We start from the raw sequence: 116,527 nt of genomic DNA on the forward strand, positions 1-116,527 counted from the left end.
CGCTCACACAGAGAGGGACTTCTTCGGGTGCCGTCCGCTAAACAGTGTCGGGGGGCGACACCCAGGAGCAGAGCCTTCTCTGTGATGGGCCCAGCCCTGTGGAATGACCTCCCCCGTGACATCAGGATTATTTCCGATCTCCGCTCCTTCCGTGTACAGCTGAAGACCCACCTCTTTCAATTATCTGGCCTGGCTCAACCGTAAATTTTTTCTTATTCCTCCTGACAATCCTTTTAAATTTTTTAAATTTTTAAATTGTGTTATTACTAATGGGGTATTTTAATGGTGATTTTTAACTGTCTAAATGTGATGTAATTTGTTACCTCCTCCGTGCATGTATGTCTTTGTATATGTGTATGTTTATGTGTTTGTACATATGTTTTATGTTTTATATGTTTTATTGTACGCCGCCCCGAGTCCTGTCTGGAAAGGGAGCGGCTAATAAATTCAAATTTATTATTTATTATTATTATTAAATTAATCATAACTTAGTTTTGGACATAAGATACCTGAAATAAAAATTAAAGCATCTCTTCATTCTTATAAAAGTATGAAATAATAGGAGAGGCTAGCACATGGCCATAAATGCTATGTATTGTAGGACTTCATCTAAACTGGATAAATTTTTCAATCTTCCTCACCACCAACCATTATGATACTACCATATTATATTGGCATTATGATACTATTATATTGGATTACAACAAAATAAACTTCACCCTCTTTTATTTGTGCCTTTCAGTCAATGTTGATTCCTGGTGACTGCCTGGACAGGTCTGTGAAGTTTTCTTGACAAGGTTTTTTTTTTGGAAGAGATTTGCTCTTGCCTCTTTCCTAGGGCTGAGAATGAATAACTGGCCCAAAGCCAATTGGCAGGGTTAATGTCAAAAACAGGACTAGAATTCCCAGCCTCCCATCTAGCCTGATGTTTCATTGCTATACCAAACTGGTTTTCATTTATCCCCTACCTAACATAATTATATGAGCATATATTGTAACTGTCTTCTGCCTTATTTATTTTTAGACTTTCCTCCAAATAACTCAAGGGAACATACCCAATTTCTCCCTTTCTCCTCTAGTTATTTATGGAAATTACTGATGGAAGGTGTTTGAAATTCAGAATTTTAATTAAATTTTGGTCTATAGACCTTTCATAACAATGAAAACCAAAGAAATAAAACTTTAGTTGATACTGCTTGCCTAGGCAGTTTTGCAAGTGTTTGTAAAACTTACAGTTCCATGAGAACTAGATAGGATTCCATGAGACTAAATAAAAAAGTTCACTTGAATGCAGTAAATCCTCCCCCTTTTATTGAATTGCTTGATACATTTGACTTCAACTCAGACTTTAATGCAGCAATATTTATATGATTAAACATATTAAGATTCTATTATTAAAAAGCGTAAAGTACATTTAATTTTTTTTACAAGTAATCCTCAACTTAATCCTCAACAAAACAGCTTGTTTAGTGGCCTTTCGAAGTTACAACAGCACTGAAAAAAGTGACAGGACCATTTTTCACACTTACAACTGTTGCAGCATCCCCATGGTCATGTGATCAAAATTTGGATGCATGGCAAATGGTTCATATTTACAATTGCAGAGACCCAGGTCACAGGATCATCTTTTGCAACCTTCTGACAAGCAAAGTTAATGGGGAAGCCAGATTCACTTAACAATCATGTTACTAATTTAGCAACCTCAGCTATTCACTTAATAACTGTGGCATGAAAGGTTGTAAAATGGGACAAAACAGTTCCACAGATGGGCGGTTAATGGGTCTACATCAAATTGGAAAATAGTACCCATACAGGGATCTCTCATGGGCCCAGTAATAGCCCAGAGTTTGTGTTCTCTATCTCTGGAGCTTCTAAGACTGGACAGATACCACTCGAGAATGGTTTGATTCATTTTGTGCACATTGCAGAAAGTTTTGCCTATTTTGTGTTTTTTCAACTATCATTATTCTAAGTCTATAGTTTTAGGCATTGGTACTGAAAGGCTTCTGAGGATTTTTAACCTAATCCTTTAGACACTGGCTGCTCTCAGAAAGTTAAGTAGGGTTGAACCTTATTATCACTTCGATGAGAGACGACCAAGAACCCCTGCAACTTTAGAGTATTCTGCTAAATACAAAGAACATCCTAGAGTAGGGGTGTCAACTCAATGCCTGCAGGCTGGATTGTGCTTAATCTGCCCCTCGAGGCTGCCCTGGAAACAGCAAAGGAGTGGCCGTGGTGCCGCTGCCAGCGAAAATGAAGCTCACCGAGTTCCTTTTTCGCTGGCAGAGGGTTGCAGGAGGCTGTCACAGCTGAAAACGGAGATTGGCAGCCTGTTTTTGCTGGCAGAGTGCTCAGGCCACCATAAACATGAGAGATGTCGAGCTGCCCCCCCCTCCGCCCCCCCTCAAGGTCAAACACAACCCTGATGTTGTCCTCAATGAAATTGCATCATTGTCCCCTATCCTAGAGGAAGATATTGGCAGACTACTTTTGATACTATGAAAAGTGTATGGGCATGCTTGTGAAGTCATTAGCAATCAAGTTGCCTCAAATAAGGCTCTTACCTTAATGCCAATTGAGCTCATGTTTCTAAAAAAACAGAATAAAGAACAGCATTTACTTTTCTTCTGAGTTGAAGGATGACTATTTCAATAGAAACTACATGTAGAGGAGACTATAAGAATTTTAAACACACAAACAACAAAAAAGACACTATTCAGTGTCTCAAAAGTGATAAGCAATACCAAAGTTGGCACACAAAAGTAAGAAAAAGATAAGATACTTACATTTATACTTACTGTTTTAATAGTAATGAGAAATATCATTCAATAAATATCTATTTTATTCAATTATTTGTACTAATCCAAATTTCTTACTCATTTACATTACTCTCGTCACATCCCAACTTATCAGTCAACTGTAGTTGTAACTATAAACTTACTTATTTATGCCCTTATGGATGTATGATCTATCAGCTATAGAATACCTCCCAACTCTGTTATTTTGTATTCTTTATCTACTATTATCACCTATTCATAGGCAGTGAAATAGTAAAACCTGTGGCCATCTTATTCTTTCCCTAGTAATTTATTTTCTTTTGATTTCTCTTTTATCATTCATGTTACAGAATTAGTAAACAAAGTATGTTTTAGACTAGTCTGTATCTATAAACTCTGCCACAAACATTCATGTATTTATGTCCACTAAGATTAATATCAATTACTGTAGTTTAAAAATGAAACTGATTTCCCTGCAGAAACATAACTCTATGCTGTTACAGCATAGGTAAGACAAGGAAGCTCAAATATGTAAATCAACCTTTTCAGCCCTCATTCGGAATTAATGTGAGAAATGCTCAGAATACTATATTCAAAATACATTAATTCAGAACTCCAATATTAACATAAAAATGTCTCTTTAAGAATAGCTCTCACAAGGAACTTGGATAGTGCCTTTGTAAGAATATAGTGTATATCATTATTTCTTTGGAGGGAAGAGAAATATTGAAATTTGGGTGTTGTTCTTACCCTTCTAGAGGTTCTGTGCCCCAACAAACAATTGTATAGGCCTTCTAAATGTTGGCATACTTTTAGTGCTTTTCAGTGCCTATCACAATTCTCATTCTCAATCATCATCAGCAACCTTATAACAACACTGGGATAAAAAAAAAAACACCAATGTAGAAACATCAACAGTAATACTCACAGGATTCCCAATGATCCTTTTGTCATTGTAATTGTGCAGATGTACAGTGGGGCCATTGTTAATTTCTGGTGAGTCCAGCCCCTAACATGTGTTCATTTGATCAGTGCACACATAAGGAGCCTCTGTCTATCCTGTAGTCTTTGTTTATCTGATACATGTGCACTGTTGGCTTTGGTTGTGCAAGAATAAATGAGTCTTGACTATCTGTGGCAATAAATGGAGTGCTTTATATTCACCAATGAAGTTAGCTGTGCTTCTCATGGTCTTGGATTATATGTAGAGGTATCATGAAGCAGAGAGTTTATATCCCGCAGAGAGTCTCTATTTCTACAATCGTATCTAACATTCCTTGTAAAGGTAGAGTGAAATAAATGTTAAATGGAAACATTATTCCCTTATATTGCAAAATGAGGAAGATTATTTTGAAGTCAAGAGCATATGGTCTCTCCCTATCTTACAAAATTCAAAATACGGGATAGATTGCTTGACAGTTGACTTAAAAAGTCAATTGCTTCACAGAATCAGATCTATAGGCTTTGAAGTGGCAAGGCGGTCCTCTCTTTCGCAGGCATGTTATAATATTATTAGTTCTAAACTACAAAATCTGAAAAATTGCTGGACAGTAACAAGAAATTACTTTTCTGTAATTCTACCTCTTTACTCCCATTCAATGGATGTCTCAGTTTTTGCAGCCCAAATCTCACATTTTTAGCATTCACTTTGAGAAGAATACAAATTAATAAAATTCTTTCTATTGTTTCTTGTCTTCTTCAGCCATGCTTTGTCTTTTTTGTTGACAATGTTTCATAGGAACTATCTTGTCTTGTAAGTTTTTCCATCTGCAATTAAAAGGGGCTACAGATAAGGTAATAAATCTGGGTAAGGAAAAGAAAAAGATGTTGGAAGATCTAAATATGCATCAAATATTTTATACACAAGGTTTTCCTATTTAAGATAAATACTTGGAGAAATAAGAGCAGCATAACAATGTATGTGGATAATTCAGCTTTCAAAGTACTGCTTGTCTCCGTCCAATCAAAATTGTTGTTTCACCTAGTTCCTTTTCTGGAATGCGCATGCATGCGCACATACCAGAGCATCAGAAACCCAAAGACCAGCTGGGCAGCGTGCATGCATGCACCAACCACCTGGTTTTTGGGTTTCCAGCACATACATGCATGCTGGCCAGCTGGTCTTCATGTGCACTGGAAACCCAAAGACCAGGTGGACAGCATGCGCATGCTGAAGATGAGCTGGCCGGTGCCATGGGTGTGCTGGAATCCCAAAGACCAGGTGGTTTTGGGGTTTCCAGCTCTCCGGCGTGTGCAAAGACCATGTGTGTGCTGGAAACCAGAAGAGCAGCTGGTGCCCAGAGAGGGCTCTGCGTGGCACCTCTGACATGCATGCCATAGATTTATCATCACAGACCTAGTTGTACTGTTAAGAATAATTGTATTTTGCCCAATGGGCTTCATGAGAATAGAAGAATTTAGTTCTCAGATCAACTGAACTATTCACATAGCAATCTATTAGCAAAGCCCAGAGGTTCTAAATTCCTTGTTACTTCTTTTAATCATTTGTTCATTTCTTTTGTGTTAGAAACATTAATTAAATGTTTTGCATTATTGCCGGATTTTTCTTAAGGCATCAATTGGGGATTTAAAAAAACCTTGTTATTCAGCGCTGAACAGGAAAGCAAAGATAAACTACTTGTTTTATTGCCAAAAAAAAAAAGCCAAATGGATGCATCTCTGAAATCATAAGATAAATTCACCAGAATAACTATTGTTATTGGACAGTGAGTGAACCTATGGACTAAATGGCCTTTTTCTAGGATTCTAGAGGAATCTAGAACAACATCTTTTGATATTAGTTTCCTGTAAAATGGGTTTTCTTAAACTCTCCAAAATTTCTGATTGAAATAATTTGTACCTGTTTTTTCTTAAAATTAAAGATATACTCATTCTTATTACTTTTTTGCAATAGAAAAGATAACTGTTTTTATAAAAGCTGTGCTGCCCATTTTGAAAATGTATAGTGTTATCCATCCTGTAATGAGGCAGAATTTTGATAAGGTCAGTTGAAAAGCTAGGAAATGGTCAGCAACTCTTCATCTGTATTTAAATCCATGAAAATAGTGGAGTGGGGAGAAAAAGTGTGTCAGATTTACTACCTCTTAAGAATGGCGGAAAACCTTCAAATGTATATATTGGCTGGCATCATGTGCAGGAGTGGCATTACATAACACTAGATATTGTCCCCATTTATTAGTACTCATTACCTTTGTTCATGTCCATGTTTATACATATCTGTTTTATCTTGTACATGTTTGACAAACTAAATAAATAAAAAATAAAAATAAAAATGTCTTCAAAGCTTATATAGAGAAGAACGTAAGCACGTACCTATCCCCATTGTGCACAGCAGTTCCAACCAAAGTTGTTGCAGAACTGGAAGCTTTGATATGAAGCTTTAAACGTGATACCCGAGTGAAAAGACCATGTGGCCTTTTACTAATAAAGCAAATAAAGTTTCCACTTTTGAATTCCAAACATCTAAGATTTTGTACTGAGCACATGGTGACGTTTTTCTACTTAACCAACGTTTCTTCCAAAGTATCTCAGTTAAGTTTGCGCCCATTTGAGAGTACCCCAATTTTTGAGCCATTCTCCCGAGAACGTTATTTAATCACGAGCGCCAGAAAACAAGGCTGTTGTTCAAAACTCTTTCTCTCTGAAAATGCTTTAAGGGTAAGGAATATTAGTTACTGGGAGGATAAAAGCCCACAACGAACAACATGAGCCTGTGTTTGAGCGATCAGAACGGAATCAACAGCTGCGATTCTGCCTCTACCGAGACTCTTTCCGAAAGATTTTGGACTTAAAGCAAGGACTATTGAAAAACGATAAAGTCCACTGCACCAAGTTATCATTGTCGGAGCCAGCTACATCTCCACGTCTCGATGTTTTAAAACTCAGACCCGACCTTCTCGTTACTAGGATACTAAAGCCGATGGCAAGAAGGGAGAAAGGCAGTCCGAAACAAGCCGCGTCCACGAGCGGCGGCCTTTGAGCCTGTTGCGCTTGCGCAGGCTCTCCTGCGGGAGGTGGCCTAAAAGCCGCTTCAGCCTTTCGGAGCCGAACCCGATACTCCCGCGCAGTTGTTGACAAGAGGCGCGCGCTTGTGGAAAGAAACGAAAGGCGCTTGCGCGGAGAGGCCCAAAACCAGGCAGGAGGGTGGGGAGGAGGAGCGGCGGTCTCGCGTTCGTCGCTTTCTTTGCTCCCTCCTCCCTGCTCAGCGGCGCTAGGGAAGGAGAAAGTAGGACGGGGGTCCCCGTTGGGCTGGGCGCTTTCGGGGGCTGCACTTGCGAGGGCTGGAGCCGCGGCCGGGAGGGAGGGATCTGAGAAGGAGCTGTTGCTTTCGCCGACGCCTCCTCCTCGGTGAAGCGCCTTCTGTGTTTCCGCCCGGGACGAGTCCATTGGTTACAAAATGGCGGACGGGGAACTGAATGTGGACAGTCTTATCACCAGGCTTCTAGAAGGTGAGTGTTGGCGGGTCGGAGGGAACGCCGAAGGGCGGGCTGGGATCCGGTTCTCTGGCTTCAAAGACGAGGGGGCATTTTTTTTTGAAGCGCGAGGAGCGAAGTTCTTCCTCGAGGGTCGAAGCGAGGCGAGGGAGCCTGGCGAAGGGCAGTGCGGGTGCGGTATACTTGTAAGCGGACACATGTACTCTGCCTCCGGGGGCGAGAAGATGGTCGGATGGCCTTGTTCCTCTTGTGAATGCGCTCTAGTGGAAGCCTCCCTAGAACCTCCCGCTTTGCCCGAGCGCGGATGGGAGCATAGCTCTTCCTTACCTCGAAGGGGCCTTTACCGCCCACCCGCCGCCTCTCCCGAAGCGAGGCTGGGGGCCCAGAACCTCCCAAATAAGCAAGATTCCCCACCTCCTCAGCCAGCTTTTCTCCTCCAACCGCCACTACTACTACCTCTCGGTTCTTCAATTACTACGACGAGTTAATTTGAAAAGCGCAATGTAGGGAAAAATAGGAGCCGCTGCTTAAAATAAAATGGAATTAAAGAATCATCCGCTTCTATCTCGCCACACCCCGTTAGCTGCTGCCCACCTTAAGTAATTTGTAGGCTGTGGTAGAAAGGAGTTACCCTTTAATATAATTCAGACTGCTATACACTAATCCCTCAAAGAATGGGTGGTATTATCTGGCATCCAGCACGTGAAATGGACCTCGGTGCATGAAAGCTGAGGCTATAATCTCAAGTGCTATATAGTACCATATATATACCACAATACCATTACAGCTCGAGTGCAATATTGGTAACATTATTATTCATACTTTTTTCTGTTGGTAGTGTGTAACTGCTACCTAAGAATTCCTATGGTTATCCAATATTTTACTGTGCTGAGAATTTGTATTAACTTTTTTTCAACTTTGCAGCTACTGAGTATATTTACAAATATCTCTGACCCTTTTTTACATGCCATGCGTGCATTTTTCTAGTTCTGTCTTCCTGGAAATTTCCCTTATTTCTTCTCAATTCACCTTAAAAAAGCATATTTTTTCTTAGATGCTTTTAAATTGGATAAAATACTTAAAGGATTGTACAACATAGAATAAAATGGGGTAATTTGAATTTCAACCATAACGTTTATAGCAATTTGTACAGAAAAAAATAAATTTCCATTTCAGTAGAAAAAACTTTAGGATAGTCACTTTTCTTTATTGCATGATATGCTGGAAATTTTAGTGCAATTTAAAGCATAGCATATCTATATTTTAGAATTTTGTTGCCTTTTTAGTTAATCTTTGTTATCTCCCAGCTGTTATGGTGAGCACAGCCTGTCAGAAAAGGTTTCCATGCATGAGTCTGCTGTAATGGAAAGTTAGCAGCCTGCTTTGCAGATGCAATTTTCTATGCTCTGTGAGTGAAGTATTTGATATTGAGGAGGAGGTAACTTTAGCACCACCTATATTTTGTTATTCTAAATAGTGTTGTTTAGAAGCTTAATCCAGCTGTTCTGGGGTTATAGATACGGATAAGATGCCATCTACTGAGGATAGGCATCACATAGCACATGATTTAGACATGAGTAGACTAAGGGAAGCAGAAAAACAGAAACCATGACAGCTTTCCACAGCTGTGAGAGAAAAGTGACTATTATCAGGCAGGCAGCATAAGGATTTTGGATTGATGCAACAAAATGTGTGTTTAGGATACTAGTTATATTTTTTGGATGAAAGGTAATGTGTCTATTTAAAATAAAGTGTGTAGGTTGTGAGTAGTTACTGCTAACTGAAGATATTTAACAGCAAGATATTTAACCTAATAAAATATGTTATTGTAAGATTGGCTTTGATAAAGAATTTATTTTTTAACTTTTTAGAACAGTTGAATCTACTTATTTTTTTGTATTCTATTACTATTCACATTCATGGCTGAATTTATTTGTTGGAAGATGTAGTCTGAGAAATTGGGAAACTTTTTCATGGAACTGTAAGGAAAATCAATGGCACTCTGATTTGATATTTATTAGTCGTACTGCATTAAAATAAGTTATATCCGGGAAATGACTTCAATATTTTTTGTTTTACAGTTTTGATTGACTTTTCTGCTCTTCCAAAATAGGGCAATCAAAATGTATGAGAGACTGAAACACCACTTGTCTAACTGAAGGGTAACTGAAGAATGGAGTGTTATAATTAGAAAAAAAACCATATAGGTAATAGGGAAGAGCATAATAAGCATATCCAGAGGGAATTCCCTCATAATTTTAAACTTGAAATTCCATGGAATTGTTTAAAAGAAAAAAGTAGGAAAAATTGCTTTATAGTTTGTGGTCACAATACATGTTGATAATGATTTAAAAGAGTTAAATTCCTAGAGGGTAATTTTTTTAAAACAGCTATTAACTATAATCCGTATATGTAGTTTTTCTTTTCACAGGCAGTGTTCTTTAGGTCATCATAACAAGACAAAGCTATTACTTGATTGTGGTCTTCCCAGACCCATTTAATTGATAACCATAAAACAGCACATGCTGAGCTAGGGAGATTTCTGGTTTGATTCAGCAGGGTTATTTTTAAATATATGCCAGATGTAACATATGCACTGTCCTATAGCGCTTTGCTTTTTAAAAAAATAGTTTTAGGCATAACTACAATTGTGTTTAAGGAAAATAGGGGGGGGGGGGGAATCTTCTTCCATAATGCTTTATAGGCTAAATAGCTCAGATATATTATGCTGTTTTTCTGAGTCAGAATATGTGGTGTTTAGATTTTGGTTAGTTTGGTTCATGAGAGGGGAAATAGAAGGAATGGTGCCTCCCTTGAGTTGGTCTAGCTAGATGGCTGTATATTTTATACAGAAAGCAAAAGAACAAGTTTGCTTTCAAGTTTAATATTAGCGGATAGACTCTGCTGGTATTTTTATAAGTTAGTCTTTCTACTTTCAGAAATTTGTCTCAATTTCATATCAGCAAATAGTTAACATTGGTTAGGGTTCAAATTAGCTGTAATTCTGATTTCTAAAATTATGAGTTATAAATGATTTCATAGTGACTATTGGACTTTTTGAAAGCTTTATTGCCACTGTTAAGAACTAAAATCCTATTTCTAATAAGTGGTAAAGTTTGTACAACCTATTGAGTGAATTTAAGAACTAAAATATCAACAAGGGCAGTTCATTGAAGTTTTTAGGAAGCAACGGTTACTGCGGGACTCCAAATGCAACATAATTTTCTGTCTAGTTTTTTTATTACATTCCATTACATTCATTATTCCCATTATTAAGAGGAAATAAAACATGTTTTTTGCAGAAAAGAAATGGCTAAATGTTGTGTACAAATCCAATGATTATCTGAAATATTCTAATACATAGGTTTGTAAACTTAATCTGAAATCTGTTTTCATCAACATTTGCATGTATTTCCTGATATGTGAGAAATTAGCTTTGAAAGTAAATTTGTATTTTTTAATAAAATTGTTTATACTTTCAGGGATACACTTCATAACTCATGTCCTCTATAGCTTACAGTATTGTAAATATTTATGCTGTGCGTAAAAAACAAATATACTTTTATGCATATTGAAAATGGCAAAACTTTATATAAACTTTGAAAATAATCAAAACAAGTGTTGGATTCTAATTTAGAAATATTTAGAGGCATTTTTGCTGTGACTTCATAATATAATTGATTCAGCATTTAAAAAAAAGAAAATCTCATATTGGGGAAAGAGTAGGTGTTATAATGTTTTCCGAGTGTTTGGACTTCGTTTTCCGAGTGTTTGGACTTCGTCTTCCAGTCTCATCTGGCATGATCGGCGGAAAGGGTTAGAATGGTATTTAGGAGCATCTGGAAGTTATTACACATAGTATTCTGTCTTAAACTAGCATGAGCAAGGCAGTTGCTTGTTCAGGTTTCCTGTCCCTATAAATTCTCTTAATGGTGCTTAACAAGTAAGTGTTGTCTTTGTCTTAACTCTTCTGAAATACTGAGTTTGTAATAAAATAACTGATTCTTGTAAAAGTGAACATATACAGTACAATGAATCTTTTTTTAAAGAAGCCAATTGGTGGGTTTTTTTAATCTGCAGAAGAATCAATATTCTATTATCGTATCTGACTATTCCTGCCCAATGTGTCTGGCCCTGTTATGCTGGTGCAAGACTTTGATACTTTTTGGGATAAAAGATAAAAAGACTATCCTCCTTAATGCCACATTTGCAGGAGCCTCATCTTGCTGTACTCCCCTGAGATGTTTTATTTCTTTACTCACACTTCAGAATATATTAATTTTGGACGTATTTTAGGTTTTTATTTTAGGACTAGTGAACAGAATGTTGCTTATAAAACAGTTTTTTGGCTTATTTTCACTTTTCTCTATAGCTAATAGTTCCAATTCAAAAATTAGTATTTGTGCTGTAACAAAAGAATTAAACCGCTGTATTAAACTGCAAGGGATGCGGTGGCTCAGTGGCTGAGCTTGTCGTTCAGAAGGTTGGCAGTTTGGTGGTTTGAATCCCTAGTGTCACATAATGGAGTGAGCTCCCGTTACTTGTCCCAGCCTCTGCCAACCTAGCAGTTCGAAAGCACGTAAAAAATGCAAGTAGAAAAATAAGGACCACCTTTGGGAAGGCAACAGCATTCCATGCGCCTTCGGCGTTTAGACATGCAAGCCACGTGACTATGGAGACATCTTCGGATAGCGCTGGCTCTTCAACTTTGAAATGGAGATGAGCACCGCCCCCTAGAGTTGGGAACAACTAGCACATATATGCGAGGAGAACCTTTACCTTTATTAAACTGTAATTATGAATGGCAATAAAATACACCCTCAACAGTATATGTATTTACGAAAAGGGCTAGATATTGTTTAGCAACAAGAACTTTATTGTGAATGTCCTATAGGTAGTACATTAATAATGACAGCTTTTGCTGAAGTAGTTTTTCTTAGGTAGATTGGGAGGATGAGTTGGAGATAATAAGTAATAGTTCATAGATATAAAACTTTTATTTGAGTATAACTTTTTTATTTCAACCATTGTATAAATAAGATGATTTTTCTGTTGACTGCTGCAAACTTTATTTTAATGGGCAAGATTGCATTCATGTAAAAACTAACAATAAGTCCAATTAAATTAAGTGAAGTTTTCTGATAACCCTATGATGTCTTTATGTTTGTTTTTCTAACTTTTCGTATAAGTATGTAATATTTCTGTATGCTTCATTTAATCCAGTTGGATTCCAGAGTTTTATAGAAATAATTTAAATATTTTTCTCCTGGAGGTTGAAGAATAGTGTTGAAGCTTTTTTTGTTTTTGTTTTGCTTTTGTAATTAGCTTTTAAACTTTAAAATAGGTCACATATGTTTGAGGTATAACTTCCATTTACTTTCATGTTAAGATACAGTATATAGAACTAGCATGATAAGTTTGACTAGGATCAGGGACAACCATGAAACCTATTTGTTAATTTTGGACCAGTTATTTTCTCCCAACCTTTTTTACAAACTTAATGCTGAAAATGAATAAAGCATAAAATAAATAAGATCATCATGTAAAAGCTGCATTAACCTCTGGGAGTAAAGTTAGAACAAAAATCTAAGAAATAAATACATAAGTAAAAATAAGTATGGAATAGTTTCTTTGCATCTGGGATTATTTAGCCAATGAAATATCAGTCACATAGGCATCCAAACATTTTTTGTTGGCTATTAGTTTTTAAAGAATAGAGGTAGTCCTTGACTTAAGACCACAATTGGGATCAGAATTTTCTTTGCTAAGCAACATGTTGTTAAGTGAGTCACACCTGATTTTACAACTTTATTTGCCAGGGCTGTTAAGCAAATCACTACTTGTTAAATGAATCATGCAGTCGTTAGGCGAGTCAGGCTTCCCCCATTTGCTTGTCAGAGGCTGCCTGAGAAGGTTGCAAATGGTGATGACATGATCCTGGGATACTACAACTGTTACCAAGCATCTGAATTTTAATTATGTGACCATAGGGATGCTGCAGTGCGAAGATAACTTGTAAGTTACTTCTACTGCGTAGTAAACATTTCATCTGACAAATGTCTGTTCTTTTTCAAAAGTGTTAAGTTCTTTAATTCTGCTATCACATTTAACTTCATAGGCAGAGTAGTTTTTAACATACCTCTGTTGATAATTTATCAAGGTCAAATTTCTTATCTGACTGCAAAAACATATCATTACTGTTAGTAAACTATGACCACTGGAAGTTTTTGGAGGTGGAGAAATCTCCCTATAAACTATGTACTTTAAAAAGGGAGTAGCTAGTAAATGCTTAGCTATACTGTGTCAAATTTTCTTGAGGTACTCTTTATCTCCTTACTGTCATTGAAACATATATCTTATGTTCATAGTTTCTTTTTAAAAAATTGTATGTTCATAATTTTGGATTGGCATTAAAATATAAAATACACTATTCTCCAAAGTTGGTGGAGACAGCATCCAGAGTGGATTAACTCCATCCAGCATCCAATGGGACAACTATGATGTCACACCTCCTGTGTAGCTCCTCCCAGTTTTAGACTCAGTCGATCCAGGACTGGAAAACTTTTCAGTCTTACCAGACAGATATCAGTCTCCTCTTGAAAACCTAAAATGGAAGCAAGTACTCTCCCAGGATATAAGAATAACTATACATTACAAAAAAACCAGAGATGCTATTATGAAAGAATTCCACTGACACTTGTGTATAAATCAAGTCCTGTTTATAGTGAAATCTGTTTCTCCTGTCCACACTCTGTAACAGTTTAAAAACCAGGGTGAGGGAGCAGGAGAGATGGCTTTCACCTGGCTCTTGTTTCTCCTCTGTTTTGATAGTGGAGTAATCTAGTATTAGGTTGTTTACTTATGACATCTGAGAACTGTTTCTCAAGAAAATAAAATGAATAAAAAGAATGGGGAAAAATACTTTTATATTAGTTCAGACTCCCATGAGGCTTTATTTAAATTTTTTGATACATTTTGGATGCTCTCATAAAAATCTGCTCTGACGTGTTCTGCATAAAGAATCTTTTCCCAAATCAATTTTCCAGCTTATAAATTGGCAAGATTTAAAGAAAAATAAATTGTCTAAGTATTTAATGTGAAGCAGAGAAGGGTATGAGTTCCAAAATAGAAAACACTATGGATCCTATAGTAGTCTATTTCTTCTGCTGTTTTGCATAAGACACATTTTATTTAGATACTGGATAGTAGCAGAAATGGGATCTCTGATATATAATCTTGTATAATTGATCACTTGTATAATTGAACTATATCCATATCAATATGATTTGTCAATAGTACTAGCATTATTTCACATGCAGTTTGGTGCTTTAGGTGGTCCATTCCATAGGAAAAACCATTGGATTTGTATTCTTTTCCATGGCTTGCTATTAATACACTAATTTTATGGGATTTACGTTGATTCCTCTTTTCCTTTTTCCTATACCAGAAGAAGTAGGAAACTCCTCTTTGGTCTTCTGTGGTTGAATTAAAAGAAATAGTAGCTTTGGCCAGAAAAAAATGACATAGATTTATCTTGAAACACGAGACAATTTTTAAACAGTATAAAATTAAACAGACAAAAAGGGTTGTTGTTTTTTAATCTTAGTTTAAAAATAGTATGATTTCTGCAGAATTGTATTTCCTTCAGCCCAGTAAATAAGTATTTTACCCAAATAGCTTGGAGTTCTGGAACATCTGAATTAGATTAACATCTGAGGCATAGGGAGTATAACAAAATGGAATTAACAAACTTTTTTTTCAAATTTGGGTTGTGAGATTTGAAATCAAGTATTTTTCCTAATTTTTATTTGTGGGAGGCCTCATACTTTTATAGTGAAAGTGTGACAGATGTCAAAAGCTTTTCTTTTAAAAATTCTTTTTTAAAAAGTTTTTTTGTCTATAGTAGAAGTTTCTGCATTCTGGCTGCCCTCTGAATGCTATATTTGCACTTCCCCCAAACACCATAATCAGGTTGAAGATAGTATCACTATTTGGAGCAATACAAAAGAAGAATTAACTCAGTGATTGCAGTAGTTGCAGATTCAAGGAATCTCGATTAAGATGAAATTATAGAAACCCCTACATTGGGGTGGTATGATTTCTGAATGAACTTTAAAAACCTCATTATTTCTAAATCCATATGCCTCTGGAAAAGTAGAGAACATAGGCATAACTACCTTGTTAAGAAGGGGAGTTTGATTTGTAGGCAGTTCACAGATGAAGAACCTCTAAATTAAAGACAATTTCTAGCTATGAAGAGGCTGCCTATTACTAAAAATTCAGTTTGAGTTCTCCTTAAGCTGACAAGATGTTCAGTGCTTTCAAGAGCCACTGAAGCTATTGGATTTTTTTTACACAAGGCCTGTTTTCAACGGTTCCTAAAAACATTGTGTGTCCTCAGTGCTTCATCTGCTTGAGGGAAATCAGTGTGATCCACCTTTTTTAGTAATACACAATGTTTGTAAGAAGTTCCAACTTAAATAACCAATTTGGGTTAAAAACAGGAAACAAATCATTCTTAACTGAGGAACTGCATTTTTTCCTTGACATTTTAAGAGATTCAGAATTTTAATGTTTTAATTCTTTGACTTGCAGTGCGAGGATGTCGCCCTGGAAAGATTGTGCAGATGACAGAAGCCGAAGTTCGGGGTTTGTGTATAAAATCACGAGAAATTTTTCTTAGCCAGCCCATTCTCTTGGAGCTAGAAGCACCACTGAAGATCTGTGGTATGTGCTGATTTCTTTCATGTTTAAAAAAAAACCTTTAACTTGGATGACAAAATTTCTCAATATTGATGATGGATTTAAGTTATATAAAAAAACACCACAAAACATTCCAATCTGAAAGGATGATTGGCTAAGTAATCACTTAGTTTTAAAATTAAACAGTCATTGGAATGGGAATTAAAGGGTAAACTAAGACCTAAAATTTGTAGCATTCTGTGCAGTTATTTTGTATCTATATGTTTGGGATCTTCTGAATATCCTCTAAAGAAGTTTTTTTGTCTTTTGAGCTAAACATCAAGAATGGCAGATGGTTTTGAGACTTTGAAGGAGTAGCAGAATGTCATTATAATAGCTCACAATAATCTTCATTTTCCAAAATTAATATGTAGTACAGAGAAATCTGTTATTTACATTCATTTTTTCAAGTGGTCAGAATGATTGTCATGTAGACTGACATGGTACAAATAAAAATGGAAAGTAGAAAATATGTAATCTTAAGTCGCATTTAAAATGTATTGGGTTTACTGGGCTTGTATTTTTGTTAGGTGTAACCAAATGCTAATACAATAAAAAGGGATTTACTACCTTTTTGAATTATGTAATATTAATTTTAAAACATCTGTTATGTATTTATATTAAAAAATGTAGAGTTTAGAAAACAAAACTTGGGAAAAAAGAGGTCCCTTAAATATAGTCAGATCTTTAAATTTCCATTCCTTTAAAAAAACTATTTATGATGAAAATTAAGGAGGCCTCAAGGCTTTCAATAAATCTTTTTCAAAGTTTATTAAGGACTTTTTGAAAATAAATTTATAACATCAAGAGGATATGACCCCAATCAGCTGGGTGAGCTCAAACAGTAAAGATTCATGTTCTAGAACTTGACTCCCAAGGAAGCTGGAAAAAGAGGACAAAACTTGCAGCCCTTTTTTCCAGGGCGCTGCTCTGGAGAGTCCAAAGAAGGGTTAAACACAGCCAATCTGCCCAGAACTGAATTGAAAACTTTAAGCCACGCCTCTGGTGCCGACTCTCCTCAGATTTTTTCAATTCAGCTAGCCCAGTAGACGCGCTTTAAGATTTCTCCAGTTCTAAGATTGATTCCTTGGACTCTCCAGAGGAAGAATAATTTTTTAAAACAGCATATTTAAGGATTTTTAGAGCAGGCTGGTGAGTTTAAATTTAAGTTTGTTTTTTTCCCTTTTTAATTGGGTTTTTCTCACCCTTTCGGCTCTCCTGGAGTCCGGGGCTTTGCTCTGGCTCCTAGAAGCCGCAGGCAGCTGTTGGGGGAAGCGCGTGGGTCGGAGTGCCGACGCCAGCGCTGTTGGGGCACCCCTACTGGGGGCCGATTCCCACTGGAAGCCCTCCGTTGCAATTTGTGCTTCTAGCAAGTCAAATTGCTGCGTGGGCTTCCAGGGCAGCCATTTTGGCTTCTTCCCTCTTTAAATTTGGCGCGCAAAAGCTCCGGTGAGTTCCGGCCCCCATTTTGGATTGCGCAATCTTCCGGCTTTACTTTTAAAAGTTTTTTGCCGCAGCTGCCTGGTGCCTGGCTCTTTGCAGGAGCCGTGTGGAGTCAGACTTGCCCGGTGTGACCGGCGACCTGGGCCCCAATCCAAGCAAGTGATAGTGGCGTGGGATCGTGGCCTGCTGGGTCGCCTCCTTTACTCTCCTGCAGGCGCTGGGAGCAAATTCTGCTCGCGCCTAAGAAATTCCAAGCTACTTCAGGCCTTGCAGTTTCTCTGTCTCCTCAGGAGCATCGTGCTGCGGTGGGCTTTCTGGAGGTGGTGAGTGGTGGTTTTCCCATCCCCCTACTGTCCCAACCAGTGATTGTTACCATGGCAGATCAGGCCCCTGAGTCTTCTGAGGGTGTCTCTTCCAGAGTCCCTGTAAGACAGGCCGGGAAAGCTGCCAGGGAGGCCATTAGAGGGAATAAGCCTTACTCCAGGCATGGCCCCAAGCAGGGCTCAGGCCTAGACAAAGATGCATTAAGGCGACAGAAGGCCTTAGAAAAACAGTCTTCCAAAGCCCAACAGCAGGCCCAATCTTCCCTTTCGGTGTCTCCTGGGGAGCCCTCCAGGGAAATTCCTCCAGCCCAGGGAGGCCCCATTTCTGATAGTGAAGAGGAAGGGGATTCCTTGGCCATGGCAACTTCTCCAGGCCATTCCATGGCTGATCAGGCTGATCTCTTTGCCTGTCCCTCTGATATGGAGGAGGGACCAGCTCCAATGGGGCCCTTAGCCCCTCAACAGCCGATCCCCGGGCCCACTCAAAGGGTTCGCCCCATTGAGGCCCAAGGGCCTAACCTATCCACTGAAATGCAGGAAATAATTAACAGGGCCATTTCCCAGGGCATTGAGGCAGGCATGCGAAAAGGTGGCAAGCGCACTCGCAAGACCCACCATTTTCAACCCCAGGAGGATTCCAGAGAGATGACTCCTAGCCTTCCACCTCCGTCCCTGCATTCTTCAGTGGCCTCTGATGAGTCAGACTGGGAGGAAGAAGAGGAATTTCTTCCTAGGCAGGAAGCTGAATTCTCTGGGGATGAGGCAAGCCCCGCCAAAAAGCCGGCCTTTTCAGGCTTATTTAATTTGGATAATTTCAAAACCATTTTAGATAAGGCTAAGATCTCAACTCGCATGGGGTCCACCCCCCCCCCCCCAGCTCAGGTGGTTGTAGACCCTGATGATCTATCTGGGGATCTCTTTGAGGAACCCATTTCGGTCCAGGAAATAGTTCCTGTACCCAAGATGTTCCTCAATTTAGTTCAAAGACAGTGGGCGCAGCCAGCTACCATGGCTACCCCCAGCAGCCATGACAAGAAGCTATATACGGTGGATGCCAGCCTGGAGGAGCTGCTCAAGCTCCCTCCTATCGATCCCCCTGTAGCGGCTCTTACCTCCTCTTCTGTGCTCCCTCCTGACCTGTTGGAGGGGCTCAAGGCTGAGGACAAGAGAACCGAAACTGCTTGTCACAAGACCCATCAGGCAGCTGCATGGGCCATTAAGTCCTCCGCTTCAGCCTCCTTTTTCTCCAGGGCGGCTCTCCTGTGGCTGAGGCAGCTGTTGAGGAAGATACCTGCCAAGGACGTTAAAGTCAGGCAGGATATCAATAAAATCATGGCAGCCACAGAGTACACTACTGATGCCACTCTGAATGCTGCTAAGTTTGCCTCGCGTGCCCTAGCGTCTAATGTTACTTCCAGACGCCTCCTGTGGCTTAGGCACTGGAATGTGGATATGCGCTCCAAATGGAAGCTTGTTACTGCCCCCTTTAAAGGGGACAAGCTGTTTGGTGAGGTCCTTGATCCAGTCCTTGTGGAAAACAAGAACAAAAAGAAAGTGATGCCATCAGTCACCAAAAAGCCTGATCGTAAAGGTCCTGGCTCTTACAGGAGGCAGGCCTTTCGGAACAATGAGCCCTCCACCAGCTCCACCCCCTATCATCGGGCGTATCCCCAGCAGGGTGAGCGGTCTCAGGACCGTCAGTCCTTTCGAGACAGAGGTCGCCAGCAGCCCTTCTCCAAGCGGCCATTTCGGGGGGGCTCCGGCTCCCGACCCTTTAGGAGGTATAAATGACCATCACAGGTCAGCTCCCATAGGAGGGCGGTTGCAGTTGTTCCACGCCAAATGGGAGCAGACCACGTCGGACCAGTGGGTTCTTCAAACGGTCCGCATGGGTCTCACTTTAGAATTCTGGTCCCCCCCTCCCCGCCACTTCATCCGGTGTCCAGTTCCCTCAGGGTTAGTCAAAAGATCCCTCATGGAACAGGAGATAAGGCACCTCAAGGAGATCAGGGCCATAGAACCTGTCCCAGCAGGCCAGGAAGGAAGAGGGTTTTACTCCATCCTGTTTCTGGTCCCCAAAAACTCAGGAGGGTGGAGGGGGATATTAGATCTAAAGAGGTTCAATCACCACGTGACATATCGCAGGTTCAAGATGCAGTCCCTCCAGTCCATCTTGGGGTGCATCAGGCCAGGCGATATACTAACGTCCATAGACCTCAAAGAGGCCTACCTCCACATCCCTATCCGCAAAGCCCACCGCAAGTTCCTGAGGTTCTCTTACGCGGGCCTCCATTACCAGTACCGGGCAATGCCATTCGGCCTGTCATCGGCGCCCAGGACATTCACAAAGGTTCTCGCAGCCGTGGCGGCTTTTCTACGGTCACGTCCGGTCAGACTCCACTGTTACCTAGACGATGTTCTCATTCTGTCATCATCGCATCAACAAGCTGTCAGCGACCTAGAACACACCATGCAGGCCCTCCGGGACCACGGGTTCACCATCAACCTGGAAAAAAGTCATCTCGTTCCCACGACCAGACTGAAGCATCTAGGGGCCGTCATCGACACCACCTCGTGCACGGCATCCCTGTCCCCGGAAAGGGTGGCCAGCCTTCAGGTGCAGCAGTCACGTCTAGTCAAGGTGGTTCAGCTCTCACAGCTCCTCGGCAAGATTATCTCGTGCCTGTCAATCGTGCCTAAGGCGAGACTTCACTCCCGTCCCCTACAGTGGCTCCTGCTTCCATATCAAAGAACAAACGAAAGCAGCTGAACAAGACTGATTCCAGTTCCAGCAGAGGTACGTCGCTCTCTAAAGTGGTGGTTGTCTCCGGCCCTGTTAAAGGGGTCGCCATTCAAGGAGCCAGTCAGGCTCACCATCACAACGGATGCCAGCCTGTTCGGTTGGGGGGCCCACTGCCACAACCAGCTCGCACAGGGCAGGTGGTCCCCTTCCGAAGCCGCTCACAGCATCAACTGGCTGGAGCTGAGGGCAGTCAGGCTTGCGCTGAAGCGCTTCCAGAGCACCGTTCAGGGCCACCACGTGCGCATCATGACAGACAATGTCGCCACCAAGGCGCACATCAATCGACGGGGGAACGCGCTCCAGATCCCTGATGAAGGAGGCGGAGCTCTTGGGTCGATGGGCGGAGAGGTATCTCCTTTCTCTTCAGGCGGAGCACATCTCGGGCACGAGCAACACCCAGGCGGACTGGCTGAGCAGATCCACAGTCGACCACTCGGAGTGGCGTCTACATCCGCTGCTGTTCCAGCAACTGTCCCAGAGGTTCGGCCTCCCGCTGGTGGACCTGTTCGCCACCGCGGCCAACGCGCATCTTCCGCGGTTCTTCACAAGGTTCCACGACCCGAGGGCGGAAGGAGTCAACGCGCTGCACGGCCCGTGGCCGAAAGGTCTGCTTTACGCTTTTCCCCCGCTACCTCTTCTTCCCAGAGTCATCAGGAAGATCCTAGCAGAGGAGGCGGAGGTGCTGCTGGTAGCACCGTACTGGCCCAGGAGAACCTGGTTTGCAGACTTGGTGAGTCTTTCGATCACACCACCGTGGCGGATTCCTCCACAGGACAATCTCTCTCAGCCAGGGGGCCCTTCAACATCCAGAACCCCAGTGGCTGCAGCTGGCCGTCTGGCACTTGAGAGGGATCTCCTAAGCAGAGGCAAGTTGTCAGACAAGGTGATTGGCACCATCCAAGCGTCACGACTGCAGTCCACGACGCGCATCTACGACGCCACTTGGAAATCCTTCGCCAGCTGGTGCACGGCTCATGGTACGTCTGCGCCCCTTGCTTCGGTTCCTGTCATCCTGGACTTCCTGCAGGAAGGTTTGGACAAGGGCCTGGCACCTAACACCCTGAGGCGCCAGGCGGCAGCCCTGTCAACCATCCTCTCAGTTGAGGGCTACGCATCTCTTGGCCGGAATCCGACCATCCGCAGTTTCCTCAGGGGAGCGACCAACCTGAGACCCCCAGTGGTCCACAGATACCCATCTTGGGATCTCAATGTAGTGTTGCGGTCCCTCATCGGGCCCCCGTTTGAGCCCATTAAGACGGCCAGTCTCAGACACCTCACATTCAAGATGGTTTTTCTGGTCGCTATCACGTCTGCTCGTCGCATATCGGAACTTGCTGCCTTGTCAGTCAGAGAGGACTTGTGTCTCATTCGTAACGACAGAGTAATCCTGAGGCTGGACCCTTCCTTCATTCCGAAGGTCAATTCCTGGTTTCATCGGGCGCAGGAGGTGGTCCTTCCGGATTTTTGCCCGCATCCTCGGCACCCGAGGGAAAAGCGCTGGCACATGCTGGATGTGCGCAGGACTATTCGCAGATACATCAAGCGCACGGCCAGTTTTCGGAAATCCGAATCTCTATTCGTCTCCTTTCAACCAGCTTCTCAAGGCAAGAAGGTCTCTTCATCTACCATCGGTGGATGGCTGCGAGCCTGCATTGCGCTTGCCCACGTTTTACAGTCCGTTCCTGTGCCTCGCAATATCACAGCACATTCGACTAGAAGCGCCGCCACCACAGCTGCCTGGTCTACACAGGCACCGATTGAAGAGATCTGCAAGGCGGCCACCTGGACTTCTCTGTCTCCATTTGTCCGAAATTACAAACTGGACAGTTTTGCATCAGCGGAAGGGGCCTTTGGGAGGCGTGTTCTTCAGGGCATCCATACCAGCGGAGCGACCCTGATGGCTGAGCCTTCCCGCCCTAGTGACAGTTAGCTTGGGCATGTCCCTTCTTTGGACTCTCCAGAGCAGCGCCCTGGAAAATGACCATTGTCTTACCTGAAGGGTCCTTTTCAGGGCGCTGCAACGGAGAGTCCACCCCGCCCTGGGGTCTATTCTCCGCTGGTGTTTGTGAAGTCACAGTGTTGTTTGTTGTTTCTGTTATTGTTGTTGGACTATTTTTGACTTGTTCCATATTAGACTTCCAGTTGAAGTTTCAGCGCGCAACTGTTCCACGTCTTCATTGAATAAATCTGAGGAGAGTCGGCACCAGAGGCGTGGCTTAGTTTTCAATTCAGTTCTGGGCAGATTGGCTGTGTTTAACCCTTCTTTGGACTCTCCGTTGCAGCGCCCTGAAAAGGACCCTTCAGGTAAGACAGTGGTCATTCTCTGCTCTCACATCTTTTGGAACCTTTACCTCCATTCTGGGATAATTAGCAAGTGGAAATCGATGTTTGTATTTGAAAGGAAGAAAGTAAAAAAAGTAAGCATACACACAATGGGGAATAAACATTAAAATAAATGCCTTGATACCTTGCTTGTGGCTGCTTAGGATATAAAAGAAAACTTTGGGGTGAAATTGATTAAGGTCATAGTGACCTGAGTGCTAATCTAGGTTGCAGAGCTGAGCTAACTTTCTGTTAGCACCTTTCAGGGAAGTGCAGCCTGTCTGGCAAAGAGAAGTAATTTAGAAAGCAAGAGCTTTTCCAAGCAATCTCTGCAAGAGAGGAAATTCTGGGAATGGGAAAATTGGGACTCTTAATAAAAAACAGTTTAGGCAATTAGCCAGGGGAAGGCTCGTTGAATTACTTATTAGACCTTTCTTCTGCCTTTACTATTTATAAATAAATAATCACCAGGAGTCCACTCTGACTCAAAGGCACAAATAAAAAAGGAAGGATGAAATTTATTTTGTTTGCAGAATGAAGTTTTAATGGCATCATAATCATTGCTGCTGAGGAAGATTGAAGGATTAATCCAATTTAGATGAAATCCTACTATCCTTAGTATTTACAGCCATCTGCTGGCCTCCCCTATTTTTTCATCCTGTTATGAGAAACAAAATGAGAAGAATTTGCTTTTATTTCCACATATTCATGTCCAAACTAAATTATGATTTTTATATGGGTTATCTTAACCATCCAGGATGTGAACCATAGTGTGAAGCTGATGTGCTTCAACACATCGTAGTTCAACATACAGTATATTGTCCAAGTTCTGTTATAGTAGTAAATTGTAGTTGAGTAAAAAAATAAAATACTTTCAAAGCATAGATATATAAAAAACATTATTTTATATTCTTGTATACATCTGCCAATAAAAATACATGGGCAGCTGTATACAATAATATAAAATATCAAAGTATTTCCTTATGATATAATTAAGAACAATTATAACGTCAAATGCTAAATAAAACCTGAAAATACCTTAGCAAAAGGACTGCCTATAATTGGTTATCTGAAGAACGTGATATGAATATGGGAGACTCATCAAATTCAAAATCAATTATGGTCACTCATGTCCATAAATATCACAGTTTTGATTACGTAGATTTGATTATGTACTGGTATTGCTAAGGGAAAATTGGCACATATCTTATGCATATGGTTGATGTTAACTGATTAGCAATTATAAACAATTGAACATTTAATACTCTTATGAAGCTTCCATTAAAGGGACAAGGAAGATATTCTATGTTAATAATTTAGTAAACTTGTATGGTGCCCAGCTCTCAAGACTGAGAGGTCACAATTTGTGTTCACAACAAATTATAATAAAACCAATAAGACATCAAATAATGATAAAAGATGGGAAGTTCAGTTGAAGCAAGGAGTGTTGCTTTCCCTCACCAAAGGGCCTTGTAAAAAGTCAGGTCTTTACAGCTGTTGTAAACAGAAAGTAGGGGCCATTCAGATCTTGGGGGAAGCCTCATTCTATATTCAGTCTAATGAGCAAAACAATTTCAAAATTATTTGCAAGATAAAAATTCAGATAGGCAGAATCTTGAATCACCCTTGGTGTTTGCTATATTAATTATTGGAGAACTTGAGAAGCAAAATTCTGTTTTTTATTTCCAGTTGTTTAGATAGTTGTAAACTGATATAAGCCTCATGATACTTGTAATACAACTTTTCTTAATTATTTTAGGTGACATTCATGGCCAGTATACAGATTTACTTCGATTATTTGAATATGGAGGATTTCCACCAGAAGCTAACTATCTTTTTCTGGGAGATTATGTGGACAGAGGCAAACAATCCTTGGAAACTATCTGCTTGTTACTTGCGTATAAAATAAAATATCCTGAGAATTTTTTTCTTTTGAGAGGAAATCATGAGTGTGCTAGTATAAATCGCATCTACGGATTCTATGATGAATGTAAGTAAAATTTTCTGTAAATGATTCTCTTTTATGAAATGACTGCAATATTTTGAAATGCTTAATACATTTATGGTTCAAGTTTGTAATGCATCCTCTTGCAACAAGAAGTTAGTGAACTTGTTGAGCAATTCATGTCATATAACTTTGAATGGTCATTCTACAGTGTAAATATTATTCCAATTTTATTAGGTAAACGAAGATTTAATATCAAACTCTGGAAGACATTTACAGACTGCTTTAATTGTCTGCCTATTGCAGCAATAGTAGATGAGAAGATTTTCTGCTGCCATGGAGGTAAGGAAAAACCCATTTTTATATTGATGAAATTATTTCTTTGTTGAAAGTTAAATAAAAATATACAGAAATATTTATTTTCTTTTCAAACAAAATGTGAACTATATGATCAGCCTATCCCCTAGAATACCAACATTTTCCAAGAACCTGCCCAAGAATATGTGATAATCAAATTCAGCTCCCTCAGGAGGAAACATAAAGCTTGCAAACAGGGCATGGTAGTTTAATCCATTTTCTCAGTTGTGAAGAAAGACAGAGGTTATCAGTGCAATACAATACAATAGCAGAGTTGGAAGGGATCTTGGAGGTATTTTAGTCCAACCCCCTGCCTAGGCAGGAAACCCTATACCATTCCAGACAAATGGCTATCAACATCTTAAAGACTTCCAGTGTTGGGGCATTCACAACTTCTGGAGGCAAGCTGTTCCACTGATTAATTGTTCTAACTGTCAGGAAATTTCTCCTCAGTTCTAAATTGCTTCTCTCCTTGATTAGTTTCCACCCATTGCTTCTTGTTCTACCCTCAGGTGCCTTGTGGAATAGCTTGACTCCCTCTTCTTTGTGGCAACCCCTGAGATATTGGAACACTGCTATCATGTCTCCCCTAGTCCTTCTTTCTATTAAACTAGACATACCCAGTTCCTGCAACCGTTCTTCATATGTTTTAGTCTCCAGTCCCCTAATCATCTTTGTTGCTCTTCTCTGCATTCTTTCTAGAGTCTCCACATCTTTTCTACATCGTGGCGACCAAAACTGAATGCAGTAATCCACGTGTGGCCTTACCAAGGCATTGTAAAATGGTATTAACACTTCACGTGATCTTGATTCTATCCCTCTGTTGATGTAGCCTAGAACTGTGTTGGCATTTTTGGCAGCTACTGCACACTGCTGGCTCATATTTAAATGGTTGTCCACTAGGATTCCAAGATCCCTCACATAGTTACTATTGTTGAGTAAGGTACCACCTACACTGTACCTGTGCATTTCGTTTTTCTTGCCTAAATGTAGAACCTTACTCTCTTCACCATTGAATTTCATTTTATTAGATAGTGCCCAATGTTCAAGTTTGTCAAGATCCTTCTGTATCTTTAGCCTATCTTCTGGAGTGTTGGCTATTCCTGCCAGCTTGGTGTCATCTGCAAATTTGATGAGTTCCCCATTTCTTCCCTCATCCAAATCATTGATGAAGATGTTGAAGAGTAGTGAGCCTAAAACAGAGCCTTGGAGTACTCCGCTGCATACTTCCCTCCATGCAGTTCCATTGAGGACTACACATTGAGTGCAGTTGGTCAGCCAGTTACAAATCCATCTGGTGGCGATGCTGTCCAACCCACATTCTTCTACTTTATCTAGTAGTAGGTTATGGTCTAACTTATCAAATGCCTTAGTGAAGTCCAAGTAAACTATATCGACAGCATTCTTGTGGTCCCCCTAATTTTGTCACTTTGTCAAAGAATAAGATTAGTCTGGCATGATCTCTTTTTGACAAACTCATGTTGGCTTTTGGCTATTACTTTGTTTGCTTCTAGGTGTTCGCAAATTTGTTGCTTGATTATTTTTTCCAGAATCTTTCCTGGTATTGAGGTCAGGCTGATAGGTCTATAGTTTCCTGGATCTATTTTTTCCTTTTTTGAAGATGGGAACCACATCAGCTCTTTTCCAGTCCTCTGGTAGTTCCCCGGTGCTCCAGATCTCTGAAAGATACAGTTCAGTGGTTCTGAGATCTCATCTGCCAGTTCCTTCAGAACCCTGGGTATAATCCGTCAGGTCCTGGTGATTTGAACTCATCTAGGGTAGACAGGTGCTCACTTACCATTTTCTTCCCTATTTCAATTTGTGTTCCTAATCTGATTTTTGTTGAGCTGTTTTTGATAGGTTGGACTGATTTATCCCTTTGTGTAAAGACAGATCCAAAACATGAGTTAAATAGTTCTGCGTTCTCCTTGTGCTTGTCACCTTCTTGCCACTTTCTCCTAGCAATGGACCAATTGTTTCCTTAACCTTTTTCTTGTTTTTAACATGTCGGAAGAAGCTTTTTGTTGTTATTTTTTAGTTTTGTGGCAAGCCTTTCTTCATTTTGAGCCTTAGGTTTCCTTACTTCATCTTTACAGGCTCGGGCTATTTGCTGGTATTCTGCCTTAGTTATGTCCCCCTCTTTCCACTTTTTATACTTAACTTTTTTGTCTTTCAATTTGTCAGAGAGTTCTTTATGCAGCCATACTGGTTTCTTTTGGAAGTTGTTATTTTTCTTCTTCATTGGCATTGTGCTAGACTGAAGAATCTGAAGAACCAGATTGATATGTTGAACTATAATATTGCACTCTTAATTTTTGCTGGATCCATTTACTATTTATTATTTTATTATCCTTTAAGCCACTTCACAAATATTGCAGCTAGGTCTTGTGAGGCAAAAGGGTATGCATGTTGCCTTTGTTTCAGAGACCACCAAAAGTATATGTCAGTTGAGATGAGCTAGAAATCCTAGGACAGCATAACTTTTGGTGTGAGCTGAAATTTAAATTATCCAATCCCATCTTAATAACTGTACTATTCTGATTATATTGCCAGTTTTATTGAATGCTTCTGTAATTCAATAAGGAGGAGCATTTGCTAGGCCAGATCAGTCTGGTATGCTGTGATAACATATTTGTTCAACTTTATGACTCCTTGAAGAATACAAATAGAGTGCCTAAAATCTTTTTGGAAGGGTAGGTAGACCTCAGTAGGGAGACTATGAACCTCCAGAACCATCCACATTTCTCATGGAATGCTAAGCATAATTTATTCGAGCCATTCACAGTAGAAGTCTGAATTTAAAGCACTTGGCTCAGAGATAAATAAATATGAAGAAATAGATCATAACCTAATATTTTAAAATAAAGCAAGCAGGTTCCAAATAAGCTTATCCTTAAAATAGCTTGATCAAAATTCCAGCTTACGCTACATAAGTAGCTTGATGTGAATTTGTCTCAGGGTCGGTGCCCAGCAAATGAGCTTTAACTACTATATTTCTTAACACTGGCCTTCACTGGGTAGGAAATTGTAGATGAAGTTCATATATGTCCGTGATGGCGAACCTATGGCACGCGGAGCCATTTGTCAGGGCACGCGAGTTCACCTTTTTAAAAGCTATTTTTCACCTTCCCCAGGCTCCAGAGGCTTTATAGGAGCCTGGGGAAGGCGAAAAGAGCCCCCCCCGCCCCCCCAGAGGCTTCAGGGACTGTCCCTGAAGCCTTCGGAACGCTTAAAACCACCCTCCGAGCAAACCGGAAGTGACTTCCGGGTTGCTCGGAGCGTCATTTTAAGCGTTCCGAAGGCTTCAGGGACCGTCTGGACGGCGGAGGGAGGGGGGACTCTATAGCCTTCGAGCGTCCCGCATAGGAATCCGTCCCCTCGGGGCTTTGCGCGAGCGTCACAAGGATTAAGCCGAAAGGGGGGGGGGACGGGGAAAGCGAAGGGGGCTTTGTTGTCCTCCTTTTACTTCTCCTTTCCCCCTCCGGCTTGAATATGGCGCCGGGGCCCGGCAGGCAGCGAACGAGTCGGAGCCTGCCGACTGGAGGAAGAGGGTGAGAGGCGGGTCCTGTGAACGGCGGCAGCAGCGGCGGCAATAGTCGCAACTCAGCGGCGGGCCGCCCCGGCTGGGAGACAAAGGAGGGGAAAGGCGGCAGACAGCCGAGTTGCGATTATTGCCGCTGCTGCTACCGCCGTTCACAGGACCCGCCTCTCACCCTCTTCCTCCAGTCAGCAGGCTCCGACTTGTTCGCTGCCTGCCGGGCCCCGGGGCCACGTTCGAGCCGGAGGGGGGAAGGAGGACAACAAAGCCCCCTTCGCTTTCCCCGTCCCCCCTCCTTCGGCTTAATCCTTGCGATGGCGCGGCTAGAGCAGGAGGAGGCGAGGGCGGCGCGGCCGAGGCCTGACGGACTTCCCTTCGGTCGAGCCCATCCTGGTGGCGGCGGCGGCAGCGATGTAAAGGCCGGGCCCTGGCGCAGAGGCTGGGCGGAGCGGCGCAAGGACGCCAGGCCTGAGGCGCCGTGCGGCGGAGGCGATCCGGGCCCGGGCGATGGAGACGCACGTCTCGTGCCTGTTCAGGGACCGTCCCGAGGCTTCCCTGAAGCCTTCAGAGCGCTTTAAACGACCCTCCGAGCAACCCTAAAGTCACTTCCGGGTTGCTCGGAGGGTGGTTTTAAGTGTTCCCTAAAGCCTCTGGAGCCTGGGGAGGGCGAAAAAAGCATGCAAAAATGGGCGTGTTGTGCGCGCATGCGCACTGGGGGGCATGTTGCATTATGGGTGCGGCACGCCCGCACACGACCCCCCCCCCGCACTCCCCCCACTTGTGGCACGCGAGCCAAAAAAGGTTCGCCATCGCTGATATATGTGAACATGCAACTAATATACTGTATAATAACAATTTCATAAAAGATGCAATCTTAAAAAAAGTCACCAAGGATTGGTACAATTGGAACATTTCACACAATATAAACTAGTTAAAAGAACAAAATCCTACATTTTCAAAGATCTTATGAACACTTTTTTAGAAAACCAAATATTTCTCTGGAATTAAAATGATCATTAAAACACAGTTACAAGGAATGCATTTGTTTAACAATATTTCTGTTAAAGATAGTTTGTTGGAGAAAAATCAGATTCCATAAATACTTGGGGGGGAGGGGGATTCCTAGTGTCTTGCATTTCGTTCAGGAACTTAAACATCCCAGTGAACTGTCATCCTGCAAGACCAACTGGAAATATATGGACTGTTTTTTCAAAGGATATGTTAATATACCAAATGGAGGGTTATTAGAACATCTATCATAATGAGGCTACACCCAGCCTACAAATTTCCATTTAGTTTCTGATGACAAAGTAGATATTTGAAATAGCTGTTTTGTTTCTATGTGTACCCATAGAACACTTATTCTAGCTTACAGTAACAGCAAAAGAATAGGAAAGTAATCATGATAATGTCAGCACAGTTTTATAAAGTGTTAATGAGATAACTTAGGAAACTTGTCCTGCTTAAGTGGTACAGCAGCAAGCATTTGTCCTACCCACCTGCACTTTCCTATCTGAAGAAAAAAGTTTGCACATGTACTCAGGAAGATAAAAACTATCTTTAAGATACCATATAGTTATTTTATGTTTTATGTTAAAGAATTTGGAATAAATATATGGAAGACAGCATTTGTCGGTAAAATGAAAATATCAGATTAATCTCTGATCTAGAACATGTATTTGTGTAGGCACAGAATTGTATACAGTGGTCTTATTTCATGAGTGGAATGTAGACAGATCAAATTCTTCATCTTGTACATCCTATCCTTCAGACCCATGCTATATAATTAAGAAATTCCCTAGAACTAGGTCCATGCATATTTGCTTTGCACTTGAGGAAGTCTATTAGCATATTTGGGTGTAGTTTAATTCCTTGTGCAAATTCTTCCTAGTATGTCCAATGAATAATTTATCTGCTAGTTTCCTATTCTAGTAAATTTTCTTGTTCTATAAATCTATGTATGTAGTATGTTACTTGGGACTATGCTAGTCATTTTTCAGAATTAGGATTTGCCTTTTAACAATTGGGACACAGTGTTTTGTATCCTAAGTACTATTCAGAGTGATTTAGAAATGGTGATGGTTTTTTAAAGTAGAAGTCATAGAATCCATTACGGCATTTCCCTCCATAAGTATATTTGTTGAGAAGCTAGATTCCTGTAGTGTTTTAACTTTTTATTTATTGACTCTTGTTCTTAATTCCTTTGATTATAGGAAATTGCATGTTTTAGAGTGATCTGTGCATTTTCTGAATAACAAAATGTTTTATTAATTTGTATCATGCCTTTATTGTTTTCACAAATAACTCAAGGTGGCAAACATCCATCTTTGTCCACCTATTTTCCTCACAATAACAACCCTGTGATATGATTTGGACTGAGAGAGCAATTGGCCCAAGATCGTCCACCTGGCTTCCATGGCTAAGGCGGGACTAGAACTCACAGTCTCCAGGTTTCTATCCCATTGCCTTTTGGAACTTTTAAAAAAAGTTTTAGAGTTGATGACATTTTTCTAGGAAAACATAACTCCAACCAAGCATATTCATTTGAATTGTTTTATGGGGGAAACTGTCTAAAATTTAAGTTTATTCAGAATAAATTCTTAGATTTTTCTGTGCTCAGCATTTTTCCCACCTAGAAAATAGTCACTATGTGGAGATGACTGTAACAGTTTTTTTTAAAAAAATGTGGCATAATTTTTCAGTGTGTTGCAGGTACACAGATCTGTTTCAAGACATGCAAGACATACCAAAGTATCAGAAAAACGTGAAATGAAATAAAAATATGTGTAGTCTAATCCTATGCTTGCTTACTATTTGTACTCCCTCCCTTGAATTACTTACTTGTTTTTCTATACTTTTTAAAAATGATGCTGCTACAGCTGCATACCAGAACTAAAACCATCAGAGGCAACCTTTTACTTACTAGTGAAGTTTGAATGGTGGCAATAACTCGTGTCTAGTCACAGGAGTTCCTTGCAGCAGTACAAGTCCTTTCTGAGATCCAGAATGCCGCCTGCAGTTTAACTCTGTTTGCTCAAGATCACCTCACACAATGTAAGCAGACAGTAGCAGAAAATAACCCTGCTGCTGTACAGTGGCACAGAAAGAAAATTTAAGATAGCATTCTGGTCCCGTTGCACAGAACACTTAACCGTACAGTTCAAAAAGGCTGCGATTGTTAAAAGTGTTTGCCAAAAAACACAGTTCTTAAAATGCCTGCTCTTTGGTTTTGAGCATAGAATACTTACATGTTCTGAGTTTTAAAATGTTGAATGGTTTTATATATGCTTATCAAAAAATAATAATCAATTTCCTACTCTTATGCCAGTTCATTGAACTATAAAACTGTTCTCTATCAAGAGTTTTGTCTTATATTTATCTGTAAAGTATTGGAAATGGATCAGTTAAGAATTCCTTTCCTGTTATTCAGACATGCAAAAATGGTAGTGGTGCTCTATTTAAAAGTATAATATCAGCATTAGTAACACTAGTTGCAGAAGTGTTTACAAAAATCCTATAAGGCTAATTAACTTACAATAATAATACAATAGTAGAGTTGGAAGGGACCTTGGAGGTCTTCTAGTCCAACCCCCTGCCTTGGCAGGAAACCCTATACCGTTTCAGACAAATAGCTATCCAACATCTTCTTAAAGACTTCCAGTGTTGGGGCATTCACAACTTCTGGAGGCAAGCTGTTCCACTGATTAATTGTTCTCACTGTCAGGAAATTTCTCCTCAGTTCTAAGTTGCTTCTCTCCTTGATTAGTTTCCACCCATTGCTTCTTGTTCTACCCGCAGGTGCTTTGGAGAATAGTTTGACTCCCTCTTCTTTGTGGCAAGCTCTGAGATATTGGAACAATGCTATCATGTCTCCCCTAGTCCTTCTTTCTCTTAAGCTAAACATACCCAGTTCCTGCAACCGTTCTTCATATGTTTTAGTCTCCAGTCCCCTAATCATCTTTGTTGCTCTTCTCTGCACTCTTTCTAGAGTCTCCACATCTTTTTTACATCGTGGCGACCAGAACTGAATGCAGTATTCCAAGTGTGGCCTTACCAAGGCATTATAAAGTGATATTAACACTTCATGTGATCTTGATTCTATCCCTCTGTTGATGCAGCCTAGAACTGTGTTGGCTTTTTTGGCAGCTGCTGCACACTGCTGGCTCATATTTAAATGGTTGTCCACTAGGACTCCAAGATCCCTTTCACAGTTACTACTACTGAGCAAGGTATCACCTATACTGTACCTGTGCATTCCGTTTTTGTTGCCTAAATGTAGAACCTTACTCTTCACCATTGAATTTCATTTTATTAGATAGTGCCCAATGTTCAAGTTTGTCAAGATCCTTCTGTATTTTAAGCCTGTCTTCTGGAGTGTTGGCTATTCCTGCCAGCTTGGTATCATCTGCAAATTTGATGAGTTCCCCATTTATTCCCTCATCCAAATCATTGATGAAGATGTTGAAGAGTACTGGGCCTAAAACAGAGCCTTGGGGTACTCCACTGCATACTTCCCTCCATGTAGATGCAGTTCCATTGAGAACTACACGTTGAGTGCGGTTGGTCAGCCAGTTACGAATCCATCTGGTGGTGATGCTGTCTAACCCACATTCTTCTACTTTATCTAGTAGTAGGTTATGGTCTACCTTATCAAAAGCCTTACTGAAGTCCAAGTAAACTATATCAACGGCATTCCTCTGGTCCACTAATTTTGTCACATTATCAAAGAATGCAATAAGATTACAATACAATACAATACAATACAATAGTAGAGTTGGAAGGGACCTTGGAGGTCTTCTAGTCCAACCCCCTGCCTAGGCAGGAAACCCTATACCGTTTCAGACAAATAGCTATCCAACATCTTCTTAAAGACTTCCAGTGTTGGGGCATTCACAACTTCTGGAGGCAAGCTGTTCCACTGATTAATTGTTCTCACTGTCAGGAAATTTCTCCTCAGTTCTAAGTTGCTTCTCTCCTTGATTAGTTTCCACCCATTGCTTCTTGTTCTACCCTCAGGTGCTTTGGAGAATAGTTTGACTCCCTCTTCTTTGTGGCAACCTCTGAGATATTGGAATAATGCTATCATGTCTCCCCTAGTCCTTCTTTCTCTTAAGCTAAACATACCCAGTTCCTGCAACCGTTCTTCATATGTTTTTAGATTAGTCTGGCATGATCTGTTTTTGACAAATCCATGTTGGCTTTTGGCTATTACTTTGTTTGCTTCTAGGTGTTCGCAAATTTGTTGCTTGATTATTTTTTCCAGAATCTTTCCTGGTATTGAGGTTAGGCTGATAGGTCTGTAGTTTCCTGGATCTAATTTTTTCCCTTTTTTGAAGATGGGAACCACATCAGCTCTTTTCCAGTCCTCTGGTAGTTCCCCGGTGTTCCAGGATCTCTGAAAGATATAATTCAGTGGTTCTGAGATCTCGTCTGCTAGTTCCTTCAGAACTCTGGGGTGTAATCCATCCGGTCCTGGTGATTTGAACTCGTCTAGGGTAGACAGGTGCTCACTTACCATTTTCTTCCCTATTTCAATTTGTGTTCCTAATTTTGTGGTGCTGCTTTTGATAGGTTGGACTGTTTTATTCCTTTGTGTAAAGACAGATGCAAAACATGAGTTAAATAGTTCTGCTTTCTCCCTGTTGCTTGTCACCTTCTTGCCACTTTCTCCTAGCAATGGACCAATTGTTTCCTTACCTTTTTTCTTGTTTTTAACATGTTGGAAGAAGCTTTTTTTGTTAATTTTTACTTTTGTGGCAAGCCTTTCTTCATTGTGAGCCTTAGCTTTCCTCACTTCATCTTTACAGGCTCGGGCTATTTGCTGATATTCTGCCTTAGTTATGTCCCCCTCCTTCCACTTTTTATACTTACTTTTTTTGTCTTTCAGTTTGTCAGATAGTTGTTTATGCAGCCATGCTGGTTTCTTTTGGGAGCTGTTATTTTTCTTCTTCATTGGTATTGTGTTAGACTGGGTCTTTGTAATCTCATTTTTCAAAATTTCCCAAGCTTCTTGAGTTGTTTTCCCCTCGAGGATTCTCATCCATGGAATTTTTCCCAAGCTCTCTCTAAGTTTATTGAAATTAGCTTTCTTAAAGTCCAAGACTCTAGTTTGACTTTGTTCTACTACTTGTGTTTGGATAATGTTGAATTCCAATATTGCATGGTCACTTGCCCCCAGGGTTCCTATGGCTTCAACACCTTCTATCATTTCCTCTCTGTTAGTGAGAATTAAGTCCAGTATGGCTGATCCCCTTGTTTCCTTCTCTACTTTTTGGAAAACAAAGTTGTCTGCTAGGTTTGTTAGGAACCTGTTGGATCTTCCACTTGGTGCAGAGTTTGTTTCCCAGTTGATGTCAGGGTAGTTAAAATCTCCCATTACTATTGTGGTGTGCTTCCTACATACCTTAGTTAGCTGACTAGCAAAAAGTTCATCTTCTTCCTCTGCTTGGTTGGGTGGCCTGTAGTATAGACCTATGGCAATGTCATTTCCCCCACAACCTTTAATATTGACCCAAATGCATTCAAGATAGTTCTCATTATTGTTGTGCTCTATTTCTGTAGAGACGCAGTTATTTCTTATATATAATGCAACTCCACCTCCTCTTTTATTTGGTCTATTTCTTTTAAATAATTTAAATCCTTCTAGCTGTATGTTCCATTTGTCAGTTTCATCCCACCAAGTTTCTGTAATGGCAATAATATCATATCTGCCCTCTTTTACTTGAATTTCTAATTCTCCCTGTTTATTCCTCATACTCTGTGCATTGGTATATAGACATTTGAGTCCATTTTGATTGACCTTGTGTTTACTGTCTACATAACCTGTGTTATGCCTGACTGCCCCTATTTTCTTGCCACTTGTGTGATTCATGCACATGGTATGGCAATCACTATTACATGCTTGGTTTTGCTTGACAACAGGAGTGATAATCTTACCCACACACACATCTATGTTACATGCATTTATAACCCTATGAATTTTAGTTTGCTGGGGACAGAGATGTTCTGTATCTATTAATTCTCTGTCCCCGCTCTTCAGTTTAAATGTTTATCAAGAAAACCTGTGAATTTAATGCCAAGTAACTCAGTCCCTTTCTTGGATGGGTGCAGCCCATCTCTTTTGTACAGTTTTTCATTGGACCAACTACAGGCTTCATGACTAATAAAACCAAAGCCTTCCCTTTTACACCACTCCTTTAGCCAAACATTAAACTCTGCTACACGCCCTTCCCTTTTTGTTCCTTATATACAGGTAAAACCTCTGAAAAGATAAGCCTACAACCTATACTATTAAGTTCATACCTCAAGTTCTGGAAATCATTCTGCACAGAAAGTACATCTTTCTGGGATAGATCATTAGTGCCAAGATGTATAATAGCATCAACGTCACAGTCCTTACTTGCATTCTTGACTATCTTAAGAATACGCCTCTTGTCTCTGCTGGCAGTAGCACCTGGCAGACACCTGACCTCTTTTAAAACCTCCATATCCTCTCCTAAATTAACATCTCTTACGATTGAATCACCAACCAGAAGTTGACTTCTCTTTTTACATACCTTGATCTTCTTCTGCGACTGATGTGTGATACCTGGTTCCCCTTTTCGCCTTTCCGAAGAAAGTTCTTCGTTTTGGACCACGATCCCCTGCTTATTTGAGTCATCATTATCACAACTGCCTTGACCTATCTCTTTAGTGTCCCCATTAAGGTCAGCAAGGGCACTATATCTGTTTTGCTGGGTCACAGCAAAAGCTTTGTGTTTATGGTTCACAGCTCTCAACCTGCCAGATCCCACAGTTGTCCAGACAGCTCTTCTCCTGCAAGATCTTTGTGGTAGAGGGAGCTGATAGTGTGGCTTCGCCATAGAGTGGAATGGCTGACGTAGACACCTAGTTTCTGCTTGGAGAGCACAGATTACAGATTCTAGATAGGTAATCTGCCCATGTAGACTCATAATTTGTTTACAAAGGGGACAGTAACTTGACTGGGTTTAACTGAAAAGTATAGAAAATAAATGCTGTTGATCATTTTTTTTACAGTAAACTTAAAATCTTTTGTTGTTATAGGATTGTCACCAGATCTGCAGTCAATGGAACAGATTCGAAGAATTATGAGACCCACAGATGTTCCTGACACAGGTGAAATTTTTTAAGGATTAAGAATATGCTTCTGCAACTGCCGTTTTAGGAGCATATTCTCAAAATACTTAATAATCTGGTCCTAAAAGTGTAATATTTAGAAATTAACGTACACCACCTAGAATCTCATGGGAAGGGGACTAAAAAGTGTTACTAAAGTTAAAGTTTTAACTTCTGTAAAGTTAATTATAGAAAATGCATTGTAGACATTTTCTAGTTATTAATGCTGTGGCTTGACAATGGGAATTTTGTCCCACTGGGTTTAGTGAATACTAATTATGATGTAGTCCCACTCTATATATTAAATTGCTGTTTAGATTTTAAAGAAGTAGGCTATTTGTATATGAAATGTAGTCAAACATTGTTTATCAATTTGAATTCTCAGGGTTGTTGTGTCTTAACTAGGTTATTAAATTATTTTACTTTTTCGAAGGTGAAACCAGTGGGTTATAAACTAGTGCTTAGTGATTGTAGCCTTGGGAATTCAAAATATATGTTTATGCTACATATATATAAATAAATTTAAATACAATACCTGCAATAATCAAAAATTTCATGACACAGTATTGACAAAATTTCCATCTGCCAATAACAAATCTTACTGATTCACACATATATGCCAATACAATAGAAGAGGGGTGTAAAACTCTTTCATTAAGGGACGCATCAAGGTTGTGTTTGACTTCAGGGGACCGGTGTGGGTGTGGTGTCCCAAGTGCTCTGCCAAAACGGCCTCCTGAGCTCATTTTTTGGCTGTGACAGGCTCCTGCAACCCTCTGTCAGCGAAAATGGAGGTTGGGAGGGCAACCCGTGGCTCTGCCAAGCTCCATTTTTGCTGGCAGAGGCACTGTGGGCCACTGTTTCCAGGGCTAGATCTACGCATCCCACAGGCCAGGTCTGGCCTCTGGGCCTTGAGTTTGATCCCTGCATTAGAACATCGTAGGTTCTTGGGAAGAACTCGATGCAAATGAAAGCCAACACCAACTAAAGAAATGGCAGCTATGAGTTCATATTGTGGCATGTGTAATGTTGTTTATAAGTCTTAATGAATGTATACTTTCTTTTTAAGGCTTGCTTTGTGATCTGTTGTGGTCTGATCCTGACAAGGATGTGCAAGGCTGGGGTGAAAATGACCGTGGAGTTTCCTTTACTTTTGGAGCTGATGTGGTCAGCAAATTCTTGAACAGACATGATTTGGATTTGATTTGTCGAGCTCATCAGGTATGAAAACATTACTGCTAAAATTTAGATTTTATTTTTAATTCTCAGAATTTATGCTTTGGCAAGTTTTTATTTTTTTGTGTTCAGTGTATTCTGCATGTAGATGAGCTAGTGTAAATTGGATTGCAGATAACTATCACTTCTGTTAATACAAATACACTGTTGCACCTAAAATGTTCCTGTGAAATTACAGTACTGGACCATAATCATTGACATACTATATTCTCATGTACGCCTTCATTTTAAAATGCACTATAAAAATGTAGAGCTTTGTATAGGTGGTCTTGCTTACACATACACACATACTCATTTTCTTTTATTCTTTTCATTGTTTTGCTATCTAAATTTTAAAATTAAAAATCCTGATTTTTAACATGTTTTCAACTATTTTTAGACAAAATATTCTTTAACAAGCAATCTCAAATTATAGATATATTTACAATTATATTGATAATGGTTTTCTGTTCTCACTGGCAGGTGGTTGAAGATGGCTATGAATTCTTTGCTAAACGACAGCTGGTTACTCTATTTTCTGCTCCTAATTACTGTGGAGAGTTTGACAATGCTGGTGGCATGATGAGTGTGGATGAAACTTTAATGTGTTCTTTTCAGGTAGGTGTTTTTGATATTAACCATAACTTATAAATTTACAAGCATTAGTATGTGCCTAAAACTAAAATAGTAAAAATTAATTGGAATTACTAAATATAATATTTAATTGTATCTTGATTGAAGATTAGGATTTTGGATTATAAAGGCTAAACTCTTTGTTGGGAAGCACTAATTATTATGGCCATTATATCAAACCAAAATAAAAGGCCTGAAGGTGTGAATCCAAGCTTGAGCTCTGTCAATGGAATCTTTTGATAATGTAGGTAAACTAATCCCTAATTAGTGCAAAGCACAAGCGGGATTTGGTGTTATGTTCAGAGATTCTCATTTACAAAACTCTGAGCTCCCATCTCTTTCTGATACAGCAATCAATAAATGCAATGATTTTTTTAAAATTTCGGTTTAGCAATAACATAGGCGGTTATAGAAATAGAAATTGAATGAATGAATGGATATTTGTAAACCTCACTATTACAAAATGTTTTGCACAGACCTACTCAGCTCATGTATAAGAGAGAAAAATATACTACTCTGTTGCTAGTCATGGTGTATTGGATCAAATCAACCTGATTTGTTCCGAACTCCAGATAAATTTCCAAAATGCTTGATGTTTTTTCTACAGTCAAAAACTTAGCGCCCAGAAATTGTTCTGTTTTGTTTAACAAATCAGAAATATTCTTAAATAATAGTTTGTGGATAATGACAACTCAAAATCCTTTTAAGCAAAACTGAATTGTTGTTTGGTATTTCTTTAATTTTATATCTATTGGACAAGGAAATAACATGTAACAAGTTTTGTAACATCTCGGGCCTTGTGAATATATCAGGGAATCAGTCTACAGTTAGTCATCACTTAACAACCATTCATTCAGTGACACTTTAAAATTACAGTAGTGCTGAATGAATAATGCTCAACTCTCCTATCTCTTGCCATCCCTGTTCTTTTGGCTACCCTGTGTTCCCTTGCTACCCCCACTGCAGCCAGCCCTGGCCCACTTGTGCATCCTCTGCCTCCAAGCAGCAGCCATTTCTGATCCTGCCACTGGCTGCAGCAGTCCCATGCTTCTCTGTTGACCTGGACTTGCAAGTTCCTGCCATTTTCTCAATTGACTTTGATTATTGAAAACAAGCTGGAATTCATGAGTAGGTCCTCACTTAATGACAGCAATGGGATTACTGTCACTAAGCAATATTGTCATGTAACACCAGTCATGCTTTATGACCTTATTACTTAGCACTGAAAATTCTATTCCCAATTATTGCATTGTCAAAGGACAAAATGACTTCTGCAGAGTAGGACAAATAATTGTTGCAGATCTGGTAGTCATAATTTTGCAAGACATAATGGCTTTACAAGGTGAGAGAAAACAGTGTAAGATTATATAATCCTAATTAAGGACATATAAATTCAAAATAATGGGTTTATATTCAAGTCACCTGTCCTGCTTTTTGCTATGGATTTGTGATCTTGGGCAAGTTATTTGTTTTCTATTCTTTTCAGTTTCCCTAAGTGAAGATTGGTATAGCTAGTTCAGTCATGGCAGCCATTTTATAGTGACATAAAATGATTTTTTGACATGCGAAATATTTCCCAGCTCATAAAGACGGAACTCTTTTTTCTCTTAAGATTCTGAAACCTTCTGAAAAGAAAGCAAAGTACCAGTATGGTGGACTGAATTCTGGACGTCCAGTCACTCCACCTCGCACAGCTAATCCACCGAAGAAGAGGTGAAGAAAGGAATACAGTAGAAAATCATCAGATCTGTAAAGGACAAAACTCCATATATACAGTATATAATAAGTGTGCACTGTAAAACCATCCAGCCATTTGACAACCTTTATGATGTCACATCTTTAACTTAAAGAGACGGGTAAAGGATCCTTAATATTTTCTAGTTGACAGATGTGCAACACTGTATTGTAATAAGTATACACCAAGTTCCAGTAATCAACATAAAGTAAATCAGATCTAAACAAATTATTTTGGTTGCATACATGTCAGTTTTAAAGTTGACCAACATCCCAATTTAAGCTTAATGTAATAGTTAAATCAGATGAGAGCATGATGTTTCATTTGTGTAATGTGGTCTTACTGTTGCTTGATTGCTTTTATTTCTATTTTGTAGCTAGAATGATGGCAAGGTATCTTAGTAATGTTCCCTGGCTAAAAATGAACTGTGGAAGGGATTTGAATAGCCAGCTGTTGCTGTTCTTTCTCTTCCAGTAATCTTGCTGACTAAGTGTTTTCCCCTCTAATAGGAGTCTGGTGATTAAAGACAAACCAAGCTCAAGCTAGTTCTTCAATAATGTTCCTTTTCCAAAGAGACTAGAAATCAGTGTTTTTTCATAAAACAAAACTTATTACTTAGTCTGCCACTTCGTGCACTGCACCATTTAAAACTAACATTATACTCATAACAGCACTCATTCAACTAAAATAGGTCAAAAGTTGTATTTCTTCTTTGTTGGTCATGGAATATCTTGCATTAGATTTTATTAGCATGAAACATTTTTCAGCATGCTTAGCTTCTTGATAATGCCACACTTGCATTAAAGTACATTCTGCATTTCTCAGAAGACGTGAAGATTCTTCTCCGACAGCCTTGGAAGTGCTATTTCTCTTCCCTTTTCTTCCCTGCCAGCACTCCAGGAGGGTTATTTAAATGTATATTGATAAAAAAACAGTAGGGAAATTAAAGCTAATGGTGGTTGAACTGTCTAATATATCTACATGATTGTAAGGCTTATGTTACAAAGAATGATATCTTCTGGATTTTCATGATCAAAATTCATATTCATGTAGAGATTTCTGCTTTGTAGTGTACGTATAGTAGCAATAATTTCTGTACATGATCAAGAGTTGATGCAGTATTTCTTTTCCTGCTTTCCTTTTTAAGGATTCATATTAATGATAAGTGTAAGCTCATTTGTAAAGTTTGTAAGACAATAAAAATGGAAAGGCAAAGATTTCATTGAATAGGATTACAAACTTTTATTGGACACTGACAAACTTGTAAGATTTAAGAGATAAGGTTACAGTTTGTATCATTCTGTGCGCAACAATAAATGTAAAACTTTAATTTTTCCTTTGCAAATGTTACACTGAGGATTTGAAACTTGCATTTTATAAATAGCACGTATTATGCAAGTGATTTCTGCTAAGTGAAGTTCTTTAAATTTAAGCCTCTTTTCTAATTCCATTTTGTTTTAAACATTAAATGTAGTTTTTTTTCCATTTAGTAAAGTTGTTTAATTCATTTGAAGTCTGACTGTTTATTCCAATCCTTTTAAAAAATTCATTAGCTCTTAATGGCATGCATTAATTGCTATGTGGGTAAAAGGTTAATACTAATGCTAATATAAACATTCAATAAGAGTATTTAAAAACAGTGTTATTTTCCTGTTTTAAAATCACAGAACTCAGTAATAAGAATGGTGCAGTGCCAAGTTGCTGAACAAATGTCACTTCCAGAACAATGGCTAATTTTCAGTTGCAGTTATCCAGCACAGTGATAAAAAGTTCTCATCTGACTGCAGACAGGTGAACTTGAGTCATTAACTAGAAGAGAAATTCATGCCAATAACCTCATTAGGAATTGAGAAAATGGAAGCAAAGCTTACATAGCTGCTGGTCCAATAATGACCCTTTTTTACAGGTGAACCCTTATTTAAGTGTTTTAGAACATTAATTTGTACAGCTGAGTTTAAACATTTTTTTTTGGGGGGGGGGGAATGCTGTTACATCACTGCTTATCTAAGCATGCAAAAACGTATTGAAAGATGGTAACTTTTTACTTATCAGTATCCTGTAACTGAAATCTCTCGTCATTAATATCTGGTAACAGCACAATTCTAGTATCTGTGCAACAAATAATATAATCACTACAATTACCACTTATCATCTTTTTCTTGCAACATTTCTGAAAGAATAATTTATTGGAAGCACTTAAGGGCAGATCATGTTCAGTCCTTAGAACTGGTCCATGAATATGAAATCCCCATTGAGATATATGACCTCTGGCATGCCATAAGTTCAGTTGTAATGTATTAAGCATGATTTTAAATATTATTTTATTGTCTGTCTTCCCACCCCCATCATTCATTGCTTGCGTAAAAGGAACACAGTTCCCTTTTCTGCAATCTTTCTGTAAAGCTGGTGTCACTTTCTAGTAGCGTTTTTCCACAGTTTTATTTCTAAGTAGCTTCTACCTACTGTGTGGAGTTTTCTTTCCTGCCATTGTTCCATCAAACTGTCACATAAGCAATTTGCTTAAAGACAATCTTGTGCAATGTGGATGGACTGCTAGAAGATTCTGATATGAAAGTAGTTCACAGGATAGTTTTTGAACAAACTGTATAAAAGACTTTTTTCCACATGTGTGAATGGACATTGTTTAAAACCCATCTTGTGGATGCAAAATATCATATCTAAGCTGGTTGTGTCCTGCCAACCTGGAGGAATATTGAGTTTTAGGAATAAATACAACTAAACCCCTTGATTCTGTATTCATGTCTCTTATTTGCACGTTAATGCGTTTCAGTTGTACACATTGTCTCAAATGTATCTGCTGTTAAATCTTGAAGACATGTTTTGGAAAGGAAGAACACCTCTTTAAATGCCACTAACTTTGTTAATCCCAAAGGCAAGATAATCATAGAATCCAGTTAAGTTCCAGCTTCACTAGAATAGATTGGGTTAACTTTCTGTGCAGCATCCCAATATCTGCTGAATGTTGGGAACTCTCTAGAACTAGTACTAACCAATATCCATATTTCATAGTGGTCAGTATTGAAGAGATAAGATTAGACAATTAAAAAGGTAAAAGAAAAAAGTGTTTCCATGCAGTGCAGATGCTAACACACAGCCAAACATTTAAGAAATATGGAAGTACACAAAAGTACATTATCTTTTGGGTGACCAAAAGAACATGAAATGTACAAGTGATCCTCCCCTGCAGATAGAAACTTTATAGAAATATTAAAATATATACACATTGCAGATTTAAGAAATCCTAGGTTATTTCGTAGATATCCATCATGTAGACACAAAACATTGGGGGAATTTTGTTTGCAATACTTCTAGTAGCTATATAGTTCAATATCTGTTTCTGCAATTAACCAAATACTTTGGAAAATAAAGCACAAGGCTTTCCATGCTTGAACATGAGTTTATATTGTTTATATATGAATCAGATTCATTTCTCTGTTGCAGAATTTTCTTTTACTTTGCACTTGCTCACAAATGTATTAAGAGAATGGACATACATATTTTTGGTTGCTTTAGTGTCCGCCAGGACTTGAAGACATCCAGAGTCTCATCTAACCCATCGTTCAATTACTTTTTTGGAAGCCTGGTAGAAACCCCACATGTTGTTAGACATTTCCTTCGCCCCCACAAATAATAGATTTGCTGGGATTGCCAATACCAATATTTAGAAAGGTGGAGTGAAAATTAAAATTGTCGAATTACCGGTAAGTAACATCTCTTAAGTCAGTGATGGCAAACTTCCGGTTTGCTTGGAGGTTCATTTTGACTGCTCCGGAGGCTTCAGGGAAGCGTCCCGAAGGTCCTTGGAGCCTCCAGAGGGCTTCTGGGGGGGCGGGGGAGGCTGTTTTCGCCCTCCCCAGGCTCCTATAAAGCCTCTGGAGCCTGGGGAGGGCAAAACATGCAAAAAATGGGGGGGAGCGCCTGTAGTGCACGCATGCACGCTGGAGGGGGTCACGCATTGCATTATGGGTGCGGCACGCCCACACACTACCCCCCTGCGCTCCCCCCACTTATGGAACACGAGCCAAAAAAGGTTTGCCATTGCTGTGTTAAGTCAATATTCTTGATTTAGAAGATACTAAAGTATGTGCAAGCTACCAGTTTCAAATATGCATATTTGAGAGACTGCTCTGATTTTTGTTATTTACTTACTACATAGAGGTATTTTGTATTTTAGGTGGAGAAGAAAGATATAGAAAAGGACCAGATGCAGACCAGTAATTGGAAAATTGTAATTAATTGTAAGTCACCCAGGCTTAAGAATATGAGATGGGACAAAAGAAAGGAAAAGTAATGTTGAAAAAAAAATCCCCTAGTGCATCTGTATGGAAGAAACAGCTGGAAAGCTACTCAAAATGTTGGAAACTACTACAATTTAAGCTGTTCATTTCTCTAAGAAGTGTATGCAGCCTGCCCCGTTTTTTTCATCTGCATGTTCATATAAAAATATGACCATTGCTAAAGTAAAAAAGTGCTAACCTTAGAAACTCTGCTGCCTGTTTTTCCTACCTTGTTTTACAACCATAGTGAAATAGACTGGTTCATGTATCACATGTAATTTAAAACTTGAGAGGAATGAGGTACCTCTGAATTTACTGAAATGTAAATTCAGCCAATTGTGGACAATTCAAACTTTGAACAAACCATGACTTAAAATGAGCCATGTTACTGTCTCTTATTACTAAAAACCTTTCACCAAATAAAAGTATAATAGGAAGCAAACAATGCACAAATAAGAAATGCAACCTATAAAAACATAGATTTTAAAATTTTATAGCACTTTTCTATAATCAATTCATGTCAGCATCAAGTAACCTTAGTGCTTTTAAAAAATAAGTTTCCTGTTAATGACCTACTGGTTAAAAAAATTCTAATTGTTTCACAGCAATAGGCAAAAAAAAGTATACTGGATTATTTAATTTACCAATTTCTTCAGTGAAACTGGAAATAAAAGTTAAGCTTACCTAAACACTCCAGTAATTCTTAGCATGAGTTTTCATACTAGATTCCAACTGAAAAAAAATACTGGGGTGATGAACTATATCTTTTCCTCTCATCCTAATGAGCAATATCAGCAACTTATGATATATTTATCATTTAGATGGATTGATTATATGGCATTGAATTGTCTGTCTTTCACTTTTTTTGGCATTACAGACTTCTCAAAAATTCATCTTTTAACAATGAAGATTTCCTTGTCTGTTTTCCTTTGAACAAGTACCTGATGATGCAGTGGAATAATAAAATTCTTATGCTTATTCAAGACACAACCTACCAATTATGGATTCTGACCACAGAATTTAGTCAAACCTTTAGGTCCAATACTATTGCACATCTTTGAATTTCAATGTATAATAGGCCAATAAAAAGAAATCAGCATTGCACAGATGATGAAATTTTCCTGAAATCTCAATCTTGCCATATAATACCGTGATGGTGAACCTATGGCACGCAAGCCCAAGGTGGCACGCAGAGCCTCTGCGGGGATGTGCACTGTCACCAGCTGCTGTTCCGGGTTCCGGTGCATGCACAGGCCAGAACCCAGAGGAGAGCAGCTGGCCTGTATGCATGTGTGTTGGGACCTGGAAGAGCAGCTGGCCACTCCTGGATTCTGGTGCGCTCCAGTTCCGGAACTCTTGTGCTGAAAAGGTTAGCCATCACTGATATAGTGTATTGGAAATTGCGTGCATTAAGAGGGTACACATATTTATTTGTGAAACCTAGGATAAATTCAAATCAGAATAACGCATACTATTATATACAATATGTGTTCATATTAAGTAATTTTTTTCTGCTTGCTGACAATCCAATTCAAACATCAACTTACATTTATGAACTATATCTGTTGGAAATCTGTTCATGTCTCAAGCAGCTTTCAGCTGGGTTGTGATTAGGAAAATGATCACCTTGCAACCCAGCGTGCTTTATTTGGGTCAAATGATGGCAACCAATGGATAATTTCATCAAGAGCATTGTACAGAAGTAGAAAGGGGCTGAGCTGACATGTCTATTAAGTCCCTGACTTCAGTGAACTATAGCAATATATGCAAGTAACCCTGGTTATCTTGATCCTAGCCATGCTTTTTTTTTCCAAAGAAAATATTAATTACAAATGTGCATCAAATTTAGCTAAATTCAGAATCTAAAATTCAACAGTTTTAGAACGATTCAACATGTCCACACAAAATTGGACATCAGCCCCGAGTCCCTTTTTGGGAGAGGGGGCGGTTTAGAAATATGAATATGAAGCTTTAATTTCTGAGCGCTTTAAATGGATTTACCAGAACTCATCAATCCCTATGCTCAAAGATGGTGAACCAACTTATTGCAAGGAAGTGCCAGTTTTTAATGCTGTATAATTCTGTCCTGGGGTAGAACTGATCAATGGGATCTTAGATAAGATTAACATTGGGTGTTTACTTGGAAAATGCTGGATATTCAATTTATCAGTGACAAAAAAAAATCAAGTGTTTTCGTTAATTATTATTCCTGAGTTCATGTTTTTGTCATAAAAATTGGTGAAGAATATCACACTTATATAAATTGCTAAAATATCTATGGGATGGGGAGAAAAGGGAGAAAACTTTTTTCTCCTCTTAAACATAAAGCCTTGCCTGAGTTCTTGTCTTTCCAAAAGTTACTTAAATAATCTATCTGAACTTTTGCAAAAATGACGAAAAGCTGTAGATCATTGAATGTAATCCCTACCCTTTCTTCATTTTATATTATGAAATACTATGAGTTCAGCAGCCCATGGACTCATCTGAAATTTGGCAGTTATTTCTTAAAAAGGGCAGTCATTTACAGAAATACTCTAAATTTCTCAAAGAATAACAATAAAGGACTATTATTTCCTTTAAAAAAAAAAACTACATTAACAAGTATCTGGTGGAAAGATTAAAGACTCTCAAAGGCTACAATGCTTGCAGTTTTCATTAAATTCTTTTGAGGGGGAAGCATAAACAATCAGTGGAACAGCTTGCCTCCAGAAGTTGTGAATGCCCCAACACTGGAAGTCTTTAAGAAGATGTTGGATAGCCATTTGTTTGAAATGGTATAGGGTTTCCTGCCTAGGCAGGGGGTTTGACTAGAAGGCCTCCAAGGTCCCTTCCAACTCTGCTATTGTATAAGTATAATGAAATACAGTGCAAGGAACAGGCCAAGGATAGGAGGAAAACAATATGAAAACAATACCTATTTTCTGCTAGCCTCTTTTGTTATTACTTTTGTTTTTCCAGGCAGAATCTTCTCCAAAGACTCTTTATTTCCACATTAGGTATCTACAGTATTAATACATAAACTTGGATGTTAATAATTTTTAGTAGTGTTTCCAGTGAGCTCTCTGATTTTATTTCAAGGAGTGTTGAATTATTTGTTCTTGCTGTTAAAGGCATTTTCAACAGTCTTTACCACCATTCAAAGGCACTGATTTCCCCACAGCTTTTCTGATAATTTTTTCCTATTTTCATTCAGTTTTTATAACCATACATTATATGTAGAAAATCCATGGTATTATATATCTTGCCATCTTTGGCATTGTGATTGTTTCTACATGTATATTTTTTTGCAAAGATTTGTCATTTCCCAAACATCTATAGACTATTGCATGATTACAGTAATAACATTTTAGAATAAAAGCTGGTTCCTACTTTAAATTCTATTTGCATTGGATTGGACTGGCATCGACAAAATTTGATTATTGTTTTCCTCAGGTATTCACTGGGTTCAGTTTCAGATGCTGCATTAAACCAAACCCATTGTGCTTTAATTCAATATAAAAACCTTCAGAGTAGAGCACATTTGCCAAAGTCCATAGTGCAAAAAGCAAGCCCTATATAACTATGTTTGACCTTTCTTGTTTCTCTTAAATTCACAAAAACTGCCTCCCAAATTGTTTAGAAGCTGTCCAGCAAACTTTCTGGGAATTTATTTTTAACTAAACCATAACTAAAATCCTGATAGACAATATGCAAATAAAAATAAATATTGCATTCGGTTCTTATGTAACATTAAGATACAACAATTTACATGAGCTACAATGACCAGTTTCATGCACTGCACCATATCAAATGGAAATGACCCGTTAATATTTAGAAACTTAATTTCTGTAATGTGTATAGTATTTGCAAATTGATTTTGCAAGGGAATTAACTCTTTGATTTTAGCAATGGATGTCTGCTGCCCCCTGCTGTCCAGCTAACGATGAAAGCTGAAATTTATAGAACATACTTATTTTGGAATGAAACATAAACTAGGTAGAGTATTTTAGTGACCAAAATTATATTTGGCTAAGATTATTCTTTTCCATAATTATGTAGCTTGTTCTTAATCTGATATGTATTTTTCAGGAAAAAAGGTTTCTTTATATTTTATTCCTTGCTTGAAGAAGTAGAGTTTATAAATATTTTTAATGATATACCCCATAGAACAAAATCCATCAGACAATGACAAATGTAAAAGAAAGGGAACAAAAGTAAGACCTATAACATGGATTAAGTCAAACTAATATTAAATGCATAGGTTATAAATGAGACATGTCCTCCTACTTTTGTAAACAACCAGGGGACTGAACATAATAATTAACAATTAAGGCAGTGACATACTTAGTTTATCCATCCTAATGGGGAATTAACAAATATAGCAACAATAATTGACTAGGGATGTATCCCTTCTGCCATAATAGGAACATTTCAAAACAGGTGTTATTCCACAATGCTGTAGTGATCAGCAGCCTATTACATTCCAATATACTGGCTTTAAAGATAGAGGTATGCTGAAAATAAAGAATTAAGGCAGACACTTCTAAATAAAGTTCAATTCACCAATAACATGGCTGTTGGTTTGATATGGGATGTGGAACAACATGTTGCGTGGATAGGAATTTGGCAAGGAGAGCAAAAGATGGTTGTGCCATACAATTCCTTAGGGGGAAAATTGTGTATAAATGTATACTAAAACACAAGAAGACATTATATCAAATGTCTCTGGTATTTTCACCTGACACCATAGATTCTGAAGACGTATTATTCTGGAAATTGGTAAACGCCATTTGGATGAAGATAATAATGCAGAGATTTGAGTGGCCAAAGAGGAATGTGTGATCCATATATATTAGATGGCTCCCAGTGGTGGGTTCCGGATCCTGTTCCAACTGCATGCGTCTTAGCGCCTCCATGAGCCTCCGCGACGCTCCAACGGAGCATCGCACAGGTGCTGTACGTGCCATGCGCTTGCACAGAAGCACCAAAGACTTAAAAGATTGGTAAGGAGCTCAAGTGGGCGGGTCCTCCGTAGCTCCATACCAGAACGGTATCCGGTGCTCTGGGCAGGCTCCGGTACACCCGTACCGGGGCGTACTGCCTGCAACCCACCACTGATGGCTCCACATCCTACTTAACCTAAAACTTTGTGACACTATACCCTGTATCCCTGGCTCTTTAAAAGAAATTGACTATCTGATCCTAGCATTGCCATTAGGCAAAGTCCCCAGAGAAGAATATATCTCTGGTGATTTGTTAAAAGGGTTACTGCCTCATGGGAGCTTATTTTGGCTAAACTAATTAATAGCAATAATTCTTCTGGTCTACATTCCCAGGCCTGGAATACAAGGATAGTGATCCCAATATACCAAAATGGACAAATGGTACTTTTCCTGGAGAAGTATGAACCAATTATTCTGATTGACATCATAGCTAAAACGTATGTAAAACATTTAGCTAATAAATTAAGAGGGTTGGATCTTTGATAACAAAGTGCTTGCAGAGAAACAGGCAAGATTTAGAGCAACCTATTCAACAATTAATTATTATTTTATATTGGAGTATCTGATAAATAAAAATATAAAACACACCCACAGGTTGCATGTTGCCTTTTTGATTTTTATGCAGCTTTAGATTCTATTGGTAGAATTAAACCATAGATTAAGCTAGATCAGCTGAATTTGGATAGAAAACTAACATATACAAATACTCAAATTAGATTCACCTCAGTAGGGCACCTGATAGATACCAAGCTTTTTAAAGTTGTGAAACAAGGATATGTACTTAAATCTTTACTTTTTAATCTATACTTTGCAAAAAAAAACATTGCCTTCTAATGCTTTGTTTTAAATCACAATCTGAGCATTTTATATTATATTGCTGTTGATATTATGACATCCTTATTTGATGGTTAATAGTATTAGCATACATTAGCACACTTTCACTGCCTAAGTGAAGACCTAAGACTGGGAAATATTTTCCCCCTTCTCTCACCCATCCTAGAAACAAGATGTTTTAGCTCCTTATTTAATATTCTGATTATACAATACAATACAATAGCAGAGTTGGAAGGGACCTTGAAGGTCTTCTAGTCCAACCCCCTGCCTAGGCAGAAAACCCTATACAGTTTCAGACAAATGGCTATCCAACATCTTCTTAAAGACTTCCAGTGTTGGGGCATTCACAACTTCTGGAGGCAAGCTGTTCCACTGATTAATTGTTCTAACTGTCAGGAAGTTTCTCCTCAGTTCTAAGTTGCTTCTCTCCTTGATTGGTGATTTGAACTCGTCTAGGGTAGACAGGTGTTCACTTACCATTTTCTTCCCTAATTCAACTTGTTTTCCTAATCTGATTTTTGGGGTGCTGTTTTTGATAGGTTGGACTGTTTTATCCTTTTGCGTAAAGACAGATGCAAAACATGAGTTAAATAGTTCTGCTTTCTCCCTGTTGCTTGTCACCTTCTTGCCACTTTCTCCCAGCAATGGACCAATTGTTTCCTTAACCTTTTCTTATTTTTAACATGTTGGAAGAAGCTTTTTTTGTTATTTTTTACTTTTGTGGCAAGCCTTTCTTCATTGTGAGCCTTATCTTTCCTCACTTCATCTTTACATGCTCGGGCTATTTGCTGATATTCTGCCTTAGTTATGTCCCACCCCCCCACCCCACTTTCCACTTTTTGTACTTATCTTTTTTGTCTTTCAATTTGTCAGAGAGTTCTTTATGCAGCCATGCTGGTTTCTTTTGGGAGCTGTTATTTTTCTTCTTCATTGGTGTTGTAACCTTTTGTAAGGTTTTTGTAACCTCATTTTTCATTTCCCAAGCTTCTTGAGGTGTTTTCCCCTTGAGGATTCTCATCCATGGAATTTTTCCCAAGCTCTCTCTAAGTTTATTGAAATTAGCTCTCTTAAAGTCCAAGACTCTAGTTTGGCTTTGTTCTACTCCTTATGTTTGCATAATGTTGAATTCCAATATTGCATGGTCACTTGCCCCCAGGGTTCCTGTGGCTTCAACACCTTCTATCATTTCCTCTCTGTTAGTGAGAATTAAGTCCAATATGGCTGATCCCCTTGTTTCCTTCTCTACTTTTTGGGAAACAAAGTTGTCTGCTAGGTTTGTTAGGAGCCTGTTGAATCTTCCACTTGGTGCAGAATTTGTTTCCCAGTTGATGTCAGCATAGTTAAAATCCCCCACTACTATTGTGGTGTGCTTCCTACATACCTTAGTTAGCTGACTAGCAAAAAGTTCATCTACTTCCTCTGCTTGGTTGGGTGGCCTGTAGTATAGACCTAGGGCAGCGATGGCGAACCTTTTTTGGCTCGCGTGCCACAAGTGCAGGGGGGTCATGTGCGGGTGTGCCACACCCATAATGCAACGCGCGACTCCCCAGTGCGCATGCGCGTACAACACACGACCCCCCCATTTTACATGCTTTTTTCGCCCTCCCCAGGCTCCAGAGGCTTTATAGGAGCCTGGGGAGGGTGAGAAGAGCCTCCTCCACCCCCCCCCCCCGGAGGTGTATGAAGGAAAGGAAACTGAACAGTTTTTCATTCTGAGTTATTTGTGGACAAGAGTAAAATACATGGGAAATCCCGTTTGAAACTAAAAATGAATCTAGGGTTAGGGCTAGGTTTAGGGTTAAGTCTACATGTTTTCATGGCCCAAAACTAATGCTCGGGATTGATTCTTAGTGGTTTTGGAAGGAAAAGAAAGTTGATAGATTTTTGTTCTGAGATATTTGTTGACCAAAGTAAAATATATGGGAAAATCACATTTAAATAACTAATCTGTTGTCCTTTTTTTTTTTACAAGAAACTCCTTTAAATCATAGCATGAAAAGCTTTTCTTGAATTACTTCCTTATGTCTTAATTTCTGAGGTGAAATGAAAATCGTAACTATTTAGGAATATTTTATCTAGAATCAAATTAATAACACTAGGGTGTGCTGCTTACCTTATATCCTGACAATGGAACTGCACCACTGGGTAATCGAAAGCCTACAGATTAAAAATATGATAAATATGTAAATGTTTCTTATCCAGTAAAAAGCAAATTTTTCTCCTTTTATACCGTCCCCTCTCTCTTTCGCTCTTTCTTTTCTAATTTGAGGTCTTTCATACTGCAATAAACTTTTCTGTATCTTAATTTCAGAAAAGGGAACAGGTAACTTTCCTAACATGATTTGGAACTAAAAACTGGAAATTGTATTTTATTAACTTTCTAAAAGGCAGAGGTTCGCATTTCTGTGTTAATATTAATTAAACAAAAGTTGAGAAGCAAAAAGATAGCAAAAAGGCTATCAGGGCGCTGCCCTGTCAGCTGGCTAGCGCGCATGCGCGCGCTGGCCAGCTGAGTTCACCTTTTTAAAAGCCATTTTTCGCACTCCCCAGGCTCCAGAGGCTTTATAGGAGCCTGGGGAGGGTGAGAAGAGCCTCCTCCACCCCCCCGGAGGCCCTCCGGAGGCTTCAGGGACCGTCTGGAGGCTTCCCTGAAGCCTTCGAAACACTTAAAACCACCTTCCGAGCAAACTGGAAGTGACTTCCGGTTTGCTCGGAGGGTAGTTTTAAGTGCTCCAAAGGCGTCAGGGAAGCCTCCGGACGGTCCCTGAAGCCTTCGGAACGCTTAAAACGACCCTCCGAGCAACCCGGAAGTCACTTCCGATTTGCTCGGAGGGTGGTTTTAAGCGTTCCGAAGGCTTCAGGAAGCCTCCCGACGGTCCCTGAAGCCCCTGGAGGGCCTCCGGAGGGGCGGGGGAGGCTCTTTTCACCCTCCCCGGGCTCCTATAAAGCCTCTGGAGCCTGGGGAGGGCGAAAAATGGCTTTTAAAAAGGTGAACTCAGCTGGCCAGCGCGCGCATGCGCGCTAGCCAGCTAACAGGGCAGCGCCTCATGTGCCCTGACAAATGGCTCTGTGTGCCACTTGTGGCACGCGTACCATAGTTTCGCCATCACTGACCTAGGGCAATGTCATTTCCCCCCCAACCTTTAATATTGACCCAAATGCATTCAAGATAGTTCTCATTGTTGTGCTCTATTTCTGTAGAGAGGTAATTATTTCTTACATATAGTGCAACTCCACCTCCTTTTTTATTTGGTTTATTTGATTATGTTTTGCTTTGACCCACTCTCTTAAAACTAAGCCATCCTTAGTCTGGATTGATGAATTCCTTCTGTTTCAATTTGCTGAGAATTATAATGCCTGGGTCCTGATTGGATGGAAATTTAATGGGGGATGGAAGGGTGTTAATAGCTCCTCCCCAGAAAACCTCCACACTGAAAGAAGTCAGTCTGAGGAGGAGATTTTTGATTGGCTGAAAAAAGCAGTGACCTCCTTCCCCCTCTCCTGTTTTTCCTTTCCCATGTAGGGCACTTAAGTCTGAGGTAAATGTAGCATGCAGGAAGTTTCCTGTTTTCTTAATAACTAGATGCTGCTAAATATGAATTTTTTTTAGTCTTTGGCTCAAAGACCCTCTGGAGGAAAAAATAAAATATAGCTAAAAGAACACCACAGGCATGAATTGAGCATTTCAAGCCCTTTACTGTGACAAATATCTTTATCTTTGGGGGGAAGGCTGCCATTTTAATGTGTATTTTAGAGAGGAAGGAAGGGGCCACTTCTGAATATTTCTGCCCCTTTCAATACTTTTATATTCTACAGGGTGAATACCAAGTATGAAGAGGAATATTTTCCTGTTTAAAACATTGGGGAGTGCCGGTTTTTAAAAATCCCCTTAAAATATTTGAGGTAAGGGAAATTCTAGGGTGTCATTATTTATAAATAATACTAAATACTTATGCAGAGTTAGGTCCCTTTGCGTGTATGTTAAGCCATCTTTTGAAATAATCTGTATGCTTTTAGGAATAAATGACAAGCAGCAAGCTGTATTCCCAGAGGCCCTCACAAGCTTGAAAGATACAAGTTAATACATTTTACAGTTTCATAATTTTTTTAAAAAAAAATAACTAGTTATTAGTCCCAACACTTTGAAACCCACTTGAAAAGGCAAATATGGTTTTTCAAATCAGCAGTCATAAAAATGGTACAGGGTGAGAGTCTTTTTTTATCAATCCTATGAGGATACATTACTTTGTAGTATATTTTCATGACTTATCCCATGCACTCTCCTTGCACTTGGGTTTTTTTTTCTGCTGAAGGATTTAAAAGGCAATGGAGCTAAAAAGATGATTAGAAAAATAAGTTGTCATTGAGAATATCTTATTTTATTCACATGGGATTTAGTTGGAATAGAGCAAAAGTGTTCTGTAATAAAGGCAAGGTCTTACTTTGGGGGATGCATTTCTGACTTAGTAATGCCATTTTAATAGTGCTGATAGCCTTTTTGCTATCTTTTTGCTTCTCAACTTTTGTTTAATTAATATTAACACAGAAATGCGAACCTCTGCCTTTTAGAAAGTTAATAAAATACAATTTCCAGTTTTTAGTTCTAAATCATGTTAGGAAAGTTACCTGTTCCCTTTTCTGAAATTAAGATACAGAAAAGTTTATTGCAGTATGAAAGACCTCAAATTAGAAAAGGAAGAGCGAAAGAGAGAGGGGACGGTATAAAAGGAGAAAAATTTGCTTTTCACTGGATAAGAAACATTTACATATTTATCATGTTTTTAATCTGTAGGCTTTCGATTACCCAGTGGTGCAGTTCCATTGTCAGGATATAAGGTAAGCAGCACACCCTAGTGTTATTAATTTGATTCTAGATAAAATATTCCTAAATAGTTACGATTTTCATTTCACCTCAGAAATTAAGACATAAGGAAGTAATTCAAGAAAAGCTTTTCATGCTATGATTTAAAGGAGTTTCTTGTAAAAAAAAAAAAGGACAACAGATTAGTTATTTAAATGTGATTTTCCCATATATTTTACTTTGGTCAACAAATATCTCAGAACAAAAATCTATCAACTTTCTTTTCCTTCCAAAACCACTAAGAATCTATCCCGAGCATTAGTTTTGGGCCATGAAAACATGTAGACTTAACCCTAAACCTAGCCCTAACCCTAGATTCATTTTTAGTTTCAAACGGGATTTCCCATGTATTTTACTCTGGTCCACAAATAACTCAGAATGAAAAACTGTTCAGTTTCCTTTCCTTCATACACCTCAAGGAATATATCCCGAGCATTAGTTTTTGGCCATGACACCATATAGAAGTAACTCTAAGCCTAGATTCATTTTTAGTTTCAAATGGGATTTTCCAAAGTATTTAACTCTGGTCCACAAAGAACTCCGAATGAAAAGCTGTCAACTTTCCTTTCTTCCCTTCAAAAACCTCTAAGAATCTGTCCCAAGCATTAGTTTTTGGCTGTGATTCCATGAAGACTTAACCCTAACCCTAGCACAAATCTCAAATTCATTTTTAATCAAATGGGATTTTCCCATGTATTTTGCTGTGATCCACAAACAACTCCGAATGAAAAGCTGTCAACTTTCCTTTCCTTTCAAAATCTCTAGGAATACCATATTTTTCAAAGTATAAGATGCACCTTAGTTTTTGGGGAGGAAAACAAGGGGAAAAATTCTGCCTCTGTCTACCAGCATCCATCAATATTCATCTGGCTAGCATCCTTAGCAAACAGCTTGGTCAGCTTCAGCACATTAGTCTGATTCAGCATGAGCAGCTGATTGGCGGGTGGATCGGCCTCCCAGAATACCCCCAATCAGCTGTTCCCAGAGGTGAACTTTAGCAACAGGTTCACTAGTTGTGAGTGCGCACTAATGTTATTAAGCTAATGTGGCTTTCCCATTGACTTTGCTTGTCAGAAGGTTGCAAAGGGGGAAATCACATGACCCCAGGACATAAATATCATAAATATGTCATAAATATGAACCAGTTGTCAAACATCTGAATTTTGATCATATGACCATGGGATGTTGCAATGGTCATAAGTGTGAAAAATGGTCATAAGTCACTTTTTTCAATACTAAATTTTCCTTATGGCTATATTGAAAACAGTATTTATATTTAAATTAACAATTTTTAATAATATGCTTTATAATCTATTTTTAATGTTCATTTAAAACTACTAAGATTTGTAGAAAGGATTGAGCATTCCATGTGAAGGTTCTTTCCCAGTCTGATGTCACCAAATATGTTGGAAAGGCAACTTAGATTTTGAGAAGGAATTCTGGAAACTATAGTCCTGAGCTGTCCAGGGGAATTAAATTGGAGAAAATTACTATAGACTACTAAATTACTGTCTTCAGTTGTAGCTCTTAAAGAGTATTGTGGCCAAGGAATGGGCATGTGTTAAGTTGGTATATAGGAAACTAAAACATAGGATAAAAAGAAAATTGGATAAGATAGATTGAATACTTGGCAAAACTGTGCTGCATTTCTGATTAGCTTACTAGGTAGAAGAGTTAGAATATAAACCTATCTAATACAAAAAAATAAGTTAAGAACTAGAAATCTAAGTCAAATCACAATATAGAGTAGGAACAGTTTGTGGGATATGCTTTATAATCATGTAGAATTACCGCCACCAAGAACAAGGGTAATTCTGCTTTTAATCTAAAATAGGTAATTGAATTGCAAATTAGCACATATCAAAATAGTATTGATAATTTCAGTGGTTATCCATTGTCCAAACTTATAATTATACCCATTAATTACTGTTGATATGATCAATACAATTAGTTTAAGTTACTCAATGACAATATATAATAACATTTTAAAACACCAAATACTCTGAGCAACTTGCAGAAGGGAGACTAATACACTGTATATATAAAATTCAATTATATTGTACTTTATGTAGCAAAAATATGGAAAAGATATAACATTTGCTCACAGCATATGAATAAAGATATAGCATATGCATAGTGTATTTTTCAGAATATCCTTTCTATAACTTTAATTTCAGCTAAGGATTTATTTTTATTTCAACAGGTAACTTCATTTAGGAAAATGAAACATAACCAAAGCTGCTGTCGAACGCCTCCCACTATTACCATTCATATAAAACCAAGTGAATCTAAATCATATCAACAAAAAAAGACACTTGCCCTTAAGCGCCCAAAATTTAAAGACTGCCGGGAGACCTCTGGAAAAAACATTAATCATAATATTAAGCCAAAACAATCAAAAGGTTCATGTTTAATTATTCAGCGTCAGGAAATGACAGCTTTCTTTAAACTATTTGGTAGGTTTTTTGGTACATTAATAGAATGTTATATCTATGCATACACATACATATGTGTATATTGTTTATGTGCTGTCAAGCCATTTATACACACGTGAAAATAGATACATAATATTTCATATTTCAATAAAATATGCAAACTGATTGTGTGTGCATGAGAGGCAACTCAGAAACTTTCACCAACTTCAAACTCTTCATCACTCTAATTTTATTCTCATGGGAACCAAAATATAAATAAAAATTTCCTGTGCATATAGAATTCAATGATAGTAATGACTGTTTCTTCAATCCTCATATGTGTGGAAGTTGGAAATCAGATGAGGCTGATAAATGTATGTGCTAAAAAAAAGCTTGTTTTGTGTTCATAGCATTTTTCCTTGGTCTTGGTTTTCTTTAGATACAACATCCTCCCCTCCCCGCAAAATAGCTGGTGACTTTATAGTCAAATTAGAATTTACAAAAAATGTAATTTTATTGTTAAAAGGCTGTTTTCAAAGAATGTGTCCTGAGATTATAATTAGTTTGTCATTGCTGCCTTATTTTATAGATGATGATTTGATACAAGATTTCTTGTGGATGGATTGTTGCTGTAAAATTGCAGACAAGGTAGACTTATTGCTTTTAAGTCATTATAACTTTAAAAATCAGAGGATTTACTGTATATTCTGTTGTCATCTACCAAACTCTATTGTTTCATGCTAATTTCAATTTAATAATTCAATTACTGTTTTAAATAACATAAAATTTTAAAAAAATATTGTGATTAGATGTGATTGACTCACATAGATCAATATTTTAATAATACAAATCAATATTTTAGAAATCTAAATAAAAATAATGTATTAATACTTCTTATTGAGATATAAATGAGAACATGGCCCTAATTCTTAATACATGCATACTGGACATTACTATTTAGTAAGTAGGAGGCTCATTTTAATATAGTCTAAGCTACTTGTCTAAATAATCCTACAGCTTTATTATTTATTCATTTGCTGAATTAAAAGTCTGAAAAAATATTTATTCAAAACCCAACTGTAGACATTAAAATAATTTTAACTCTGATATTAAAATGCTGCAATGAATAAAATATTATTGTTAGAGTTGAGTTCTGCTATATGACATATGTTAAGGCTTAAAAAACAGCAAATAATTTGAGAGCAGTGGCTGTAGGTATTGGTACCCTATACAACACCACCGGATTGTGCAGAAAGTGACACGCTGCATGGCATACTAACAATTTATGTGACAGGCTATTATGTAATTAGGAGCACTTTACCCTGCAGCACTAGGACAGTAGCTGAAATTTATTGGCCCATTTTTCTCAATATCAGTTTTACATCGGTTTTGTGTTTGCTAAATTTCCAGTATAACTGAAAAATTACCTGATCCTTAATCTGTTGGTTAGGAGCGATATCTCTAGCCCTGCTTTACGTCCTATTAATGAGGTTAAGACAGTGAGAACATGAGTTTCTGTGGCAGAGCATGACTGAAAAATCCAATTGGAGGTGTGATTCACCTGAATTTTAAAACCTTTCTGTGCTTGGCAATTAATTAAAAATAAAGATTTTCTTTCTTTTTTTTGGTTAATAATTTTTTTTCTGTTGATTTTATCAAATTACTTTTGTCATTTGGCCAAAGGAAAAAGAGGAACATTAACATTCTACTTTCTTTCAACAGTATCTTTTGGCAATGACTTTTGTTTATTTCAAGAGGGCTGGCTATAGTATAAACGAACACACCAGGCTTAATTTCTTTGTTGCTCTGTAAGTAACTCTAAACTTTATAGTTGTGATTAAAGTGCAAGAGAGAGAATTTATTATTTGAGAGAAGAGTAGTTAGAACAAAGCCTTGTTGGCTCCAATGAATAAATATTTATATTTATATATTTACAATATTTATAATTATATTTATAATATTTATATCTTGAAGCACTTTAGGACTATTAGGCTGATAGAAATTTAATTTGTAAATTGGTGTATGAGCCCAGCTTGCTTGTCAAAACTAAGTAGAAGAGTAACTGATTTCTGCAGATTTCTAATATTTTAAAATGAAAGTTAAGAATGGAAATATTTTTATTTTATGTTCACAGAAAACCCCTCAAAAATATACAGTCGTGGTGTGTAATCTTGTTTTGTAAAAAAAAAAAAAAGACCAGGGACAATAGAGCGCTATTACTGGTAATTCTCTACCAGAGTGGTTATCTAACTTTCAATTTTTTCCCCAGTATATATATTTCAGTATATATTTTGGGGGTTTTATAATCCAATTAGGTGCTTACACTTCCTGATTTGAATAGGCTTCACATTTCACCTTAAGTATAAGGCGCAAACCTCATTTAATTTTCTAAATTTCAGTGGGAAAAATTAATAAATGTTTACAATTTAAAAACAACCTTAATGAAAATTCTTTATATCTCAAAACTAGAGACTACTAAAATTTTAGGAAAATAAGTATAACATTAGGCAATTATATAATTAAAACCCACTATTTGTGTTTTAAATATATAATTGTCTAATATTGTACTTATTTTCTATTTGGTCCACTATTTGGACCAAATAGTATTTTTGCACAATTTGCTTCTGTCAAAGTGAAAATCTATGAAGTCAGATTTTGGCAGTAATTATAAGCATCCTTAGAATGTTATTTGGTAGACAAGACTCATGATTATGTTATGGGATTTGTTTTATCATAATTTATTAAATAGGAACAATTGCTGATGTTCATGCATAATGCTAAATCAAGATATAGTATAAAACTTTTTTAAAGTGGCGTTTTCCCTTTATTAAGTAACACATTTTAATTATTAAGCTATCCAAATCTGGCAGGGCTGGAAGATTTCATGCTTGCATTCCTCTTAATTGTGCAATCGAATAGCACAAAAGGGTTGTATAGCCACCATTAAATGAGAATGTTGAACTCATCTTTAAGTTGTCCACAGTAAAAGCAAACTATTGATTTGATGTTAAAACAGTATTTTATTAAGAAAAAAAATCTACATTTTTATAGAAACTTATGAAAATTACTGAAAAGTTAAGAAAGTTTTATTCTTCTCCCTAACAGTTTAATAATCCTTTAAAGAGAAACATCCACATAACTTTAGTACATTTTATTAGACATTCATAAAATTATGTGTGGGGTCAAGAAAAAGGGATAAAATACAAAATACAGAAGAATCAACAAATAATATGTCTTGGACCTTATGATTTCTAGTAGATCATTAATTATAAATAACTAAATATATTTGTGGATTTATTCACTTATATATTTTTATGTATTTACCCACATGGGCTGCAACAAATGAAGGATACCAATTCATGTCTGACTAGATGGTATCTGACGTTACAACCATATCAAATGTAATATTGTACATCAAGCGACAGCAAAACCTCATTACTGACTTCTTATCACTGAATGGTAAAGATGATTACACTAACCACATGAAAAAAAAAATCAAATTCCTTTCAAAAGAGATGGGGTATGTGCACAAGGAAGCTGTTTGAAAGAACTGCAGGCATCTATACTGCCTACTTTCCTTCCCATATGAGTTTTCCCTTAGCACCAACACAGCAAGAGTTGCCAATAAAGGTGAAACCTTGGCAAAGGTATGGGAGTTTTGAAGCTCTGCACCCAATAATAAACAGAGTAGAGCAGCTAAATGAAAGAAAGTGTTTCTCATTTAGAAGCAGTGGATGATCCAAAAGGAGGAAAATAAGTATAGAACCCCAGCAAGATAAAGCACAATGTAAAAAAGATGCAAGAGCTCTATATGCTGGCTAGTAAAAGAAAAAGAAGAAATTTATCACTAGTACATGTTTGTTTTTTAATAATACAACAGCTTCTCAACCCTTATGGGGAGATACAAGGAACCTGTTTGTCCAGGGTCCAGTGCTTTTGTGTCTGTCCTGAGTCTGGGTTAAGCCAAACAGTTAAAAAAAAAGAACCTGTGAAAATATTGCTTTAAAAGACTAAAATCACTATTAAGCTATAGGGTAAGAATATACAGTATATCAATAACCATCAAGCAGACTTATAAACCATGAACAGTTCAATTAACAGTGCTAAGAATCTGTCCTAATTTAGATACATCTGTAAAATTGAAATATATGCTTTATACATTAAAAAGTCCCACTTTGGATGTAGTACAAATCCATGAATTAAGTCCTGATGTGGAAATAGTTTCCATTTAAGTTGAATTCTATACCAGGATGACTTTTAACACATTAAATTGTTCTAAATATCAAAACCTACTCCCATTTAATTATTTAATTATTCTTACATTGAGGGCATCTGATAAATAAATGTTTCTTAGTTGAGAAATGTATTGGTTTAGGTGAAGATCCAGTTTATTTGAACTGAACTGAATTTAAATTAACCAGTATTATTATGATTATTCTCTAATCACTTATTCTAACTCTTACTAATTGATTCTTATTCTAATCAATTATTCTCTAAATATCACGAGAAGAGTTGTAAAAATCTCTATAAATAAATACATTCCCCCCAACTCTCACAGAATATAGGTGCATGGGCCCTTTCCTGACAAAAGACGGAAATTCCAGGGACTGGTTTTAATGTTTCTTCTATATCTTTCCCAAACCTCTGTGATTGAAGAACCCATAAAGTAATTCCTTGACTGGATGGTGTAGCTGTCAGTCAAATATTTACATTTGACAGTTTACATTTATAGAAACTTTACAGAATATTTACAATGCATTGGTTAAAAAGGGGGAACTCTTTCTGAGGGATTAGCAAAATTCAGTATTACCTCAATTGCTTTGGATTTAAGATACCATTTCTACGACAAATCCAGAAAAGTACTACTAGCCATATCATAGGGCTCTGCAAATTTGTCAAAAGAGATGCTTTGCAATACCCAGGAGTATTTGAATCAGTAAACCAGAAACATCTTTTTCCAGGTTTCCTTGACTGTTCCATGAATTCAGTTTCCAACTCTGCCTGTATTGTTGAACATTTATTTATTGTATGGCATACTCATATCATATTTTGATAAAAAGAGATAAAATATGAAATAAAAATCTAAAATATTATAAATGTATGTCTAGATTACAGATATAATTTTTTTACTTCATTTGTCACAGCCAGGAAATCAGCAAAGTCTCCATTATAGCCTCTATTTTGGCATTGTCACTATATTTTGGCTAGATTGTTTTTTGACCCCGCAGTCACAATTTAATGGTGGTATTTTGCCCCAGGTAAAGAGGGCATGTCATCTATCATAGCCACTGTGTGAATTCAGTTCAGTGTTTGTCCATATCGTATGGGGCTTAGCACATCCAGGTGTTTTTTTTCAAAATGCAAGGCAAATTTCATCATTGTGGGGAGCAATTTTATTTTACATATTGTGTATATCAAAATCATCTTCTACAAGTACTTTAGCAATTGAAATAGCGGGATATCGGGAGCTCGACCAGGCAGGCTACATCTCTCAGTATTGATAGCTGAGAGTTATAAGTAATCTTCAAGTATTTGAGATGACCCAAGGTTGGGCATGGAAGCAACACAGCCAGAACAAAGGCTTAAGTCCCTTTTATTGAGCCTTGTTAAGAGGGGTGGGGTACCCTTCTCCCGAATCATCGGGTCGCCCTGCGTTGAACCTGCCTCCTCTCCATTCTCTCTGCTTGGGGATTGTGTGGGAGGGTTATTGTTCATCGCTGGAGCTCCATGGCTCCTTTGCTCTGCTGCCTGCCCTCTCTTCCCTCCTTGTTTGGTCGTCCTGTGCCCTCTCTCCTGCACTGGCAACCCTTCCCAAGTCCAAGGGACCCAGGACTGCCTCATCCTGCTCTTCTGGTCATTCTCCAGGGCTAGAAAGGCTGCATCATCTTCCTCCATTGGCCCTAGCTCCGTCTCCTCCTCCTCCTAGGAACCAATCTCCAACGGGACCATGACAGTATTCTTGGAGGACCACATTTATTCATCTTACTTCTGGGAGATGTATGTGGCTCAAAGGAAGCAGCCAATATGTGGGAGTATTTCTGATCACCCCAATAACAATGTGCCTTGACTCATGCAATTGTGCATCAAACCTATTTGTGTAGAGGCTATTAAGCCATACTGTAGCACAATACTCTGCTGCTGAAGAAACCAAGTTCAGTGCAGGATGACTGTTTGCATCCATGATATTCCTTAAGTCACATGTGTCTCCTGGATAATGCTAAAGAAGCAGTCACTTCAAGGTGAAACATCTAAAGTCTTGAAGATATGGCAGTCAATTGATCCTAGTGATCTCCTGGCTATATCACATCATATCATATGGTCACTTATGATCAGTACTAGGGGAACAGACCTAGCCCTTGGCACTTTTTATGAGGGGTGCCTCAGGGTTTTACATGAAGCGGTTAGGTGATGTCAAAATCAGTATGGAGTGTAGTATCATAAGTATATTGATGATATTCAGATGTGTCAGAGTCTAGCTATCCAGCCAGCACACAAGTAAATAATTCAACAAAATTCATTTATAGAAGAAACTTTTATTATATACAATAATATAAAACATGATGCATGTATACAATAACCATACAGCTCTTACAACGTGGTAGAGAGAAGAAGTAGTAGCAAGTACAAGGACAAGAAGTAGAAGTAGAAGTAAGAAGTAAGGACAAACGAATTCTTATATATACAGAACAGTTAAACTAAGCCACGGCCAGGCTGTGAGCCGTTTCACATAGCTCACAACAAATCCTGTGTCTCAGTCTCCAAACAGTTCCCATTGGCTGACTTGTTGTTATGGCTATTCCAGTTCATAAATTCTTATACACTGACAAGATGTACATCTCTACAGCAGGCTGGATTAGTGATGTGGTTGAGGCGCCTTGAGATTGCGAGCATTTGGAGGGTTACTGTGACAGTCTGAAAGAATGGGTATAATACAACCCTATCAAGATGGAGTAGTATTTTTAAATTTAATTTTTTACTTTCAAAATAGTAACAGAAAAAGAACAAAGCACAACGATAATTATAATTGGTATATTCTCAAAGGAAAAAATGCGTAAGAGTTGCTTTAAAAAGGTGAAAAATACAAAAAGAAACAAAATATATCATTAGAAAACAGTACAATTCTATATGTATTTAATGTAAACACAATTCAAGTGTGTAGATTTTTATTTCTAATATACTTATATAACTATCATTCTTTTTTAACATACTATCTTTTGTATAAATGAGTTCCATATTCCATTATACTTGTCCATATAAAGTCTATATCATAATCTTCTCATAGGCGACAAGTGTAATCAGGTCTTCAATGCTATGAGTAAATGAGGCCATATACTTATCTTTTCAATGCTGCGGTATCAATCTTTTAGCCATAGTAAGGGCACACGGACTCCATTTAGGTTGTCTGGTTGTCAAATTCCTTGTAATAGTTGTGTAATTAAAGTGAATATTTACCTTTGAAAATGTTAGCTTTTGTTACATATCATATTTATATAATCCACTTCCCAGATTGTTGGGGACAACATGCTGACTCTGTAAACCGCTTAGAGAGGGCTGTAAAGCACTGTGAAGCAGTATATAAGTCTAAGTGCTATTGCGATAACCATAGGGCCCTATTCAGGGTCACTCAGTCACCTCTTGATTTTACTGTTGCAATGCAAGATTGCCCTTGAAGACCCCCTTCCCTACCCTGAAGATTTAGTTGGCCCAGCATGCACTGGTAGATTCAGTTCTGGTACCCCAAAGTTTCCTGATTTTGTGTGTACTGTAGTGGCTCTCAGTCATCTTTCAAGTACAGTTCAAAGTGCTGGTTATCACCTTTAAAGTCCAGGCCAGTTTATTTGAGGATCCACTTTTCCTTGAGGCTGTCTATCCAGCTTACCAAATCTAAAAGAGCATGTGTGCTCCAGGTCCCCTCTATCAAACAATGCCATCTGGTAAGACTGAGGAGCTGTTCCTTCTCTGTAGTGACACCTGTCCTATGGAATGGTCTCTTGCCTGAAATCTGAAGGGCTTCCACTCTTGGTTTTCCATAAGGTTATAAAGACCTGACACTTTCCACCAGGTGCTGGGCCAGAATGTGAACTCAGCTGGTGTGGGCAGCTGGTTGTTATGCAGAGGTGGGTTCCAGCAGCCACTCCTGCCAGTTTGCTCGTGGTTGTGTAGCGGGTGCGCAGGTACTTTGTGCACGTTTGATGCACGCATGTGCAGTACAATAAAAATTGTTCTGCGCATGCACAGAAGCAAAAAAAAAGATAGTGATGCCTACGGGAGAACAGGTTTGGGGGCGTGGCAGGCCTGGGTCACTGCCGGTTCCAGCGACCCAGGCTGCCAGACCACTACCGGTTCGGCTGAACTGGTCTGAACCGATAGGAACCCACCACTGTTGTTATGATACCTTTATTGGAGTAGGGTGGTTTTTAATTTTGTATTTCTGTTCCTACATATTTATATTGTTCTGATTGTTTCTAGTTTCCTAGGGTTATATTTGAAGATGGCAGCAATATAAATCTTTTCAATGCACATATAACAGAAATGTCAATTAGAAATATCAAAGCCAGATATTTTAACTTGAATTCCATTCAGCCTTGTTTCTGTATTCTAAAACTACAAGACTTTCATTTCTTTAAAAACTGAGATTTTCAGGATGCCTGAATTTTACCTATTTCTGTATTTTGGCTTTTGACTTTCTTTGTACATATAGTTCTGAGTTTGATACTCTGAATATTAGGTTAAGAGAAGTTAATGTCAGAAATGATAATCTATTTTCCTAATATGAAATATGCTTAGAGATGTTTGTCCAAACTAAATTGTTTTGAGCAATCTGTAATGACATGGGAATGGGGATAAGAAAAAAAGATGGGAGACAGTGGTAAACATTTGATTAAAAGTTATGTTTAATTGTCATATACATGTTATTGTAGATACCTTGCAAATACAGTTGAAGAAGACGATGAAGAGTCAAAATATGAGATTTTTCCATGGGCTCTAGGAAAAACCTGGAGAAAACTCTTCCCAGATTTCTTGGCTTTGAGGGATGAACTGTGGAGTAAGATGGGTTATAGAGCTATAGTAAGTAGACGTTGCTGTGAAGAGGTAAGAAAAGTATGTTTCATATTATTAAGAAAGTGGATAGATCAATTATAATAAACCTCTGTTTTCTAGTACAGCACCTTTCCTTGTTTTCAAAACTCTAGTAGTTATTTTTAAATACTGTCAAAATTATCATTACTCATTTTAATTGCTAGTTGATACCATGTTTTGAAAACACTCTAATGAATAATTGACCTTTATCAAAGTGGTTGTATGTTTTTAAAAACATGATACTACCACTTATTGGAAAATATGAAATAATATATGAATTCAGTGTACATTATATAATTAGCTTCTAGCTGTTTTTGTTACACCAATTCACCAAACCTCCTACTTCCTTGAGTAAGCACCCTCATTGTCATCTTAAATAAGGCCTGCTACCCTTGTATCATCCTCATACTTCACAATATGGTTGGTGGCAAACGTAGCACAACAGTCATGGGTCAGCAACACAAACAACAGCGGACTTAAGAGACAGCCCTTAGGAGAATCTGTGCTCAAGTAAATAGAAATATTAGTCCCAACTGACACATACTGGAGCCTATCAATAAGAAAATCAAGAATACAGTTGCACAAAGCCTAAAAGCCCCAGTTTTTATACTAGGTGGTGAGGAATGATTGGATTAAATGCTAAAGTCGACAAACAGCATTTGCACATGTTTCTTTCCTCTAAGTGTGCCAAGCTCAGATGGATAACAGAAAAAATAGCAGAGCGATTTCGACATATTTTCGCAAAATAAGGAGCAATTCTATTGTTGACTAGTTTCCAGCCAATAAGTGCCTTTGTTGCTCATTCTCCTAAAACAAGGCTAACCCCATGTTCATGCCACCCTTCATGGCTTGCATATGATGATCTTACCATTCCTATTAATTTGGCTACTATCCACCTGATCTGATGATACAAAAGATATGTAGCTTGTAGTCATCAAAGAGCCACAGAATTTGAGATTTTCCAACCTGGTGTAGCGTTCTCACATTCCATGTCCCAATTCTTGTGTGATGTTCTTGACTGAGAAGATCATGTTCAACTTCTGTCACAAGACCCCATGGCCAGTTTGCTCCAGTGCTATCAAATAAGCAATATGACTTGAAACAGAACTCTTGCCTGGTTGATTAAATTTTCTTGAGATTATTCTTGCTGTTTTTGTTACTTCGCCTTATGAAATATCATAGAACGGTGCATTGACATCCACTGGCCATCAACTTTATTGATTTTAAGAAAGCATTTTAGTGTCCACTGAGAAGCTCTCTGGCAGATCCTACATCTATATGGTGTATTGACAGTTTTCATTATTATCTTTATACCTACAATTAAACTGCTGAATTAAGACTCAAAATGCCCATCCAGACTCCTTCCAAATTACTACCAGAGTTAGACAAGGCTGTATTCTATCACTGCTCCTCTTCCTTGTGGTCTTTGACTATGTTATGTGAAGAACATCATGCATCAGGAAAGGCATTCATTATTCTGACCAAGACTGTCTTGGTAACCTGGAGTTTACAGATGATATTATCCTATTTGAAGAAAACAAGCCAAAACTACAACAAGTGATGACTGCCTTAGATGAAGCAACCTAAATTGGACTCAGGATAAGTGCCAAGAAATTGAAGAACATAAATGTGAGCTCCACTGCACAGATACAGGAAATCACATTTTGATCAGTGACTTGAGAATGTAGAAAGGTTTATCTCTTTGGATAGTGTAATAGCTCAAAATGGAGATGCAGAGATGGACATCAAGTGATGCATGGCAAAAGCAACAATTGTATTCCAGATGCTGAATAAAATCTGGTCCTCATCATCTATATCACTGAAACTTAAATTCTGTTTGCTTGCTTCTGTAGTGGTCCTGACAACCATTTATGCCAACAAGATTTGGAAGGCGTCAGCAAGTATTAACAAGAGACTTGATATCTTCCAACAAGATGCTTTCACTAAATCCTAAAGATTCACTATTTCGACCATATTACTAAAGAAGTGCTCCAAAAATGTTTCAGCATGCAAAAACACTCCAGCTTGCAGTTCACGTTCTTCATGCAGAGATTATGACCTGGTGAAGAACATTCATGGAAAACATCACATGGGAAGATGCTGAAGTACTTGCCCAAGACCAAAAATGCTGGAGATCCCTTGCTTCCCTATATGCTACACAGCACAGGAGGATCTAATGCTAAAAAGCAAAACAAAACAAAATGATTTGAACCTTCCTGAAGCAGGGATTGGAGCTTGCTGGACAGAAGGGGGTGAGTCACAGAGACAAAGAGAGAGTGAGGTGGGGGCCCATCATATATCTATAAACCAAAATAGCAATAACACATTCTGGATTAGTGTGCTTGAGATTGTGATTTTATTTTATTTCAAAATGACTGGCTTAGTTCAATGTAATAGCTGTCTTGCACCTGTCTTTCGCAGTACTCTTTTCAAATTTGGATACTGTCCCCTTTGTAAACAAATTACTAGTCTACATAGACAGATTACCTATCTAGAATCTGTAATCTGTGCTCTCCAAGCAGAAACTAGATGTCTACTTCAGCCATTCCACTCTATGGAGATGCCATGCTATCAGCCCCCTCTGCCACAAAGATCTTGCAGAAGAAGAGCAGTCTGGACAACCGTGGGATCTGGCAGGTTGAGAGCTGTGAACCATAAACACAAAGCTTTTGCTGTGACCCAGCAAAACAGATATAGTGCCCTTGCTGACCTTAATGGGGACACTAAAGAGATAGGTCAAGGTAGGTGTGATAATGATGACTCAAATAAGCAGGGGATCATGGTCCAAAACGAAGTACCTTCTTCGGAAATGCGAAATGGGGAACCAGGTATCACACATCAGTCACAGAAGAAGAGCAAGGTAAGCAAAAAGAGAAGCCACCTTCTGGTTGGTGATTCAATTGTAAGGGATGTAAATTTAGGAGAGGATATGGAGGTTTTAAAAGAGGTCAGATGTCTGCCAGGTGCTACTGCCAGCAGAGACAAGAGGCGTATTCTTAAGATAGTCAAGAATGCAAGTAAGGACTGTGACGTTGATGCTATTATACATCTTGGCACAAATGATCTGTCCCAAAAAGATGTACTTTCTGTGCAGAATGATTTCCAGAACTTGGGATATGAACTTAATAGTATAGGTTGTAGGCTTATCTTTTCAGAGGTTTTACCTGTATATAAGGAACAAAAAGGGAAGGGCCAGCGTGTAGCAGAGTTTAATGTTTGGCTAAAGGAGTGGTGTAAAAAGGAAGGCTTTGGTTTTATTAGTCATGATGCCTGTAGCTGGTCCAATGAAAAACTGTACAAAAGAGATGGGTTGCACCCATCCAAGAAAGGGACTGAGTTACTTGGCATTAAATTCACAGATTTTCTTGATAAACATTTAAACTGAAGAGCGGGGACAGAGAATTAATAGATACAGAACATTTCTGTCCCCAGCAAACTAAAATTCATAGGGTTATAAGTGCATGTAACATAGATGTGTGTGTGGGTAAGATTATCACTCCTGCTGTCAAGCAAAACCAAGCATTTAATAGTGATTGCCATACCATGTGCATGAATCACACAAGTGGCAAGTGATTGCCGTACCATGTGCATGAATCACACAAGTGGCAAGAAAATAGGGGCAGTCAGTCATAACACAGGTTATGTAGACAGTAAACACAGGTTCAATCAAAATGGACTCAAATGTCTATACACCAATGCACAGAGTATGAGGAATAAACAGGGCGAATTAGAAATTCAAGTAAAAGAGGGCAGATACGACATTATTGCCATTACAAAAACTTGGTGGGATGAAACCGACAAATGGAACATTCAGCTAGAAGGATTTAAATTATTTTAAAGAAATAGACCAAATAAAAGAGGAGGTGGAGTTGCACTATATATAAGAAATAACTACATCTCTACAGAAATAGAACACAACAATGATGAGAACTATCTTGAATGCATTTGGGTCAATATTAAAGGTTGTGGGGGAAATGACACTGCCATAGGTCTATACTACAGGCCACCCAACCAAGCAGAGGAACTAGTCAGCTTTTTGCTAGTCAGCTAACTAAGGTATGTAGGAAGCACACCACAATAGTAATGGGAGATTTTAACTACCCTGACATCAACTGGGAAACAAACTCTGCACCAAGTGGAAGATCCAACAGGTTCTTAAGAAACCTAGCAGACAACTTTGTTTTCCAAAAAGTAGAGAAGGGAACAAGGGGATCAGCCATATTGGACTTAATCCTCACTAACAGAGAGGAAATGATAGAAGGTGTTGAAGCCGTAGGAACCCTGGGGGCAAGTGACCATGCAATATTGGAATTCAACATTATCCAAACACAAGTAGTAGAACAAAGCCAAACTAGAGTCTTGGACTTTAAGAAAGCTAATTTCAATAAACTTAGAGAGTGCTTGGGAAAAATTCCATGGATGAGAATCCTCAAGGGGAAAACAACTCAAGAAGCTTGGGAAATTTTGAAAAATGAGATTACAAAAGCCCAGTCTAGCACAATACCAATGAAGAAGAAAAATATCAGCTCCCAAAAGAAACCAGCATGGCTGCATAAAGAACTATCTGACAAACTGAAAGACAAAAAAGGTAAGTATAAAAAGTGGAAGGAGGGGGACATAACTAAGGCAGAATATCAGCAAACAGCCCGAGCATGTAAAGATGAAGTGAGGAAAGCTAAGGCTCACAATGAAGAAAGGCTTGCCACAAAAGTAAAAATTAACAAAAAAAGCTTCTTCCAACATGTTAAAAACAAGAAAAAGGTTAAGGAAACAATTGGTCCATTGCTAGGAGAAAGTGGCAAGAAGGTGACAAGCAACAGGGAGAAAGCAGAACTATTTAACTCATGTTTTGCATCTGTCTTTACACAAAGGGATAAAACAGTCCAACCTGTCAAAAGCAGCACCACAAAAATCAGATTAGGAACACAAATTGAAATAGGGAAGAAAATGGTAAGTGAGCACCTGTCTACCCTAGATGAGTTCAAATCACCAGGACCGGATGGATTACACCCCAGGGTTCTGAAGGAACTAGCAGACGAGATCTCAGAACCACTGAATTATATCTTTCAGAGATCCTGGAACACCGGGGAACTACCAGAGGACTGGAAAAGAGCTGATGTGGTTCCCATCTTCAAAAAAGGGAAAAAAATAGATCCAGGAAACTACAGACCTATCAGCCTGACCTCAATACCAGGAAAGATTCTGGAAAAAATAATCAAGCAACGAATTTGCGAACACCTAGAAGCAAACAAAGTAATAGCCAAAAGTCAACATGGATTTGTCAAAAACAGATCATGCCAGACTAATCTTATTGCATTCTTTGATAATGTGACAAAATTAGTGGACCAGAGGAATGCCGTTGATATAGTTTACTTGGACTTCAGTAAGGCTTTTGATAAGGTAGACCATAACGTACTACTAGATAAAGTAGAAGAATGTGGGTTAGACAGCATCAACACCAGATGGATTCGTAACTGGCTGACCAACCACACTCAACGTGTAGTTCTCAATGGAACTGCATCTACATGGAGGGAAGTATGCAGTGGAGTACCCCAAGGCTCTGTTTTAGGCCCAGTACTCTTCAACATCTTCATCAATGATTTGGATGAGGGAATAAATGGGGAACTCATCAAATTTGCAGATGACACCAAGCTGGCAGGAATAGCCAACACTCCAGAAGATAGGCTTAAGATACAGAAGGATCTTGACAAACTTGAAGATTGGGCACTATCTAATAAAATGAAATTCAATGGTGAAAAGAGTAAGGTTCTACATTTAGGCAACAAAAACGGAATGCACAGGTACAGTATAGATGATACCTTGCTCAGTAGTAGTAACTGTGAAAGGGATCTTGGAGTTCTAGTGGACAACCATTTAAATATGAGCCAGCAGTGTGCAGCAGCTGCCAAAAAAGCCAACACAGTTCTAGGCTGCATCAACAGAGGGATAGAATCAAGATCACGTGAAGTGTTAATACCACTTTATAATGCCTTGGTAAGGCCACACTTGGAATACTGCATTCAGTTCTGGTCGCCACGATGTAAAAAAGATGTGGAGACTCTAGAAAGAGTGCAGAGAAGAGCAACAAAGATGATTAGGGGACTGGAGACTAAAACATATGAAGAACGGTTGCAGGAACTAGGTATGTCTAGCTTAAGAGAAAGAAGGACTAGGGGAGACATGATAGCAGTGTTCCAATATCTCAGGGGTTGCCACAAAGAAGAGGGAGTCAAGCTATTCTCCAAGGCACCTGTGGACAGAACAAGAAGCAATGGGTGGAAACTAATCAAGGAGAGAAGCAACTTAGAACTGAGGAGAAACTTCCTGACAGTTAGAACAATTAATCAGTGGAACAGCTTGCCTCCAGAAGTTGTGAATGCCCCAACACTGGAAGTCTTTAAGAAGATGTTGGATAGCCATGTATCTGGAACGGTATAGGGTTTCCTGCCTAGGCAGGGGGTTGGACTAGAAGACCTCCAAGGTCCCTTCCAACTCTACTATTGTATTGTATTGTATTGTAATCTTGGGAAATGTGCTGTTTTGTCTACAGGTAACCCTCAAATTACAAATGTAATAATCTGCCAATTACATTCAGAACCTGAGAATTTGTTAATTGAATCATATTAAATGTGATCCCTTCCAGCTTTCCGCAACACATTTATTAATCGAATGCACAGGTTGTTAAGTACGCATGAGATAATCTCAGAGTGGAGACGACCATGGGGGCATAGTGCTGGAACAGACCACTTACTTCCAACCACCCAAAGTCTTCCCCCGCCCAGAGATATCTTATGCTCTGCTAACAATCCCCTGGGGTACCCATATTTGCTCCCCTCCCCATCCTGTCCCACCGGATCTCCACAGGCACTGGGCCTGTTTTGCGAGCCCACCAGATTCCACTTGCTCCACCCTACCCCATTATTTCTGGAGATCTTATTTTTTGAAGATCTCCAGAGTTTCAGAACAGGCTGGCCCACAAGGCACAAAAGCAGCCCCCATTTACTCAGATGCTGGTGAAGCTGTCACAGATAGTGGAACATGGAATGAAGCTGTCAGGATTGCCCTCAGTGCTCCACGCAACGTCTCTTCTGCACTTTTGACTTTTTGGTTCATCTTTTTCCAAACATAGATGTAGCATTCATTGAAAGTGGTGCCTGCCCTTTCACTTTCTCTTGCTCTATACTTATTAGACCAATTTTGCTAATGAATAGCAGTTTTTTGATGTTTTATAATTATGTTCTTGTTAATTAAGAAAATGAATCTTGCCCACTAGTCTTTATAATTTCTGTGTACTGTTTGCTATATGACAGTTCAGATGCAGTCCTTTCTGAGATAAGTCTTTGATACAGGTAATGGCAATTGCTTCAACGCATTATGTATGGCAGCGGGAACGGTCTCTTTACCATAGTGGAGCTATAAGAAACAGTTGCAGAAACAAAGTACAGTTGCCTCGAGGACCCAACGCCACACCTGTAGACTGTTCACTTTGTGGGAAAAAAACACGATATATAAGGCTGGGATTATCATCTTCCTCCTCCACTGACACTCTGGAAATGATGGAGCAACATGTCACTCCTGGTTTGCTTGATCCAACAGATAAAATGCTCCTTGATCCATCTTATCATTGTCGCTCCCAAGGTAAGTTAAGTGAACATAGAAATAAAATATTACTGTAATGCTTAAACTTCTAGTCTAACTATAGGCAAGAAATCAAAAGGGTTGTATGTTTAGAGATCACATATATGTGTCTCTTGCTGGTAATGTTTTGTGTTTACATGAAAACTACAGAGTGCGTTTAAACTTAATGAAAGAACATCTAATGCACCAAGAAATTAGTGTTAATGAGCTGAAAGCAAGAACAATAGAAAGTAGTCTAAGCAACTTTATAGTTCACTGGAAAGCCTTTTTACAATTTTACTTTGCTAGATAGGTTTTTCATTCTGTTATTCCTATTTATGTAATCTGTTCTGAATTACAGGTAGTTCTCAATTAACGACCACAACTGAACACAAAATTTAAGTTAAGTGAGAAATTTGTTAAGTGAGCTTTGTCGTTTTTTACGACTTTCATTGCCACATTTCTTAAGTGAATCACTGCAGCTATTAAATTAGTAATACAGTTGTTAAGTAAATATTGCTCATTGAGCTTGCTTGTCAGAAGGTAACAAAAGGCGATCACATGACTCTGGGACACTGCAACTGTCATAAATGTGAGTCAATGGTCAAGCATCCAAATGTAAATCAAATGACCATGGAGATATTGTAATAGTTGTAAGTGTGAAAAATGGGCATAAATCACTTTTTTCAGTGATGTTGTAACTTTGAATGGTCACTAAATGAACTGTTGTAAGTTGAGGACTACCTGAATACAAAAACATGCTTGCTTATCCATAATGACACTCTAAGCCAGCGGTTCTCAACCTGTGGATCACGACCCCTTTGGGGGTCGAACAACCCTTTCAAAGGGGTCGCCTAAGACCTCAAGGGCCTAGAGTCAATAACTGGAGAGGGGGATTAATTTGCCTGATATTAGCCAACGGGAGCATTCTCCAACCTCGGTGTGGAAAGGGAGGCATTTTGCAGCGATAGTCTCCGCACCGTAAACAGTTGGTTTCCAGTGCTTTATGGGAAGTGTGGTCTTAAGGTGCTCCTTTCGCCTGCCAAGATGCCGCCGGTTCCGAGATTAGTTGGTCACTCTGCAGCGGCGGCCCTTGGGTGTAGTAGACATATGGCGACGGGGCGGGGGGGGGCAAAGAAACAGGTCCACTTTGCCCAGTTGGAAGCAGAGGAGGGAGTGTGAGAGGAAGTGGGAGCCCTCGCGGATGCCGCTGGGGAGGATGCGGCCACCAGAGAGCCTGGAAGCTCGGCACCGCTCACCCTTCAGCCGATCGTAAAGGTGGGCGATGGCAGCGGGCGAAGAAGCCGGGCAGGTGGCAGCCTTGGTGCGGGAAAGCTGGCGGCGGCAGTGATGGCTTCCCAGCGGGCACTAAAGTGATGCATTTTGGCTGCTCTTTGCGCCACTTTCCTGGGCCTGGTAAGGGGGTGGGAAAGCCACATGGGTGAACGAGCTGGGCAGCGCGTCGAGTGATAGCTGGCTTTGCTCTCCAACGACCCCGCAGGTGCCTTGCCCTTATGGCCCAGCCTGCAGCTTCCTGGGAGCAGCGAAGGAAGTCCGGGATTGGGCGCTGCCCTCTGGCGCCCTTGAAAGTGTGGCAGTCGGCAGACCTGATTGAGCTGCCCCGCTGGTGAGAGATCCGGCGGGGATCTCTCTGACATCCTTAAGAAGCAAACATTGCCCTGCTGGAATAGGAACAAATGGAGACCCTTTGCCTCTTGTCCTGTTTTTGTTCAAGCCTAACATACAGGTAGTCCTCGACTTACCAGCCCACACTTGAGCCCAACATTTATGTTGCTAAGTGAGACGTTTGTTGTGGGTTTTGCCCCATTTTACCATTTTTCTTGCCACATCTGTCAAGTGAATCACTGCAAGTTGTTAGTAACACTGTTGTTAAGTGAATCAGGCTTAACAATTCATAACAGTAGCAAAATTACAGTTATGAAGTAGCAACGAAAATAATGTTATGGTTGGGGGGTCACCACAACATGAGGAACTATATTAAAGAGTCGCGGCATTAGGAAGGTTGAGAACCACTGCTCTAAGCTCCCAAATACTCTTTTTGACAGATGACCAGCCTCGGAATGGGAAAAAAAGTAGTCGAGATAAATCCATGGACTGGTTTACTGGAAATGAAGAATAACAAAACTTAACAAATTTCAAAATGAATAGCAAATTAAACACAAAATACATGTCAAAATATTTGTTATCTAAATTTCTTTTATTTCTTTTATTTGTTAAACACATTAAAACATACTGCATCTTAGTCAATGTAAACACATCCGTTGTTTCCCAAATCATACTCATATCAAAGAAAATTTCTTCTAATGTGTTATTTCTGATTAAGTACAGTCTTCAAATTGGCACATACCATCTGGAGCAGTGTTTGGATTTAGTGAATTAAATTTCCTCAGCTTGACAAGGAATACTATATGAAAGGGGAGAAAAACTAATGTTTAACAGTCATTAGCATTTTGTTTTATTATTCATTCTAAAAATGCTTTCACAGTGCTTATGAAAAACAGTAATAATGAAATGTATAGCTTATAACATTTTTGCTAAGTCATTCTTACCTGTGTGATTAACTTGATGTGGGAAAGGTTTAGCAACATAAGGTGTTCTTATATTGGCAGAAGCAAGAGCTGTTGAGATAAAATAAAATATATAAATGACCAAAATTCTTTAATTCAAATTTGTTCTTGAAACAAATCTCCTATCGAACTTCTCATCTCTGTGTCAATTCTCATCCCCCCCCCCTCCAGCTCTGGAAACCTTAGCAACTTTCCCTGTTTCTTTCTTTTCCCATAAGAGGAGGACATGAATTTTATTTCATATTGTCATCCCTGAAGGAAAGCAATGATCAGACATTGGTATTTAGACAAATCAACCATCAATAGACACAGAGAAATAAGCCATATTTACACACTATTCAAAAGAGACAACCAAAAGCTAAGATGGAAACAAAAGGTGTAGAGCACATCCATATCCTCTGGCAACCAAGACTCATAAAAGCAGGAATTAACACCAGGCAAACAATCAAGCAAACAAAAAACAATATTCTAATCAAAGAACTACCAAGGAGACAAACTACATCTCCACCAACACTGGTACGGCAACAAGCTCTGTATAGAAACAGGGAACAAACTTCAGACTCGCTAGCACTGATATTACCTAGTTAGGTAATTAAATGTCTGCAAGCAAACAGCCATGCTCAGAGACCATTTAGGTCTCCATAGTTCTTTCATGTGTGATTCAAGAAAGTTGTTGTTTATTCAGCAAACTACAGTTAAGTAAACGTGATTTAGTATGCATAAATCCAACCTACCGCTTCTGAACAAAACATATCACTAAGTTACAATATTTCAGTTATCACAAAGAACCCAATTTATTTCCTACCTTCATTTCCTGTCTCTTCAGCAGAAACATCATTTTCATAATGACAAACAGTTTCATCGTTGATGTTTAGTTCAGATGCTATGTTTTTAAGAACATCTCTCTTTTCCCATGTAGATGGGCATATTAGCCAATCTCTATGCGTAACTTCCAAAACCTTTTCACAAAAAAGGGCTAATTTTCTGATCCGGATAGCTTCCATCAATTCAATAACCTGAGTGATACTCGTAGAAAAATAAACAATTATGTATATTGCAAATGAATTTCTAAAAATGTATTTTAGGATTAATTTTGTAGCCCAATTTTAATGCATATTTATTCAATATGGTATCACTGTTATTAGTGACATTCATTTTTCAGTAATGTTGATACAACTTAGACATACAACATGTTAAGTCATAATGTGAATTATTTGCGTTTGCTTAAACTATCATGTAAAGTCAGTCATTATGGTTTACTAAACAATGGTTAAATCACATCTTATCATGATGTTTCAACCTTACTTGTCACTTTGGTCAAAGACAGAATTATAGAATTGGAAGGAACCATAAGGATCATCCATTCCAAACTGAAATGTGCAGAAAACTAATTAAACCAGTCTTGAGAGGTGATTAACTAGATGGAGAATCCACAACTTCTATCAGTAGAGTGTTCCATTATTATATCTTATAATATTGATGTTTTTTTCTTATATTTGAAATCTAAGTATAGGTAGTCCTTTAGTTATGGCAGTAATTGGAACTGGAATTTCTATTACTAAGTGATATGGCCATAAATAATCCCAGCAGTCCCCATTGCAGCTGTTAACCAAACCCATTGGTCATTAGGTGAAGACCAACCCTGATTCAAACAATTCTCAGTTTGGTCTTCCCAGCCCTAATCCTTGGTGAGTTAAGGGTCTGCCTTCTCTGTCTCCTTTTCAAGTCCTCTCATTTGCTTAGCTCCCCCTCTGCCTTTTTGGCTCTTCTGCCCAGTGGAGAAGTGGTGGTGTTGGGGCTTCAGAAGGTTCATCTGGGTGCTCCCACCTCAGGTCCTCTCTTTCACTCCCAATGCTACCAAGAAGTGCTTCCTCAAGCTCTGTGTAACTCTAGCCACCCTAGTGTCACAGTGCAAAGCCCAAGATGCCCTTACACCCTATGTTCCGTAGGCCTTGCTACGTCCTGCTGACCTTTGCTATTTTATACCGCAGCTTGACATGCCGGGTCTGGCTCTAGGTGAGGCAGCTGCTGGTCATGTCAGGTCTTCTTCTTGAGGCTGCCATTCTACAAATAACATGAGGTGAACTAATGGGAAGGGCTCTCAAAAGAGACCTAAGGATGGGTTTGCTATTAGCGCTTTTCAGCCAAGTTGATTTGAAACAGTAGCTGAGAACCAATTGTGGGGGGGGGGGATACCTCCAAGGAAGAAATTAATTACAAATTAATAGGATAGTGCCAAGCTGTGGCACACATAGAAACCAAACTTCTTTCTAAGGCAGCATTCTTACTTCATCTTGGAACTGTAATTTAAGTCCTATACACTTGGACTGAACAGTTTGCAGGATATTAAATTCTGAAAAAGAACAAATCTGAGCACCATAAAGAAGCTAAGAAATAACCTTAAGAAGAAGACATTGCAGGAATAAAGTGTGTTCCCTTTGAAGAGAAAACAACATAGTCAAGGAGCAATGTTGAACAGTACTAGCCTTTTCTTGTGTTCTTCAAGATAAAGACGCCTGCTATTTCACTCCAAGATATTTGTAGTTCATGTCTGCTGTATTGGAATCTCATTAATTGGCATACATACATCCTATAGTATTGTTGTAAGAATATTTTTAATTTTAATTACAAACTCTTCCTTTACATAAAAGGAAGCCAAAACAACAATAACTCCCTTCTCATTCTCAACTGGGAAACAGATAAAAGAACATGTCTGCATTTTACAAAGCTGCAATTGCACAATCTGCTAATATTGGAGGTTAATAACATGAGACAGACCACCTGAATATTGAGTTAATATACAGACTGAAAAAGAAGGGGCTTAAAGAAGAGGTCTTCAAGGTGAAAAATAATCAACCAAGATGGCAAGGGGATTGAAGGTTAAAGCCTAAAGATTTGTTAAAAGAACTGGGTATAATTAGCCTAATGAAAACATTTCATGCAATTTCTGTTCCTATTTGATTTCATATACACATGCATCACAGCCACTTTGCTGCATTTTTTTCCTGCAACATTGAAATGGCCCTGTATGTATACATACATAAAGCAATGAGGTGCAGCTTTAAGGCAGTATATTAGACTGGCAAAATATTTGTTTGCTTGAAAAGTTTGAAAGAGGTGATTCATTCATGCATGAAATAAAGTTTCAAATATTTTTCACAATTGTACTTTCTAAGCACTCAAAGCAAAACCTGGAGATTTAAGGAATGAATACTTACTTTGCAAAGTATACAACACAGACTCCCCCTTGTTTAAGACTTGGGAAAATTGCAGGCAAAGCATTCTGAGGAGAAAGCATGTCCAGAACTACCTATCGAAAGGGAAAGAAAAACATTAATACTGAAGTAAAATGCAACAGGTTTTACTGTTGATTTTAATGAGTATTTGTACTATAAGACTTGTGACAGTGAATCTGTTTTTAGCATAAAGTATATCAATGTTTTTAGCAGCATACACTTACAAACCATAATGTCAGACTGGCTGGATTATGAGTTGATGATAAAACTAAAGATGTTTGCTTATAGTGCTAATGGTATTATCTGTTTTAAGTCCCCAAGCCACTTTGAAAAGGAAATTCTGACTTTAAGAAAATAAATACAATACTTACAGCATCAAGTGTTACAGATTTCAAATCCTCAGCTGCAGTCAAAATATCTTGATTAATGAAATTCACATTATTTGGCCACTTTTTACCATGTCCTGTTTTCCATGCATTGCACCACTGCCAAAAATTCTTCTCTGCCAATTTGTGATGTTGTTTTTGGATTTCATAACTTATTACATGTCCTTGTGACCCAACTGGAAACAGATAATCAAGTTGATTTATTTTTATAAATAGCCTCCTGCAGGGAAAACCCAAGATCTACCACCACTCTCTTCCTGTTTGACTCTTCTTCCTGTTTGACTTATATTTCCTCCCATACCCGTCTTTCCTAATTTTAGCTGCCCTACCATTCACCTTTGACTAGCTACTAGTCAACAACCCATAGTTGTTAAGGGGTCCTCATGGTGATATATAGTAAAATAATCCATCAGCATAATATCTGCATGATGGCAAGTTTTTCCACTACTCTTGAAATTATTCACCCTTCTTCAGCCCTTAGGGAGCTGTTGTATTTCACCAAACTGTAGCACTGGTAAGAAAAAAAGATGACAAATAAACAGAAGGAAACATGTGAAAGTTTCAGACAGAAATAACTTAGAAAAGTCATATAAACAGAATCCAATAATTGCATAACAGTATTATCTGTAAAACATTTCCTCATATTTCAAATGTTGCTTTATCACCAAGAGGCGCATAATTTTCTACTTATTTCAAACAGCATTATAGTGGCATATTCAGCCAACATACTAAACATGAACGATGGATTACATATCAAAATACCTAAGGCATAACCCAACAATTTGTACTGCATTATCAGAATTATTTGATAGCTATGAAGAATAGAATCTGCTGGAAATCCTGGTCTTAACCCCTGCTTCCTACTAAATTGATAAAGTGACAGGAATGAAATACATTTTTTTCTGCCTGAAACCTGACAAAAGATGAGGATTTGTATACATTAAGATGTTAAAAAGTCTGATTTAGTGTAAAGAAACAATAAAAGATGGAAACTCTGTCAGCTGACACCAATAATGAAAACCCTGTTCAAAAACTGTCATTTTACCTGCTTTTGATAGAAATAAACTCATGCTGCCAGAACCAGAACCAGCTTCTAATACTATGTCCCCTTGTGTGATATCCATTAATAGCAGCATTGTATTGGCATCCTATAGGTTAAAAGAACAAAGATGACATATTTTAAAGCTACTATTCAAGTAGTATTGAGAGGGATGTTTCTTTAGTCTGTCCAGTTTCAATGCAGATCAAATTAATATTCAGTATAACAACAGCAGCTGTGGCAGATGTTCACACGCAATTCCTGCAGAGAACAGAAGTGAGTATAATCTTATATATATAATCACAGAAGTAATTCCGACCAGAATCTGGAGGTTCCACTACAATTTCTGTTTATAGCAATAGCACTTAGACTTATATACCACTTCACAGTGCTCTACAGCCTCTCTAAGGGGTTTACAGAGTCAGCATATTTCCCCCAACAATCTGGGTCCTCATTTTACCGAACTCAGAAAGATGGAAGGCTGAGTCAACCTTGCAGTCTAAATTACCTTATAGTCTAAATTAGCCCAGGTATTTTCCAAATAAATAGATCAACTCTGAATTCTCAGCAATTGCTATGCTGGCTGGACAATTCTGGGAGGAAGGAAAGTCCAAATGTCTGAAGAATGTCCAAGTTGGGGGAGGATGCCTTAATGATAAGATGAAGCACTAAAGGTGCTTCGTTTTCTATCAGTTTTGACCTTACTATTGCAGTATTTCTCAACCTCAGCAACTTTAATGTGTCTGGACTTTAGCTCCCACAATTTCCCAGTCCAGAAAGGCTTATTGGGCTACAAAGGGAATCATACAAGAGGGGGTCTAAAAATATGGGGAAAGTCTGATGTGATAGCCAAGGAAAGAAATAGGAAATATAGAGGCATAAAAGATTAGGTGGGATTGGGTCTTGTTGGGTCCTAAGAAGCCAAAAGTCTATTTTATCAATTCTATTTTGAAAATGAGCCCACAAGATCTCAGTGGAGCCGGTTGAAACAACGGTAACGGTAACATACTTATCAGTCCCCATAATGGGAATTGGGGAGTGCCGAACAATTAATATATACCTTCGGAGAGATGATGGAAGGCTTTCGATCCATTAGCAGCACATATTCTTCTAAGGATGGCCTCCGAATCAGCAAGATTTTACCCTGGGACGTTTGGAACAGCTGTCCGGGCAGTCTGCCTACGATTTCAGAGAATCTAATGAAACCCAAATTAGTATTACACATTCCTGTATCAGTGAGCAGACACTGGATCTTCCATTTCGAGCCGTGTTTTCGATGACCCTCTATTAGAATCAGCTCCCCAACTCGGAAGGGACAATTCCTCGAAGGCGCATTTTTACTTTTCTCGGCCAGCGAGCCTCGATCCAGCTGGGAATCTGCTCCAGGAAAGACTCCTTCCTCTGCGACGCCCGTTTCGCATTCCTGAGACTTGGATTCCTTCCCCTCCGCGCTTCTCAGAGCTCTGATCTCCGGCGAGAGGAGCTCGGGGGGAACCATCCGGCTCAGCCTTTCTAAGGGCGATAGCGACCCTCTCCAAGCCCTGCTCGTCTCCGTCAACCTAAAGGAGTCCGGCTGAGATTTAGGGCTAACCTGTTCTGGGAATTTCTCCCCTTCGTCTCCGTCGCCAGCGGAGGTAGAAGACACCCGGCGACTAACGCCTTGGGAACCAACTGTGGGCTTTTCTTGCAGCTGGTGCCGGTACGCTTTGGAATGACCGATGACCATCCCTGGCACCCCAGCCCGGAGGTACAGCCCTTTTCTCCCGGCGTCGCGTAAGGGTCGATCCTCTCTCAACTTGGTCCGGAGCGATGCCCAAGTCCTCCCTTGCGATGCCCCCAGACCCAGCCTTTGCCAGCAGCAGGCCATCAGTGCTTCAGTGCTTCGAGGAGAGCAGTTGCCGCCAATTCACCAATCGCTTTCTTCTATTTTGCGCTTGGCTTAATGGAACCCGCGCCGTTCTACCACTCTGCCAAAGGTACCATGCTGGTTGCAAGGCAAACAGGATACAGACGGGAGTTTTTTCTTCCCGGGCGAGCTGCGGAGCCAATCACAATCCAGTCAAAAGGGCCTTTCCGAAGATCTACCGTAGGTTTTCCCTTCAGCTTCCGGTTATGAATGGACTCCTCAATTGGGGGAGGGGGGAAGTGCTGAAGGCAGGGAGGGTACATATTAATGGAAATACTAAGCGAAAGGAGGCGGATGAAAGGATGTCGTTCGCTATGAGGTTTGGAACAAATGAGACACTTCTCTGAGATACTGATTCTCTCAGTACCCCTTCAATTCTGCCCCTCTGTCGTTTCCCAAGAGAAGCAGAGGTTTAACTGGCTTTGCATTCTTCACTACTAGCTGCATCCCCGTGACGGGAAAATCTGCCTGCTGAATTTCACACAGTAATACTCTAAGAACCGTGTTCCAGTATTTCCCAAGAACGAATCTAAATTACAGTACGCGGATCCTCAGAATGGAGGAAATAGAACAAACTCAACATTTTCTTTCGTTTGAACAACCTATGCATAACCTGCCGGAGTAGCGATACTTGCCTTCTGCTTTTAGACCTAACCAACAACTAAACGTTAAGCATTTTATCTTGTTACCTTAAGTTTTACGTATTTATAGTGGTCCTGCCCGCATATGGAGACCTGTTAACTGCAATTGAGAACCGGATATTGAGGTATAAAACCATTAGATCTTAGCCCCGTGGAGAGAAAAAGCACAAGGGATGATGCATATGCCCTGCGCCGGCTTAGTCTCACGTGGTTCTCTATAGAAATCGTGTTGGGATGTGTCTTAATTCTTCTACTGTCTCTCGTCCCATTTTCTTAATTCTTCTACTGCCTCTCGTCCCATTTTCTTTTTCGATTTTCCCATGATTGATTTGTTTATTTAGAAGGCTAATTACACCCACCCACCCACACACACACCCTGCTTGTGTGTAGTCCAACTACTGACTGTATAAAGGAAATTTGACACTCAGTGCAGAGACTCAATAAAGCCTTACATGCTAATCTATGTGCCTGGTTAAAAATTGTCTGTCTGTCTGTCTATCTATCATATATATCTATGGCCACTGAATTGACGTAATTGATGCAAAAAAGAAAGAAAGAAGTCAATGAGCTCTGATTGACTCCTCAACTCCGTTGAAATGAAATGTAACAAAGAGCCTTGCAGTTCTTATTCTTACTCTGGGCACAGCATGTAATTCCATTGTGAAAAGATTAAAAGATACCTATAGATGTCTGTCAACAATTTTCTCCTCATAATTGAGACCTAATTGAGTCAAAGGCAGAAGTAAAACTGATGAATGAGACAGAGTTGCTTTGTATGTCTGTTGGTATATTTCTGGATAAAAGCCTTTAGGAGTGGCACAATAATTCACTGTGCTTTATAAATCTTGCCTGTTTTGGGTGGAAAAAAAATATTTCTCCCAATCATGCAATTTAGTCAAAAGATGAGCATAACGTTTAGAAGAAATAACTAGAAGGCTAATTGGATGGTATTTACCTGCCTGCTGTCTTTTTAAAGGATTGGGTCCATAATATTTAATTTCCAATTAATAAATACAATATAAACTTTATCTATTCCTGAAAAGAGTCTAGAATTATTTATGTGATTCTATATTTTGTAAATCTTAATCAAGAAAAAGATGCACTTTTTCAGCTTTAACTCAGCTTTAACTTACAGCTTAAAAAGTTCTTTAAAAAGGAATATATTTTTTTTTGTGTGTGTGTGTATACATATAAATGCAGAAAGAGTAAATGAGCTATTAAGGAATTTAAAGTGTGCTATCTGTTATTTCTTAAGAATAAAGAAATAACATGAATAGTACATTTTAAATGTGAAAGGATATTTTACAGACCTAAAGGATGAACAGTTCCACTATGATACAGTGGACAGAACATGGAATTAAAGTACATTCCTGTCAGCGTTTACTCATATTCATACCACCAATTGGGATTTACACATCCCTGGTATTTATTGCAAACAAATGAATTTAGGACTAACAAAAATAGGCAACTTGGAGAAACGTGGCTGGTTTGTGGAACCATCAATACATTTGCATTGTCTTCCTTCACATCTTTATTTCTCCATATTGCTGATCGTTTAGAAGAGTGCTTTTAAGTCTTTCGTGCTCTTTGAATTAATTCTCTTCTTGCAGACGTTTCAGCCTAAGGTAAAATGTCGGCCAGAAAACAATCAAACTCAAGAGAGCACCCAAACAGCTCTTCTCAACGGAGGCTCCTTTTAAGATCTGTGGACTTCAACTCCCAGAATTCCGCAGCCAGCTGGTTTCGGCCGATTGTAACTGAGGTCTTATTAGAGGTCTTCAAACTTGGCAACTTTAAGACTTGTGGACTTCAACTCCCAGAGTTCTCCAGCAGCATAGCTGGCTGGAGAATTCTGGGAGTTGAAGTCCACAAGTCTTAAAGTTGCCAAGTTTGGGGACTCTTGTCTTATTACGATGAAACGCTGTGAACAATTACAGTCGGATTTCAGCAGCCCAATTCAAATATGAGGCTTGCCCTGATTTCTAAATCGGCTTCCAGCTGTGTTGCTCCATTCTTGGGCGAATTCATTTTTGGAAGGAAGCCGATAGGTTCATCAGCCGGAGGCTACAGAAACAGCCTCCCGACGTCAACCCTCAAGCCTTTGAAACGTGAAGATGACGTACTGCAGCGCGTCGGAGGTTGCGAGTGCGCATGCTCGTGGGGAAGGCCGACCACGTGGCTGCGCGCCTGCCCTGCTGGGAGCAGAGAGGGCCGGGCCTGCAGCGAGCGCCATGGCCGCGGCGGCAGCAGCACCAGCAAGAGGAGGGCGAGGAAAAGGCGCTTCGGCGGGCGAGCGGGAGCAGGCGGCGGCCTTCGAGAGCCCCATCTACGTGACAGGAAGCCCCTGTGCCTTTTCTCCCCACGAGCGGCGCTTGCTGGCTCTCTCTGGGCCCGACGGGCGGCTTCGCGTGTGGGAGACGGCCAGTAGCCGCCTCCATCACGAGTACGTGCCCTCTGCCCACCTCAGCGCCGCTTGTACCTGCCTGGCCTGGGCACCGCCGGCCGTCGGAGGAGGCCGACCGCCTCCCAACAAGGTATTCAAAGGGTGGGCTTGCCCAGCGCAGCAGCGGCACCGTCGCCTGGCTTGCGTTTGCTGGGCCTGGGCCTTATTCCCGACCATGTGGAAGCCCCCATGCCCAGCAGCGAAGCGGGCCTGTCACTGAGGGCGGCGGGGGTGGAGTGGGAGAAAAGACGATGGTGGTGTGGGGTTTTTTCCCCCCTTCCAAACCTCCTAATTGAGATAAAATCACAGCCCCCCCCCTTCGTGTGCAAATTGGAGCCACGTGCGATTGGGACCTTCGCAGCAGCGCTCTGCTTTTTTCTTAGAGACGGAGGAGCGCCCGTGGACGGATCTGCTGGCAACTCTTTCCCCCGCCATTCCGTCGCCTCGGGCCTCTCCTCAAAGCAGCCCCGAACCCCCCCCCCCCGGTTTCCCCCACCGAGATTCTTCAGGGCCGAAGCTGCACATGTGTGCTCTTCCTGGCTCCGCCCCCACCCGACGCATGGAGGCTTGAAGAGCAGAAAAGGAGAAGACGCTGCTGCTTTGAAATGCGTCAGGGTTCACGCCACCCCTGACTTGACGGCCTCACCCCTCTCAAAAGGGGATTTAGTTCTCTTTCTTCCTCCCCAGCGGGGGGGGGGGGGCTTTCGTACACATTTCGGAAGATAAAAGCATCGATCTTAGGAAAAAAAGGAAAGCCACATCGAAATCTAGTTATTTGAGCATTACAAGCACATGCTATGCTTCCGATTTGGGAGCCACCTCTGTCTTTCCCAATTTGTTCTCTACTTTGGCTTGGCATCGGACTCTGGTGTGGCACATAACAAAGGTCCCGTTTTGCAGCAATATGTGTACTTTTAGTGCCATCCAGAAATGTGTGGCCAGAAGTGAGTTTTGGTTTTAGACTGGAGTTCCTAAAGGCGTCTTTTAGATTTGATCAACGTTTCAGCTGTAATCCTAAGTGACCTCTTCTGCTACTCCAATTTAGATGGAGAGATTTAGAGTGTATTATTCTGAGTTGGCTATCTGACTCTTGATACACTATACACATCTACTTCATTTGTGCTCATATAATATATGGGCCTTTGAAAAGGATTTTACATTTCTTCACTCCTTCAGTCTGTAGAGTTAATTGCTAAAAATCATTTAAAAGTTATTTATATCAGTTTATAAATTCAGACAATTAAAATGCTTTTAAATATTTTAAAGCTTATTAATCAGACTTCTTAGTTTTTCAAGAACATGCATTTATTTTTATTTCAATACATATAAATAAAGTGGCAAAATAAAGTATTTGTTAATAGAGTGAGAATGTGGGAGTACTGCTGCTATGTTGAGATTGCAATCCTATATGGGTTGCTTGAAAGTGAATGAAAATGTGTAAATTGTTACTGATGAGAGAAGCTTGTTGGTTTATCAAAGGGGATTTAAACATGTAAATGAAAAGGCTCAGCATTTGCTGAGTAAATATTCCTGAAAAGGAAAGGATTGTAATGGAAAGAAAAGAGGGCATATTCCTGTATCTCACTTTCTTTCACTTGAACTTTACCTGTGCATTATCACTTTAAAAAAAAAAGTGTTGTAGAACTTAAAGTTTATCCAAAATCCTGCGTCATTTCAGGCATGCAAAGTTTATGCTACCTGCGGAAAAAAGTCCTTGTGCAAATATTAAAATGCAAAATTTTAATTTCGTATTCACAATGCAATTTTCATTACACTTGTCTCAAATAGTCAATATATTGGCCTTCATTTACTGTTGGATTGTACTTACAGCTTTCAAAATTAGGAGATACTGTACATTTTAACATTTTAATGGAGAAAGACCTGGTGATCTACTCCACAAAACACTCACCAAGAAAATTCTATGGAACAAGTGTCAAACAGCTAGAGTACTCAACGATAGATAAGAGGAATCACAGTTGATGAGGCAGCTAGTGGCATCAGAGGAGTAGGTTGGTAAATTAAATATTGTCAAATGTGAAATGATCAGATTGGAAATTGATCTCCTTGGTGTTAGAGTTACTCTGGTCAGACATTGGCTTTTTTTCCAGTCTGAGTACTTTACTGACATTCAGGACACGATATTGGGAAAATGGTTTGGCGTTTACTGTAAGTAGGAAATTTGCTAAAGCAGTGAAAAAAGCTTTTCAGCTGTCAGTGATAGAATTATGATCATCAGAATTTGCGTCAAGCCCCTCAACATCACAATTGTCCAAATCTATGCACAACGATTCTGCAGCAGAGCTTGAAATGGGGCTTTTATGTCCTGGTCCAAAAAACTGAAACAAGTGCCCCCAAAAGGCATCATTTACATCTTGGATGACTTTAATGCAAAAATTGGCAAACAAGTGGCAACAGGCATCACTGATTGTTTTATACTAGGTGAAAGAAACGATGAAGGTGATTGTTCGGTACAATTTTGCCAAGAATTGTCAAATTTAGGATCACAAATCTATGGTTCAAACAGCACAATTGCCACTTATACACCAAATGGACTTCACCATAATCAGATTGACCTATTTCCTATGCCCTATCCAAGTGCTGATTGCGGTTCAGATCATGAACTGTTGATGGTAAAGATGTCATATTATGCAGCATCAAAAAGGCAGTGCTTCCAAAGAAGTTTGATGTCTCCAAAATCTCTACTACATATACCGTCGGCCAAGCAGTGTCGGCTGGCAACCCCCAGGGGGAGAGCCTTCTATGTGGGAGAGCCTTCCCTTTGGAATGAGCTGCCCCCGGACCTTTGCATAATTCCCAACCTCGGGTCCTTCCGGCGCGCCCTAAAAAGTTGGCTTTTCCAGCAAGCCGGCCTGGCCTGAATACAATAAATTATAAATTTTAATTTTTAATTTTAATTTAATTTCTAAATCTCATTGTAAATGTCTGTTGAGTTTTTTGGATATTCTATTTAATCTTTTTTTTAACTTTTGTAATATGTGTTTTTATGTTTTACGCTGCCCTGAGTCCTTTGGGAGAAGGGCGGCATATAAGTCCAATAAACCAACCAATCAAACTAATAAATCTCTACTACATATACAATGGAGGTGAAAAATAGGTGTGATCTTTTGGACACTGCTGAGAAGACACCTGAACTGTGACAGAAAATTCAATCGACTATTATAGGAATTGCAGAATGTTTGCCACTCAAGAAGTCTGAGAAAAGGTGCAAGTGGCTCCCAGATGAAACCATTAAAACAGCTGAGCAAAGAAAACCAGCTAAGGCAGCAGGCAAGGGGGAAGAAGTAAGAAGACTGCAGCTTTCCAGAGGGCAGCAAGGAAGGATAATGAAGTTTACGGGTATGAGCAATGTAAACCGTTTAAAATGGACTACATGAAGGGTCACACCAGGAATGCATTTATGCAAGTCAAAAAGATCTGAGCATCATTTATTGCCTATAAAGGCATAGTTAAAAACAAGCAAGGGAAAGAACTGTTGTACCAAGAAGGCATCAAGAACGGATGGCAGAAATATACTGAAGAATTGTATGGAGGTAGCAAAGAGGCCTTCCCTCAGGATGATGAGGAAAGAGAAATAGAAACAGAAGGAAGAGATCATATGGGCTACCTATAGCAATACTTAGACTTATATACCGCTTTACAGCTTTACAGCTGTCTCTAAGCATCTTACAGACTCAGCATATTGCCACCAATAATCTGGATCCTCATTTTACTGACCTTGGAAGGATGGAATTGTGATTGTGAAACAACATTTTGAGTATTTTTTAAAATCACAATTGAAAATATATTTCAAGTTGGGGTTTGCAATTCTGATGTGAATGTAAATTAAAGTAGAGAAGCCATTGAAATGAACAAGATGTGAAATCAGAAGACTAAATTATGTTTGTAACAGTCAAACTCAGTGGGAAATATGTTTGAAACAGATTGTTGTTATGCATTTTAGCCTAGAGGTAAAATTTTGAATTGGATTTGAAATGTTGGTATATTTGAAGCAGTGTATATGAACTTTTATACATGTTTATGATCTCTGAAATCAGATACAGGTTTTTTTTCGCAGAATGGGTTGGAGAAATTACAAAGTAGAATTCTTGTGGTTTCCATAGTTTTTAATTCCAAATGTACAGTAAACCATGTAGGAGCAAAAGAGCTGGAATTGCAACTCAGATAGAAATAATTTTAATTTGAAATGTACAGGAGATAAATATACTTGCAGTGATCATTGCAGAGGGACACAGAAGTAAAGGGGCCTTGTAGGTCTGTGGTAAACAGTAGCAGGAGGAAGCAGAGTCTACGAAAGATACACTTGAAGAATTAATAGGTTCTGAAAGAGAAGTGATGACTCGGTTAGATATAGAAGAAGAAAAAGGAAGTTATTTAAAAACTCATTAAACAGTTAAAGTTGCAGAAATAGGTTGTTTCTATTACTAAAGCAAGGCACCTTGGGAAAAAAACTGGATTTGAGTATTTTGAACTGTGCCTAAGTACTTTTAATAAGGATGTTATTATATCAGATTAAATCAATATTTATGGTCACTGATCATGCATGATGAATGTTTATGTTTGCTCAGCAGAATTGAAGGTTCTTTATATTAGCTGGATTTTAACAAGATAAAGATGACTGTTAGGTTTGAGCTTGGATTATGTTGATAGAGCAATTCAGCACTTTTTAAAAGTGTACATAGGCATGATGATTCTGTGTTTATACTCCCTGTTAATTTTCAATATGCTTTTATTTCATATCTCTTGTAAAATAGTTATTTAATATCCAGACTATTTTAACTATTTTATAGGAAGGTCCTCAAAGGAAGAAGAGGAAATCTGAAGTTGTAGAAGCAGCTGAACAGTTAGATCTTTTGGCTATTGGTACTGCTGTTGGTGGCATTTTATTATACAGCACAGTTAAAGGAGAATTACAGAATAAACTAGTAAGTATGATGTTTAGCAACATTTTTCTGTTAAGAGACAATTGATTTAAAGTTATTAAAAGCTGAGGTGTGCAATGTTTTATCAGTCTGGGATAGCAGTGTTTTTTTTAATCTGTCTGAGGCTACAGAGTGGTGGTAACACTAGCAAAGTGGTTGGAATTATTTATTTAGTCCTTCCAATGTGCTAGGAGTATTAACAATGTAAAAAAGATACTCAAAGATATTTTTCTTTCTGGGGGAAGTTAAGAGACATAAAGTGTAAGTAAAACTCGTGCTTTCAGAAATAAAGCAGCTTAAGATAATGACTTTGCCTCTTACAGTCTTTCTATGTGGTACAAATGGGTTAGTTTGGGAGGGCAATTTTAGGGGATTTAAAGGTGGTTGTAAGTCAAGAACCACCTGTAAAGCATTTTGGTCACAACTGGTTTGATGAAAGTATCATACTTCCTAATAACTTTTCTTTTTACCTAGAATGGGCATGACAATAAAATAAACTGCATACGGTGGCATCAGGACAATGGTTATTTATATAGCTGTTCAGATGACAAACATATTGTGGAATGGAACGTGCAGACGTGTAAAGTAAAATGGTGAGTCTGGCCTAGTATATAAGTGTCACCCAATTTCTGTTATGCTAGGTCGCAATGGATCAGACATGACTTCACGACTAACAATGAAAATCATCAGATCAATTTATCTTAGGTAGAATTAAATAATGTGTAAATAATGTGTAATGTTTTTTCATCTCCAAATACTAAAATGAATATTATTTGATTATTAAATAATATTAAAAGAAAATTTACAAAACAATGAGAAAATAACATTACAGATCTTACACTGTATCAAACATATAGCAATCCCATTAAGAGACTGCCTCTCAAGCTAACCCAAGGCCTAGATTAAGAATCAGTTTTGAAAGGCTTATTTGAACAAGGCCAGGTTAGGGGTAGTACAAACGTCTGGGAGGGATGCTGGGAGGGATAGAGGCAGGCTTCCTAAGTCCCATCAGATGATAAAGCTTAATTGAATACCCTGAAGCATGTCAGCTGTGTTAGATAAACAAGATCAGCGTATACTACAGGAGACAGGTAGTCCCTAAGAATCTCAGAATTAAAATAAAATCGAAAGAAATAACTTACAACATTTGCAATCACCGAGGAAATTCATATCCATCCATCCCCATAAACATTCTTATGGAAATTTCTGAATTAGTAAAAATTGATTGCTTTTTCTTTTAAAGTGCTTGGATCCTAACTTAATTTTTACTCAGCAGCCCAATTCTTTTATTTAAATTTAGAAATTTTTTCAATCCAATGGAACAATTAACTGTAACACAGCTTGCATTATAATGTAATGATATGCAAATATCTTATGGGCTATTAGAACTAAAACTCTAATACTTGATTTTTAAATGTAGGGGTGTAAGAAATATTTGCTCATAGTTTACCTTGTAAAGGCAAAATACCTTAAAATTGCATGAGAAAAAAGTCACATTACAGATAACATCTTTTTGAGATGTAATATAAAACCCAGGACTAAAACTTGAACCCTTTCTTTTACTGCTTATAAAAAGTAAAGATCATAAACAGATGGTATATAAACCATCTGTTTATGATCTTTTTATAATCAGTAAAGGGGGGAAATTGTTTAGAAATTATTCTTCAAATTACTGGTTATATATAAGGAATAAAACAAAACAAAAATCTTGCCTGAACAAGCTGGCCTATTTCATTTATTAATTTCAAAAATTCGGTCTTCAAGTAAAAAATACCCTGCTGTGATGATTTCCAATTGGTTTCACTCACTTCTGATACCTAGTGAGGATAATTTTCTCTTGGCTGTCTGAGCAGGCTGTCTTCAAGTCAAAATTTAATAACTGATATTAAAGCTTATCAAATACCGCGGTAAGTACATAGTTGGAAAAGTCCAGAATTAAACACATTTTTCTTCAATTTCTCAATGTTAAAATAAGAGCTGGTTTAACATATTTTAAAGGTAATGAAAGTAGACACATCATAATATTTTTCAAACTTCTCGATATAAACCAGGGGGTGGCGAACAAGTTCGATAAAAAGAGCCAAAATTTTAAACTGTGAGAGTCAGAGAGCCACACCACGCAGTGACCTGCCAAAACAGACCCGGAAGCAATGTTCCCTCTAATTTTTTTTCGATGTGAGCAGAAAAGTATAGTGTTTGAGCGGCACATTTTCATGCCTGAGCACCCGAATTTTTTTCACAGATGTCACCTAAGACAACAACGAAATCAGTATTATTTGAAACTCAAAGTTATGTTTCTTCAAGGTACCCGCTTAATTCAAAGTGTTATATAATATCAGTATCACTTAACAACGCTCCTGCTTAGCAACCAAAATGTTGGCTCAGAAACTCTGGCATTTGAAGCACGCAACTCTTAAAGCTGTCAAGTTACAAGACCCTTGCACCCCTAACCCTTTAGGGAAAAAAAACCCCAGGGGTCTTCAAACCTGACAGCTTTAACACTTGTGGACTTCAACTCCCAGAATTCCTCCTCCAGTCATGTTGCAGCGGCGTCATCTGCGTGGATCTGCTCCATCTTTGCTTTCTTCATTGTGGGCAGGGCTTCTGCTGAAGATGCCGACGAGTACGAGTTGCCACCAGAATAACTGCTGCTACCTCCTCCTCCTCCTCCTCCAACAGAATCACCAGATTTGTTCCTGAGCTCAGCGCTGGGTTACCTCTGCCCCCTCCCCCTCCTCCGTGCTTTTGAGGAGCCATGAGGCTTTTTTTCTCCTGCTCCCCCCCCCCCCCGCCTTCCTACTGGCTCCTGCAGCCTCATGGCTCCTCAAAAGCACGGCGGCGGAGGAGGAGGGGGCAGGGGTAACCCAGCGCTGACTGAGCTCAGCTGCTCCGAGCGGAGGGGAGGCGCCGCTGCCACGCGCGGAGATGCCGGCTGGAGCTTTGGCGGCTTCATCTCAGCCGCAGTGCCGGGCGGCAAATCCGGCAGTGCTGCCTGTTAGAGGAGGATGAGGAGGAGGTGGCAGCAGTTCTTCCGGTGGCGGTGGGGGCTTTGGGGCTTCACAACTAGCCTCAGTCGCCCCGTGCTCCTCAAAGCAAGTCTGGGGAAGTCCTTTGCAGGCGCAGCCCGTTCTAGCTGCCTGCAAAGGACCTCCCCAGCTTCCGAAAGGGAGCGCGCGATCCGAGCCACAGTATACTAAATAATGATAAGAGGCAAAGAGCCTCATTTATTTTGGCCGGGAGCCGCATGCGGCTCGCGAGCCGCGTATTCGCCACCCCTGATATAAACTATAACAAATGGAATCAAAACATTCCTAGATGTTAGAAATACAATTACCAGAGCACATGTATCACATGTATTTCCAGAAATGTCTTAGGGCCCTACAAAGGCCCTACATTGAGAAGGACATCACCTTTAGTTAAATGGAGTGGGTATGTATAAGAGTAATTTTGTGAATAAGCATAGTTTCCAAGGCAGTCATTGTGTGTACATGCTCTCAAAATTATAAATGTCCTTCTTATCCAAATAGCTTTGTCATGGAAAAGCAGCTTAACACGTACCTTCACTCTTCGGTTTAATTTTTCTGGCTGCTCAGAAGTAGCCAATTTCAAGAAATATTTTGGGTTTAGATTCTAAATCAAAGTCTTAGTGATTTTAGACATTTAAAGTCCCGGTTTCCAACTTATAGAGTTATATGTATTTTTTTTTAGCCATAAATAAATCTGTATTACAGTAATTTTTAATTCATGTTTCTTAAATTCCCTAGTAAATGGAAAGGAGATAACAGCAGTGTGAGCTCATTGTGCATCAGTCCGGATGGAAAAATACTACTTTCAGCAGGTCGAACTATCAAACTGTGGGACTTGGAGACCAAAGAAGTCTATAGAGTATGTATTCAGGGACACAGTGAACCTAAATGATCTTAACTCCTTAATCAATTGCTTGTTTAATAATATCATTAGCATAGTTGGAGACTGCTGGACAGTTTGCTGTGATGATACTTTTAAAAGGTGGTTTTAGCTGGCTGACAGTTGAATGAGGACATGAAATTCCTTGGCTGTGTCTGAGCACTGCCCCACAGCAGTATTTGACAATGTTAGTCTGAGTTCCTATAAACACTACTGCTGTACACATCACAGGAATAATGTCTGGTTTGGTATTTGTTAATTATGAAAGCATTAATGATAGTTAAACCCATTACTTTGGAAAAGATAATTATTTTTATCATTACAGTATTTTATGATAACATTGAACATGAGCATACTCTCTGTATCGTATCATTGGATAAAAATGTTTACCAGTTTCCTGTTGTTCTTAGATATTTAGTTGACTTTTAAACCCAAATCCTATTTAATATTATCTTCCATGGAAATCTGAAGGAATAATTGGTAGAATCAATTTATCACTTTATTGATTGATAAAGACTGGGTCTACTGAAATTCAGTGTTTGAAAGCCTTGTTGCAGCCCAGGAGAAGTAATTTCATTCTTTGTGGTAGAAAATGAATTACCTGTCAAGGTTCCAACTAATGAACCCAAACTTTGAGACTTTCAGCTTTCTTAAAGAACTGTTTTGTTGAGTATATCATTTCTGCACGAATGAAAACAAAAACCAGCTTTAAATATTTCCTGCAGTTTCAGTATAATTAAAGAATAGATAATTCCTTCCCTCGGGGTCACAGGCCACATTGTACAATTAGGTGTTCTGGCATCTCCTTGGTAACTCCCCCAGTCTCTGGCCAGCACCTGTTGGGATGACTTTGGTTCCCACAGGATGATCTATGTTGTTGTCTGGTCTGACATTCCAGACTTCCCACCTCCCAAGCTGAGAAATGGAAAGATAGCTGCGGCAGGCCTGATCCGTTTTGAAGTTATAGTATCAATTTCTCCTAGGCACTGCTGCTAGCTGCCACTGAGTGTCCAAGCATGGGTTAACTTCAGCTTGCTGCCCAAGGACTGAGTTTAAATCTTTAGTGTAGCCACGCCTCCTGCTCCCTTTGGAGGTCAGTTTGAAAAACTCAGTTGCCATAAAAGGATGTGTTTGAGATTTCCAGTCCTTGAATAGCAAGCTGGATTTCTCCTAATAGCATTAGTGTAGCCTTTTTATTGTTTTCTTCCACTGTGGTAGTTTTAGATAGACCTAGGTTTTTTCGTTCTACCAATGAACAGAGTTCCCTTCGTCCAATTGCTTCCTCACATGCAGACCAGGCTTCTGGGAGCATTAAAGCCTTTCTTGTTTCCACGAGGCTCTGGCAGCACCGGGAGGCTCGTTAGCGGCCGCTGGCGAGCCCTGGGGTCAGGTAGGGAAGTCAGGTACCCCTGCAATCCTTCGGAAGACTCCTCTTAGTTCTGGAGGCTCTACTGGGCATCTGGATCTCTGACAGCAGCCCGGTGTAGCTCCAAAACACGCTGCTGCCATTTTGGGAGGAGAAAAAAATGCATGCCTTAAATCCACGCTGCTTTTTTCCTGTTCTCTGCTGCAGCCTGGTCCCTTAGCAGATCGCCGCCGGGAGGGGTGCTGGTCAAGTGGCCTTGCTCTGGGTTGCCAGGCAGGCCTCCCCCTCCCCCGAAGAGCTTGATTGGCGGCCACAAGGAGTTTGGCTTTCTGGGCCATTCCTTGTCCCTATTAACAGCGCGGATCTGCAGCGCCCTGAGGACTTCTCCTATTGGCGCCATTTTGTTGCTGCATTCCCTGCCGAGCTGTTGCCTCAGAGACTCATCTCCTATTGGGACTCTTCTTACTCTAAGCAACCTTCTGAATACTGAGGTTTGAGGACTGAGAGTTCACCATGGCCAGCAAGAGTGTGGAGAAGGCCGCAGATCAGGCAGAGCCTACCAGCAGCAGGCGCAGCTGGCCTAATCTTGTGGCCAAGGTTGCCAGTACAGCATGCCCCACTAAAGGGAAGCAGCCTAGAACAAAGGGGGGTCCAAGGCAGAGGAGAGGCTGGCTGAGAGATGCCAGAGAGCCCTAGAAAAGCAATTTCAAAGCGCTCAGGGCAACCAAGGGCTACAACAGGATCTCCCTCCTCCTGCTGAGATTCCTGCTGACCTCCCCATTCTAGATCCTTATCCAGATGAGCCCCAATCTATGGTAGAGGAGGGTGAATTTGGGTTCTCACCCAACCCCTCTAGAGTCTCTCCTAGATCTTTAGCCTCAGTTCCAGCTCCCCAGTTTTTCCTGGACATTATTCAGCGCCAATAGGCCCAGCCGGGTTCCATGGCAAATCCAAGTGGGGTGGATAAGAAGCTGTATTCTATGGAAGCCTCCATGGAGAATATCCTAAAGCTTCCTCAGGTGTCCCTAACCTCAAATTCGTCTCTCCCAGCCGACCTGCTAGAAGGACTTAAGTCTGAGGACAAGACTTCGGCTCGCAGAATCTCTAAATTGGCAGTCCTGTCGATCAGGGAGGACCTTTATATTGTGCATCCGGGCAGGGTCATTCTTCGGCTTGACCCTTCTTTCATCCCTAAAGTCAACACCTTGTTTTACCGGTCACAGGAGATGATTCTCCCTGATTTCTGCCCGCATCCCAGACATCCCAGAGAGCGGGTCTGGCACAAACTCGACATATGACGGGCAATATGTATATATAAGAAGAGGACAGCCTCCTTTTGCAAGTCCGAATCCTTCTTTATTTCCTTCCAGCCTGCCACTATGGTTAGGAAGGTTTCTTCTTCGACTATTGGGCATTGGCTGCGCGGCCGCATTAAGCTGGCCTACGAACATCAGGCCCAGCCAGTTCTTCCTCACATCACCGCTCATTCCACGAGGAGTGCTGCGACCTCGGCCGCATGGGGCAACCCAGGCGCCTATTGAAGATATATGCAGGGCAGCAACTTGGACCTTGCCATCCCCATTTGTTCATAACTATAAACTGGACTCCTTTGCAGCAGCGGAGGCCTCTTGGAAGGAGGGTCCTGCAGAGAGTCTTAGCGGCTCCGGAACAACGGAATGTTTCTGTTTCCCACCCTGGGACTATATAGCTTGGGTATGTCCCCTGCTTGGAAACTCCAAGCAGCGCCTAGGAGAATGACCGTTGGCTTACCTGAATGGTCGTTCTCTAGGCGCTGCGGGAGTGCCCAACCCCGTCCTGGGGTAATCTGGCCGAGCCGAATCACTTCTGAAGAGAGTTCACCTTCTTCGACATCCTTCTGGTCTTCATCTCGTTTTTCAAACTGACCTCCAAAGGGAGCAGGAGGCGTGGCTACACTAAAGATTTAAACTCAGTCCTTGGGCAGCAAGCTGAAGTTAACCCATGCTTGGACACTCCCACAGCGCCTAGAGAACGACCATTCAGTAAGCCAATGGTCATTTTCACTTTTTATTTAGCTCAACAGAGAACTTAAATTCCTGATTGTGATTATGTTTAAAAAGAGTTCCCTTCCATCCACATTGCTTCTATTCTGAAGCTAAATTCATTCCCTACTTTAGGAAAAATAAGTTTCTTGTGTGACACTATTTTAGGGATAATGGATTCTTGTTGGGATACAGAATCTCAACTTTGAATTTTTCTATGCATTTTAAACACTATGTCTTCCTGATCAGCCTAAATGACATTTCTTGTTCAGCATTTCACAGGACATGCTACAGCAGTCTCAATGCTTAGGTTCATCACAATGTGGCCTCCCGCTGAAAATCAACCTTTTGATGGAATTACAGGCCTCTATTTCTTATCTGGAGCAATGCATGACCGGTTACTCAGTGTGTGGTATGTATTTTTTTCAAACTCTTAACAATCACTGTTTGATAATAATCTTTAGTCCAAAAGTAAGAAATAAAAACATGAAATAAATGAGGTTTGTGGATCACTGCAGTGTATACATATAATATAAAATTAACCCATAGACTTCTGCATATCATTGTAGAAAAGAATTTCTAAGCTATTCTGTGAATATTCTACATACTGCTTTCTGATTGTTTTATTCATAGCAAGCATAAAAGCTGCTTTGAGAAGTTGAACTCTATATGGGGTGTGGATAAAATGGGCAAGAAGAAGCTACTTTCCCCTTCCTAAAATGCTAGAACCAGAGATCACACAATGAAATTCAATCTTGGAAGAATTGGGACAGACAAAAGAAAACAATGCTTTACATAATTCATTATTTGTTCATACAATTCATTACCGTAAAATATAGTCTTCACTACCAATTGTCTAGCTTTCAAAAAGTGTTGGCAATCCATGGATATTACCCTAAATGCAGTATGATTGCCTCTTGCCTCTGAATGCCATTTACATGGAAATCAGTGTGCTTTTTTTGCAGTTGGTTGGCCACTCTATGAACAGACTGCTGTACTACATCGGCTAGAGGTCCACTCCAGTAGGGCATTATTATGTTCTTATGCTGTCCAAAATCATTTTTATGTATATATTTTCATTTTTTAAAACCTGTCCTGCTTTTTCTCAAGGCAAGTGAGATCAGACAGGAAAGAAAAGAACGCTGTGATGAGTTTCACAGTAACAGATGAGCCAATCCATATTGACTTGACAATATCAGAAAGCAAAGAACAGGTAAGAAATAGAGCTTATTTTTTCAACATCAATATTTTAGTGCAGTTGAAACCACTTTAGAAAAGTATGGGGATAAATTAAAAGCTAGTGATTTTTTAAAAATTGGTTTAACAGCAAATGAAAATGAATTAATGATCTAGTTTTGTGCCACCTGTAGATTTGGTTTTCTTTTCCATAGAACCATATTTCTAGATGATCCATATTTTTTGGTATTGATTTTATATACAGTTAATCCTCGACTTATTACCACAATTGAGCCCAAATTTTCCATTGCTAAGCAGCAGTTATTAAAGTGAATTTCTCCCATTTTACGACCTTGCTTGCTATGGTTGTTACTGAATCACTTCTGTTAAGTTAGTTGTAAGTCGAAGACTACCTGTAATGTTTGTTGTTCTGTTAATGATTTCTACTATGTTAATTGGTATATTTAATTTAAAGTTCAGTATGGACAACATCTGCACCTTATCTTTTGCTTTCTTTTTTGTTTTTATGTTTTATTAACTTTCTTTTTCATATTTAAATTTTTTAAATACATTTTTAAAATGGTGGAAATGAAAAGAATGAATTATTATCTTTCTTAAACACAGAGATTTAGATCACACATAATGTCATGGCAATATGATTGGTGACTTTTTGGCGATGTGTTAAGTAAATCATCCCAGAAAAGAATACATAGTCCTTTTTTAATAACCACAATCATAGTTATAGTTAGTTTATAAATTCCAGCTTTTTACGTCTGAAAGGGACTAATGTTTATTTCTATTTTCTTATGTACGTTGTCCAAAATTTGAACAATGCCAGCAAGAATGAAAAGGAAGTTAACCAAGAATTGCCCAAAGAATTTGTAGCTATAAAAATTCTTTACTTGGCTTTACATATATCCATCTAAACTGGTATTTTCGTTGAAATGAATTGTAAAAAAAAGTACTTGAATGTAACGTTTATAGATACGCATGAAATCGTGTTTTGTTTCATGAGCATAAAAAGTGTTTTATAATCGCAGCAAAGCTCTCGACATAATTCATTTGCTGACAACAAAAGTCTTGAAGTGCGTTTTGTTTCTTAGAATATTCAAAATGTCTGTTTTAAGTCTTGGAACATTTTGAGATAGGTATGTCTTCTTCAAATGAAATATCAGAAGCACTTTTCATCTTATTGTCATACATTGTATTATTAACTATTGAGCTTGCTATACACACATGCACAATGTATAGATAAATTTATTGGATAAAAACTAAAACCATTTAATCTCATTTTAAAAATTCTTTCAGTGGGTCAAAAAGTAACCAGGAGAGCAAATTAAAAATAGTGATTATAATATGAAAAATATATTTATTACAGTTTTATATACATATGCACGCACATTATTTACATGAATAATAATTCATAATATTCAATATGAAAACAGCTAATTCAATTGCTAAACTTATAATTAAATTTGTACTACATAGCAAATTCCATATTTTAGGAATATTGCATCACATCAATCTCCTTAACTAGTCTTTATTTTTTCCAAAATTTAATTAATATTTATAGAAATGGGAAACAAATGCAAGATTATTATAGAAAACAAGTCCAAATTATATGAGTTAAAAAAACCTTCAAATTTCTTATATCGCTAGCATAAAAAAAATCTGTTTTGCATTTCCCAACATTATTTGTGGGGCCAGTAAACACAAAAACTGTATGATTTAAGTTTATTTCACATTTTTTTAAAAATACGACCTGAATCTATTGATTCTCCAAAAATGGAATATTTACATTTTTCATTCCACAGTTGAGCTCTTATCATTTTTTAAATACTTCATAAAATTATTTACTTGTTCAAGCCTTTATCACTAAAAGAAGCTAAAATTGCAAGTACCTTGGAGTCTACTGGTCCATCCAAATTTTACTCTTTAAATTGGTGCATGTTTTAATTGCCTATATTACCAGGTGTATGTTGTAGGTTAGTCCAATTCAGCATGCAGTGTCTTAAACATGTAAACAACATTTAGAAATCAGTTCATTTAAACTGTTGGGCTCAAACATTCCAGTAGACATGGCCACTTCCATAACACTGTTAAGTGGAAGGCATCTTCCACCCCCACCCCCCCAATATGCTATAGTGCCAGCTTCTTCCTCTACTCCCAAACAGAACTCGAGTCAGAAATCTTGAAAAATGACAGGGAGTGCGAGCCAGTGGCATTCATGGAACCAGATAATGTTGAAGTTTGGCTGCTCTGCTTTGCAATGTGAAAAGTTTCCCATTTAATGTTGTGAGATGGAGAATCTGCTAGTCTGAAGAGAGGTGTCTGTGTTGATAGCTACAAGTATTATATTGAAGAATATAACGTTAGTTTATGCTCTTGGATTGCATAAAGTTGTTACTGAGCTGAAAATGTTCAGCTCTTTCAGGGTTTGGCAAACGTTTCCATGTCTGAATTTTAAAAGGGGAAATTTTGATTTAAATCAGTAATAAATCTTATATTTAAGCTCATTTATTTTAAGTCTCATTCTGTTTTAAGATAAATGGATAGTTGGATATACTGGATTATGGCATTTTTTAACTTGTTGGTGAAATTATGTTTTTTCTAGCCAGTGAAGATAGCAGTGGTATGCAGGGATGGACAACTGCATTTATTTGAGCAAGTTTTGAATGGGTAAGTTAGGAGTAAAGAATCATATGTTTAATCTGTTTTTAAAAACAAATAAGAAAGAATGAATGTAGAAATAATGACAGAGATAAGTTTCAATGGTAGTAAAATGTATCCTATAATAATAACCTTTCACTGGTATATCTAATTGTTTTCCAAGCTAAAGCAGGTGACCTATGGGTTCCATTCTTTATAAATCAAGTTTATCAAGTCCATTCACATAAATACCTTTTCTTTCTCTTTCCCCATTGCATTCAATAAGTGTCCTTCTCATACCTGTGGACTCACTGTAAATTCTGGATTCACTGCAGCAGGTTATTTTGGAGGGTGTGTGTGTGTGAGACTAAAACAAAGCACAGGAAAAAAGCATATTTTTTCTCAGATTCCAGTTCCTGTGAAACTGGATGAAACCATGCAAAATTGGATTATTTGAGTTTAGTAATTTGGCCCGATTGGCCTTATTACATTGGCCCAATGATTTTTTGTTAAGATATTAGAAAATAATAGGTATCATGTTCCTCTAACATTCCTGTGTACAGTACAGTAATTTCAGTCAGTCCATGTTGACTTCCAGGTCTAGTTATGATTCTTAGAGAGTAGTAGTTGTAGTTAGTAATATGAAGTCCAAACAATTTTCTCAGTTATAATACGATCTTAACTTAATTTTCATCGAAATGTGATTGTATGTGTGTGTATATCTTAACCAAGTCCCCATACAAATACTTTATATAACTTATTGCATCATACAATATTATGTTTTACCTACTTAACTGAATTTACATAAGCTTGTATTCAAGCTAATCATAGTGTGATTATTAAATATATGATAACTCAATTATTTCATAGTAAGTGAAACCATTAAGGTACACAGTATAAATGTTGTTTATAAATTCAACAAATTGTTTTTCTGTAGCTATTGCAAAAAGCCCCTGACGTCCAAATGTACAGTCCAGATAGCAACACCTGGAGAAGAAAATGATTCCACACCAAAGCCAGTCCCTATCTTAGCAGCTGCATTTTGTTCAGACAAAGAGTCATTGCTACTTGTGTATGGGAATTCCTTACATCCTGTTATTGAGAGAGTGGTATGTATGGCTTTCTTAAAGTCCAAGGTGGTATTTTAATAACAAATATTTTTGTTTGAAGTTTTAGTTAAAATTCATTTTTTCTAAGTAACATGCATTTTACTATTAGGGCATAGATTTAATGTTTAAACAATTTAAATCTGCTTTGGAAAAAAGAACACCCACAAAAATATTAAAGTTGCTTTTTTGTCAACCTCATTTAACAGACTTTGAATACTATGGAAAGACACATCTGCTTTGTAAGGGACATTCAGAAGACTCTGACCCTGAAAACAGAAATGGCTGTAACAAAGGTGAGATTTGAAATCAATATTTGATCCCTAATTAGCTATATAGGTTATTATGAAATGAAATGGACTTCAACAGGGTTAAAATATAACAGTGTCCCAGTTCTTTAAAAATACAGGTGTTTTGTAAATGAATAAAACCTAAACCAGTTTGCCTCCTTTACTTCAGTGATAACCAGCTTATTCTGTGCTTGGTTGAGTTAATCCAGTTAAACATCTGTATTGCACTTCAGAATGCATACTAGATAATTTCATGCTTGCTTTACTCATATTTTGTTTACCTGCATGCTTACGTGGATGAACAAACCAATGCTACAAGTTAGCTACATGGTTTATGATATGCTAATCCATGGAACAGAGAATGCTTACGGATCCTTGGGTGTGCTGTGATGACCTCCTTATTGGTTTCACTTTTTACTGAATTTCTCTGATGACACCTCTTGGCTGGCTGAGCACATCGATTGGATAGAATAATGGGTAGAAAGGAATTGTTGTCTAAAGCATTTTGGCCTGCTATTATACAACATAATTTTTTCACAATTTTCTGACTGTATAGTAAAACTTCAATGGATTGTTTTATAGAAGGATTATCTCTTGAATTAAAAATGTGCATTTAGTGTTTGGCCTGATTTGTCAACATCTGACTTTTCTGTTATTTAAGGGTGAAGTCCAAAGTCAGTTTTGTTGGTTCTGTCTGATGTCTCTTAAATATAATCCATGATTTTATTGTGTATTCTGCAAATAACTTGTAGCATCTTTAGTAGTACACATAACCCTGGTCATTTCCAAATAAAATAGGATGCAGGCCCGCAGCAACTAGATAGCAAAGGTGGAAGTTTAGGGACATTAATTTCTTATGAAAACTATGTTCATTATTCATAGGTTATATTTTGAAACTATTTCTGTAATATACATAGTATGTAAATCGTATCCAGCAGTGAGAGTCAGCAGTTCTATGTTTATTGTAAAATAGCTACTGTGGGTTCGTAATTGAATTCCATAAGTGATAAATATAAATGTGTTGTGCTTCTTTGAGGATAAAAGAAAAGGCATGCACATTCCAGGGAATTTATTTTTTCATAATGTTTCAGTGCAGATTAAATACAGATAGTTCTAGACTTATAACAATTCATTTAGTGACCAAAGTTATAATGGCATTGAAAAAAGTGACATGACCATTTTTCACACTTATGACTGTTGCAGCATCCCCATGGTCACATGATCAAAATTCAGATGCTTTTTGATTGACTTATGTTTATAATGATTGAGGGTCATGTGACTGCCTTTTGAGAAGTTTTGACAAGCAAAGTCAATGGGGAATGTAGATTTGCTTAACAATTACTAACTTAATAATTGCAGTGATTCATTTAACTGACAAGAAAGGTCATAAAATTGGGCAAAAATCAGTTCACAAATGTCTCACTTTGTGACAGAAATTTTGGGCTCAATTGTCATAAGTTGAGGACCACCTGTATAGGAAAATAATTGAAGACCCTATGAATTTTGCTACAAAAGGCACAAAATATTTGGAAAGGTGAAGCATATTTTCATCAAATTTTCACCCATTTAATCAATATATATCTAAAAAATGTCATCAAAATTTATTTAGCTTTTATCTCCTTGTTGGAACAAAACCATTATTTGAACGATAAAATATTGATCTGTGTTGGAATATGAACTATACAATTACATTCTCAATTATTAATGAGTTCAAAGTATGTGTGTGTGTGTGTGTGTAAGTGTATCAATTGATAAATAATTGATAGCTGTTTGGTATTTATGTATGCCTTAATTGGGCTCTCAAATTTATGATTATGAAGAAATATGCACTCTAGTAGGGGAATTTCTCTAGGATTGTAAATTGTCATATATATGAATTAGCTGTTCAATGCAATTTTTACAAAAGAAAAGTTTTAAGTTTTAATTAAATTATTTTGTTCAGGTGTTGAGTTTGATAAAAAATATTAAATACAGAACATAGTGGTACTTGAATACATATAAATATCTTTCTTCCCTTTAAAATTAGGTGAAAACTCCTGTAATCAACTCAGAGGTCAAAACATTAGTGCCTGGGATTCCTGGTCATAGTTCGACTGTGAAATCTTCAGTATGCAGGGATAAAAATAAAAGGAAGTCAGATGGCAAAGAGGTAATTATTCTCCATTCAGTATTCTGTATTTAACCCAAGCCAATTGTTGATATCTGCTTTGTTATGCTTCATACTCTGAATGAGACTTACATTTTTTTTAAAGTATAATTTTCAGGCTGGGTTCTGAGAATTTTTATTTTGCTCAGGGAGGAAGTACAGACTTTACAACACACTGATTTTTCTGAAAGAAAGTATTCCCACCACTGAAAAATATTAGGTGATTCTAAACATTGTGTTTTTTTCATGTAGGCAGAGACAAAATCCAAGGATGTAATTTCACATGAACAAAGTAGGTGGCCCAAAATATTGAGAGAAACTTCTGTGCCTGTTAAGTCAATGCCATCCCTTTCTCCAGTGGGAAGAAGGTCATTACCCCTTTTTATCCACTTCTGTTAATGGAAGGAGAACAGTAGAGTAAACCTGGCTCTAGATCCAGTCGTTTAGAATAAGAAATTCAAAATACAACATACATAAGAAAGGTGCTGTGTAGATCAATAACTGAAGAGTCAAAACTGATTTTTCGGTTAAGTGACGGAAATGTGCTCTGTGATGGAAATGAGATTTGCATCAGCAAAGCTTGACCAAACCCCTTCCCTTTGTATGTATTGAATTACAAGCCCACTACCTATAGCTAGAATGAAGATTGGATAAAATTGTTGAACATCTACCATTACTCTTGTTTTTGAGGATTGGTTTTCTGAATTCAGACATTTAACCTCAATTATTTCTGACTCTGAATTTTACCATATCCTTAAATCTGGAAGCACAATGAGCTAATAATTTTGTTACGTGCAGTTATAGTATTATAAAGGAGAGATGCTTACCTCAGGTAGCACAAAATTGCTAACTTCTTGTGTATTTTTTTTTATGTCTAGGAGAGTATTGAAGATCGCCTTAGCGCTATGGATATTGATGTGATGAAAGTAAAACAGCCACCCGGAAGCCTTCCACAAACTGATAATTTTGCAGTGCTTTTGGTTCAGGGTTTGGAAAGCAGTGATCCTATGATTTTAAATGTAAGTATTAAAAGTACCAAGATGGTGGGGAGATGGGGCGACATCAAGAAAGCTCAGATCATAAAAATGAGTAAGAAAATTCACCTGATATAAACTGATCGAAATTACCAATTGAATTTACCACACTGACTATATGTTACTACTTAATATTGAATATGCAAATGTATACTATGAGTTTGGAGGGCGGGTGCACCTACCGCATTTCGCAGCTGCCAAAATTTGTAACTTTTCCCTTACCTTTTCCCTTTGTAAAATATCAAAAAACCAATAAAACTTTGTTTTTTTTAAAAAAAGTACCAAGATGGTTGGGGAGGATCTCTATAACATTGCAAAATTATCAAAACTTGAAACTTCCATTATATTTGGAATGTTGCAGTATTTTGTGTCTATGACAATGTAGTAAGTACTATAAAATAATGACACAGAAATCTTTTAATAAAAGAATTTTGAAGGACTTTACTTCTGACTTATCTAAATGACCTAAATTAGACATGTGAGTTTTCAAGCTCAACTATATTCCCACTTTTGGAAGGAAAACAATGAAACTAAATTTTATATCTATGTTAGGATTAAAAAGTGGTCTCCTCCGAGATCCATAAGTCTTGGTAGTTTGGGTGATACTGATAACACGATTCCATCATTGACCCCTTTCTTTTTTTAACAGAAAGTGCTTCAAACCAGGAAGGAAGCAGTAATAAAGAAAACAGTAGCCAGAATTCCTGTATATTCTGTTATTCCACTACTGCATGAGGTAAAATATTTAATATTAACTACTATAATTCTAGCTTTTCTAGTGTACCTATAGTAAAATTTAAACTTATTGTTCTAATTACATAATAAATAAAATTGATATATTTGTAATCCAATGTATGAAAAGACATCATCTTTGATTTTCCAAATGTTTGGCTTGCTCTCTCTTGTTCAAGTCAGTCTGATGTAGTACTTAAATGAACTAAGAGTCATTGTGTGACACATGCATGTGTGACACACACACGCATAGATAGCCACGTGATTCCTGTATAGTGTACTTTTGGCCATGTATCTGTGTAAAAATCTGCGTGGGTATATATAAAAAAATACAAGAAAAAATCTTAACACTGACTATAGAGGCAGATAGGTTGGTTCTGGTAGATTTCAACTTTTGCTGCAAATGCTGCATAACACAATGGCATTCACAATGAAATTTAGTCCCTACAAATATTTTGAAATAGTTCAGGCTGTTGGAGAATTCATATATCTGCATTTTGTTGAAGAATATAGTTTATATGCAAATCTGAATGGATCTCAGTCTTTATATTCTCTACTTCTGTTTCAGCTAACAAAAAGGCTACAAGGGCATCCATACAAGTAAGCAGAGATTACCTAATATTCACTCTGGTAATAATAAATAGTGGGGGAGAGGGTTCAGTTGTAGCAGGCACTGTTTAAAATATTAAGCTGGGCTATTCATTTTAAAGCCACGTGGAAAGGGGCACTCTTTATATATCTGATTTGCTTGTTTTTAATTTTAACTAGTAAATGGTTCAAAGATGGCTTGGGAAAAAAATCCTTAGAAGTTCTGGAAATGCAGCATGCTGTTCATTAAACCAAATTAATGCTGTTCATTAAACCAGACTTTTGCAGGAGCCTAAAAAGAAAACATGGCACTTTAAGAGATACATTTACTTTAAAAAGTGGATTTCTTAAAATGTAAATCTGTATTGGATTATATAACTGCAGATTAGAGCTGCAACATATCTTTATGCTTGAGATTTTAAAAGGTTAAAAAAGATAAGAGTTCATACAGTTGTACGTTCATCTGTTATAGAAAAATAAGAGGGGCTCTAATTTTCTTTTTGTTGCTGCCTGTGAACTGTATATCTGATAAAAGTTATTCCATGGATACTTTTACCTATAATATCATTTATCATTAATGTGTGAGACTTTATCCATCTTCGTATCTCTATAGATGCAGTTTAAATTTATCTTGAAATTTTTTTTAAAAAAAAAATTCTGACCCTCTGTATTAAATGAAATATTTTCCTGTTATTTTCTAGTGCTTCACAAATGGTTCGATGGTTAAAACCTGTTCTAACTATGCATGCCTCCTACCTTTCAACAGTAAGTACTCTGATACACAGGGATTTTTACAGTTTTGGTTTCATCTGGTGGATGCATGAAGGAAAGGCATTTCCAGACTGATAAAGGAGAATATTTGTAGTCCAGGGTAGAAATGAAAAGTCCTCGGTGCTCCCTGAGCTTGGTTATTTTCTTGCAGATGTTTCATTACCCAAATGAGGTAATATCAGTCCTAGTACTGATGATGTTATCTAGTTTAGGTAATGAAATGTCTGCAAGAAAACACAAGGGTTCCTAATAATTTTCAGAGCATTGAATCCTTGTTCTTTACTAGTCTGAATATATTGCATAGGCTTATTAAAATAAAGGAGAATTGATTCAAATCTTCTAGAAGAGCGAAAAACAGAGAGGAGAGGAAATTAATTTCATGAATTGCCTTTTGCTTCTGCAGTCATTGTATGCAGTTTTCTGTGTACAGTTGTCCCCTTCTCATGTTGAATTTATGCTGCTTGAATTCTTTTTAAAGTAAATTCCTTACACAGTTGCCATTGTATAACATGTCACTCTTGTTTCAAAGTTCACTAATAATAAGTGAATAATATGGCAGTATGATTTTTGCCTCTAAGATGAAAAAAATGACAAATTTGAAATAGGATGAGGTAAGGTGTTTAATCGTTCAGATGACACATTTAAAAATTATGTAGTAAGATAGGCAATCACTAAACAGGGCAGTCTAAGCAAGTTCATCCCCGAACTGACTTCGAAAACCAGCTGAAAATCAAGGCTGAAAATCAGCTGGCCAGCACGAGCTGGAGCTGACACGGCAATGCCTCACCTACCCTCGGAAATGGCTCCGTGTGCCACAGGTTTGCCATCACAGGCCTAGGACTGCATTTGCATATGTCTTCATAGTTCTCTGTTGACTATTCTCTCTTTTTTCTCTTTATCCCCCTCACAGTTGCCAGATCTAGCCTCCCAGCTTGGAACATTATATGAGTTAATGGAAAGCAGAGTAAAAACTTTGCAAAAGCTGTCTCGCTTGCATGGAAAACTGTATCTTATTATCACTCAAGTAAGTTGAAGTTAATAATCTTGCTCCACAGAAAGAGTGTTGTTATGAACACAGAATGAGGGAATGTTACTAATAACAATGAGATGATCTATCAAATGTGGGAGGGTATGCCAGAATTTATAACACGAAAGAGGTCATGAATCCCTCAGTGATTTGGGAGGAAATGCAATTACATATGATCAGTGTTGTAGCAGTCTTACTTAGAAAGCTTTTTGTGTATGATGATTTTCCCTGGAATAGTATAGTTATCATGCACGATTTTCAAATTTAAAAGGTGATTTCCAACATTAAGGGTAGCTTCTTGTTGACCATTTGAGGTTGCAGAATTTCTGTGCGTTTGATAATTCAACAATTCTCATAAAAGGTAAACCAGTTTTGGAAAAAGAAAATAGTTATGTTAAGACATCCAGGGAACTTGGATGTCTTCAATCTTTAATTGAAGGCATTGCTTCACAAGCCTTTTATCCCACTAGAGACCTGTATAATTTTGTTTCAGTAGAGAACTTTTACAGATTCACTGAGAATACAGTGATGAAGGCGCACAAAATTTATTTGTCCTAATCTTCAGGGATTACAATAAATTTAGAGTTATCTTTTCAGGTGAATGTTAAAGCACAAGGACATATGTATTCATGTTTCCATAAGGCTACCTAATTCTATATTTATTGATAGGCAGAACAGAAATCTAATGAATTAAATAGAACAAGCCTATAATGACATTTTGTTGGAAAAGAAATAGATTAAAACATTTTTATCTTCAATGGCCATTGTTCGCTGTAATTTAGTAGCAGCTGCTATTTCTTTTCTTGATGCCAAAGTTGATTCAGTTCAGCCGTTGTAGTGAAATATAAAACTTGTAGTTTGTTACAGATGTTGCAGAGTCCTATTAATGCAGAAGCAAATTGATTTTTTGAGTAGAGAAACAATTATTAATGCCAGAAAAAAGCAATCACTTTGAATATTTGGGTTGGAGCTTCAGTTATCCTTTTTTTACCCTGCAATATGTACTTGGTTACCATCCTATGCATATAGCAGCACTGGACAGTGGTTGCGCCGTCACTTTCAGTTGCACTTAGATAGAAGCTTTAGTTAGTTAGAGCCTGTTTTGTATAGAAGATAATGTTGATTCTTGTCATAGACATTAAAAAGTTTATGTCAAGTGACATCATTAGTTTGTAAAATGCCTTCATCACTTGCTACAGATTAATATATATTTTGAGTTTTGGAAAGGTATGTTTGATACAACAGTGTATAATAATATTTTTACTTAAAACATACAAATGTTGCTTTTACAGTGAACAATTTAAAAAGGCAGAATCAGGTATTACTAAACTTGTGAAAATATAATTTAAAAATTATGTTATTTTATTGGAATTAAAACTTCATTGTTTGACAAATTAACAATAGTGTACAGAATAGCACTTTTCAAAAATTGTACATAGTTAATCATTTCTATTTGATGTACCGTAATTTGAATTCAACACAAGCTGTATGGCCTAGCTACAATCTCTCTTGATACCAAATACTTTTTTTTTTAAGGTGGCCGCATTAGAACAGGTTCAGGATGTGCCTGATATTGATCAGACTGCAAAACTAGTATATGAAGAAGGTAAGCAAAAGAAATTTGGTACTAATCAATTTGGATCAATTAGAAAATAAGATAAGTGTATTAATAAAGGAGAATATTTGCAGCTCAGGGTTGAAATGAGGGGGTCCTTGGTGATTGCTGAGCTTGGTTGTGTTCTTGCAGATGTTTATCCAAACTAACTAACATCAGAGAGCACCCAGGACCCCTTAAAATAGTGTATTCTTTTTTACTTTCTGGTTCTATTTTTTAGTTGAGCGTCTTTTCAGTTGAATCTTGTCACTTAAAATTGAATGTGTCAGGGTAATGATGATTTAAAGCTGACCAGCAAATGTAAGGCTGATACAACTGTAAGGCTGATGCAATGAGGATGAATCAACATTGGTATAGCCAGTTTAAGACTGTGAAGGGGTCCACACAAGTCTTTATCATTTTAAGAGGTGTCGATATAAAGGAGGCCATGAGAGATCGTCTCTGTCTCTCTGTCTCTCTCTGTCTGTCTGTCTGTCTGTCTGTCTCTCCCTCCCTCCCTCCCTCCCTCCCTCTCTAAATTAATGGAGAACATGGAAGTAAAATTGAAAGTCATGGTCATATGATGCCTCGCTTAACAGCCATAGTGATTTGCTTAATGACAGAAGCATGGTTGTAGTTCTGGTGTGGACACGTGATATTTCTGCTAAGGAACATAGTACTTAGTGACAGAACTGCCATGTGGTCAGTACACGAGGACTGCCCATGCAGACAATCCCCTGGATTATGAGTTCTGTTCTTGTTTTTAACTTGAATTTGTATGCAAGTTGAAACTTGTACTTAACGAATGGGCCTCCTATTACTAAAATGTCAGATGACGTTCTCCTTCCTTAAGCTGATGAACCTCTGAAGCCATGTAATATTTTCACGAACTGCTTGGAACTTCTGAAGGCAGGCTCTGCATTAAAAATGCATGGCTTCAGCAGTTCATTAAAAAGATTGCATGGTTTCAGTGGTTCGTTGGCTCAAGGAAGGACAGTGATGTCTTTTAATAATGGGCAGCCCATCCATAAGTAGGATGTTCTTAATCCAGGTTTGCCTATATAAAAGATGGAGATTGTAGGCTCAAAGTAGGAGAAGCACAGGTTCTTTACCTCATTTACTAAATAAAGTGCAATTTTAAAATGCTTAAATATTCGGTCAAAACACAAAGTGAAAACTGTGGAGGTTTTATGGTTGGCTTATTTAAGGTGAGTTGCTAGCCTGCGGACAGTATCTAGGGGCTCTTCTACTGTGTGCTATCATCATGCCCACATTTGACACTGTAACGTATATGCCCTACTTCAGTGTATATTTTCACTGACCAGAGTTGTTCCATGAAGGATATGGGCAATTTGTGAATGTGATAATATAAATTTTAAAAATATATTTAAAGATCTGTTGAAAGGAATAGTGCTATACATTTATCTCAGAAAACCAAATGGGTTTGTTGGAATATATATCTAATCTTTCCCATGTTAATATTACAAAGATTCAAAAAAGCATGTGGCCATCAGTCTTTTCAGGATCCTTGAATTCTTAAGGACTTCTTAGGAGTTAAAAAACATACACAGGTACTCCTTGCAACTATAATTGGGGCTGGCAATTCTATCCCTAAGCAATGTGGTCACTAAGTCAGACATCACTTGTGATTTTACTGTCAGCTTTGCCCTTGAGACCGCTTGTCAGAAGCCGCTTACAAATGGCAGTCGTGACTGAGATGCTGCAACAGTTATAAGCACCCACTGGATGAAAAGTGCCCAAATGTCAATCGTGATTGCAGGGACATTGCAACAGTCGTAAAAGAGAGGACTGATCATAAAGTTACATTTTGCAGTGCCATCATAATTGCAGACAGTTGTAAAGAGGGCAATTACAGGTAGTCCTTGACTTATGACCATAATTGAGCCCAAAATTTCTGTTGCTAAGCGAGACATTTGTTAAGCAAATTTTGCCCTATTTTATGATCTTTCTTGCCACAGTTGTTGAGTGAATCACCGCAGTTGTTAAGTCAGTGATTGTTGTTAAGTGAATCTGATTTCCCCACTGACTTTGCTTGTCAGAAGGTTACAAAAGGTTACATGACACTGCCAAGCTTCTGAATTTTGATCCCATGAACCTGGGGATGCTGCAATGGTCATATGTATGAAAAATGATCATAAGTTACCTTTTTCAATGCTGTTGCAACTTTGAACAGTTAGTAAATGAACTGTTGCAAGTCAAGGACCACCTGTATTAAGCAAGGACTCCCTGTAGGTATTCTGATGAGATGCACTCAAAGATCTATAGATGAGAAGTTCTCAAACACATTTTGGGTTGCCGTTTTCTTTATTTGGTGGGCCGTGTTTATTTTCATTAGTTACAAATATCACACGTCGGTGTTCTTTTATCGACAGAATCATCAGATGATGGTTCAGATGACGAAATGGCCGCAGAGAGAGATTCAGATGTAAGTAAAGTTCAGTGTCTTTCCTCACCTACTTAAGAGGTTAAAAGTGATTATGGCGAATGCATATTTTGTGATGCTCTCTGTCCCCTACAGGAAAATTGGGATGAAGAGGAAGAGGAAGAAGATGAGGAGAACAATGAGAGGGATGAACAGTCGGACGATGAGCAGGAAATGGCAATAGAAAAAGAAATCAATGGAGACTCAGATTTGGATCCAGACAATGAAAGTGAAGAGGAATAGCACACTGTTTAAAGAAAGAAAACTTGGGAGCTGGCTACCAAAATGTGTCACTTCTGGATTGCCATGCGGGAAGCCCCTTGGATCACACAAGGAGTGCACACTTGATTCCTAAGACATATTGGAAAACTCTTTGTTTCCAAATCTGGAGTGCACAGTGATGCCCTGGTTTTTCAGTTCTATATTTCTAGGGATCACAGTGAAACAACTTTCTTCCATATAGCAAGCCAATCATTATTTTTATTTGGATATTTCTTTTACAGCTCAAGTCTAATAGCTTATCAATCCCCATTGGGTGATGACCCTATTGCAGCTTGTTTTAAGTTCTGATGGATTGAAGACCACTCTTATCTTCTTAACCTGCTTTAGTTAAATACTTTCCTAGTTGGCATCTTGCTACAATTTTTTTGGAAGAAACTAAATATTTTTGTAAGACTCAAAAACATTACTTTGAATTTCTTGGTAGTTCTTCCTCTTTCCTCCACAACATCCATTCTCGCATAAGAGAATTATTCACACCTTAGCAATGATAACATTGCAAACCAGGTTTTCAGACTAAACTGACTTTTTTATATATTTGTGTGTAAATCAGTCATTTTTCATGTACTTAAAAAAAGGACTCGTGTTTAATCCTAACTTTTTTGTTTTTTTGCGCTTGTATATAAGTTTACTTGCTGACCCAGGGAGAGTTCTTTGGAGGCAGAAAAATAATGAAAATGGGGAGGGCAGACACTTGTGGATAACGTTACACAAAACATATACATTTATTATGAATTTTTAATCTTGGGAAGAATGGGGTTGCTATTAGCTCAATTAAGCTGAATATAAACAATTGGGTAAAGTTTTTGAGCCATTCATCAGTATAATGTACAGTTTAATTTGTCTATAATTGGAGCTGTTGCAACTTAATGCTGCTCTCCTTTGTAAAGTGAATAAATATACCTTGTCTTTATGAAGTATTAGTGTGTGATATATGGAATATAATGAAATGCTTGTAACTGGAATTTTGTACTGAAGATGCACCAAGCCCTTTTTTTTGCTATCATGGAGCAAGTTTGGAATAAATTCTAGGTTTTTTGAGCTACCTTGTTGCATTGTAAAGGTAGTTGTCACTTATCAACAGTAATTGGAACCGGGAACCCCATTGTTAAATAATGCAGCGGTAAGGCACAATGACACTTGGCTGCACCAACTTAACAACAGTTGTTGTTAAGTTGGTTAGGTGAATCCCACATGGCTGCAGCATCTCACAAGTCATGTGGTGGCTATTTTTGATCTTCAACTTGTTTCCTCACTGATTTTGTTGTCGAGAAGCCAGTTATGAAGGTTGCAAATGCTGGTACGTACGTGGGATGCTGTGTGTGACATAATTGTGAGCCAGTTGCCAAGCGTCCTGAATTGCAATCACATGACCACGGGGATGTTGCACCCGCTGCAACTTTGAGGACCTGTTGTAAGTATCCCTTGTTCAGCACCATCACAACTTCAGTTGCTGAAAAAGTGGACAATAAACTACTACTACTTGTATTTTGTCCTTTTTGCGCAACTTGCATTAGTTCATATTGTTTGTCTGAGCTGCAATATGGGATGGATGGGTTGCCATGTAGTACCAAACGAAACCAAAGAACCCCGTATACACCTAGTTTTAACTGAATAAGGTGGAGATACTTTACAAATATATCAGCATGGCTGGCTGAGGAATTCTGGGAATTGAAGTCCACAAGTATTAAAAGTTGCCAAGTTTGG

At 38.6% G+C, this 116,527-nt stretch overlaps 4 protein-coding genes and 1 long non-coding RNA gene across 5 annotated transcripts; 3 read left to right on the forward strand and 2 right to left on the reverse strand.

Annotated features, from left to right (window-relative positions):
- Positions 1 to 720: 720 nt before the first annotated feature.
- LOC309385584 lies at positions 721 to 6,703 on the reverse strand. The gene is made up of 3 exons (XR_014174256.1): positions 6,114 to 6,703; positions 2,568 to 2,592; positions 721 to 854 (listed from the first exon to the last, which is right to left on the reverse strand). It is a non-coding gene; the product is annotated as an uncharacterized lncRNA (long non-coding RNA).
- Positions 6,704 to 6,911: 208 nt separating this feature from the next.
- PPP1CB (protein phosphatase 1 catalytic subunit beta) lies at positions 6,912 to 43,175 on the forward strand. The gene is made up of 8 exons (XM_081940144.1): positions 6,912 to 7,249; positions 15,830 to 15,961; positions 24,627 to 24,857; positions 25,050 to 25,154; positions 36,772 to 36,843; positions 37,913 to 38,064; positions 38,542 to 38,676; positions 40,304 to 43,175. The coding sequence occupies exons 1-8, from the start codon at positions 7,198 to 7,200 to the stop codon at positions 40,406 to 40,408; spliced, it is 984 nt and encodes a 327-aa protein (XP_081796270.1). The 5' UTR covers positions 6,912 to 7,197; the 3' UTR covers positions 40,409 to 43,175.
- Positions 43,176 to 44,510: 1,335 nt separating this feature from the next.
- On the forward strand, positions 44,511 to 76,699 carry SPDYA (speedy/RINGO cell cycle regulator family member A). The gene is made up of 9 exons (XM_081940664.1): positions 44,511 to 44,685; positions 54,357 to 54,443; positions 55,333 to 55,376; positions 57,605 to 57,857; positions 58,405 to 58,463; positions 59,538 to 59,623; positions 66,737 to 66,908; positions 74,246 to 74,534; positions 76,580 to 76,699. Exons 4-9 carry the CDS (start codon positions 57,623 to 57,625, stop codon positions 76,651 to 76,653), a joined length of 915 nt encoding a protein of 304 aa, XP_081796790.1. The 5' UTR covers positions 44,511 to 44,685; positions 54,357 to 54,443; positions 55,333 to 55,376; positions 57,605 to 57,622; the 3' UTR covers positions 76,654 to 76,699.
- Positions 76,700 to 76,712: 13 nt separating this feature from the next.
- Positions 76,713 to 84,470, reverse strand: TRMT61B (tRNA methyltransferase 61B). Its single transcript, XM_081940663.1, has 8 exons — positions 84,358 to 84,470; positions 82,823 to 83,798; positions 81,769 to 81,871; positions 80,709 to 80,899; positions 80,320 to 80,411; positions 77,907 to 78,127; positions 77,084 to 77,152; positions 76,713 to 76,938 (listed from the first exon to the last, which is right to left on the reverse strand). The coding sequence occupies exons 2-8, from the start codon at positions 83,627 to 83,629 to the stop codon at positions 76,853 to 76,855; spliced, it is 1,569 nt and encodes a 522-aa protein (XP_081796789.1). The 5' UTR covers positions 83,630 to 83,798; positions 84,358 to 84,470; the 3' UTR covers positions 76,713 to 76,852.
- Positions 84,471 to 86,458: 1,988 nt separating this feature from the next.
- Positions 86,459 to 115,737, forward strand: WDR43 (WD repeat domain 43). The gene is made up of 18 exons (XM_081941879.1): positions 86,459 to 86,843; positions 91,561 to 91,695; positions 92,167 to 92,285; positions 95,457 to 95,577; positions 99,258 to 99,397; positions 100,096 to 100,198; positions 102,776 to 102,840; positions 103,748 to 103,919; positions 104,126 to 104,212; positions 106,233 to 106,355; positions 107,231 to 107,371; positions 108,036 to 108,122; positions 108,687 to 108,718; positions 109,408 to 109,471; positions 110,388 to 110,501; positions 112,041 to 112,110; positions 114,492 to 114,544; positions 114,638 to 115,737. The coding sequence occupies exons 1-18, from the start codon at positions 86,541 to 86,543 to the stop codon at positions 114,782 to 114,784; spliced, it is 2,076 nt and encodes a 691-aa protein (XP_081798005.1). The 5' UTR covers positions 86,459 to 86,540; the 3' UTR covers positions 114,785 to 115,737.
- Positions 115,738 to 116,527: the final 790 nt, after the last annotated feature.

The sequence above is a fragment of the Natrix helvetica genome (assembly GCF_964273705.1).
Source record: "Natrix helvetica genome assembly, chromosome: 2".
Taxonomy (NCBI): Eukaryota; Metazoa; Chordata; class Lepidosauria; order Squamata; family Natricidae; genus Natrix; species Natrix helvetica.

Coding starts and splice junctions, on each gene's coding strand:
- TRMT61B (XM_081940663.1), bottom strand. CDS start 83,629: ATGGCCTGCTGCTGGCAAAGGCTGGGTCTGGGGGCATCGCAAGGGAGG. Junction 81,872..82,822: donor CTTCCATCATCTCTCCGAAG/GTATATATTAAT, acceptor TTTAACCTATAG/GATGCCAATACAATGCTGCT. Junction 76,939..77,083: donor ACATCAAGTTAATCACACAG/GTAAGAATGACT, acceptor CCTTTCATATAG/TATTCCTTGTCAAGCTGAGG.
- WDR43 (XM_081941879.1), top strand. CDS start 86,541: ATGGCCGCGGCGGCAGCAGCACCAGCAAGAGGAGGGCGAGGAAAAGGC. Junction 103,920..104,125: donor ATCCTGTTATTGAGAGAGTG/GTATGTATGGCT, acceptor CTCATTTAACAG/ACTTTGAATACTATGGAAAG. Junction 109,472..110,387: donor ATGCCTCCTACCTTTCAACA/GTAAGTACTCTG, acceptor TCCCCCTCACAG/TTGCCAGATCTAGCCTCCCA.
- SPDYA (XM_081940664.1), top strand. CDS start 57,623: ATGAAACATAACCAAAGCTGCTGTCGAACGCCTCCCACTATTACCATT. Junction 58,464..59,537: donor GCTGTAAAATTGCAGACAAG/GTAGACTTATTG, acceptor TTCTTTCAACAG/TATCTTTTGGCAATGACTTT. Junction 74,535..76,579: donor TTATCATTGTCGCTCCCAAG/GTAAGTTAAGTG, acceptor TCTTTTTGACAG/ATGACCAGCCTCGGAATGGG.
- PPP1CB (XM_081940144.1), top strand. CDS start 7,198: ATGGCGGACGGGGAACTGAATGTGGACAGTCTTATCACCAGGCTTCTA. Junction 7,250..15,829: donor TATCACCAGGCTTCTAGAAG/GTGAGTGTTGGC, acceptor TTTGACTTGCAG/TGCGAGGATGTCGCCCTGGA. Junction 38,065..38,541: donor TGATTTGTCGAGCTCATCAG/GTATGAAAACAT, acceptor TCTCACTGGCAG/GTGGTTGAAGATGGCTATGA.